Source organism: Bubalus bubalis, chromosome 3 (assembly GCF_019923935.1).
Source record: "Bubalus bubalis isolate 160015118507 breed Murrah chromosome 3, NDDB_SH_1, whole genome shotgun sequence".
NCBI classification, from domain to species: domain Eukaryota; kingdom Metazoa; phylum Chordata; class Mammalia; order Artiodactyla; family Bovidae; genus Bubalus; species Bubalus bubalis.
Window position 1 is genome coordinate 121850302 of NC_059159.1, and position 134217 is coordinate 121984518.

The following is a 134217-nucleotide window of genomic DNA, read 5'->3' on the forward strand; positions in this document are numbered from 1 at the left end:
AAGGTCCCATGGCAGTTCCTCCCAGCAACCATGATTTCATCCCTCCCAAGCTGGTCCTTGCAATCAGATCAGCTCCTCCAGATCTGAGGTATCTGGGGTGAGCCTTCTAGGCTGGATGCTTAGGAGGGAGGGTGGAACCCAAAGGGGACACAGTGGGCTTCCACTGCTGGAAATGTTCTGCTGAGTCAGTCCCTGAGCTTTTGTCGGGTGCGAGCCTGGGCCGTGAAGGAAGACAAAGAGAAGAGGCTGTTCTGGGGTCCTGCCCAGGAACAGATGGTGTGATGGAAGCCCAGTGGGCTGTGGTGGCCTCTGAGGACCCGGGAGGGCACAGACGGGGCGTAGGGCCAGGAAGAGAGATTGGAGAGTTAAGTCTTAAGGAAAAGGGAGACTCATGGACTTCGTAAGGACTCGGGAAAAATCGGTCCTTGGGACACCTTGGTCCTGGAGGGGCCTGTTCTTCCAGGGAGCAAGCATGTTTTGCTGGTAAAGAGGAGAGAGAGTTCGCAGCAGTGAGAAGGGTGGTGTGGCTCGCTAGGTGGAGGACAAGTGAGGATACCAAATACGTGGGGGTTCCAGACTTCTTCCTGAGGCTGGAGTGTCTGAGGGACTCGAGGAAATTGAGAAAGGAGACCCTAAGAAGAGCGGGATGTGCGAGGGCCGTGTAGACAGGCCCTGGCTCCTGGGAGTGACAAGGACAGCGCGCGCTGGGGTGGCCCGGGGGGCCCGGAGGAGACCGGGCAGGCCTCAAAGTGAGGGGACGCCCGGAACCTCGCCGGCCTGGGAGGCCCTTGCGCGGCGCCCCCTGGGTGGGTGTGAGACCTGTGAGGTCCCCGGGCGGCCGGGTAGGGGTTGGGGGGCGGAGGGGCGGGTTGGGGGAGACAGCAGGCGCCGGAGGGTGGGGCCGGGCGGGGGAGAAGGAGGGGCCGCGGGGAGGGGGCGGGGAAGGCGCGGGGCGGGGGCGGGCGGCTTGCCCGGGGAGTCGCACTCGGCCGCCGCCGGCGCAGCGAGCGGAGACGGCCGGGCCGCGGCGACCTGACCCGGACGAGCGGCGCGCCCGGGGGCCCAGGCAGGGGGCGGGAGGAAGCGCGGGGCTGCGCCGGCCGCCCGGGCCCAGGAGAAGCGGAGCAGAGAGGAGCTGGGACACGGGCGGGGCCGCCGCAGCTCCGGATGGGACCAGCGCCCTGGGCCCGTTAGTCCAAGCAGGAGCTTCGGGAGAAGCCTTCTCAGGGAGATTCACCCCTGCCTTCCCTCCCCTCCGGCCCAGGCCTCGCTTCGCTCCCCGCCGCCCATGGTCCCAGTCCTTCCGCCGCGCCAGCCCCCTCCCACCTTACCCCCCTGGTCCTCCTTTCCGCAGCTCTCTGCCCTCCTAGCCCCTTCGGCCGTGAGGTGCCCCCCAGGCCTTCTCTTTGTACCAGCCTGTCCCCCACCCCCACCCCATCCCAGTCTCGGATCCCCTTTTGCTCCTCAGCTTCAGATTCATCAGCCGACTTCACCCCTCACTGTCCACATCCCAGTCACAGGCCCCCTCGGTCCCGCCGTCCTCCTGCCACCCTACCCTTAGTCCTCCTCAGTCCCTGCCCTGGGCTGCTGGACCCAGTCCTCACCCGCTCCCTCCTTTTCCTCGCCCATCCCTGCCCCTCTCCTGTGTCCCAACCCTCCTGGCTCATCATCACTTCTCTTCTGGCGGTCTTCCCCTGGTTCCAGGCTGGGTGGTGCTGGTGTCTCTCCCGTAGGCCCGCCTGGCCCCGGGTTCTGGGGGCGGTGGGGCCGCTGCTTTCTCCCCATGGCACTGCCATCTCTCCTGCTGGTGGTGGCAGCCCTGGCAGGTGGGGTGCGTCCTCCCGGGGCGCGCAACCTGACGCTGGCGGTGGTGCTGCCCGAACACAACCTGAGCTATGCCTGGGCCTGGCCACGGGTGGGTCCCGCTGTGGCCCTTGCCATGGAGGCACTGGGCCGGGCGCTGCCCGTGGACCTCCGCTTTGTCAGCTCTGAGCTGGACGGCGCCTGCTCTGAGTACCTGGCCCCTCTGCGCGCTGTGGATCTCAAGTTGTACCATGACCCCGACCTTCTGTTGGGCCCGGGTTGCGTGTACCCCGCTGCCTCTGTGGCTCGCTTTGCCTCACACTGGCGCCTTCCCCTGCTGACCGCGGGTGCTGTGGCCTCTGGTTTTTCGGCTAAGAGTGAGCATTACCGAACCCTGGTGCGCACTGGCCCCTCTGCTCCCAAGCTGGGTGAGTTTGTAGTGACGCTCCACGGGCACTTCAATTGGACTGCCCGTGCTGCCTTGCTGTATCTGGATGCTCGCACAGATGACCGGCCTCACTACTTCACCATCGAGGGAGTCTTTGAGGCCCTGCAGGGCAGCAACCTCAGTGTACAGCACCAGGTGTATGCCCGTGAGCCGGGGGGCCCTGAGCAGGCTACCCACTTCATCCGGGCCAACGGGCGCAGTGAGTGTGGCCCGGGCTGTGTTAGGGCTAGGGGAGGAGGGTTGCGGTGTCCCTGGGGCTCAGCACTGGGAGGCTGTAGATGTAGATGGGTGTTGAGGAACTGATGGTGGTGGTTGGGATCAAGAAGCAGACATGGATGGAGCCCCTGGGAGAGGCCCGAGGCATTGTATTGGGCGGGGGTGGGGGGGTGGCATTGCTGGTGGCCGTTCATAGGTAGTGTGAACAGGAAATAAGATAGCATGGAGGGTGAAGCTTGGGTCAGGGAGAGTATGGGGTTGGGGGACGTTGAATCTGGAGAGCAATGTGAGTGCCCTGGAGTAGTGAATGTAGTTGATGGTCACTCCAAAATGTGTGCCTGTCTGTGAGCAGAGACTTCTCAGACTGGGCTGCCAAGACCCCTTGGAGGCATAAGAAGAGTGAGGACTCTGTTAATGGGCTTTGAGGTACAGCAGATTTGGTGGGGAAAGACAGGTAAAGCTCATACTGAGAGAAATTCTGAGCAATCAGTGCCTTTGAGCCTAGGGAGAGGCAGGGCAGAGTGGGGGAGTGAGGAGGTCTGGGTGGGGAGCAGAAGGCAGCGCTCTGGGAAGGGGAGGGGCTCGAGGGATAGCTCCCTTCCTTTGGAGTCTGGACTCAGGCTCTGACTTCTGCCAGATGGTCCTTATGGCCCCAGGGTACTTATGACATAGACTCCCAAGGGGAGGGATGGGGCACATCTGGTGGGTGGTTGATAGGTTCGGGCCTCTATTCCTTGCTAAGCGTGGAAATGCAGACGGTCAGAAAGGGGGCTGTTGAGGGTCCCGGCCCCTCTCTCAGGGGCCCCTCTGTCATGTACCTGCCGCAGTTGTGTACATCTGTGGCCCTCTGGAGATGCTGCATGAGATCCTGCTGCAGGCCCAGAGGGAGAACCTGACCAACGGGGACTACGTCTTCTTTTACCTGGATGTCTTTGGGGAGAGTCTCCGTGCAGGCCCCACACGCTCCATGGGCCGGCCCTGGCAGGATAATCGCACCCGGGAACAGGCCCAGGCCCTCAGAGAAGCATTTCAGGTATCATTTGAACCAAACTTGAAGGAAGGGGGAGAGGAACTTTTGGGGGATTCTCTTTCTCTCACAAGACCCCACAGAAGCCCCAGCAATAGGGGAGAATTGTAAACTATAGGGGTGAAATGGGCAGAGGATTTTCTAGCTTAGTCTCACCTTTGTGGCTCTTTCTCAGTGAGTCTGCCAAGGCCACCTCTTAAGATCTTGGAATGGCTGGCTTTCCTAAGTACCAATGGTAGATATACTGTCAGGGAGAAATGTTTAGGAGAAGATTTAGTCCCAGCCCCTGGGAGGGCTTCCACCCTTTCTGAAGAGGTGAGGCATGATTGCAGTACAGTTAGATATAAGTATGAGATAGGATGTGATTATGGGTCCTGGAAGAGATGCTAAGAACTTGAGTGGTTCAGAGGAGAGAGTCACTGTGGGATGGGTTTAGGGATGGCTTTTATAAAGGAAGCAAGACTCTATTGTGACTTTAAAGACAGATGTTGTTTTCCTAGTCAGAGTGGGAAAGAGGATCTAGGCGGCTAAGAGAAAAAGACAGAAATGGACCTGTTTGGGGGTCCAAGGCAAACTGACCTGACAAGAAAGAGTGGTTCACTTGGGGCAGATTATAAGAAATAATGTTGCAGGGGTAGCCTCAGCTTAAGAAGAGCCCTGAACCTAAGACTGAGGTGCTTGGACTTGAATGGCTGAGTTTTCGAGGTTGGTTGGTTTGTTTGTTTTTTTGTGATGAGAAGTATACTGACAGAATTCAGGTTGGATTGGAAGAGGAGAAGATGGGAGGCAGTGAGACCACCTGTATGTGCTAGCCTAGAACGCGGCCTAGAGGTATGGGCTTGAGCTGTGGTAAGGATGCATGTTTGCTCATTTGTGTCTGACTCTTTGCAACCCCATGGACTGTGGCCCGCTAGGTTCCTCTGTCCACAGGGTTTTCCAGGCAGGAATACTGGAGTGAGTTGCCATTTCCTTCTCCAGGGGGTGTTGATGATAGCAGGAATGAAAAGAAATGGATGTGAGAAACAACTTGTAGGGAGAAGTGACATGACTCTGTTCACTTCTCTGCTCAAAACTTTAAATGACTGATTTCCTACTGAATGAAGTCCTGACTCCTTATCATGACCTTTAAGATTTTCTACAGTCTGTTCTCAACCCACTTTTAAAATCTTACTTTCCAGTACTGCTGAGTATGTCAGCGGCTAAACCTCTCTCAAATCCGCGACCAAACGCTGCCCCCCATCTTTATGCTCTCTGCTCCTTCTGTTCACAGTACTCTTCCTCCCTTCACCCCAAATCTCTGCCTCTTAAAATCATACCCATGAATTGCTCCCCTCTTCTTCCACCAATTTTTCACCGATTTGTGTGCATAAGTATTTTTTTTTACTTATTTATGCATATCCCTCCTTTTCCCAAAAGGATTTGAGGTGGCATATGGGATAACCTTAAGGTCCTTTCAACCCTTAGATTGTTTGACTCTAAGTAGGTATGTATAAGTGCTGGACTTGTTTGGCCACCTTCTCCAGTAAGTGAGGTTTTATATGACTGTTTGTTGTTTTTTTTTTTAATTGGAGGATGGTTGCTTACGATATTTGTGTTGGTTTCTGCCACACATCAGTAGGAATCAGCCACAGGCATACATATGTGCCCTTCCCTCCTGAGACCCCCTCCCATCTCCCTCCTCAGCTCACCCCTCCAGGTTGTCACTGAGCACTGGGTTGAGCTCCCTGTGGCTGTGGTGTGATTTTGTATTTGGTTGCATCTGACTATGAATGACACATCTGTTTGCCCTCCTGAGTCTGTGACTGTCACACGTGAACACAGGCAGTGACAGGACAGGCTTTGTTGATGCTGTAACTTTTGCCTAAAATGACCTTCTCACCTTTTGTCTGTCTGAATAAGGCATTCTTTAGGACTCAGATCAGTTATCTTCCCTTCTAGAAACAATCCCTGAATCCTCAGGCTGGACCGGATTTCCCACTCTTGTGTCTAACTGTCTCCTCTGGAAGTTACTATTCAGTCAATGTTTGAGTCACCTGAAGACTGACTCATTCTATTCGAGTTTACTGAGCACCTGTTACGTCCCAGTTGCTGTGCTAGGTACTAGTATACAGCAGAGAACATGACAGATATAGTCCCTGCCTTTTTGGAGTCCACATTCAGTAGAGTAGACCAACATAAACAAATAAGCAATAATACTAGTACAGAACAAATTGTGATGTGGTATGGTACTTTAAAAAAAAAAAAGAATGGAGTGGTTTGAGAAGAGAGTAATAAGGGAATTGTGCTTTCGCTACCGTGGTCAAGGAAGGTCTCCCTGACCCTCCCATATGGGAAGACTCCACAGCCTTCTGGGCCACATTTTCTTTGTTGAGGGAACATCTGTCTCTCTTGTGGGAGAATTCCTATCAGCCAAGAGGCCCCAGCACTTAGGATAGGGGAGGAGGGATATAGTCCACTAACAATTAGTTACTGACAATTGGTCTTTCAACATTGTGGGAAGTGGGGACACCCACCCCTCCATGCAGTCAAAAATCTGAGCATCACTTTACAGTCGGGCCTTCCCATCAGAAGTTCCACATCTGTGGATTCAGCCGACCATGGATCATACAGTACCATGGTCTGTGTTTACTGGAAAAAAAAAAGCTGCATTATCAGTGGACCCATGCTGATACCTGAGTTCATACCCATGTTGCTCAAGGGCCGACTATAAATTAATTCTCAGCTCTCCCACTCACTGTAGGCATTATTAAGACAGAAAAGCAAAGAGAGAGGTTTTGCTACAGTATAAGAGAAGGGACAGTCAAGAACATGCCAATGGGAAAATCAAGGTGGTGAGGTGGGGAGAGAGGGTGATGGGGTATCCTCTGACAAAGCTCTTCTTAGCCTTTTCTGATCCTGAAGCCGGGCAGGGGGTTAGGGAGATTGTGTGGTCAGTTTCAGACAAGGATGAAAGAGCAGAGAGGCCACACCCTAGACATACCTTGTCCACTGTGGTCCTGGACCGGGCTAACCTGGAAAAGGCGGCAGCAGAGGTGAGGAGCCCCAGATACAGATATCCACGGCTTTCCAGGCGGGTGTCGTGCCCAAGGAAAAGGTCCCGGCTCATGCTGGATACTAGCTAGAGTGGGGGAGAAGACCTTAAAATTAAGTATGTTGCTATAATTTTTAAATGTCATTAAACCGTAGCTGCTAGAGGGCAGGGATCATGCCTAACTGTGTAGTCCATGTGCCCAGCACGTGTTTACTGAGTTAAATCAAGGTGTGTGTTGGGAAGAGGGGGACAGAGTCAGGAATTGTTCTAGAGAGGAGTAGAGCTGGCAGATACTATAAACCGAGATGATCAGTCAGGAGAGGGGAAAATAAGTGGATACAGTGGAACTAAACAAATGACTCAGCTCTAAGGACCCAGAGCCTCTGTCTGGACATTTTAGAACATTAGACAGACTGGCCCAGAAACCCAGGCAGAAGCCACCACCTAGGTGACCAGCATGAGACTGAGTTACAGAGGGGGCACTCCAGCATCTAGAATGGAAGTTAGCACTAAACCAAGGGCTGTGTCGGGCAGCATCTCTTCTGGAGACCACCATTCTGTCCATTGATCGGGGTTAGGTGTGGGTGGGCCCACAGGCTGAGCCAGGTGTCTGCTGCCCTTCCACATTTCCTGGGTGCCCTTCTGGCTTCCATCACTGCTGCACTCATTTTTGGCAGCCTTTGCTTGCCTTTTTTTTTTTCCACCTGGGGTCCCCTATGAAATGGGACACAATGACCTACCTTTACCTTCTCTCTAGCCCCTGAGCAAAAACAGCAATTCTTTGGAGGTTCTTCTGCTTCTCTCTCTCTTTTTTAGTAGCTAGTAACCACAGCAGAAGAGTCTAGCATAGCAGTTTTCAATGTGTGGTCTTGGGATCCTGGGGGCCCCTGGAATCCTTTTATGGGGACCATGAGGTCAAAACTATTTTAAAAATACTGAGATGTTATTTGCCTCTGTCACTCTCATTCTTCCATGATTGTACAGTGGAGTTTTCCAGAGGCTACGTGATGTGAGATGATGTCATCACTCTGGCAGCTATAGAAGGTGTGCTTGTGTATTCTTGTGCTTTAAAACTTTGTCAGTTTTATTTCTCCTATGGTAAATATTGATAGATGTAATCCAAATTACGGACTCCTTGGAGTCCTCCGTAATTTCTAGTAGTAAGGGGTTGTGAGACCAAAAAAATTTGAGAACTGCTGGTCTAGCAAACAAACAAACCTAGGGAATTACTTTTTAAAAAGCACTGGAAATCTATTATCAACATTTGTATTGAAATGTAAATTGTGTGAAGCCTGATCTTTTCAAGTTTCTTTTTGTAATGTTTAAGCATTTTATTTATTTATTTATTTATTTTGCTGTGCTGGGTCTTCATTGCTGCGTGTGGGCTTTCTCTAGTTGTGGTGAGTCAGGGCTACGGTTGTTGCAGTGTGTGGGCTTCTCATTGCAATGGTTTCTCTTGCTGTGGAGCGCGGGCCCTAGAGCGTAGGCTCTGCAGTTGCGGTGCATGGACTCAGTTGCTCTGTGGGGTCTTCTCGGACCAGGGCTCAAACCTGTATCTTTTGCACTGGCAGGTGGATTCTTAACAACTGGACCACCAGGGAAGTCCCTCCAGTCTTTTAACTAACTTTTTGCACTGTCAACCATATCCTACCTTTCTATTTTTATTTTATTCATTGAGTAAGTGTTCCTGAATGAACCCTTCCAGCCCCACCCTCAGTCTCCCTCTCCTTTTTAATTCTGCCTGACAATGGGAGAGTATTAGCAATGTGTGGTCAAGCATCCACACGCTCCAGTAAGAATAATTACCTCAGTAGGCAAACTCTAGTCTATATATTGAATATGTGTTATAAACTGACTTCACTATTTCGTACCTGGAGTGAATTGATCTAGAATAGATCATAAGTAATGTATCTAGTATCTCTACAGTACTTTAGGGATTAAAGACATGGATTAACACAATTGTTAGAAATGACTAGTTTTAATCTATCATTTCACAAAATATATTGATCTAAAGTCTTTCCCCAAAGTTGCCATGCCAGTTTTCTGACCAAGGCAGAGAGGCTAGTGATTGCGGAGGCCTGAGGTGCAGGCCGAGGCCGGGAAGGGGGAAGTGTGGGAGGGCAGTGGGAGCCAGGCAGGCACCCCCGTGGAAGACAGAGAAATGCTGACCGTGGCCAGTGAGAAGTGTGCACAGCTGAGACCACATGTGTCACTGGCTTACCTGTGAGGTGTGTGTGGGCATGGGACCGTGTGCTTTCCTTGTGACTCATGACTTGTGGGACTAGGCTGGTATGCAGGGCAGTACTGCATATAGTGGGTGTTCTACACACGTTAAAGGAATGGGCTCGTGGCTTTTTCCATCTTTTTACAGATGGAATCACTGTATCACAAGTATTTCCCCCACTTGTCATAGGACCTGAAATCTCTTTAACTCACTGGGTGGAAGCACTGGGCCAACATTCTGCTGATAGTATTAGCAGTATTAACACCAGGGAGAGGCGCTGTTGCTCAGGGTTGTCCTTGCTGGGAACAGGTACCCAGAAAGGAAGGGACCGAGGAGCCTTGAAGGATAGTAGGGGCTTCAGGAAGATGAAGAGCCCATTTGGGGGATGGAGTTGACTTTGTCTGTTTCTTAGTCTCCACATTCCCGGAACCATCCGTAAACAGATGGTTCTATCTACCTTGTATGGAGGAGTGCCAGCCCTTCTCCCAGATGTATTAAACACACACACACAGTGTTTAGTATCCTCTCAGCCTTCAGGGTCACCCATGTACATTTTATATCATGTGTATTTCACCACGTTTCTCTCTCCTGCTTCCTCTCTTCCCCTAATTCCCATCTTGAATCCTTTTCACTCTCCCATGTGCTGTGGGTCCAGACGGTATTGGTCATCACATACCGAGAACCCCCGAATCCTGAATACCAGGAATTCCAGAATCGTCTTCTGATTAGAGCACGGGAAGATTTTGGTGTGGAGCTGGCCCCTTCCTTGGTAAGCAGATCTCTCTCTCCCTGAGAGTCAGGCCAGGCTTTGAGGAAAGGCTCTTCTCCCTAACTCAGAATACAGCCTTGGCCACAGGGCCAGCCCTACTGTGGGGGGCTTCCATCTGGGTTTTTCCCTTCTGCCCTAGTGAGGCAGGGATGGCCCCTTAGTTATGGGAGGAGGGAAGAAAGCAAACCAGGAGGAGGAGAAGAAGGAGATCTCAGAGATGGGAGGGGGGCTGGAGAAGGGGCCTGGCAGGACCTTTGGAGAGCACTGCTGAAGTTACCACCCCCAGATGAACCTCATTGCTGGCTGCTTCTATGATGGGATCCTTCTGTACGCCGAAGTCCTGAACGAGACCATACAGGAGGGAGGCACCCGGGAAGACGGACTTCGAATTGTTGAGAAGATGCAAGGACGAAGATACCGTGGTAATGGAGAGGGTCAGATGAGGGCCAGAGCGCTGCTTTCAGGCTCAGGAGTGGAGTGGGCAGAGGCAAACACAGACACCAGGGGCAGGAGAGAGAGTTAGCTGGGGTCAGAGCACCCGGCTGAGGTGGACACATGCTAAGAATGGGGGCAGGGACGGACCGCCAGGTAACTAGAGGGCTTGGGAAGATAGGAGAGGGACCAAGGGCAGATCTCCAAGTAAGGGGTGCTCCTTTCTGTCTTAGGTGTAACTGGACTGGTCGTTATGGACAAGAACAATGACCGGGAGACTGATTTTGTCCTGTGGGCCATGGGAGACCTGGTTTCCGGGGACTTTCAGGTGATGGGGGAGGAGGCAGGGAAGAGAGTGTGGGGCCCACAAACCCAGCTTTTAGGGTCCTTTTGGGGGCAGAACCAAAGGCACTCGAGGCAGGGCCTTACTTTCTCTCCTGGAGCTGCATGATGGTGGTGGGGGGAGCGGCAGGTTGGGGAGAAAAGCAGCCAAGTAGCTGGGTGTGGGGCGAGGAGGCTGGTGGGAGCAGGCCTGTGGGCCCCGTTCTCTCCATCCTCACAGCCTGCAGCCCACTACTCGGGAGCCGAGAAGCAGATTTGGTGGACAGGACGGCCCATTCCCTGGGTGAAGGGGGCCCCACCCCTGGACAATCCCCCCTGTGCCTTTGACATGGACGACCCATCCTGTGATAAAAGTGGGTGTGTGCAGGGACTGGGAGCAGCCCTTCCCCTCTTTGCTTTCCTTTCTCTTATTCCTCCTCATGCCCCGCTGCCCCTGACTCTTAGCTCTGTTTCATCTCGTCTCCTCTACCCTCTCCCTCCTCTCTACCTTGAGATGGGTCTGCTCCCTGCACCTAAGAGCATCGCCCCCTTCTGGCTCACAAGGCCACACACAGTCTTTCTCAGGGTCCCCCTCTCCCCTTCAGCTCCACTTTCAACTCTGGCAATTGTGGCACTGGGCACAGGAATCACCTTCATCATGTTTGGTGTTTCCAGCTTCCTCATTTTCCGGTGAGTTCTGAGCTTTCCGCTGACAGGCTCCCTTAGCTGTAACTCCGTCGTCTCTAACCTTTCTTGTCATTTGTCTTTTAGCCTCGGTCTTCTTTCCCCACCCTGACTTTGGTTCTAGACTGGGTACACTAGTCTAGAATTAGTGATTTTGAGTGGGGTCTTCTATGGGCAAAGGTGAACTTTCCATGGATGCTACCATGGCACTAGTGGTAGAGAACCCACCTGCCAATGCAGGAGACATAAGAGATGTGGGTTCGATCCCCTGGAGGAGGGTATGGCTACCCACTCCACTGTTCTTGCCTTGAGAATTCCATGGACAGAGGAGCCTGGTGGGCTGTAGTCCATAGGGTTGCAAAGAGTCGGGCAGCATTTTAAGAAGGTACTTTATTTTCAGCCTCTGTGTTTTTACATAAGCACAGGGCTTGTGTCCGACCCACAGAGAGTGCTTCACTCTCTCTCTGACCTGTCTCTCGGTGTGACAACTGCAGCCTCAAGAGCTGCCGGGAAGCCCCCACCACCCTGCAGCTGGCTTCTGGGGTGGCAGGATCGGGCTTGCCAGTCAGCTGAGGGGTGCAGTCCTTACAGAAAACTGATGCTGGAGAAGGAGCTGGCCAGCATGTTGTGGCGCATCCGCTGGGAAGAGCTGCAGTTCGGCAATTCAGAGCGATGCCACAAGGGTGCAGGCAGTCGCCTCACGCTGTCGTTGGTGAGCCCTCCTCTCAGCTGCCCCTCCGCTTCCCTCTGAGTGCCTGTCCTTTCGTACCCTGGACCTTTCCCAGCACATCAGCCTGTAATGATAGCGCCTGCACCACCACACCATCTAATGTTCCTTTCATCCTTCCGCCTCCATGTTGCCCTTGGCCCCAGCGGGGATCCAGTTACGGCTCGCTCATGACAGCCCATGGGAAATACCAGATCTTTGCCAACACCGGTCACTTCAAGGTGAACAGTCATCCGCTTATTCTGGTTCCCACCATTTCATCCTGTCTCATCCTCATCTTTCACCTCTTCCTGTGACCCTCTGCCCCTTGTCAGCCTCCTCTCTCTGTCTGGCTGAGCTCCTGGGTCCTCCCACAGTTCTCTAGTCTTTCCCAGCACCCAGAGGCTCCTTCAGAGATTCATGTTCCTCTTCCCCTTTCACCCCTACCCTCAGGGAAACGTTGTGGCCATCAAGCATGTGAATAAGAAGCGCATCGAGCTGACCCGGCAGGTTCTGTTTGAACTCAAACATGTAAGTCATGGTGTATGGGTTGAGGGCCCAGGATAGACACGGATGTGGAAGGGGAAGGAGAGGACTAGGGAATAGTAATACTGGCTGGGAGGGCAAGTGGGTCATTTATAAATAACTTTGAGTTGTGAGTACAATTAAGAGAAAGGTCCTTTCCTGTAGTGGTAGATTTCTGTATCTAATTTTTAGCTCTTTGAATTCTCTTTTCTTCCTTTTTTTTTTTCTTTTGGCTAGATGAGAGATGTTCAGTTTAACCATCTCACTCGCTTCATTGGTGCCTGCATAGACCCTCCCAACATTTGCATTGTCACCGAGTATTGTCCTCGTGGGAGTTTACAGGTGTGGGATCTAGGTGGGGATTATGGGGGCAAGGGAGATAGACCCAAAATTACATCAACTGTGCAGGTGACAGTGGGCAAGGATAGTCACATCACCTATTCCATGTCACCTACCAGGATATTCTGGAAAATGACAGCATCAACCTGGACTGGATGTTTCGTTATTCACTCATTAATGACCTTGTTAAGGTGAGTCTTCCCCACTCCTTGAGTTCATCCACTTTAATAATGCCTCCTTTTTTCTGTCTTTGCTTAGGATTTCTCTTCCTGGTCCTCTAAAAATTCCATTCTCTCCACTTCCCCTTATTCTGAAGATTGGCTAATAATGGGTAAACAAGGGATCTGGGGCTTTCAATTGGGAGGAATGAGTTTTATTTGCCACAAAGAGTCTTCATAGCAAATTTTTGTTTTCCTACACTAGACACCTCAAATCTCTCTCCATCATCCTTTTATTTTTTTTAACCTCCAAGAGTTTACATTAAAATCTCTTAGCAGGGAAAAATGAATGGGGTCTCCAAACATACTTATCTTCTGGGTTTTTTACCCTCATTTTTCTCTGTCATTTACCCTCTAGCCAATATGTGGCATATCTGCTCTTTTGTTCAGAAAAACTGAAATTCAAAAAGAACATTTTACTAAGTAAATGTAAAGTTTAAATTTACATTAAAAAAGTAAGTTTTACTTACTTCTCTAAATAAAACTGAGAAGCCAAGGAAAACGATGCTGATCATTTGGTATCTTCTAAGATACTGCTGCTGCTGCTGCTGCTAAGTTGCTTCAGTCGTGTCTGCCTCTGAGACCCCAGAGACGGCAGCCCACCAGGCTCCCCCGTCCCTGGGATTCTCCAGGCAAGAACACAGGAGTGGGTTGCCATTTCCTTCTCCAATGCATGAAAGTGAAAAGTGAAAAGTGAAAGTGAAGTCGCTCAGTTGTGTCCGACTCCTAGTGACCCCATAGACTGCAGCCTACCAGGCTCCTCCGTCCATGGGATTTTCCAGGCAAGAGTACTGGAGTGGGTTGCCATTGCCTTGTCCATTTAAGATACTAGGCTTCAGCTATTTTCAAGTGACCCAGAGATCCATGGATTTGTGGAGATCTAAATTTGCATCTCGGAGAAGGCAATGGCACCCCACTCCAGTACTTTTGCCTAGAAAATCCCATGGATGGAGGAGCCTGGTAGGCTGCAGTCCATGGGGTCACTGGGAGCTGGACATGACTGAGCGACTTCACTTTCACTTTTCACTTTCATGCACTGGAGAAGGAAATGGCAACCCACTCCAGTGTTCTTGCCTGGAGAATCCCAGGGACGGGGGAGCCTGGTGGGCTGCCGTCTATGGGGTTGCACAGAGTCGGACACGACTGAATCGACGCAGCAGCAGCAGCAAATTTGCATCTTGCACAGGTGTTTAGAAGCAAGTCCCTGGGTCAGTGAGCTAGCCTAGTGGATCACCTGTACCACACCTGATCTGGCTTTGGTTAATCTGATGAGTTCTAATGAAGTTATTTTAAAAATTTTGTGTGTAATGTAAAGTTTGCCATTACATGAGAGAGAAATTATTAGGTCACGATGTGGTGCTCAACTGGAGATGTGATGATAAATTATAAGAAAAACATGACTCTTAAGAGAACAATGATTTGATGGAAAGGTGATTTATAACAAATCCAGAAGCCTAATCATATCTATATTCACAAATTTGGAGATTTCCAAAGGTTTGTTGATGTCAAGATGAAACAAATAAGAAGAAAGAGTTCACAGAGACTAGAGTTTTGAATTGTTTAGGCCCAATGCTAAACATTTAGAGGAGTTTTGGTTAGCACTGTATCCTTTTTTTATTCCACCCAAACTGACTTCCCAGGGGAAGCATCACTCTATCCTCTTAGGACCTGCCTTAAGAGTCCTTCACAGGCAAAGGTTCTCTCCTCTCTGGCCCTGTTGGGTCAGAAGTTTCAGGCTTCTGCATTGATTTGGCAGCTACCTCCTACCTTGGTCCATTTTCCAGGGTTTTTAAAAAAAATTATTTATGTCTTTATTTTTGGTTGTGCTAGGTCTTCACTGCTGCATGTGGGCTTTCTCTAGTTGCCGTAAGCAGGGGCTACTCTTCATTGCAGTGCATGGGCTTCTCATTGCAGTAGCTTCTCTTGTTGTAGGGCCCAGGCTCTGGTGCTCAGGTTTCAGTAGTTGTGGTTCACAGGCTTACTTGCTCTGGGTCACGTGGGATCTTCCTGTACCAGGGATTGAACCTGTGTCCCCTGCATTGGCAGGCAGATTCCCATCCACTATGCCACCAGGGAAGTCCTAGGTTTTCCTAATTTACCATCTTCTCCACTTTCTCTCTGGTACGCATTCCCTCTAGATCACTTTTCTTCTCCATCTCGACCTGCCTGCCTGTTTATGATTATATGTTAAAGTTTCCAACTGGCTTATCTTCCTTGGTGCATCTAGGTAGTCTTAATACCTGGATCTCAAAGCACGCCTTCCTGAGCAGTGGCCAAGCATTTGAGGCCATCATGGGTGTAGTATTCTTGGAGTTCACCCTCATAATTCTGTTCCCTTCATTACTCGGAAGACAAACTGCCCTTTCCAGGGTAATAGCTGATAGCTCCCCTTGTCCCTCTTCTTATGTATGTCTCCTGTCCCTGGTGCTTAGGCGCTGATATACTGCTTAAGGTACCAGGAAGAGATGGTGGTGGTTTAGTTGCTAAGTTGTGTCGGACTCTTGCAACCCTATGGACTATAGCCTGCCAGGCTCTCTGTCCATGGGATTTCCCAGGCAAGAATACTAGAGTGAGTTGCCATGCCCTCCTCCAGGGGATCTTCCCAACTCAGGGATCAAACCCAGGTCTCTTGCATTGTAGGTGGATTCTTTACCATCTGAGCCACCAGGGAAGCCCATGGAAGAGATGACTCTCCTATTTTTGCCTGCTTCGAGTGGAAACTGTACAAATGATGCCTTTCAAAATTAGCATATTGTTTTTATGGCCCTGAGATCTTTAGACAGCTAGCTAATGCCCATCTCGTGGAGAGGGGGTATCCTAAGCCAGATATGATCCAATCCTATGACTTGATCTGTATCCTGCAGGGCATGGCCTTTCTCCATAACAGCATTATTGCATCCCATGGGAGTCTCAAGTCCTCAAACTGTGTGGTGGATAGTCGTTTCGTGCTCAAAATCACAGACTATGGCCTGGCCAGCTTCCGATCAACTGCTGAACCTGATGACAGCCATGCCCTCTATGCCAGTGAGGCCTTTCCCCACAACCCACTTCTGCATTGCCCTCCCCCGGCCCTGATCATTTCCACTTAGGGAGGGTGGGAGAGGGAGTTGGAGTGGCAGTACTGTGGCGAGTATTATGCGAATGAGCCCAGGTGGGCTTGGGGATTCCATCTTTGAGGACCTGGTTCCTTCTTTTCAGAGAAGCTGTGGACTGCCCCAGAACTGCTCAGTGGGAACCCCCTGCCAACCACAGGCATGCAGAAGGCTGATGTCTATAGCTTTGGGATCATCTTACAGGAGATAGCACTTCGCAGTGGGCCTTTCTACTTGGAGGGCCTGGATCTCAGCCCCAAAGGTAAGTCAATCTACTACCCGGCACTTCCCCTACCTGGAGGACCTTTTCTTCAACCAAGCCTTTGATCACCCTCAGAGATTGTCCAGAAGGTCCGGAATGGTCAGCGGCCTTATTTCCGGCCAAGTATTGACCGGACGCAACTGAATGAAGAGCTAGTTTTGCTGATGGAGCGATGTTGGGCCCAGGACCCAGCTGAACGACCAGACTTTGGACAGATTAAGGGCTTCATTCGCCGCTTTAACAAGTAAGAGGGCATGACGGGGCAGGGGCTCCCCAGGGATAGAGGCCTCATCAGTCTTAGTGGATGAGGTGGGGCTGGTGCGGCCAAGAGGGTAGGTGGGCTGGGTAGAAAGCCCTGGAGTCTTGACCATCTTGGAGCATGTACCATATCATGGCCTCCTTCCAGGGAAGGTGGCACCAGTATACTGGACAACCTTCTGTTGCGCATGGAGCAATATGCCAACAACCTGGAGAAGCTGGTGGAGGAGCGCACACAGGCCTACCTGGAGGAGAAACGCAAGGCTGAGGCTCTGCTCTACCAAATTCTACCCCAGTGAGACTTCTGACCCCTTCCTGAATTTTCCTTTGGTATCTGCTCTGTTGCTTTCTACCTCATCCAGCTCTTGACAACTCCCTTCCCAACCCTCAGAACCCTGCTTTGTCACATCTTTGCTACCGTGAACCCATTCTGGCTCTAGACCATGTTTTTCATTCTGTCTCCAAATGAGCTGTGCTGCCTTCTTCCTGGCCTCCTATCCCTTCTTCTTAGGATGCTGCTCTACCAGAGCTTCACTCCAGTGAGTGTAGGTAGAACAGTCCCATCTTAGGACATTTGGCCTGCAGCCCCAGGGATCCTCTTCCAACCCCCACCACGTGTCCACCCTATCTTGCTCTGGACTGTCAGGACTTCCCAGCCACCTTCCTTCTCCTCCCCTAGGCTCAGCTTTCATGTTAGAACCCATCTCTGCTCCAGCCATACACTCTTTTCCTCTCCCTTTGCCCCCTTCTCTGAGTCTGGCTTGGACTGTACCCTTGCCTCCTAGTTCAGTGGCAGAGCAGTTAAAACGGGGAGAGACTGTACAGGCTGAGGCCTTTGACAGCGTTACCATTTACTTCAGTGACATCGTTGGCTTCACAGCTTTGTCGGCAGAGAGCACCCCCATGCAGGTGAGAGACAGGTTAGGGGCCAGGGACGGGGTGGGGACCTAGGGAAGCTTAACTGGGGCATAGAGAAACTTGATAATAGGAAAGACTAGCTTGTTCTGGAGTTTCCATATCTTGCCACGGCTCGTGTGTTAAGAATTCTTAGAAAGTCAGGCACGGGTTTTGAGGCCTCTACTTTCCTATCCCTTTTAGGTGGTGACACTTCTTAACGATCTATATACATGCTTCGATGCCATAATTGACAACTTTGACGTCTACAAGGTGAGAGCTGGGACTGCCCTTCCACTGACACTCTAAAAACCAGTCTCCCCGAACCCCACGTGCCTTACCTGCCCGTGGTCAGTTTTCCCGCTTGAGTCTCCAGCATTCCAGTGCTGGAGTGCCCTTTATAGACGACTGAGGCTCTGGCACTGTAGTTGTACATCCCAGTCTAATCTCTTGTGAATCCTTGAGGCTTCCCTAATCAGAACCATCACAAGATCTAGTCTGCCACTTTTTGCCTGAGGGTATGGTCAGAGTCTAGCCATCTTTTCTCTTCATCCCCTCGACATGGAGGGAGCATACAGGATGTGGGTATAGAATGATATGTTGGGATGAAGGACAAGCTATGTAGTGAAAGCTTTTTGTTGAAGTCATTGAGTCATTTAGGGTAGGCTTTATGGTGCTTGGGAGTAAAAAATGATATGACTTTGTGGCTAACTGTGTGGCCTTGGGCAAGTAAGAGAAGCTCCTTGAGCCTCAGATATTTTATCTGTATGATGGGAATAATAGACTTATTGTGAATAAGTGCCTAACATTGTGTAGATAATAAATACCCACTTTTGTCCCTTCCCTTTGGATTCACTCTGCCATCTCTTATTTACCATAACGAAGAATTCCCATAAACCCTTTATTCGGATTTACCAATTGTTTGTATTTCCCATTTGCTTTATTAAAAAAAAACTATCTATATATCCATATAATTATTTTCTGAACCTTTTGCAAGTAAGTGGCAGACATAGTGCCCCTTCATTCCTAAATAAGTCTGTGTGTAGTCCCTAAAAACCAGGACCTTCTCTTACACAGCTTCAGTACAGTTAACAAAGCCAAGTGCCTGCTTTCTTTCCTTTGACACTTTGGGCTATGTAGGGCTTATTTCATTGGGCCTGCTTCTCCCAGATTCTCAGGACTGGGGCACTTATTTGGCAGTCACTGTCTGGCTTCCTGGCTGCCAGGATGACTCATAGTGGTACTCAGCTTGTCTCCTCTTACTCTTCCCCACGCCCATTGATACAGATAGAGATGACCTTTTTATCCCCCTCTCAATCAGGTAGAGACGATTGGAGATGCCTACATGGTGGTATCTGGTCTCCCAGGCAGAAATGGTCAGCGTCATGCCCCAGAAATTGCTCGTATGGCCCTGGCGTTACTGGATGCAGTTTCTTCCTTCCGCATCCGCCACCGACCCCATGACCAACTGCGGCTACGCATAGGGGTCCACACAGGTAGGGCTGATTCTCCCTCCTGCCCTCGTATCCACTTTCCCCAGGCTCTTCCAACCTGTTTCTTCTCACAGGGCCCGTCTGTGCTGGGGTCGTTGGCCTAAAGATGCCCCGCTATTGTCTCTTTGGAGACACGGTGAACACTGCTTCCCGAATGGAGTCTAACGGTCAAGGTGAGACATCAACCCTCAACCTCAGCCCCAGCCTCCATCTGGGTTGGCCTTTTCTTCTTTTCAGAGTTCCTCCAAATCTCTCAATTGGATAGACCGCAGTTCCTGATTTCCCCATCCTTGGACATATTTTGGTTCTAGTGCATGTGCCCTGGGAAGACTGAGACCCTCTGGAGGGATGGTGGTTGGATAAAGCTCTCCCTGATACTGCAGTTCTTTGGTTGCCTTTTCTTTAATTCCTCTTTCCATCATCTCTCTTGTCCTGCCCCAGCCCTGAAGATTCATGTCTCCTCTACCACCAAGGATGCCCTGGATGAGCTCGGATGCTTCCAGCTAGAGCTTCGAGGGGATGTGGAGATGAAGGTGATGGCAGGCCACAGGGAGGGAGTCATGGAAAGGGAGGATCAACGTGACTGTGGAGGCTGTGGGGGAAGAGAGGGAGGTACGAGGAATAACAGAAGAATCTGAATTATCTCTGCTCCCCCAATTCCAGGGAAAAGGAAAGATGCGAACTTATTGGCTCCTAGGAGAGCGGAAAGGACCTGCTGGGCTCCTATAAACCCTACTTCTTCCCAAGTCAGACAATCCCCTGCTGCTGGTACCTGGGTGGGCAGTAGCCATCATCTCTCCACACATCAGAAGTGGACATTGTCACATGAGATGGAAATCAACATGTATAAAACCCCCACCTTATATGGAAACTGTTGCCCTTTGCAGCTCAGTCTTGTACATATACCTGTTCCTCTCTGGCCTGGTCCCCTTCCTCCCTACCTTCTGTAAATATCTGTATCTAAACCAGAATATTTTGGCCAAATATAAAACAAACAAACAAAAACAGTTATGGGTAACATAGTCTGTGTTAGGGGCGGCTCCAAGGAAAGGTTCTGGGGTATGGATACAGTAACTCACAGAATCACTGAATCAGCAGTCTCAGGATAAGAGAGAACACTTTTTATGTAAAACCCTGTCACCAAGTACAGACCAATTCATTTCCTCCCCACCTCTCCAGTTCAGAGAGGAGATTCCATATTCCACATCTACTTCCCTCCTCAGCCCTTAGACAGGAGTAGTTCAACCCCCTCCACCACCCTGTCCCCCTCCCTGACAGGCAAGGGAAGATATTTCTCCCTGTTGGGAATAACTCTCAGGTTCAAAGGGCAACGGCTGCCCTAGAGACAAAGGCACAGGTGTTGAGAAACTGCAGTTCTTCCGGAACGGTGTGTCTAGTGTCCTGATGTTACTGACACCCTGGAGGAGTGCCAGAATGAGGACGGGGCCTGCTCTGCCCCAAGTGAGGACAGAACAGCCTCCTCCCCTCCTTTCACCCACTCCCAACAGCCGGTCACCCTCACACACCGGTAGCTGAGGTGCCCTCTCTAGCCAGAAGGTTTCAGGCTGCTCTGTATGGTAGTCGTGGATCTGTGAGGGAAATACTGCATAACTCTTGGCCTGAAGAGTTAACTCTTCAGCCTCTGGGCTGGCTGCTTTCCCACAGCCTGTCAGGACCCAGCTGTACAAGGGTGGGAGGTGGGGGTGACTGCGTTCTTACCTTTGTTGGGGCAGGAGGCCCTGCCTGCACCAGCTCCTTTTTGTAGTCGTGGTGTGTCACAGACTCGACCTCAGAGTCCTTCCTTGTGGGTTCCTGCTCTGCCTGCACCTCTTTACTACAGAGGCCTGGGGAGTGTCAAGGGCATTCTCCCCTGACTTTTGTCCTCCCCCTCCCCATTTCCCTTCACCCAGCCTCTCACCAGATTTGTTGGCGCAACAGCATCTCCAGTATGGCTTCACGCTTCCCTGGGGGAGGTCAGAGAATGGACAGAATAGAGGAGGATGCTTAAGAAACAGGCCCAGAAGAAACAAAGTTGGGGAAAGGAGGAAAAATTGGGTTTTGTCCTTATACCCCTCAGACAACCATAGGCCCACCTGATATTCATTTTTTTCTCTACTGAACTCATTCTTGCCCATTCTCTCATGTTTCATACCTCGAATTGGCTGACAGTGGCTTGTTGGGGGCTGGTATGAGTCTTTCTGGGTGGTGCAGGAGGACATGGGTGACTGTGGCTGCAGGGTCAGCAGTCCCCGGTGTCCGTGTCGGAAAAAGAAACTCTCAGAGCCATCCTGCATGACTGGGACTTGATCCAGGTAGTTGGTGGCTCTCTGTAGGCCCCAAGTTGAGTGACAATGATATCCTTCCTTGTACCTACCCCCATCAACTGGGGGCAGCCTTCAAGAAAAGGGAGCAGGTCAAACCTTAATACCTCCTCCTCCCAGTTGTAGAGAAGGCACTGGCCCCGTGGCAGTGTTTCACTGAGAACCGTACTCTTCCCTTCAACTTCGGGGGGCTTCCACAGCCCTCGGGCACCAGGTTCTGAGACTTTTAAAAATTTCCAGGATTGTTTCTGCGGCTCCCAGTGACAGTGGTGTTTGCAGCCGGTATAATTAGGGATAAGATCTCCCCTGGGGTTTCTGAAGCCTACAGGAGCAGAGAAGTTTAACCTAGGGCCATGGCCATGGCCTGGGCTATGCCTAGAATCAATAGCAGGACCAAGATCAGTGCCTTGACCAGAGCCACCGCCAGGACCCTGACCAGAGCCACCACCAGGACCAGGGCCGTGGCCAGGACCTTGACCAGAGCCACCGCCAGGGCTACCACCAGGACCAGAACTGGAGCTAGGTCCAGGGTCAGAGCTGGAGTCAGGACCAGGGTTAGAGCTGGAGCCAGGAACAGGGCCAGAACTGGAGCCAGGAATAGGGCTACGGCTAGAGCTAAGGTCATTTGTAGTATAGGGATTCCGAGCAACATGGGAAAAACAGGCAGGCTGAAAGCCGAGTCTCCCGTAGCTTATCTTGTGGGTAAATCTGGGTCCAGTGTAGCGCTCTGTCAGACTGTCAGAGGAGGGCTCCGTGAGCAGGTTCCCATGAGAGTAGGGGGCTGGGCTCTTTGTCCATAATGCAGCTGCTCTGGCAGTGGAGGCGGCTGTGGCAGCTGCTGAAGCTGCTGCGGTTGCAGCTACCAGGGCAGAGCTATGACGGCCATCCCAAGAAGAAAAGGGATCGGAACTGGACCCTAGTCCGTCCGAGCTGGGCTGTAAGTCTAAACATCTGGAAAAAAAAAAAAAATGAAAGCGGCAAAGCTGTCAGAAGCACAGCAGTCTGTTAACTTCCTTGTTCCCTTCCGCCCGCAGCCAGAGCTGTGGCTCTCACCGCGACTGCGATCTGTCAATAGACTCAGAGGTCTCCATCTTCCGACGCCAGCTACCGGGTTGCCATAGGGACGGCAAATCATGCCAGGAGACTGCGCAGAACTAGAGCTGGGCGGACGTGGAGGGTCAGGGTGTTGGCAAGTTCTCTGCGGGGCGGAAGTCTTAAACCCGCTGTGGTTTGGAATGGCTGCCTTCCGTCTGGATTCCCTTCCGCGTCAGCCCGGCTCTTAAAGTTCCGCTGGCCTCCATACCTAAGCAGAAATTTTTGAGGTTTTCTAAGGTGGTTCTATGGGGTCGCACAGAGTCCGACACGACTGAAGCGACTTAGCAGCAGCAGCAGCAGCAGCAAGGTGGTTCTTCCAGTCCAGCGTTTCTCATGATGTACTCTGCATATAAGTTAAATAAACAGGGTGACAATATACAGCCTTGACGTACTCTTTTTCCTATTTGGAACCAGTCTGTTGTTCCATGTCCAGTTCTAACTGTTGCTTCCTGACCTGCATATAGGTTTCTCAAGAGGCAGGTCAGGTGGTCTGGTATTCCCATCTCTTTCAGAATTTTCCAGTTTATTGTGATCCACACAGACAAAGGCTTTGGCATAGTCAATAAAGCAGAAATAGATGTTTTTCTGGAACTCTCTTGCTTTTTCCATGATCCAGCAGATGTTGGCAATTTGATCTCTGGTTCCTCTGCCTTTTCTAAAACCAGCTTGAGCATCAGGAAGTTCACGGTTCACGTATTGCTGAATCCTGGCTTGGAGAATTTTGAGCATTACTTTACTAGCATGTGAGATGAGTGCAATTGTGCGGTAGTTTGAGCATTCTTTGGCATTGCCTTTCTTTGGGATTGGAATGAAAATTGACCTTTTCCAATCCTGTGGCCACTGCTGAGTTTTCCAAATTTGCTGGCATATTGAGTGCAGCACTTTCACAGCATCATCTTTCAGGATTTGAAAGAGCTCAACTGGAATCCCATCACCTCCACTAGCTTTGTTCATAGTGATGCTTTCTAAAGGCCCACTTGACTTCACATTCCAGGATGTCTGGCTCTAGATGAATGATCACACCATCGTGATTATCTGGGTCGTGAGGATCTTTTTTATACAGTTCTGTGTATTCTTGCCACCTCTTCTTAATATCTTCTGCTTCTGTTAGGTCCATACCATTTCTGTCCTTTATCGAGCCCATCTTTGCACGAAATGTTCCCTTGGTATCTCTAATTTTCTTGACGAGATCTCTAGTCTTTCCCATTCTGTTGGCTTAAAACTAAACATTCAGAAAACGAAGATCATGGCATCCGGTCCTATCATTTCATGGGAAATAGATGGGGAAACAGTAGAAACAGTGTTAGACTTTATTTTGGGGGGCTCCAAAATTACTACAGATGGTGGCTGCAGCCATGAAATTAAAAGACACTTACTCCTTGGAAGGAAAGTTATGACCAACCTAGATAGCATATTCAAAAGCAGAGAAATTACTTTGCCAACAAAGGTCTGTCTAGTCAAGGCTATGGTTTTTCCTGTGGTCATGTATGGACGTTAGAGTTGGACTGTGAAGAGGGCTGAGCGCCGAAGAATTGATTCTTTTGAACTGTGGTGTTGGACAAGACTCTTGAGAGTCTCTTGGACTGCAAAGAGATCCAACCAGTCCATTCTGAAGGAGATCAGCCCTGGGATTTCTTTGGAGGGAATGATGCTGAAGCTGAAACTCCAGTACTTTGGCCACCTCATGCGAAGAGTTGACTCATTGGAAAAGACTGATGCTGGGAGGGATTGGGGGCAGGAGAAGAAGGGGGCGACAGAGGATGAGATGGCTGGATGGCATCACTGACTCAATGGACATGAGTCTGAGTGAACTCAGGGAGTTTGTGATGGACAGGGAGGCCTGGCGTGCTTCGATTCATGGGGTTGCAAAGAGTCAGATATGACTGAGCGACTGAACTGAACTGAACTGAAGGTGGTTCTTTGTGTTTTAGAACAGGCACAGGGCTGAGGTATCAGTCAAAAGCCTACCTCGTGTGTTTATGGAGGGACATTTTTTCAAAGCTTTTAAGGATGAAGAGGCATCAGACAAGTAGCTCAAAAGCAAAATGGTGAGACATGGGGATTAGCCAAAGGGTAGCCAGTTCTTTTTGGTGTGATTATTTCTCTTCCAGTAAAAGGCCCTCACATTGACAGTCCTCCTTACAGACCCCCCTTAGAATGTGGCTTGGCATGTGAATTGAGCAAGTCTTGGGATTCAGTCTCTTCCCATTCATTCAGGCGAATTCCTACCACTACTTTTCTAGAAGCCTGCCCCAGGTAGACCACGAGTCTTGAGCTCAGAGATATATAGGCAAATACTCCTTTACAGAATGGGCTTCCTTAAGTGTCTCAGACCATAGTCAAGGGGGATCATAGTCTTGAATCAGTTTTCTTTCCTATTTGTAGTATCAATCTTCATATATTTAAGACAAGGATCCAGAATTGAGGGAAAGCGAGTTTATTAGCATCACAGGGTGCCGTTTTCCCCCATCCCATCCAAACATCCAGGTCTGGGGTCCCTGGTCATTTGGTAGGTTCAACCTGGAGGCCACTGGAGCTGTCGGCCCCCAAGTACGTGAATGTGTAGGTGATACACAGACTGTGCACCCAGCTTGCCATCGTTGATCACTGAAATGGAGTTTTGGGTTGGGGGTGAGGATCATGGGAAGGTCAAAGAATGGTCACACAGAGGGGCAGGTATGAGAATTCACGTCGAGGGAAGGGCTCAAGGGCCAAACATCACTCACCAAGTCGGTATCCATCACCCAGCCCCTCAGCCTTTGCTGTTTTCTTGGCCACAAGGAGAAGGTGTCCAAGAAGCTACAGGGAAAGGGGAGGGAGACAGGTTGCTTCATTTATAAGGGAGCAAAATTTCTAGAGGAATACAGGGCTCCCCCAGCCAAACCCTGGCCCTGTCCTTCCCACCTGTTGGTCTTCCTCTTCAGCCTGGCTAATCCGAGGAATGGGCTTCTTAGGAATGACGAGAAAGTGCACAGGAGCCTGAGGGGCCACATCCCGGAATGCGAGACACTGGGAGCAGTGACAGGCCAGAGGCCACCATGTTACTTCAACAGGCTGGATGGTATTTATGAAATTCCTAGGGGGGTGGGTCCTAAGGGCACCGCACCTGCTGGTCCTCATATAGGATGTCAGCTGGGAGGCTTCTATCCAGGATCCGGGAGAAGATGGTTGGGGCTGCTCCCCCAGGAGCTGCCTGCTGGGCCTTGGCCACTTCATTCCCATCAGTCACACTTGCAGCTCCTCGGACCTGCAGGTGGGTCAGACACACCCAAAGGAGGAAGCTGGCAATACCTCTCTCATGTACTTAGGTGGGGCTGGCAGAGACTGGACTCTTGACAGCCATTAACTTCACCCTTCTAAGAACCTATTAGTGGTTCCCACTAAAAGAGAGAGTTCCTCACTTTCACAGTATCAGCAGCAGGGAGTAGGCCCAGATAATGCTGGGCCTGGTTATATAACAGGCAGTATTACAGTGCAGGTCTCAGCAATGGGATTGAGTGCTGCCCCTGAAGCACTAAGGAAACATATCCCTGTTTAGGGGAAAGGGTGCAAAGTGAGAACCCAGAGGCTTACGTCCTGGTTCCTATTTTACTACTTTTTTTTGTTTAGTAGTGTGTGTTTGTGTTTAGTCGCTCAGTCCTGTTCGACTCTTTGCGACCCCATGGACTATTGAATTACCTTAGGTAAATCCCTTCTCTCAGCATCAAATATAAAGGGGTGATTTGTATCATCTCTTAAGACTACTTTGGATCTCTTTGTTTATGTTTCCACTTCCATTACTTTTTGTCTGATCTTTATGCTGTCTTACTTGTTTTATTGAGGTTTAATACAACTGCCCTGTTTGACACAAGGGCGTCTGGGTGTCACACCTGCCCTCTTACTGTGAATTTTGCCTCCAGTCTCCTGAATCAGTAGAGGGAGGAGTTGAGTGCACACAACCCCAGCCCCAGGAACTGAGGGTAAGTCTCAGTTTCCCAGGGGCTGAAGTCTGAGGTGTCACACTGTGAGAGAAAGGAATGAGGTGCATCTGACTCCTTGAATCGTTCTAGTAAACGGGGAGAAGAATGGCTCCCTCTAATTCTGCAGGGCGCACTGAGGAGCTGCGGGGGGGAGGGGGTGGGGGGGGTAGGCCTTCGGTTGGCTTGGAAAGGGCAGCACATGGTGCAGTGACCTTGTGTCGACCTCGGGGCCAGGGCCTGTGTACGGCATAGGTCATCGCCGGCTCGTTTCTCCCGCGGCGAGGTTTTAAGAGAGGCCACCTCGACCATCAGTCCGACCTCGGCGCAGAGCCCTGGAGCCTGCGCTTCGGGAGGGGCAACGTACCCCGCCCGGCACTCAGGCTGCGGGTCCCGCGAGGCCTTAGGGCTGCTCTAGCCCCGGGGGGGAGGGGGGGAGGGGGAGCCGAGGAGGAATGCAGCCCCCGGCCCTGGAGAGAGTCAGAGCCCGCGGGACCCCTTCCTCGCCCCATAGCCACCTCTCACCTGCACCCCCCGCGGCCCTGCCACCGCCACCGCCCGACGCGCCACGCAGAGCCCGGCGGCCAGCACCACTGCCGCTGCCATCTTTCCCTCGGCCGCGGGAACCTCCCACCTGGGCCAGCAACTTGAGTTCTGCAGCCTGCTGAGGTGGGGCGGCGGGGAGCCGGCGAGCGACTGCTATTGGCTCTGGCCGAGGCCGGAAGCGAACTCCGTCATCCCATTGGGTAGCGTTCCTGGGCCCGGCACTCCACTGGCTCCGCCACCACAGTCGTTGCGGAATCTTTTCATCCCATTGGCTTCTTGTGCCAACTCGAGGGTGAATTTTTTACTCCATTGGCTTCGTCCTCTAGTCAGAGTGAAAGTTCCTATACCATTGGGTCCCCTCACTAGTTTTCGCTGTGAGATAGTTTCTCACTCTATTGGAAGGACTGAGCCACCTGGAGGTGGGATTTTCCAATTGGCTCTCAACACAAAGTCGGCCCATCTTAGGCTGCGGCTCGCGAGTAGTGGGGCTTTCACCTTATTGACACCGCCTAGTCGGGTAGGGCCCCTATTGGTGGGCTGAGAGGAAGGGGGCGGTGCTCCGTCACCTGCCGCGCAGAAGCTCATTGGCCAGTAGGAGGGCGGGGTTTGGAGAGGTGGCCACTTGGTGCTTATTGGCTCCCGGACACTAGTACGGAAGTTCCAGACCGCAGGAATACCGGGGAAAGAAGCGGGTGGGGGACGCCCGGCGGATAGGGCTGAAAGTGAATAGGGACGTGAAAGAAAAGAAAGTGAAATCACTAAGTCGTGTCCAACTCATTGTGACCCCATGGACTATAGCCTACCAGGCTCCTCTGTCCATGGGATTTTCCAGGCACTAGTACTGGAGTGGATTTGCCGTTTCCTTCTCCAGGGGATCTTACTGACCCAGGGATCGAACCCAGGTCTCCCGCATTGTAGACATTTTAGTTCGCTGATTCCTAGAATGTCGACGTTCACTCTTGCCATCTCCTGTTTGACTACTTCCAATTTGCCTTGATTTATGGACCTGACATTCCAGGTTCGTATGTAGGGACGTGATCTTTTTTTAACTGGTGGGATAATTACCCAGAATTTCCTCCACAAACAGTTTCAGCCCCTTGACCATTTCAAAGGTGTTTACTTACTCGTCTGAGGGCAATTCCTCCTTAGTTTATGTGCTTGTTCATTCCAAGACTAAAAGTTCTGCAGTTTGTTTTCAGGGCGGTTTTGCATTTTTCTTTCTTTCTTTCTTTATTTTTTTAACGGGAGGGGCAGGAGTGTCCTGTTGCACGACTTTGTTGCACGACTAATAAGCAAAGGAGTATGTGTCCAATGTCCTTTCCTGTTCAGAATAAGTGGTCCACATCCTGACAGAATGTGGTCCACTGGAGAAGGGAATGGCAAACCACTTCAGGATTCTTGCCTTGAAAAGCCCATGAACAGTATGAAAAGGCAAAATAATAGGATACTGAAAGAGAAACTCCCCAGGTCAGTAGGTGCCCAATATGCTACTGGAGATCAATGGCAAAATAACTCCAGAAAGAATGAAGGGATGGAGCCAAAGCAAAAACAATACCCAGTTGTGGATGTGACTGGTGATAGAAGCAAGGTCCAATGCTGTAAAGAGAAATGTTGCATAGGAACCTGGAATGTCAGGTCCATGATTCAAGGCAAATTGGAAGTAGTCAAACAGGAGATGGCAAGAGTGAACGTTGACATTCTAGGAATCAGCGAACTGAAATGGACTGGAATGGGTGAATTTAACTCAGATGACCATTATATCTACTACTGCGGGCAGGAATCCCTCAGAAGAAATGGAGTAGCCATCATGGTCAAAAAAAGAGTCTGAAATGCAGTACTTGGATGCAATCTCAAAAACAACAGAATGATCTCTGTTCATTTCCAAGGCAAACCATTCAATATCACAATAATCCAAGTCTATGCCCCAACCAGTGACGCTGAAGAAGCTGAAGTTGAACGGTTCTATGAGGACCTACAAGACCTTTTAGAACTAACACCCCAAAAAGATGTCCTTTTCATTATAGGGGACTGGAATGCAAAAGTAGGAAGTCAGGAAACACCTGGAGTAACAGGCAAATTTGGCCTTGGAATACGGAATGAAGCAGGGCAAAGAGTTTTGACAAGAAAATGCACTGGTCATAGCAAACACCCTCTTCCAACAACACAAGAGAAGACTCTACACATGGACATCACCAGATGGTCAACACCGAAATCAGATTGACTATATTCTTTGCAGCCAAAGATGGAGAAGCTCTAGACAGTCAGCAAAAACAAGACCAGGAGCTGACTGTGGCTCAGATCATGAACTCCTTATTGCCAAATTCAGACTTAAATTGAAGAAAGGAGGGAAAACCACTAGACCATTCAGGTATGACCTAAATCAAATCCCTTATGATTATACAGTGGAAGTGAGAAATAGATTTAAGGGGCTAGATCTGATATATAGAGTGCCTGATGAACTATGGAATGAGGTTTGTGCCATTGTACAGGAGATAGGGATCAAGACCATCCCCATGGAAAAGAAATGCAAAAAAGCAAAATGGCTGTCTGGGGAGGCCTTACAAATAGCTGTGAAAAGAAGGGAAGCGAAAAGCAAAGAAGAAAAGGAAAGATATAAGCATCTGAATGCAGAGTTCCAAAGAATAGCAAGAAGAGATAAGAAAGCCTTCCTCAGCAACTAATGCAAAGAGATAGAGGAAAACAACAGAATGGGAAAGACTAGAGATCTCTTCAAGAAAATTAGAGATACCAAGGGAACATTTCATGCAAAGATGGGCACAATAAAGGACAGAAATGGTATGGACCTAACAGAAGCAGAAGATATTAAGAAGAAGTGGCAAGAATACACAGAAGAACTATACAAAAAGATCTTCACAACCCAGATAATCATGATGGTATGATCACTGGACTAGAGCCAGACATTCTGGAATGTGAAGTCAAGTGGGCCTTTAGAAAGCATCACTATGAACAAAGCTAGTGGAGGTGATGGGATTCCAGTTGAGCTATTTCAAATCCTGAAAGATGATGCTGTGAAAGTGCTGCACTCAATATGCCAGCAAATTTGGAAAACTCAGCAGTGGCCACAGGATTGGGAAAGGTCAGTTTTCATTCCAATCCCAAAGAAAGGCAATGCCAAAGAATGCTCAAACTACTACACAATTGCACTCATCTCACACACTAGCAAAGTAATGCTCAAAATTCTCCAAGCCAGGCTTCAGCAATATGTGAAATGTGAACTTCCAGATGTTCAAGCTGGTTTTAGAAAAGGCAGAGGAACCAGAGATCAAATTGCCAACATCCTCTGGACCATGGAAAAAGCAAGAGAGTTCCAGAAAAACATCTATTTCTGCTTTATTGACTATGCCAAAGCCTTTGTCTGTGTGGATCACAATAAACTGGAAAATTCTGAAAGAGCTGGGAATACCAGACCACCTGACCTGCCTCTTGAGAAACCTATATGCAGGTCAGGAAGCAACAGTTAGAACTGGACATGGAACAAGAGACTGGTTCCAAATAGGAAAAGGAGTATGTCAAGGCTGTATATTGTCACTGTGCTAATTTAACTTATATGCAGAGTACATCATGAGAAACACTGGACTGGAAGAAGCACAAGCTGGAATCAAGATTGCCGGGAGAAATCTCAATAACCTCAGATATGCAGATGACACCACCCTTATGGCAGAAAGTGAAGAGGAACTAAAAGCCTCTTGATGAAAGTGAAAGAGGAGAGTGAAAAAGTTGGCTTAAAGCTCAACACTCATAAAACGAAGATCATGGCATCTGGTCCCATCACTTCCTGGGAAATAGATGGGGAAACAGTGGAAACAGTGTCAGACTTTATTTTTTGGGGCTCCAAAATCACTGCAGATGGTGATTGCAGCCATGAAATTAAAAGACGCTTACTCCTTGGAAGGAAGGTTATGACCAACCTAGATAGCATATTGAAAAGCAGAGACATTACTTTGCCAACAAAGGTCCATCTAGTCAAGGCTATGGTTTTTCCAGTGGTCATGTATGGATGTGAGAGTTGGGCTGTGAAGAAGGCTGAGCGCCGAAGAATTGGTGCTTTTGAACTGTGGTGTTGGAGAAGACTCTTGAGAGTCCCTTGGACTGCAAGGAGATCCAACCAGTCCATTCTAAAGGAGATCGGTCCTGGGTGTTCATTGGAAGGACTGAGATGCTAAAGCTGAAACTCCAGTACTTTGGCCACCTCATGCAAAGAGTTGACTCATTGGAAAAGACCCTGATGCTGGGAGGGATTGGGGACAGGAGGAAAAGGGGACGACAGAGGATGAGATGGCTGGATGGCATCATTGACTCGATGGACATGAGTCTGAGTGAACTCCGGGAGTTGGTGATGGACAGGGAGGCCTGGTGTGCTGCGATTCATGGGGTCGCAAAGAGTCAGACACGACTGAGCGACTGAACTGAACTGAACGGTAAGCTCCATGCCTGACATTTTCAGTGAGTCAGGCGGGTTTGAAGGAAGAGGGAAAATGCCTTATGGCTAGGTTAGAAGTATATTTTGTTCTGCTGGAATATATATTTTTTGACATCAGAAACATGTGATCACAAAATGTTAATATACTCTAATATACTCAAACCAGATAAATTTTAGTCTGATATTTAATACAGGGCAAAAGTCACCACTGTGTCTTTTTTGTTTTAAAGCATGTGACCTGACATATATAGACACTCAAGAAATATTCGTGGAATGGATAACATTTGGTATTTTCTTTCATTTCCTTTTACATAATATATAATACATATGTATTACATATTACATTCTTATTACCATTTCTTATCCTTTTCACAATTTCCCATAGTATTACATAGTCTATATAAATATTTTGTAATGGCTGCATAATATTAATACTTCTTTAAATGAGTTTATCACAGTTTATGAGTTTAAATGAGTTTGTTGCCGCTGCTAAGTCGCTTCAGTCATGTCCGACTCTGTGCGACCCCATAGACGGCAGCCTACCAGGCTCCCCCGTCCCTGGGATTCTCCAGGCAAGAACACTGGAGTGGGTTGCAATTTCCTTCTCCAATGCATGAAAGTGAAAAGTGAAAGTGAAGTCGCTCAGTCATGTCTGACTCTTTGCGACCCCATGGACTGCACCCTACCAGGCTCCTCCGCCCATGGGACTTTCTAGGCAAGAGTACTGGAGTGGGGTGCCATTGCCTTCTCCGTTAAATGAGTTTACCATTCTTTTATTGTTGACTGCTATTTGAATTGATTTTAGTTAATGGTCATCGTGGTGCTAATTCCATAATAACCAGTAATAAGGAATTCTACTTCTGGACATAGTAATGATTTCTTTTGAATAGCCATATTAGAGAGTCTTTTCTGCTTCTGAAGGCAGACATTTGACCCTGGGGTTCCCCCCAGGAGTTCTAGCAGTCAAAGTTGCATTCCTTTCCTTGGAAGAATAGATGACCTCATTAAACGTGGAAATGTACATTGGCCTTTTCTGTGCCCTGGAGGCTACAGTAGTCTGTGTGCCTGTGGAGAAGGGCAAGAGATAAGAGGTGCTGGGATGTAGGAAGAGGAAACCATCCAGGACTGGTAGGTGAGTACAAAACACTTTGAAACTGGTTATTTCTTTGGGTTCTTAAAGACACAGGTAGCACATAGGTCATCCTATTTTATAGACCTAGAAACAGAGGCTCTGGGAGGGAAAGTGACTGGCCTAAGATCATAGAGCCCATTACTGTCAGAACCTGCTATTCTCCATTAGAATCATGTATGGGCTTCCTAGTCACTCCCACACATTCACCCATTCTGGCCCCTGGCTCCTGGATTCTCTGCTCCAGGTGCTTGTGATCACTTGTAGCTGCTCTCTGAAAGCTGCAACACTCTGTGGGTTCTGGCCACTGTCTCCTGTACTTTGATCCCTACCACTGCATCTGCTACTGGGCCTCATTAGAGACTTCTGTTCCTTTTTTAAAAAAATCTGTTGATTGCATCTTGGCTTTACTTTTTTTTCTTATTTGTGTGGTCAGCTCCCTCCACATCCTCAAGCCTTCTTTTGGCTTATTTTCTTCCTCCCTGACACTCTTCCCATCACCACCCATTAATCTAAATATTTTGCTTCTCTGCTCCTCTGACTTGGTTCCAGCTTTCAACTATACCTGAATCCTCAATTACCCACCCATCAGGGTTTTCTCCAGTTCCTTTCATTAACCTTCCCAAGCCTTTATCCCTCTTCCTGTCTCCTACCCACCCACCCCCAACTCTTATCCCCTTCCTCCCCCACCAGAAACTGACCTTGTCTCCTACGTTCACAGGGGAACTTCCACAGAATTCTACTCCCTGCAACTCAGTGAGGGCCCCATTCTTTCTTTCTTCTTCCTGGTCCCAGGAAGTGGTGTTTCTCCTGTCCAGACTGAATCCCTTCACCTCTGCCTTTACCTCATCCTCTCCTTCTGTCTTTGGGATCTGGCTTCCCTAGGCATTTCTCTTTTTCTACTGTATCCTTCAAGGTCTTTTTCTCTACTGGTCTCTCCTAACTAAAAAGAATGCTTTTTTCCTAACTAAAAATTGCTTTCTTGATTCCACATCCCCCTGTAGATATTGTCTGACTTATTCCCTGCTCTTTTCATCTAAGCGTCTTACAGAAATGCCTTCACACTTACTGTTGTTTGGTTCCTCTCTCTACTGCACCACTGAAACTGGACTTTCTAAAGTCACCAAAGACTTTCTAATTGCAGATCTGATAGACACTTTCAGTCTTTATCTTCCTGGAGCCCCCAGCTATATCTGACATCAGTGCTCCTTCTTGAAATCCCTCCCTCCTTGGCTTCCTTGAAGCCATTCTCTCTTCCTGATGCCAGAAATAGCCTTTTGAATGTAGGTGCGGTGGAGGCAGATGGTTGGATCTACCCTGTCTCTTGCCCCCCTGGAGGTGCTAACTCCAAGGTCCTAGGGTGTCTGCCCCAGGCTGGACTCTCTCTGCCTCATACAGAGTCAGTCAGATTCCAGTGGTTTTCTCTTTATTGCTGATCTGGGCCAGGCTCACAGAGGCCTGTGCCAGGTGTCGACAGTGTCTGTCCCTGGAGAAGGGAAGAGCAGAGGTGAAAGGGTCAGATACGGGGCTTAGATGGAGGGCCAGGCTGGACGTCACGTGGGCTAGGGAGCCCTGGGGGACTAGGGTAAGAGCTGGGATGGCCAGAGAGCCCCTGCTTCTGGAGGGCCTCGAAGTCAGAGTGGTTGATGATGGCTTCTCGGAGGGTAGGCATCTCTGCAAAAGGCACATAGTCTGCTCCTGGGGGTATAAATCAGCGTGGGTGTGGGCTGCAGGAAGGAGGGGCAAAGTAGTCCTGGGTGGGATGGCTGAGGGCAGGAGTGCCTGCAGCTTGGCTGATTATAGATCCTTGAGTGGGCCCTGAGCCCAGGTTGCCCTCTCACCGTGTGGCCTCCCTCCTCGCCGCCGGGTCTCCTCAGTCTCAAAGAAAGTCTCATGTTCCTCCCAGCGCCGGTCACAGGCCGCACAGAGGAAATTAGACTCAAAGCAGCTGCAGCAACAGCCTAAGACAAGGGGGCAGCCAAGGAGAGTGCAGGGAATCGGGCTACCCCAGGGGCTGACCACATCCTCACATCTTCCTCACCAACTGCATGCCCAAGTCTCTCCTCCCAGCTCCCCATCTGCATCCCCAAACTACTTGCAGCCTATCCCAACCCATGCCCCCCCTGCACTGCCCTTGCTTAAGAAGGTACCTTTGACCCTGCAGGAATGGGACCCAGTAGCTGTGTGGTCTTCATGGCTATGTTTGCAGCGACATTGGGCCCTCCAAGACCTGGGGTCAAAAGTGGCCCGTCTCTTGAGCCAGAACTCACCCACCTCCTCTGGGCGTGATGGGATGAAGCAGAACATGAGGCAGCGGCACTGGCCCATGTTGCAGGGCACGGATATGTCTGTGAAGAGGGTTAGACCAGCACTTGACAGGGCTTGGTCTTCCCATGTCAACGTCTCCCCAAAACCAACACACACACACACACATGCTCTCACACATCTCAACACATGACAGAAGACAGTTACCCTTCACACCTGAGATGATCTGGTGCTCTCTCAGCAAGTGTCCACAAAAGCACCTGGACTCATCCCCAATTCGGAAACAGTCCCATAGATAATGGGGGCAGCGCCAGCCAATATAGAGACCTGGGTATGGAGGGATTGAGTGATAAGGGAAAGTAACAGGGAAAAATGTCTTCTTGCTCTTCTTTGGAACTCTGCATTCAGATGCTTATATCTTTCCTTTTCTCCTTTGCTTTTCGCTTCTCTTCTTTTCACAGCTATTTGTAAGGCCTCCCCAGACAGCCATTTTGCTTTTTTGCATTTCTTTTCCATGGGGATGGTCTTGATCCCTGTCTCCTGTACAATGTCATGAACCTCATTCCATAGCTCATCAGGCACTCTATCTATCAGATCTAGGCCCTTAAATCTATTTCTCACTTCCACTGTATAATCATAAGGGATTTGATTTAGGTCATACCTGAATGGTCTAGTGGTTTCCCCTACTTTCTTCAATTTAAGTCTGAATTTGGCAATAAGGAGTTCATGGTCTGAGCCACAGTCAGCTCCTGGTCTTGTTTTTGCTGACTGTCTAGAGCCTCTCCATCTTTGGCTGTAAAGAATATAATCAATCTGATTTCAGTGTTGACCATCTGGTGATGTCCATGTGTAGAGTCTTCTCTTGTGTTGTTGGAAGAGGGTGTTTGCTATGACCAGTGCATTTTCTTGTCAAAACTCTATTAGCCTTTGCCCTGCTTCATTCCATATTCCAAGGCCAAATTTGCCTGTTACTCCAGGTGTTTCCTGACTTCCTACTTTTGCATTCCAGTCCCCTATATGAAAAGGACATCTTTTTGGGGGGTTAGTTCTAAAAGGTCTTATAGGTCTTCATAGAACCGTTCAACTTCAGCTTCTTCAGCGTCACTGGTTGGGGCATAGACTTGGATTATTGTGATATTGAATGGTTTGCCTTGGAAATGAACAGAGATCATTCTGTTGTTTTTGAGATTGCATCCAAGTACTGCATTTCAGACTCTTTTGTTGACCATGATGGCTACTCCATTTCTTCTGAGGGATTCCTGCCCGCAGTAGTAGATATAATGGTCATCTGAGTTAAATTCACCCATTCCAGTCCATTTCAGTTCGCTGATTCCTAGAATGTCAACGTTCACTCTTGCCATCTCTTGTTTGACCACTTCCAATTTGCCCTGATTCATGGACCTGACATTCCAGGTTCCTATGCAATATTGCTCTTTATAGCATAGGACCTTGCTTCTCTTCTATCACCAGTCAATGCAAAGAAATAGAGGAAAACAACAGAATGGGAAAGACTAGAAATCTCTTCAAGAAAATTAGAGATACCAAAGGAACATTTCATGCAAAGATAGGCTCGAAAAAGGACAGAAATGGTATGGACCTAACAGAAGCAGAAGATATTAAGAAGAGATGGCAAGAATACACAGAAGTACAAAAAAGATCTTCACGACCCAGATAATCACGATGGTGTGATCACTCACCTAGAGCCAGACATCCTGGAATGTGAAGTCAAGTGGGCCTTAGAAAGCATCACTACGAACAAAGCTAGTGGAGGTGATGGGATTCCAGTTGAGCTATTTCAAATCCTGAAAGATGATGCTGTGAAAGTGCTGCACTCAATATGCTAGCAAATTTGGAAAACTCAGCAGTGGCCACAGGACTGGAAAAGGTCAGTTTTCATTCCAATCCCAAAGAAAGGCAATGCCAAAGAATGCTCAAACTACTGCACAGTTGCACTCATCTCACACACTAGTAAAGTAATGCTCAAAATTCTCCAAGCCAGGCTTCAGCAATATGTGAACCGTGAACTTCCAGATATTCAAGCTGGTTTTAGAAAAGGCAGAGGAACCAGAGATCAAATTGCCAACATCCTCTGGACCATGGAAAAAGCAAGAGAGTTCCAGAAAAACATCTATTTCTGCTATATTGACTATGTCAAAGCCTTTGACTGTGTGGATCAAAATAAATTGTGGAAAATTCTGAAAGAGATGGGAATACCAGATCACCTGATCTGCCTCTTGAGAAATTTGTATTTAGGTCAGGAAGCAACAGTTAGAACTGGACATGGAACAACAGACTGGATCCAAAGAGGAAAAGGAGTACGTCAAGGCTGTATTAGTCACCCTGTTTATTTAACTTATATGCAGAGTACATCATGAGAAACGCTGGACTGGAAGAAACACAAGCTGGAATCAAGATTGCCGGGAGAAATATCAATAACCTCAAATATACAGATGACACCACCCTTATGGCAGAAAATGAAGAGGAACTAAAAAGCCTCTTGATGAAGGTGAAAGTGGAGACTGAAAAAGTTGGCTTAAAGCTCAACACTCAGAAAACGAAGATCATGGCATTTGTCCCATCACTTCATGGGAAATAGATGGGGAAACAGTGTCAGACTTTATTTTTTGGGGCTCCAAAATCACTGTAGATGGTGACTACAGCCATGAAATTAAAAGACGCTTACTTACCCCTTGGAAGGAAAGTTATGACCAACCTAGATAACATATTCAAAAGCAGAGACATTACTTTGCCAACAAAGGTCTGTCTAGTCAAGGCTATGGTTTTTCCTGTGGTCATGTATGGATGTGAGAGTTGGACTGTGAAGAAGGCTGAGCACCGAAGAATTGATGCTTTTGAACTGTGGTGTTGGAGAAGACTCTTGAGAGTCCCTGGGACTGCAAGGAGATCCAACCAGTCCATTCTAAAGGAGATCAGCCCTGGGATTTCTTTGGAAGGACTGATGCTAAAGCTGAAACTCCAGTACTTTGGCCACCTCATGTGAAGAGTTGACTCATTGGAAAAGACTCTGATGCTGGGAGGGATTGGGGGCAAGAGGAGAAGGGGACGACAGAGGATGAGATGGCTGGATGGCATCACTGACTTGATGGACATGAGTCTGAATGAACTCCGGGAGTTGGTGATGGACAGGGAGGCCTGGCGTGCTGTGATTCATGGGGTCACAAAGAGTCAGACACGACTGAGCGACTGATCTGATCTGAACAGGGAAAAATAGCCTAAGTCCCCCCCAAAGTGTTCTTACCTCTCCCTCCATGTGTCTCTATCACCACCCACACATCCTCCTCCCTGCCCCTTTAGACTTTTTCTTCAAGGTTTTCTCATCACCCCGCGAGTGTCTTCAGAGCCCGTCCCACCCGAGGATCCACTCCACCTGTGTCAGCCTGTCAGAAGTGACTGAAGACAGCCTTCATTTCTGAGCAGGAAGATTATTATAAATGAGCTTCTGTGTGATGATGCACATGTATCTCGGTGTGTTCTCTGTGACCGTGGGATTCTCATCTCCTCCCCTCCCAATGCTAGAGCCCACCTTTGCTTGGTTTCCTTGAAGTGTCTAAGGTGAGGGCAAAGGAAGATGATGGGCCGGGTGCAGAGTAGGTGGTGGAGATTGGCTCCTAAGGAGCGTGGTGGTGAAGGGACCTGAAGAGGAGGAGGTGGGGCAGCCCCAGTGCCATGAGGAAGGAGGTGGGCTTCCCTCACTTCTTCAGTCTGGCACTGTCATATGTCCCTTCCACATTCCTGAGGTTACTGAACTAATGCCCTATGTGAACCTGAGAAGGGCTGCCTATGGTTCTCCAAGGTTCAGGAGAAAAGGGGAGGCCAGAAGTCATAAGTGGGGTGAACAGCAAAAATAGAGGCTTGTGAGGCTAAGAAAGGAGGCATGGGAAAGAAGAAGAGCCTAAGCTGTATCCCTGAGAGCAGGCACTGGCCAGAGGCTGCTGCGCTTGAGATGAGAAACGGTCTGGCTTCACAATTAGTCTCACCACAAGGCAAGGGTGGTGCTGAGTAAATGTGGGAGGAGATCCAGAGCCTTTCCCACTCAGGTTTTCTCATCCTCTGTGAGAGCTGAGAGTATCCCAACTTGAAGTCAACAATCCTGGGTCTCCCCCTCAACCCCCCAGGAGTGGGGCCTTCAGCTCTAGGACTCTTAATCCTATTTAAAAGCTCCAGTGAACTGCCATCTCCATCAAAGAGTTGTCCCTGATTTCCCCTTCTGTCTTGGAGTCCCTCTTCTCCTGCCTTCCATGACTCTTGTGCTACCCTTGTCACAGCACAGTGCCTTCTAGTGGACTGCTCACTTGTATTCTCCTTCGACTGTGAGTTCCTCTAAGGCAGGGTCAGTCTTTTCATTGCTGTTTTGAGTCCTCACACAGGACCTGGTACAAAACAGGTGCTCAGAGAACATAGAAGCTTGACTGAATAAGCGATTGAGCAAATTCCTTTAGGAGGGAAGAGAGACCCAGTATTTCAGGTAAAGCCCTGAAGTTCCATAAGGAGAATGAGAAAGAGTCAAGTGTCCTCGGCTCTTTGACTCTGGCCAGGACCACAATCCACAATTCTGTGCCTGTCACACTAGGTTTTCTTGTCTTACCCATGGTCTCTTAGGATCTGAAACCTGTCCAGATGTGGCTTTTGGCTTTGATGCTTCTGACTTACACTGCCAGCCCGTTGTATTAGTGCCCCATCACACCAGGGAAGCTTGGTTGAAAGAGGGCAGAGTTTAGACGGAGTCACAATGAAGTTGGGTGGAGGCTGGGATTCCACTGGAGGAATTCTGAACTCTGTTTAGAATAGCAGGATCCAGTGCATGAACAGGTGAGGTGCAGAGTTGAACAAGGGTTCAGTTCAGCTCAGTCGCTCAGTTGTGTCCAACTCTTTGTGACTCCATGAACAACAGCACGCCAGGCCTTCCTGTCCATCACCAACTCCCGGAGTTCACTTAAACTCACGTTCGTCGAGTCCGTGATGCCATCCAGCCATCTCATCCTCTGTCTTCCCCTTCTCCTCCTGCCCCCAATCCCTCCCAGCATCAGAGTCTTTTCCAATGAGTCAACTCTTCACGTGAGGTGGCCAAAGTATTGGAGTTTCAGCTTTAGCATCAGTCCTTCCAATGAACACCCAGGACTGATCTCCTTTAGAATGGACTGGTTGGATCTCCTTGCAGTCCAAGGGACTCGCAAGAGTCTTCTCCAACACCACAGTTCAAAAGAATCAATTCTTCGGCACTCAGCTTTCTTCACAGTCCAACTCTCACATCCGTGACCATTCATAGTCATACATGACCACTGGAAAAACCATAGCCTTGACTAGATGGACCTTTGTTGGCAAAGTAATGTCTCTGCTTTTCAATATGCTATCTAGGTTGGACATAACTTTCCTTCCAAGGAGTAAGCGTCTTTTAATTTCATGGCTGCAGTCACCATCTGCCGTGATTTTGGAGCCCAAAATAATCAAGTCTGCCACTATTTCCACTGTTTCCCCATCTATTTCCCAGGAAGTGATGGGACCAGATGCCATGATCTTCGTTTTATGAGTGTTGAGCTTTAAGCCAACTTTTTCACTCTCCTCTTTCACTTTCATTAAGAGGCTTTTTAGTTCCTCTTCACTTTCTGCCATAAGGGTGGTGTCATCTGCATATCTGAGGTTATTGAGATTTCTCCCGGCAATCTTGATTCCAGCTTGTGCTTCTTCCAGCCCAACGTTTCTCATGATGTACTCTGCATATAAGTTAAATAAGCACAGTGACAATATACAGCCTTGACATACTCCTTTTCCTATTTGGAACCAGTCTCTTGTTCCATGTCCAGTTCTAACTGTTGCTTCCTGACCTGCATATAGGTTTCTCAAGAGGCAGGTCAGGTGGTCTGGTATTCCCAGCTCTTTCAGAATTTTCCACAGTTTATTGTGATCCACACAGTCAAAGGCTTTGGCATAGTCAATAAAGCAGAAATAGATGTTTTTCTGGAACTCTCTTGCTTTTTCCATGGTCCAGAGGATGTTGGCAATTTGATCTCTGGTTCCTCTGCCTTTTCTAAAACCAGCTTGAACATCTGGAAGTTCATGGTTGAAGTATTACTGAATCCTGGCTTGGAGAATTTTGAGCATTACTTTACTAGCATATGAGATGAGTGCAACTGTGCAGTGCCCCATAGATCAAGGCCTGGCCTGAGGGCCTGGGAGAGTCAAGTTCAAGCACTGTTGTCAGAGTCATTGCTCATCTTTCAGATGAAGAAGACTGAAGTTTGAGCTAGAGGAATGGCAATTATACCTCAGACTCTATAATCCCCTTAATGTGGGACAATATAGAGTGGGCTGTGCATTCCAGAGTAGGGCCTTCTACTCTGCCTTGATTCTAAACCCTCTTCCTGTTATAATTGGACGAGGACTGGGGAGGAGACATTATAGGGGATGCCATTTTGACTACACAATACATTCATTTCCATGATTACACAGTCTCATTTGCATGATAACATCTCTTATGGTTAGAACATAACTCTATTCCAATCAATAGGGAAATAAACCCCCTTCCCCCAAATGCAGTGATACCTATTAAATTCAGTCTAGAAACCCCAGAATCCTCATAACAGGTCAGGTGACCTTCTTAGCGAATTCCTACAGACGTGAAGTTCAGTGACACAGATGCACGTGCTCACACACAGAATGGTGTGTGCTCACACGGTTCACATGCACACCCTTTATATACAGACATAGTGAAGCCTGGCATGCCATTAACAGGACCATCTAGAATACTACTTCTGGGCTGAGACTTGGAGTTAATGGGACTAGAAGACATGGCTGTCTTTGGTGAGGAGACTTAGAGCTTTGGATTTCCAGGTGATCATGGGTCTGGCATGCAGGGATCATGGCCTTTTTTTTTTTTTTTTTAACTTTTGGCTGCACCATGTGGTGGGATTCTTGTTCCCCCACATCAGTGTCAGGGGTCAAACCTGCACCCCCTGCAGTGGAAGTGCAGAGTCTTAACCACTGGGCTGCCAGGAAAGTCCCCATGACAGCCTTTTAATACATTTCCACCAAGGGGACTAAGGCCTTTTGCCTTGTTAGAGCCATAAGTCACCTGGAAACTGTCCAGGGTCCTGGGCCATCTCTGCTTTAGGATCTGTTTGGTGCAGGTTACCTGAGCCCTAGTTCAGCCACCTGTTCCTGCTTGGCTTTATATGAATATCCTCACTTTTTGTCTGCATCCATCCTCATCTACTTTGGCCTACCCATCTGCTCCCCTCCCAGATTCCAGGAAGGTGATGGTGCCATTTTCCACAAAGGCTATCCACTGAAGGAGCAGGTTCCTAGATCCTGTTGGACAGAGGGATGGCCATGGGCCTCTCAGTTCCCTGAAAGGCTGCCTGGGCTCACCTGTTTGTATGGCATTCAGGGCTGCATCCTTCTCCCATTGGAAAAGATAACTCACTTGCGTACCAAACTTCTCTCTGTGCTTTGCCTTAGCCACGTCCACCAGGTCTGCCTGTTTAGCAAGGACCACTGGGTGGATGGTATAACCTGGGGAGGGAAAGGCTGAGTAACTAAGGGGAAGTGAGGAGGCCCCAAATCTAAGAGAAGGGGCCAGGTCACAGAGTAACCCAACCTCCTCCTCCTGAGGCAGGTCAAAGACAGTGCTGAGAAAAGGGGAATGAGCAGGAGCAATTACGGCTGACTCCTTTCTTCCCCTTCTTCTTGCCCAGCCGGTGTTCAGGCTGAGCTGCGTGAGCGTTACTGTCAGCGACATCCATCTCTTTCTCGCCCTCTTCTTCCTCTTCCTTCACTTTTGTAGATGTGTCCAAGTAGACCTGGGATGGAGAGCCTGAAAGGGAGTGCTTTGGAAAGCCTTCAAATTCAGAGGTGTGGATGGACCTATTTGCCCATGAGCTCTCGCTGGAGGAAGACTCAGAGAAATCTTCCTCTGGATTATCAGGGGAGGCATGGCCTAGTGACGAAGTCTGAAAAGCAAGTTGTTGATCTAGGACTTTGGGGATGTGGGTTTCCAACTGGGTCTCAGGGGTAAGGGTCTCCAAAGGGACCTCAGAGGCAGAGTGTTCTAAAGGGGTGGTAGAGGTGGAAGGCTCTACAGGGGTTTCAGAGGTGTGGATGTCTAAAGGGGTCTGGGAAGTGGAGGGCAACACAGGAGATTCAGAGGCAAGGGACTCTAACAGGGTTTCAGAGACGGCAGGCTCTAAGGGGCTTTCAGGGATAGGGGGCTCCTGTGAGTCCTCAGCAGAGGGGTCCTTTGAAGAAAGGCTCTCTTCTGCATCCAAGGTGGTATGAGGCTCTTCTGTGACCTTGTCTGCTTCCATCTAGTGGTAGAACAGGGTACATGTTTCATTAGGTTAGGATTAGAGGGTCTGCAAGTCAGGATTCACAGGGGGCTATGGAATTAAGATAAAGTTTTTAGTGCACCTGATATATGACTTGGGGGAAGCCAGATGAGCTCTGGGCCAGGGCTTGGTGCTAGGAGGTTCACCCATGTGCCTAGACCCAAACTGCGTACTGAAAGTCTGAAGCAGTCAGAATCCCATCAGTAGATGGTAGCAGAGAAGGGATCCTGAACATAGCATCTTGGCTAGTCTGAGAGCAGGGTTCTGGGTGTAATTTAGGATCATAGAGGTCAGGCTGTGAAGTTCTAGAGACTGGGAAGACCAAGGCAAAGTGGGGGTTTGCTCCCAAGAGTGCAGGATGCAGTGACCACAGTCTAGTCTTGTCTAAGGACCCCTCCCTGCCCTTGGTAATGTCATTCATGTTCAGTGCTTCAGCTACTTCCAGTTATATGTTGATGACCCCTAAATCCATATTTCCAGCTCAGACCCTGAACTTCACAGTCATACCCAACTGTCTGCTAGACATTGCTAAACTGATGTCCCACAGGTCATCAAAACTGAACTCTGGGAATTATCGTGGTCTTCTCCTTTCCTCTCAGCCCACATCTTAGAATGGGCACCAAAGACTATATTTCCTATCTTCTAAATATCCCACAAGTCCATTCTCTCCTCTCTTTTCCCTCCAATTTTGTTCAAATTCTCATTGTTTTCTACCTGGATTATGTAATACCCTTGCTCCTCTGCTGCCTTCCCTAGCATATTAATCTAATCGTCCATTCTTTCATTGATGTATGTAACTTATGCTTTTAAAGAGCCTAATCTTAATACTTTTACTCAGGCACTGGACTCAGCTGAAAGAATCTGGAAAGGAGACCAGTTAACCAAAATGACAATACAAATGAGTTGGTGTTGTGCTGGGGTAAGCCCAAGATGCTGTGGGGACTAGGGTGTGCCTAATTTATCTTGGAAGGATGTCCAAACAGGGTCATGCATGCTAAGTCACTTCAGTTGTGTCTGACTATGTGTGACCCTACAGACTGCCAGGCTCCTCTGTCTATGGGATTCTTCAGACAAGAATACTGGAGTGGGTTGCCATGCCCTCCTCCAGGGGATCTTCCCAACCCAGGGATTGAACCCACATCTCCCATGTCTACCTGCATCAGCAAGTGGGTTCTTTTCCACTAGTACCACCTGGGAAGCCCAGGTACAAAGGGTGTCAGTCCTTCTTAATGACCCAGGTGTGAGACCTTTCTGAAATGGCATTCCTTTGCCTAAAAACAATCAAATGACTCAGCCTAAGGATTAGGTCCAAATTTCTTGGCCCTGACATTCAAGGCCTGTCATCATTTGCAGCACTGCCTAAGGATTCCAGCCTTACCTTCTCCTGCTCTCTACTTTGGTCCATGTTCCCCAAATACTACATTTATCATTTCTTAAACTCATCAGAATGGGTGAATTTAACTCAGATGACCATTATATCTACTACTGTGGGCAGGAATCCCTTAGAAGAAATGGAGTGGCCATCATGGTCAACAAAAGAGTCCAAAATGCAGTACTTGGATGCAATCTCAAAAACAACAGAATGATCTCTGTTCGTTTCCAAGGCAAACCATTCAATATCACAGTAATCCAAGTCTATGCCCCAACCAGTAATGCTGAAGAAGCTGAAGTTGAACGGTTCTATGAGGACCTACAAGACCTTTTAGAACTAATACCCAAAAAAGATGTCCTTTTCATTATAAGGGACTGGAATGCAAAAGTAGGAAGTCAGGAAACACCTGGAGTAACAGGCAAATTTGGCCTTGGAATATGCAATGAAGCAGGGCAAAGACTAATAGCATTTTGCCAAGAAAATGCACTGGTCATAGCAAACACCCTCTTCCAACAACACAAGAGAAGACTCTACACATGGACATCACCAGATGGTCAACACCGAAATCAGATTGATTGTATTCTTTGCAGCCAAAGATGGAGAAGCTCTATACAAGTCAGCAAAAACAAAACCAGGAGCTGACTGTGGCTCAGATTGTGAACTCCTTATTGCCAAATTCAGACTTAAATTGAAGAAAGTGGGGAAAACCACTAGACCATTCAGGTATGACGTAAATCAAATCCCTTATGATTATACACTGGAGGTGAGAAATAGATTTAAGGGACTAGATCTGATAGAGTGCTTGATGAACTATGGACTGAGGTTCATGACATTGTACAGGAGACAGGGATCAAGACCATCCCCATGGAAAAGAAATGCAAAAAAGCAAAATGGCTGTCTGAGGAGGCCTTACAAATAGCTGTGAAAAGAAGAGAAGTGAAAAGCAAAGGAGAAAAGGAAAGATATAAGCATCTGAATGCAGAGTTCCAAAGAATAGCAAGAAGAGATAAGAAAGCCTTCCTCAGCAACCAATGCAAAGAAATAGAGGAAAACAACAGAATGGGAAAGACTAGAGATCTCGTCAAGAAAATCAGAGATACCAAAGGAACATTTCATGCAAAGATAGATCTCGTCAAGAAAATCAGAGATACCAAAGGAACATTTCATGCAAAGATAGGCTCGAAAAAGGACAGAAATGGTATGGACCTAACAGAAGCAGAACATATTAAGAGGTGGCAGGAATACACAGAAGAACTGTACAAAAAAGATCCTCACGACCCAGATAATCACGATGGTGTGATCACTGACCTAGAGCCAGACATCCTGGAATGTGAAGTCAAGTGGGCCTTAGAAAGCATCACTATGAACAAAGCTAGTGGAGGTGATGAAATTAAAGTTGAAGTATCTCAAATCCTGAAAGATGATGCTGTGAAAGTGCTGCACTCAATATGCCAGCAAATTTGGAAAACTCAGCAGTGGCCACAGGACTGGAAAAGGTCAGTTTTCATTCCAATCCCAAAGAAAGGCAATGCCAAAGAATGCTCAAACTACCGCACGATTGCACTCATCTCACACGCCAGTAAAGTAATGCTCAAAATTCTCCAAGCCAGGATTCAGCAATACTTGAACCGTGAACTTCCAGATATTCAAGCTGGTTTTAGAAAAGGCAGAGGAACCAGAGATCAAATTGCCAACATCTGCTGGATCATGGAAAAAGCAAGAGAGTTCCAGAAAAACATCTATTTCTGCTTTATTGACTATGCCAAAGCCTTTGACTGTGTGGATCACAATAAACTGTGGAAAATTCTGAAAGAGATGGGAATACCAGACCACGTGACCTGCCTCTTGAGAAACCTTATATGCAGGTCAGGAAGCAACAGTTAGAACTGGACATGGAACAGACTGGTTCCAAATAGGAAAAGGAGTATGTCAAGGCTGTATATTGTCACTGTGCTTATTTAACTTATATGCAGAGTACATCATGAGAAACGTTGGGCTGGAAGAAGCACAAGCTGGAATCAAGATTGCCGGGAGAAATCTCAATAACCTCAGATATGCAGATGACACCACCTTTATGGCAGAAAGTGAAGAGGAACTAAAAAGCCTCTTGATGAAAGTGAAAGAGGAGAGTGAAAAAGTTGGCTTAAAGCTCAACATTCAGAAAACGAAGATCATGGCATCTGGTCCCATCACTTCCTGGGAAATAGATGGGGAAACAGTGGAAACAGTGACAGACTCTATTTTCTTGGGCTCCAAAATCACGGCAGATGGTGACTGCAGCCATGAAATTAAAAGACGCTTACTCCTTGGAAGGAAAGTTATGTCCAACCTAGACAGCATATTGAAAAGCAGAGACATTACTTTGCCAACAAAGGTCCATCTAGTCAAGGCTATGGTTTTTCCAGTGGTCATGTATGGATGCGAGAGTTGGACTGTGAAGAAGGCTGAGCGCCGAAGAATTGATTCTTTTGAACTGTGGTGTTGGAGAAGACTCTTGAGAGTCCCTTGGACTGCAAGGAGATCCAACCAGTCCATTCTGAAGATCAGCCCTGGGATTTCTTTGGAAGGAATGATGCTAAAGCTGAAACTCCAGTACTTTGGCCACCTCCTGCGAAGAGTTGACTCATTGGAAAAGACTCTGATGCTGGGAGGGATTGGGGACAGGAGGAGAAGGGGACGACAGAGGATGAGATGGCTGGATGGCATCACTGACTCGATGGACGTGAGTCTGAGTGAACTCCGGGAGTTGGTGATGGACAGGGAGGCCTGGCGTGCTGTGATTCATGGGGCTGCAAAGAGTCGGACACGACCGAGCGAGGAAAGTGGACTGAACTGAACTGAACTGAACTAAACTCATCAGGGCCTTTCCAAAGAGGAAGTTTGTGTCAGAAAGTAGGGGGAGAAGTAGGATGATGGAGAGGAAGGTAGCCAGACATTCAGCAAAAGGAGAAAGGGGGCCTGAGAGTGAATAACCACAGGATGGGAGGAACAGAAAGAGAAAAAAGGGGAGGAGGGACCTGAGTGGAGAAAAGTGGGGGGAGGGAGAGGATAAGGATGAAAAGCAGAGGATGGGAGGGGGTTGGAGTCAGGTGGGAAGGGACAGGAAGGTATTAGGAGGGAGTGGGATGCGGATTTGGAGGAGGGCCACTTGAGAGACTACATACCTCTAGGCTTTGTCTCGTCTGTTACAAGTCTTTAGGTCAGGATCTTGTCTGAAGCGGGACGGGGAAGTGTTGGCCCCGAGGGAGAGAAGGCGCTTGGTTGTGGACTAGCCCTGGCAGCAGGCGTTGTGTGCTGAGCCCTTGCCTACAAGTTACAGCTTGGGGAAGGGACTTGGACACCTGCAGAAATTCGTGAGGGAGTTCGGGCCGGTTCTGAGGAAGTGGGGGAGGGGAAGGGACGAGGCGGTGCAGGGCCGAATGAGGGAGAGGCTTGACTGAAGCCTCTGGAACCCTGTCCCGGAGTGGAGGATCCGTCACCAGGGCAACCGGAACGTTAAGTATTCACCGTGGCAACAGCAGTCTGGTCACCTCCTCGGTGAGTGAGGTCTCCTAAGGGGCTGCGTTGATCTGGAGGGGACAAACCTAGAGGGTTCACTTCTGTTAAGGGGGCTTTGCCGGATTTCTGTGAGTGGTTTTTTGCGGGATCTTTGTGAGACTCTGAGAGTCTCTGGGTGGGGTCTGCGGATATCTGTGGGGACGTCCGTGGGTGTCTGGGTTTGTGAAGGTCTCTGTAGGGTTCCTACGAGATGTCTGTGAGTTGGTCAGTGAGGGTTGTGAGGACCTTATGGGGGTGTCTGGACTCGGTGGCTGGGGTGAGAAAGGCGGGGACTCGGGTAGCGGGGATTGGGGCGGAGTCTGTCCTCGAGCCCCGCGGGGGCCAAGCAAGAGACCAATAGAATAGGGCCGGGGGCGGGCTTTAGTGAGAAGGACCAATCGACCTAATCGGAGGGCGGAGCGTCGTACAACGTCAGGCGGAGGCCGCAGCCGCGGGGCCTGGTTATCGCCTGTCCAGCGCAGCCCGGAGTCGCCCAGGCCTGAACTCCTACCCAGTCCCCGGCCTGGCCCCAGCCGGCTCGACTCCGGCCCTAGGCCCGCGAGGACACCGGAGGCCACCCCCGGGGGGTGGGAGCGGAGCCGCGGGTCAGCTCAGCGAGCGCCCGCGCTGGCCTGTCCGGCCCCGCCCCCGCCCCGGGCCATGGCTCAGCCCTTGTCCCGGCCCCTTGTCCTATCCCGTTCTGGGTCTTGGCCCCCGACCCCGCCCTCGCCCCGCTTCCCAAATCGGTTCCAGTTCCCGCCTGGGTCCCAGCGAATGCCCAGATCCAGGTTCCAGCTCAGGCGCCCCCTCCAGTCCCTGACCTGGGCCCCATCCCAGCCCCTGGCCCTGTTTCACCTCTTTCCCCAAATGCCAGCCCGGCCCCTGTGCCAACCCCATTCTCAAAATTTGCTTAAGCCCGGGTCCCAACGCCTGCCCTTTTTCCAGTCCCCATCACAGCCCCTCCTTCCATCACACCCCCTACCCTTGCATAAGTCCCTGTGTCCAGCCCAGCCCAACTCTTTATCCCCGTCTGTGCCCTCATCTCTGTGTTTACCCAAGTCTCTCCCACTGCCCACCTCTCACTCTCATACCCCGCCCCTCTACCAGCCTCGACTCAGGTCTGGGCTCCAGCTGCCGTCAGCCTTACTGCTGCTGTTGCTGTTGTCTGTCCTTGGCCCAGGGGCTGGTGAGTGCAGAGCAGGAAAGAATGAGGCAGGGATGGGGTTCTGGCAGGGAGGGGTGGACTGGAGGGATTCAGGAGAGGTGGGACGTTGGCAACCAGATGGCTGGGGAAGAAGCAGAGAGAAATAGGGAGGAGGAGAGAAGTCTTACATAACTGAGAGGAATTGGCAGGGTCAGAAGAGTGGCAGCTGTGGGCTTGGGCTCAGCAGGTGGCTGACAGAGACTGCATGGTTTTCTTTCTGGGGGTCTATCTGGACTCCACTTTGACTCTTCCAAGGAAGTCTTGAGTGCTTTGTACCGGCTCGTGAAGTTTGATGGGGGTGAGTGTCCCCCAACAGAGAACTTCTAGTCAAGTGTGGGAAGATCTGGCCTAAACCTTTGACGTACTGGGCATACATTGAAGCAGGGTTAAGAAAGCAGTTTTGAAAATAATGTGTAGCAAACAGATGGCCACGGGTTAGTTGTCATTATAATGAGTTTTCTTCTTATAGTGAAACTCGTTCCAAATAAGTTTGATTTGCTTAGGAATTATTTCTGACACTTTTAGAGCAGGGTTGAAATTTGGAGACTGTTTTACAGATAGGGAAACTGAGGCACAGCAAGGGATCAATTGACCTGAGGTCATACATGTTGACAGTGACAGTGTAGGGCTAGAAAACGGCTTCCTGATTCCGACCCTGTCCTAGTGTTGTTGTTTTTTACTGTAATATATGCCCAATAGGAAAACAGATCCAAGTGCAGAGAGGCTGTAAGCACAACCTGTCCTCTCCCCTGTCTGCCCACAAGGGGGCTTCATCCACAAACTTTCCTCATCTCCAGTTGTCAGCCCAGGGGAAGTGACTGGGACAGGAGAAGGAGATAACCAGCTTCCTAATGGGTGGAAGGTGGGTAGAGGAGGGGGTCCTGGCTGTAGGACATGTGCCATAAGGATGGCTCCGTAATAAAGAGTCTTCATGGCCCCAGCCCCCAGCCGTCTCTGGTGGGTAGCACTCTAGAGGGGATGAGGAGGTGCCTGAGGAAGTCTTTGGCAATAACAGCTAGCAGAGCAGCTGGAGGTAGCGGGCTGCATTCAGAGTATAATCTCGAGGAGACCAATGCATGCCAAAGGTCACTGCTCCTGCAGAGGTGTGAGCTCTGTGTGGATTCTCACAGGTATCTGGGTGCTTATGTGTCTGTGTGTGTACCTGTGGGATCTGTGGGAATGCTGGGCATATGTAATGTGTACACGCTTGTGTGTTGGTAAGCATAGGCATACGTTTGTTGTGTGGTGTGAGCCTATGTATCCTTAGTGTCTATGTTATTGTGGGAGGGAAAGGTACGTGTTGTGGCCCATGCATGTTCCTCTTCAGCTCTTCTTGCTCCTCCTGCAGACAGATCACCGAAGTGTCACCCCCAGGTGGATAGCTCCTTGGTTGGAGGCAGTGTTGGGTGCCTCCCACAATATATATAAGTAATCCATCTGCCCCCTGCCAGATTCCTTGAAGGGCTCAGTGCTAGCAACTGCTCAGTGTTGATTACTGCTGCTGGCAGAGTGGGCACTCAGCCGAGACAAAAGCCAGGTCAGTTTTTCAGTTTGGGTGAGGGGAAGTCCACTCTGTTGAGCCCAGTTCGTAGTTTCTATCCCTGCCACCCCAGGTTCTTTGTTCATGAGCCCATTAGGAGAGGAAGGTGATTATCAGTCACAGAGCTATAGAAAGTTGAAAGATGTGGATTAAAACATGATTGCCCGGAAGCAGGTTCCAGTGCTTCGGGAGGATTGTAATGAGGCTGAAAAAGAGCACTGACTAGGCCGCACAGCAGGCAGGGCCACCCTGAGTGCAGTTAATGGTCACTGGCCTGCAGGGGTGCTCTGTGACCTGGTGATGGGGAGAGGTTTCCCTGAGCAGGGACCGGCAGTGTCATGGGACTGCGACGGCACTGTCAGTCTCAGCACACCCTTGGATCTTTACCTTGGACTTGTCTGACTGCAGTTGCATAACCCAGGCACGCCTTGCCATTACAGGAAAAGACCTTTTTGTGTCACTAGCAGGGCCAGCCTGAGCCCACGGGTGTGTGTCTGTGTGTGTTTCAGGTGGTGATGGAAAATCACCCTAGCCTCATTTAGAAGTGCTGGTGCACCCAGGACAGGTTCATCTGAGCTTGGTGAGGGTCTTCCGCCTGCTTCCTCTGGGACACAGAGCTGCAGGCCTAGTGACACCCCAAACCAAAGCCTGCAGTGAACAGGGCTCCAGGTGCTTTCTCAAACATCTGCCCTCAGAACTTCTCGTTTCCTCCTGGCATCCCCAGCTGCTTTTACTCCCCTTTCCCACCAGCCTATTCTGTGACCTCTGTAGGCCCTAGCCACTTGCGGCTGGCTTAACTAGTTCCTCAGTTTTGCAGGCCATGCCATTGTTCCTTTAATCACAGGGCTCTTTGTGCTATCTGTCCATTATTTCCTAAAGGTCACTAGCTACTTTCACCATCAACTCTCTGAGAACCTGCACTGGGGGGCCTGGCCACCATATTTTCTAACATTGGCAATGGCCCATCCAATGACCCATCCCTAGTACCAGCCTTGAGAAGGAGAAGGAGGAGCCCTTTCCTAATTCCAGCAGGGGGTGCTCAGTACTCTGCTTTCCTGTAATAATAGTATTCAGGCTATTCAGCTCTTGGCTTTCTGCCTCACCGTTGTCACTGCCAGGGCTCCTAGGAAACCTTTCTTTCCCATCACTTGTTTCATTTCCCTTCATCCCTTTTGAATACATCACTGCTGCTCTGTGAGCCTCTTCAGTTCCTGGGCAGTGCTCAGCTTGCAAGGTGGCAGGTCTTTCTTGCTGACAGTTGAGAGTGATTATGTGATCTGAACTGCACAGACTAGCCTTGGGTGTGATTGCGACTTTTGAAGAGCACAGACCCATCTAGGGCCAGTGACCTCCACCTACAGAGGATGGCTCTCTGCAGGGTGACTTGAGGTTGTTGAAATTCAGTAGGGCCAACCTTGACCTGTGCTTGCTCCGTCCATCAGCAGCCTCCCTTTCCAGATGCTTCTTTCTCTGATATTTCACATGCCTCATTTTGGAGTTATATCTCCCATCTCCAGAGGGAGAGACCGTCAGCATAGGCAAGGCCCATGGGTATTTCCTCCATGGCTGAAAAATCCACTAAGGGTCTCCCTTACCCACTGCCCTTACTCTTCTTCTGAAGTTGCTAAAGTCCCCAACCTTCTCATCTGTCCTGAGGGCATCCTTCTGGGCTTCGCTGGGGCTGGTGTTCAGTCTGCAGAGCAGTCAGGTTCCCCAGAACTTTTTGTCTTTTGGGGCCCTTTTTGTCCTTTTGGACCCTTTTCTATCCACCTGAGCCACAGGGTTCTTTTCACTGTGATAGCAGCCCTGGTGCCTGTGTGTTTGCCTGGCAGTTGCTTACACCAGACTGTCCTGCTCACCTGTTGTACTCTGCTTCTAATGGCCATAATCAGGTATCTAGGCATTTCAGCTATGAGGACCACATCCTCCCCACCTCCCACCCCTGGCTTCGCTGGATATGAATGTTCCCAAGCAGTTTGAGATTCTACTGTCTCGCCACTTGACTGCTTCCCTGGGCCAACCTCCAGGGAGTGTCCCCAGCCCTCCCTTCCGAATCCCGGAGGCCCTGCTGTCCTCTCCTTTACTCCTCTGCCGGGGCTCTTGTGTGGCCTGCCAGCTCCTGTCCTTGCCTCTGCCACCCAAGCAGGCCCCTTGCAGCCTCACCACACTTTCCCCTCCCCTCTGCTGCCCTGAGCCAGTGTACAGACAGCTCTTGTGAAGCTTCTGAGAGTTTTTATTGCTCCTGACCACAGGGGAACAGAAAGGGGAAGAAAATAACAAGGAAGTTTCACAGTCCCATGCCGACTCCCAAGCCCACAGGTGGAGTTCCAGGCTGCTCAGTAGCCTGGGAACCCATGCCACTGTGTGCACGCACACGCACACGCATAACGCACGTACTCATGCCCACCATCCACACCTGTTTTGTTAGGCTTGGTAAGAGGAGAACAATGGCTTCTAAGTGAGGGGCAACTGTGGGGATTATAAAAAGCGTTCTGGTTTTGGATTGAGACAGATCAAGGTTTGAGTCCTCAGTTTGGTCTAGGTTTGAGCCTGTTTCCTTACCTGTAAAGAGAGGTCATTTCCCCCAAGGTCAGTGTAAGGGTTAAAGCAGATGATGGCAAGGGCAGCAGGAGACCCAGTTTGTTGAGTGGGTGCTTGGGGGGTGCAACCTGGTGGGCCTGGGGTTGTCTGGGAATGGCCTGTCCTACTTTGCTCCTTTCTCTACTGTCTGCTCCCCAGGAGGCCTCTTCCTGACTGACTACTCCACCTGCTCACCCCGCAAGCTGAGTCCCTTCCGCTCCTTTGCCAGCACCGAGCTCTTCCACTTCCATGTGCCTGAAGACACGTTCCTGGCTGTGTGGAATCTCATCATCTTCAAAGAGCAGGGAGGGACCTTTGGGGACCACTGCCCAGACCAAAGTGTGACCGTGTGAGTGTCTGAGTTAACCTCCTGATTCAGTCCTGTGTCAACCCCAGGCCACTCTCCACCCTAAAATGAGACCTTATGAGTATCTAAGCTGCCCTCCCGATCCCTGGCCTTTGTCCAGATTGAAATGTGATTGGCTGAAGGCCAAGACCTCTGTCTGCTGACCATTCCTGAGTTCTGTATGACTACATGAATGCCCAAGCTGATCTTTTTCCCCTTATGTCTGACCCCTGACCTGGAACCATTTTATTGTGTGGGTCAGTAGAGGGAATCCATTTGTTTTACTGGCGGTGAGTGACATTTCTTTCTTTTCCCCATTTCCCATCTCTTACCCCATTGCCTGCTTTCCCTTTCTCTTCATTCTGGTCCCCCAGGTATTTCCGGTCTGGGGCACCCCCTGTCATCAATCCCCTGCACACACACTTCCCAGGGGACACAGCTGTGCCTGGGGTTTTCTCACTGACTCTCAGCTGGACACTGCCCAACCGCACCTCCGGCATCTTTAACGTCAGCAGCCCCTTACCTGGGGACTGGTTCTTGGCTGCCCACCTTCCCCAGGCCCATGGCCACATCTCTGTCAAGGTGAGTTGATGCTGTCCAGGGCAGGAGGGGCCAGAGCTGCTTCTCCATCTCTGGGCTACTTGGCATTCCAGCCTTGTGCCAGTGTGGAAAACAGCCTAAGGGTGGCTGGGGTGGGGCACAGCTAGAGGTCTGCAGGTCACCTGGTGGGCCAGAGGCCATGATCTGCAGGAGGCACTTTGGGAGCCTTAGGAGACACTGTGGGTCCAGGTAAGCTAGAGGGAAAGTCCAGAGCCTGCCATCAGAAGCCTGGTACTGGGGAGTGGTGTCCCTTCCTATTGGAAGATGCAGGGTTAATCACAGTGGTCAGAAGCCAGCCAGGGATTGGTCAGATGCTGCGGCACAAACCCAAGGCTAGTCTTGTTCTACGTCTTGGTTGGTGATAGCCCTGCAGAGTCTTGTAGGCTGCAGCCCAGTCATTAGTCCCTCTGGGAGTACGTGTTCCTTTTCTATCATAATTTCAGCCCCTACACCTTATGAAGAGAGTAAGAGAACACTGAGTGATAGGCAAGCCCTTTTCCTGTTAAGAGGAGGCTTTGGGCAACTGGTGTCCAACCTGACTGTTGCCCTCCTTTCTCCCAAATATCAGTGATTGCACTGATCTCCAGTATTGCGGGGTCAAGGTCAGGTTGCTTCTCTGTTGTGGTTTGAAGGGAAGGAAATGCTGCTGAGTTTTCCTGCCACTCTCAGATACTGGGCAGGCTGGCCCTCTTCATCACAGGGAGAGGATTTCTTATTCCTGTCTGTTAGCAGGAAGGGAGATTGGGACATGGTGGCCATGTCAGAGTGGGATGGCCAGGTGTGTGGTGCCAGCGGTAACGGCAGAAGCACAAGCGTGAGCTGAGCAGGATTTAAAGAACAGGACACAGAGAACAAGAAAGTGAGTGGGGTTTGGCCTCTGAGAACTGGGAGGAGCAGAAATCCCCAGTCAGGTGAGGATTCGACCAGCTGTCTCTCTCCAGGGTGAGTTCCTTGAGGACAGGCGCTCTGGACTGTCAGACTCCCCTTCCCCTCCCGCTGAGGCCCAGCGTTCAGAGGTGTTACAGTGCTTTTGAATGAGCTGAGAATTACACAGGGACAAGTGTGCTGGCCCTACTGTTGCCAAAGATGGGAATGCAGGCTGATAGGAACTCAGGCTGAGCCCTCAGTGATAGGTTTTCCTGTGAGTGAAGGATGGGAGAACTTCCTCTCCAGGCCTGGCAGCCCTCTGGGTGAGAACATGCTGGGAACTTGCCCGGAAGTGGCTCTGGGCTCTAGGTTCTTGATTCCCGTCAGATCCAAGGTCTCTTATATTAGGAGGAATATCTTCTTAGGTCTTTGGCCAAATCCCAGAGAGCTTGTTTGCGATCCCAGCTGTGATCCTTGACTCTGTCTGTGAGATGAGAAAATCTTTTGGGAGCCATGCTGTAGTTACCCAACAACCTTTCTGATTAAACCAGAGGAACCTGGCGCCTAGGCCTGGGCTGCAATTGTGGGAGCTGAAGCCTGGTTAGGTGAGATCAGAACCAGGCCTGATGTGCCCATGTGCATCTAGAGACAGCTAGTGGGGCCTGAGGAACTTGGTACTGCAAGCCGGAGTCCTAGCCAGGAGAGATCTCTGGGTGTGGTGAGAGAGAGAACGGGCACAGTTACGCCTTACCCGGGAGTGGCAGCTGTGAGTGGACCCCATGACAGCTGGAGCTCTCCAGTCAGCCCTGTTTTAGAGGCTGGGGGAAGGGGGGCAAAGGATCTTCTTTATGTTTCCCCTAAAAATTTGATTATCTTTTGGAATCTCATATGGGCCTGTAGGATTCTTTCTTTAAAAGTGTATTAAAAAATTTATTTATTTTGGTTGTGCTGGGTCTTCACTGCTGCACACAGGCTTTCTCTAGTTGTGATGAGTGGAGGCTACACTTTGTTGCTGTGCATGGGCCTCTCCTTTTGTGGTGGCTTATCTTGTTGCAGAGCACAGGCTTCGGTAGTTGTGGCTTTTGGGCTCAGTAGTTGTGCACAGGATTAGTTGCTCTGAGGCATGTAGAATCTTCTGGGACCAGATTGAACCCATGTCCTCTGCATTGGCAGGTGGATTCTTATCCATTGAACCACCAGGGAAGTCCTGGGCCTGTAAGGGTTCTTAAGTTCTCTGGTTAATTCTCTAGAAGCAAGCCTATTGGAGGGTTGTCCAGGGCATTCCCCCAGAGCTCCAGCTTCTTGCCTTGCCTCCTCCTTGTCCCATGGTCCTGACTTCCCATGAGGCTTAGTAACCCCAGGAAGTTATGTGGGTTCAGGAATATCCTTGGGTGGGGACTGAAGGGTGCCGGCAGTAAGAAGGCAGCAGTGTTCCTCAGCTTTGGGGATGAGCTCCCTTTAGACCTTAGTCTTTGCACACCAGCTCTATCACTGGCCTTGGGTTGGGTGCTAGAGATACAGATAAATTAGATGTATATTAGTGAGATATGGAAGGCATTTTAAGAGGACAAAGGAGAGGTTTATAACTCAGCTGGGTGGTGTGGTGGAGAGGTGGTTTTAGGTTTTAAGAAACTGTTAGGAAGTGAGATCTGATTTTGAGAAAGCAGGGAAGGGGTCATTCCAGGTGCTGGGAGTAGCATGGGCTGAAGGTGAGAAGGGAGGGCTGAAGATGAGAAGGGAGAACTGAAGTGGTTCAGTGTGAGGGTGAGTGAGGGAGCTGGAGTGGTGAACAGGGGCCAGATCAGGAAGGGTCTAGAAGTTAGAGCTTTATCCTGAGAGCAATAGGGAGCCTTAACATGTTGTAAAAGGAAGGTGACTTACCTGGTCCAGGCCACTCTCCTGGGCTCTGGTCCCACACTTCTGCGGGCCTTTGTGTGTGTTATTTTTACTTTGTTACTGTGTTCCTAGCACCCAACACAGAGCCTGGCACATAGTAGGGGCTTGGCAACTTTTTGTTGCCCTTCTGCCATCTTCTCAAACTCGTGTTTCCAAAACCAGTATCATTTCTCCTTCTTTCCGTCAACCTCTTCTGTCTTAACCTCTGCCTTCCATCTCCTTGCCTGTCTTGTGTTGGAGCATGTGTTCATCCTGTGGTGTCCAGCCAGTCTGTCCTGAAAGGCTGGCCTTTGGGTTTTGGGTAATATCTGGCACCCAAATGCCTTATTAGGAGAAGTTCTCCAAATGCCTGGGGCACAGTTCTCCTTGAATGCTTCCTCTTCCCAGCTCCAAGATTTGAAAGCAAATGAAAGCAGATAAAATAATGAAAACAACCATAAGGAAAGAAAAGGAGCAAATTCAGTTGACTCCACCAGCTCGAACTTAAGTGTGGCTCACTCAGCATCTCAACTGAAGGGGTTCAGATCTGCTAACTGTCTTCCTTCTGTTCTTCCTCCTCCTTCTAAATTATTTTATTTGTATTTCAAATAGGTAATATATGCACCTGGTACAACATTCAAAAGGTACAAAAGGCATACAGTGAAAAGTAAGTCTTCCTCTTCCCTTCATCCCCTTTCGGTCTCCACGTTCTCCCTCCAGAGTTAACTAGTAACTAGCTGTTACCTAGTACTTCTTTCCTCTTGAAATATTTTCTTCTCTTGTCCTTTGTGACTTTATAGAACCATCCTGGTTTTCTTCCTGCCCACCACCCCCTCCTCTGTCTCCTTTCCTGGCTTCTCCTCTGCTTGATCTGTTTGTGTTGTGGTACCCAAAGCTTGGTCCTGGGATAACTCCTTTTTATTTCTCCATTCTCTTACTAAGTGTCTCCAGCACAGTAGTTTTAAATACCACCTATAAGTTCATGTCTTCCAAGAGTTTTAAGTGAGCCCTAATTTATTTGTATCTCAGATTTTATACCCAGTGGCTTACTTGACATCTCCGATGTCTAAGACCTGTCTCAAACTTATCAAGTACATATCCAAAGCCTGAAGTCAGGAATTTCTTTAATTCCTAATTCACGTCTCCCAAGTCTAAGCCTCTTCATTCTCTAATCTTCTCAGTAAATGGCACAGCTAGTCACCAGTTGCTCAAAGCCCCACATTTAGGGGTCATACTTGATTCTTCTTTTTCCCTTATTTCCACACAACTAATCCATAAAGAAAAAGTCTTGAGACTCTCTTTCTAAAGCATGCCCTGGATACATCTACTTCTCTGTTCACTCTTAGCACCTTCCCTCAGCCATCTGCTGGGCCGTCACAGTAACCTCCTAAGTGGCCTCTTTGCTTCCACTCCTGCCCCCTGCCATCTGTCCAGCGCTCATTTGCTTCCATGTTGATTGGTGCCAGCTAACTGTGGGCTGGAGCTGTCCTGAATTCTGGAATATTCCCACAGAGATGGCCACAGAGACCAAGATCTTTGGGCATCTTCAGCCTGCAAACCTCACTCAGAAGCTCAGGTGCTTCTGTAGAAACTTAGCCCACCTGTACTAGTACAATCTAGGAATCAGCTGAGGGTCTTCCACGCCAGCTTCTTTCAGATCACTTCTCACTCCACTTCTCATTTTGGGCCCTTCTGGTTTCTCAACCTGCCTCACTTTGGCCCTATTCCCTCCATGACTGCTGCTGTTGACTGAGTTTGGATGCTCTCGCTTGACTTTTGTCTTGGCAGCTCTTGAGACCTGACTTCTGGTGCCCTCTCTGTGGTTCTGTGTCAGGGTGAAGGTTCGTGCACCTTCCCTGGTCTCTACTGATTGAACACTCGTGTCCACAATAAGGGAGGTGTTAGACATGTGCACAATACAGTTTCAGGAAGAAGCACATCTTAACCAGAGAGGTCATGTCCACTGATCCTTTGTTAGGCCAACAGCAAGCAAGACATGGAACAAGGTGTTTCCTCCTTCTGGACTGTCTAGTAAGGATGGGGGCTATCTCCTGAAGTGTGAGTCCCCACCCTCAGGATCATTAACCACAAGATATTATGGTGGTGATTCCTACCTTAGGAAGTGGGCTCAGTGAAATAACTCATGAGAGTATTTCTGGTCCTCACCAAAGATGAGGGACATCTGCTTTGTATAGCAGAGATGGAGGTTTCTGAGCAACAAGGTGGGTTCAGGAGCTTTCTGAAGGGACCTCTTTTGACACTTGTTCTTTAACTCAGCAGATATTTTCTAGCACCTAGTATGTGCCAGGTGGTGTGATAGGTGTTGGGAATGCAGTGATAAAAAAGGCACAGGAAAATTCCAGGCAGAGGGTAAGAAGATGTTCCAGACTGGCACCCATCAAGGCCCCCTTCCAGCCTTGTGGAGCTTTGCTACAAGTCAACAAACAAGCGTTGGCTGGCTTGTTCCATGACAGGGAACTCAGTAGGATGTCAGAGCCTGGAATTCTTGTCCCAGATCAAGGCTAATGGTGTGTCTTGGTCAGAAGAACCACAGAAGTGAACAGTGGCCTCTAGTTTATTGGGCTAGCGTAAGGCAGTTTGTCCAGAAGATGAGAGAAACCTAGTAAGGCCCCCCCACCCTGCCACCCTGATCCCCTGAACTGCTAGGACTGAGGGCCCAGAGAGGTGCAAATGCTGGGACTAACGAACCCGTCCTCACTGGAGATGCTGCAGCTGCCTGGGCCCGGGTGGTGTCCCCTGAGTAGAGAAGTGTTAGTGATTTTATCCAGAAGAGCTGCTCAGGGAGACGTGGTGGTTCTCCTCCAGTGACAGAAGGAACCCAGGCTTAGACAGAAGGAGCAGATGTATCTGGGGCCCCTGAGGCAGAGTGATATGGGGAGACAGAAGATAGGCTTTGGCTTCAGAAAGGTCACAGCTGCCTCAGCTGGGTTGATTCACTTATTCATTTATTCGGCAAACATTCATTTGTGAGGTGTGCACTTTACATTAGGCTTTGTGTCTAGAGGAGCAAAAATAAGACCAGGTTTCTGTTTTCAAGTTACCTGTAGTCTGGAGTTTGCCTGGGGAGGTAGGGTGACTCTTCCCTGGGGGTATTAAAGCAGAGGCTGGACAGGTATTAACACTTGGGGAGGGCAGGTAGAAAATAAAGGAAATGAGAGATTCAGATGGGGCAAGGGGGGAGGTTTGGACTGGAGGCCTTTAAGGAACTTTATTTGGGGGCATGCTAGTGCCCAAAGAGTGCTGGTTCCTGTGGGCTTGGTAGGTGAATGGGCTGGTTTGAAATGACCTTGATGGGCTGTCTGGGGGTGTGCAGGGTGGGTTACTAGAGGAGGGGCAGGCAGGGCCTGTCAGGAGGGGCTTGGATTTGAGCCCCTAAACCTCAGTGGGGTTTGAGGCCCTCAAAACCCCAATCCTGAGGATCATAGCAGACCCTGCAGACCAAGGAAGGACCCAGAGCTTAGAGAGACTGTAGTCACAGCTCCAGAAGCAGGAGGGCCAGAGGTCTGTCCCACCTCCGCAGGCTTTGGCCTCACTTTAGTAGCACATTGCGGTCTCTCCCCTCCTGCCACCCCTGCTTGTGCCTCAGGGTCTCCAGGATGAGTGTCAGTACCTCCTCCAGCCGCAGCTGATTGTTCGGCGTCTGCTGGACGTGGCCGTGCTGGTACCTGGGAGACCCTCTGAGCAGACCCTCTCTGCCCACAATCGCTCAGCCCTGTACAAGTAAGTCGAGTGCTCTCCCAACCTGGGCCCTTCCCATCTTCCCTCCCTGGCCTCAGTCTGCCTGCTGATCCTGCGCTCCCCCTGGCCAGCCTGGACTGCTGGGCCACCCAGAACCCCAGGGTGGGTCTGACCCCTTCTTCTCCCCTAGCATGGAGGGGAAGACCAGAAAAGGCCTCCTGTTCTCCTCTGTCCTCCACCCCTCCATTCTTCCCAGTGTTCCCCTCATCCTGTGTCCCTCTCACTTCTCTGTACCCTGTCTTTTCTCATCTCCACCCTCCCCTCTGCCCAGGGTCTTCGTGCCCAGCTTCACTTACAGGGTTTCAGCACAGCTGGTGTGTGTGGGGGGCCGTGGGGCATCCGCCTGCCCCCTGACACTGCGCCTACGTCCCAAGGCCCCACCCCTGCACAACTCAAGCTCTGTGGCCTGTGGAGGAGCCTCGGTATGCCAGCTGGAGCTGGCACTGCCCCCCTGGGGGCACTGGGTCTACGTGCGCGTGGAGACACCATCCCGGGGCCCCGGCAGGACCGTCCGCTTCCAGCTGTGCGTGTGGCTGCAAGGTCAGAAGCCCTGCACCTGCCCCAGCCACCTGGCCTGTGCTGACATCGTGGCTGGGAAGAGGCAGGCGTGATGGCTGTGCTCCTTGGTCCTCGGCCATGTCCCTGTGACCTCCCCAACACCATCCGGCTCCCTTATTCCCCAAAGCCCTCCCACATGGGGCTTCAAGTCATGAGAAGGCCTTCAGGTCACTTTTGGTACCTGACTTAGGCTTACTATGGGACTTACTCTCCTTGATCTAACCTCCCAGTGTAATGGGGCAGGCAGGGACAGCTAGGACCTTTGGGACATGGTTCTTGCCAGAGCCCTTGCAGGTCAGTGAGAGGGTCCATCATCTGTATCAGCAGTGCCCTCACTGCCACTGGGGAGGGAGAGATGACCTTCAGTCCCACCAACATGACATGCCACTAGCTGTGACCACTAGGAAGTGCCTGGACCCAGTCCTGTGACTTTAGATGCCAAACGCCACAGGGATATTTGCTTCAAGTTCTCTCCCTCCCCACCCTCTCTTAAACCCTGTGTGGCTCAGATCCAGTGTGTGGTGGGGCTGCAGGACTGGGAGGGCGGCAGGCCACAGCTCAGATTTCCTCTGCTCCACAGAGTGCCCACAGCCCAGCCTATCCCGTGCCCTGGTCCCTGGAGCTGCTATGAACATGCCCCAGTCACTGGGCAACCAGCCGCTGCCCCCAGAGCCACCATCCCTCAGGACCCCTGCCGAGGGGCCTGGGGCCACATCCCCACCTGAGCACTGCTGGCCGGTACGCCCGACGCTGCGCAATGAACTGGACACCTTCTCCGTCCACTTCTACATCTTCTTTGGCCCCAGCGTGGCCCTCCCTCCCGAGCGCCCGGCCGTGTTTGCCCTGAGGCTGCTGCCAGTGCTGGACAGCGGAGGTGTGCTCAGCCTGGAGCTCCAGCTCAACGCGGTACTCTTTGTGGAGGGCAGGGAGGTGGCCCTGTGGGGGAACCTGAAGGAGAAGATGTCAGGGGTGAAGGGGCCCTTACCTCCTCCAGGAAGCCCGTCCAGGTTGCTTCCAGTTTATGGTTAGAGACTATGCCTCAGCCTACTGCTGGTCAACAAATGTGCTCTGAGCATTTACTGCAAATGGGCTGGGTCAGCCAGGGCAGCTCAGAGGGATCCAGATTTCCCCAGTTTTATAGGCTTACCTGCCACTCACTAAAGGCCTCTCTCCGTGGCAGGTGTTCGTTGTTCCTCATGTATCTCTTGTAATGGGGAGCTTACCGCCTATTGAGGCCATGCAGTCCATGTTTAGACAGCTCTGATTGCTAGAGGCATTCTTGGCATTCCATCAAAATTTGTCTCCATGGATTTTTACCCACTGATCTTTGTTTTGCCCTAGAAGTTATATCCAGTAGTCTACTCCTGTCCTTTTATAAAAAAAAATTAATAGACTTTATTTTTCAGAGTAGTTGTAGGCTTACAGGAAAATTGAGGAAAGTAAATTGAGTCCTCCTCTTTCCCCACGCAGTTTCCCCTATTACTTACATTTTATGTTAGTGTGGTACATTTGCTGCATCCCTGTCCAGTCTTTCAGATGCCTCTCAGCCTTGCCAAAGCTGAACAACCTCCACATCTGAGACTTCTCTTCCTCTGCTGTCTCCTCTGGTCATACTTCTGGTCATCATGCCTCTGAAACAAGTGATCCCAGGTGGTCTGACCTGGGTGGCAGGCAGCGTTTGTGCAGCCTGAGATCAAGGTACCTCTTTCAGCTGCTGCCTCACCTGAGGCTTGTGGTAGACTAAGACCTCTGGATCGTTTTTCTTTACTTCCTTTTTTTGCTTCAAAACAATTAGATACATTTGCTTTTTTATTATAAAAAATGATAGGATCACATATAAAAGCTTTGGAAAATAGAGGAAGATACCCCCTGTAACACAACTGCTTAGCTTTTTGGTTATATGTCCTAGTCCTTATCCACAGTAACTGATGTGTTTATCTAGTTGTAACCAAGGACCACACACATTTTCATGCTCTGAGCATGGTTCATGTGAACAGCTGCCAATTCCTATCTTGTATTTTTGCAGTGCACTTTTTAACCTGAGTGGAAGAATTTATGTTCATCTTTGAGGCATTGCCTAACATTGGTTTGAACTGTGGGTCTTTACTACTTTGTGTAATTCACACACTTCTAAACTTCTTAGTCATTATTTTCGGCACTGAACAAGACTGGGCTGAGAGCAGAGCCCTTTCAGGTCTTTGGCAACTGTCTTGGGTTGGCATTGATCTAATTATTTATCTACTGTTCCCTGAGCCAAGAATCATTAATCATTTTAACTTTACTATTCCTCAGCTCTGGGGCAGGGACCATTTTCCTATCAGTCCATCTGATACCTGGTTTGTGACTTGAGGTGGTATTTCGTGGGACATGGCTCAGAACTTTCTAGTGATCCTGCTGGTTAGGACAGAGCTGATTCTTCAATCCCAAGGCATTCTTTATTTTCATACTCAAATTTTCTCTGATGGTGTTCTGGCTAAGACAGTACATATTTTGTGTTTGCTTATTGCCATGCCTTTGGGCAATGACAGTGAAGCCTCGATTTGACCTTGAAACTGTAGAGCCTGTGTCAGAGCCCAGCCTCACACATTCTCTTCCTCTGTTTCTGGAAAGGAAAGGCCTGCCTCCCCTACTGTCTTGCCCTGTCACTGTCTGCATTCTTGTTTATTTTCTCTAAAGGGCATCTGCTTACATTCTATCATCTGCATGCCATGACACAGCTACATACCTCAGAGCACCTGTTCTATTTATTCTGAGAGGTATATTGGTACACCTACTCTGATCTTTCCCTCCAAGCATTTTGATGTTTTCCCTTGCATCAAGAACTGGACATTTGGAACAGAGAACTGCATACCTAGAGGACATTTTCTGGTTCCCACCAGAATGGCTTTTGCTGAATAAAACTTTGGCGTCTTCTGGGCTTGCATTGAGGGAAGTTAGGAGCAAGTTGCATGAAGTTCACTCTTGCAGCTAAGCATTGGAGACGGGGCAGCACACAGTGCTTCTTTGATATGAATTTAACTAAGAATCATCCCTCTGGGTGCAGTGCTTCTCCCAAGACCCTGATTAACTTATCGCGTGGACTCACATTTCTAGTGATCCTGCTGGTTAGGACAGAGCTGATTCTTCAGCCCCAAGACATTCCTTATTTTCATACTCAAATGTTCATCTTTGAGGCATTGCCTAACATTGGTTTGAACTGTGGGTCTTTACTACTTTGTGTAATTCACACACTTCTAAACCTCTTAGTCATTATTTTCAGCACTGAACAAGACTGGGCTGAGAGCAGTGATGAACTCACATTTCCTTGCTTTGGTTGCTTGAAAGTCAGTGTCAAATATATGGCTCACATCTAGGTACAGACTTTCTTTTCTTATCCTGATGTATAAATTTCCCTCATGCATTTATTCTGGCCTGTTATTTGTATTTAATAAGCTGCCCCAAATCCTTCTTGAATGAGGTGAGCTTATGAGATCCTGTTACATTTATTCTTGTAGACAACCTTTTTCATTTAGTCCTGTGGATATCCAGTTTCTTTCAATCCCAGCCAGGTTGCTACATTTAATCCTACAGGTGTTCTCTTACCACTAGTACCTAGAATCATTTCACCTGAGGAATCGTGCGTATCTCTACACACTTCCTGCTTTCAGGTTTATGTGAAGATGTGATGATGATTTATGAGCTGCACAATTGCAGACCTTTTTTACAGCTAGTTTCTACATCCAGCAACACTGCTCTTCCTCTCCCCCCACCCCCCCAAAAAAGCTAGGTAGGACTGAAAAAGTGGGTGCTGTCTCTTGCCTAGGCAGAATTTAAACAATTCTGCCCAAAGAAAGGGTTTAGAAGTGGCCTTGGCTTCTCATCAGTTTTTGAAAGATCTCTGCTATGGAAGATCTGGTGATGGTGTTTCCCCATTTTTTGGTTGTTAGAATGAAGGGGGTGGGTGTGCTTCCTGTGGGAGCACCTACAGGACCAGGGGTGAGGGGGTTAGGTGAGGGGTTAGGTGAGGGCCTGGAGGAGTTTCTAGGGAAGGGTTAAGAGGTGGAGGAATCTGGGGGTGGTGGTGGGAAGACCTGGAGGATGTGGCAGCCTCATGTTTGTTATCTGCCTGCCCAGAGCTCCCTGCACCAGGAAAATGTGACAGTGTTTGGATGCCTGACTCATGAGGTGCCCTTGAGCCTGGGGGATGCCGCAGTGACCTGTTCCAAAGGTAGGGTGAGGAACTGGGGAAGAAGAGGGGCTGGAAGACCAGGGCATGGGTAGGGTATGGAGGAAAGATAGGCTAGGGCGTCTGGGGACTGGGGCCAGGCGGGTGAGGGTTCTTTAGGTCCTGACCCCACACTGGCTTCTCCCTTCTCCCCTCAGAGTCCCTGGCCGGCTTCCTGCTCACGGTCAGTGCCTCCTCCAGAGTGGCCAGGCTGAGAATCCCGTTTCCGCAGACGGGGACCTGGTTCCTGACCTTGCGCTCCCTGTGTGGGGTGGGGCCTCGGTGAGCAGGGCGGGGCCTCGGTGGCGGGGCCCGGAAGGATGCGCCTGAGCGCCAGGTGACAGCGAGTTTGTGCGTAGGTTCGTGCGATGCCTAAACGCGACCGCGGAGGTGCGGCTGCGAACTTTCCTGTCCCCGTGTGTAGATGACTGCGGGCCCTATGGCCAGTGCAAGCTGCTGCGCACGCACAACTACCTGTACGCGGCCTGCGAGTGCAAGGCCGGTGAGCAGGCTGGGCTGGTGAGGGAGCCCACCAGGGGGGTGAGGGAGCCCACCAGGGGCGCGAGGGAGGGAGGTGGTAACCTATGTAGCAGGGTTTGGAGAGGGTGGTGCGGGGTCAGGGTACCCTTCCCTGGCGGTGACGTAGGGCCTGACCAGAAGGGCCAGCAGGAGCGTCTGCTGAACCCTGGGCTGCCTTCTGACCTCTTCCACCCTGTGCCTGTCCCGTTGCAGGATGGAGGGGCTGGGGCTGCACGGACAGTGCGGACGCGCTCACCTACGGGTTCCAGCTGCTGTCCACACTACTGCTCTGCCTGAGCAACCTCATGTTTTTGCCACCCGTGGTCCTGGCCATTCGGAGCCGATATGTGCTGGAAGCGGCTGTCTACACCTTCACCATGTTCTTCTCCACGGTATGCAGTGCCATCAGTGTCTGCACCGAGTCCTTAGTGGTGGTGGTGGATGAGGGTCTACATTTCCACCATGGGCCTCCCCGGGTTTGGAGCTGTCTGTCTTCACTGTCCTCTACAGCAGGGCTTCCCCACCGCTTCCTATCATGGCATGCATAGAACACAATAATTTTTATAAGACACATGGGAATAAATGAACAAGGCTGTTTGCGACTTAAGATAACACCACTACAGGCAGCATGGGGTCTTCAGCATCCCGCACCCTACCTGTCCACTCTAAGGGCTGAGGGGACCTTTACCTCAACACGCTAGCCAAGAAGCTCAGACCTACAATACGGGTTGTGTCTACACAATTCCCCTGAGATGCTTATATCTAGGGATCTGTTCATCTCATCCGTGGGCTCTTGGCATCTTGTAATGTACAGTGCCTACCTATGAGCACTGCAGACGTCTTAGATGGATTCAGACTTCCATGTTTCTTAGGAACAAGGATATCACAGAAACCAGTACATGCCTCCCTGTTGTCCAGTATTAATAGATCAGACCTCTGTCCAAATCACAAAAATTCTACCTGTCATCTTAGGAGGAAGTGGGGACTGAGGGGTCATGTTCTAAGGTCCTGGATACTTCTCCACAGGTGAGGAACAGTGGTTGTAACTGTGCTATGCAGTGAGACCTTGGCCTCTTAAGCTGCATGAGAACGGCACACCCCAGTTTTGTCTGAATGCCCCCCTTTTAGACCTGTTCTGACAATGCTCCATTATACTTTTATTTTCAATATTCTCCTCTCTCTTCTTTATTGCCAGATGCCCTTTATACTGTTGCTCACCAAATCTTCCAGCAACAGCAGTTTCACCAGTATATTCTTAGTTGTGTGCAGATATAATGTGGTTCACAATTAGTAAGAACATCTGAGTGAGTCAGGAGCCTAGAGCATGTGAGGAGAGTTTATCCTGTCTCCTGCACTTCACGAGGCATCCTGAAAATTGGCCCCAGGGTGTTTAGTACCAGATGACTCCTCATCATCTGGGTTTGCTGGCATATCATCCTGAAAAGAAAAGATCTTCCCCTAGTAGGAACACTGTGGGGGCCAAAAGTGCCTGGTCCCACGAACGATGCCTCCACTTTTGTAAATAAGGCGGTAAGCAAATGATCACGGAGAAGATACTGGCTCTGAGGGGTTGCCTAAAGTCCTGCTCTAACTCCTGCTCTTTTCCCATGTGTGCCAAAGTGTAGAGCTACTTGTGATTCCGTTTTCCCAGGCAGGATCCCTCTAGTCCCTCTTTCTTGTTCTTTGTTTAGCGTAGACGTCATCCATTCCTCAGCAGCCTCCGTGTAAGGACCCATCGGTCCTACTGCAGGTGTCAGCGCCAGCACCGGAGGCGGCAGCCTTCTCCTGTCCTAAATCCAGGACAGTCTACACCTGGGAGTAGTGTGTTGATTCCTGTCCAGGGCTGGGAGCAGGCAGTAGCTTTGTTATCCAGGAGTTTAAAGAGCAAAATGTAAATTATTTAAAAAAAAAAAACAAAACAGGCTACAAACCCAGCACTTGATTTTGTATGTAGCTGATAGTCCTGATGCTGGGAAAGATTGAGGGCAGGAGGAGAAGGGGACGACAGAGGATGAGATGGTTGGATGGCATCATTGACTCGAGGGACATAGGTTTGGGTGGACTCTGGGAGTTGGTGATGGACAGGGAGGCCTGGCATGCTGCAGTTCATGGGGTCGCAAAGTGTAGGACATGACTGAGTGACTGAACTGAACTGATAGTTCAGAGAACGATAACAGAAAAACCACATCTGCTGATACACGCTGTGTGTCAGACACTGCTCATTGAATCCTTCCCATAGCACTGTAACAATGGAGAAGTACTGCTATTATTATTATCATCCCTTTTTTGCAGATGAGGAAAGTTTAAATACTCTGGTTAAGGCCTGAGGTGAGTGGAGGAACTGGACTTGTCACTCAGCATGCCTCTTGGTCCCTCTCATGTCACCACTGAGCTGTAGGGCTCTCCTTGCCCCAGGCAATGAGCATGCGTGCATTCATTCCCAACCTGAATCTAGCTTCTCAGAAGCCCAGGAGTATGTGGGGATACTAATGACCTCAGGTTAGTACTTCTTAAACTCTTAAAGGAGAGCCAGCCAAAAATAATTTGGCTTATAATTTGGTCAGAAATTATAACCAAGCCATATATTAGAAAGAACAGGGAAAATGTATCAGACATGGAGGTTGTACATCTCTTGCTCATACAGCTCAAGCCACATGTCCTTCCCAGTGCTAGAGATCTCATAATTGGATCCCATAAGACCCAGACAGAGCTGGCATTCTGGGGCCCCGGCAGCCTTCCTTGCTGATTACTGAGATCCTGGCTGCAAGCCCACCTACTCATTATTCCACCTCCTCTTCTATTCCTCACATCAGCACAGTCATTCTCAGTGGCCCTTGGCAAAATGCCATGATGTTTCCAAGAGGAAACAGAAGCAGAAAATAAGAGAACAGCAGTAAGTTTCAGTCTATCCTGAGTACAAATATTCCCATCTTCGTACAGAATGAATATATTTGCATCTCCAATATAAAATTCTGTAGTGCCAGGATACTCTATTTGGAGCATTAGATGAGCTATATAGTTATGTTATAAAAATATAAAATTCCACAGAGAAGAACAATTTAGGATAATTTTCCAAAATTACCTTATAAGTAAAGAGATGGCCAAAATTGAGGAAGATGTCAGATCATACTAATGGAAGCCAGTTTGTAGTCTGAATTTGTTTTCTTAAACCTCCCAGTCTTTCTGTGTTATTTCTACCATTTCTTTTTATTGGTAATGCAAAAGGAATACTAACCTAAAAATTAGTCCACAATTTTCTGTGAGACAACAGTAGTGCTATATAAATATAGATTTTTTTTGTATAGGGGAAAGTCTGTTAGTGTGGGGATATTATCCCATGAATATACATGATATAAAGTATAAGATGACTAACATTTATTAAGCACATACTGTGTGCCACACATATAGGAGAGTATTCCAGACTTTCAGGGTAGTCTCTCCCAGGTGCCACCATATATAACCCAGCCTTCAGTTCAGTTCAGTCGCTCAGTCATGTCCAACTCTGTGATCCCATGGACTGCAGTATGCCAGGCTTCCCTGTCCATCACCAACTCCCGGAGCTTGCTCAAACTCATGTCCATCGAGTCGGTGATGCCATCAAACAACCTCATCCTCTGTCGTCCCTTTCTCCTCCTGCCTTCAATCTTTCCCAGCATCAGGGTCTTTTCCAATGAGTCAGTTCTTCGCATCAGGTGGCCAGAGTATTGGCATTTCAGCTTCAGCATCAGTTCTTCCCACGAATATTCAGGACTGATTTTTAGGATTGACTGGTTTGATCTCCTGCTGTCCAAGGGACTCTCAAGAGTCTTCTCCGACACCACAGTTCAAAAGCATCAATTCTTCGGGACTCAGCTATCTTTATGGTCCAACTCTCACATCCATACATGACTACTGGAAAACCATAGCTTTGACTAGATGGACCTTTGTTGGCAAAGTAATGTCTCTGCTTTTTAATATGCTGTCTAAATTGGTCACAGCTTTTCTTCCAAGGAACAAACATCTTTTAGTTTCATGGCTGCAGCGATTTTGGAGCCCAAGACAATAAAGTCTGTCACTGTTTGCCATGAAGTGATGGGACCAATGCTATGATCTTAGTTTTTGGAATGTTGAAGCTCATTCCAATATTTGATACAGCCAGTTGCTTCTAGGTTATGGGTAAATGGTTACACCAGTGAAGTTTGCTTAAGCTTATTTACTATAAATTGTGTCTTCTGGTTAGAGATGGCAATGAATGGGTGCCATGGCAATCGATAATGGATTCTGCTCCATGAATAACAAAGCAGGCTGAAGCACTGCAGGTAGAAGAGACAGACATATGCCTAGAATATATGATGACAAGATGCTGTCTCCTCCAGGTTGAGGAGTTTTAATGAAGTGAGCTGCCACAGGTTATTGGCTTGTTCCTCTAACAAATTGTGCTGCATGATGGAGTCAGTGATGGACTTTACTGATGGCATTTTGGACATTGAGAGGCGACAGTGGCCTGGTCAGGACTGGTGAAATGTAGATCATGTTGTTCACCTCACCCTGAAGCTTTAATTAACTCTACCCCTATGGGTTTTCTGTAACTTAAACAATCTCTTTGACCTTTTAGTATACTTGGATCAGTTATAGATCAGTCATAGAATATTAGAGAGCTTATTCCAGTTCTACTTGTGTCCCCAGCACGCTCCCTTCTTAAACTCCTTAGTACTCTATTCTTTGCTGTGTTTCCACAGTGTAGGGTAGGTGAACACTGTCCCTTCCCCAAGGTGCCATGCTCTTCTCCATAGCTTTAGAGACTGCCTTTTTAATTACTGCCTCCTGCCTCCATGTTATTGGGTGGGAAGGGATGCAGAGAACCAGTTAGTCCAAGATCTGAAGGTGAAACATAACTCAAGAGTCTGAACTATCAAATGAGGCTTGGGGTTTGGATTGACCAGGAGGTCAGAGTCCAGCCCCAGAGCTTGGGTCAGGCTGAGGATTACATGTGGGACCCTGTGTGAGCACAGGGAGCTATAGGCAAGGATTGGCCTGAGCTTGAGAGTCCTGGCCTCCTCCAGGCCTGGTGCTCTCACAGGACATTCCGGAAGCAGGAAGATTAGGAAGGTGAGGCCGAGGTTCAGGGCTGCCGGGTACATGCAATAGGACACAGACTGGCCTCTACCATACTCTCAGGGGTGGGGAGTCAGGCATCCCCCAGTTCTGCTCAGTTGGTACCCTCTGCTCTCTGCTTTTCTGACAACAGCATTCCACCCCATGGCCTGTTTCTCCAGCTTTGTAGACTGGCCCTCTGCCCTGAGTTCTCTCAATGCTTGTCCTTTCTTCCTCCAGTTCTACCATGCCTGTGACCAGCCTGGCATTGTGGTTTTCTGCATCATGGACTATGATGTGCTGCAGTTCTGTGACTTCCTGGGCTCCTTAATGTCCGTGTGGGTCACTGTCATTGCCATGGCTCGCTTACAGCCTGTGGTCAAGCAGGTCAGTCTGGAGAGGGCCCTGGGGGACAACCATTGCCCAAATCTATTTGAAATTTACTTCCCGACCTCTCCCGGGGGCATGGCCAAGCACCCTCAGCACCCTGGCCCAGCCCCTGGAGACCTCTTTCTCTAGGTGCTATACTTGCTGGGGGCGATGCTGCTGTCCATGGCTCTGCAGCTTGACCGGCATGGACTCTGGAACCTGCTTGGACCGAGTCTCTTTGCTCTGGGGATCTTGGCCACAGCCTGGGTAAGGCTGGGAGGGCTGGGGGAGGGGAGGTCCCAGCAGGACTTGGGTGCAGGTACTTGGGTATCCACTTTCCAGTTTAAGGTGGGCCCGGACCTTGTCATTACTCTGCTGCTTACAGAGCCGAACTCGTCTCGGCAGACGCCGAGGGTCACCACCAGGGCTCAGGGGACACCTGAGAGCGACCGGCTCTGGCCTGGGTTCCAGAGTCGTCCCTGAGCCCCACTTCTCTGCCTCCCCCAGACAGTACGCAGCGTCCGCCGCCGGCACTGCTACCCGCCCACATGGCGCCGCTGGCTCTTCTGTCTGTGCCCGGGCAGCCTCATCGCAGGCAGTGCCATCCTGCTGTATGCTTTTGTGGAGACCCGAGACAACTACTTCTACATTCACAGCATCTGGCACATGCTCATCGCTGGCAGTGTGGGCTTCCTGCTGCCCCCTCGTGCCAAGACTGACCACCGGGTCCCCTCCGGAGCCCGGGCTCGGGGCTGCGGGTACCAGCTGTGCATCAATGAGCAGGAGGAGCTGGGCCTTGTGGGCCCGGGAGGGGCCACTGTCAGCAGCATCTGTGCCAGCTGAGAGGGGCTTAGGGCCGGCCCTGGGAGAACTGGAACCCTTCCTCAGGGCACAGAGCCCTTCCTGGGGTTCCTCCTGGGAGCATGGAGCCCTCTCAGGGCTAAGAGACAAGTTGTGTTTCTTGAGGACATGGAGTCTTTCTTAAGGACATGGAACTCGTCTGCGGACCTGGCAACTTCCTGAGGGCCAGGAGACCTCCAGCATCTTCAGGACTGGAGCCTGTGCAGGGCCACCAAGCACCCTCAGGACTGAGGGGTCCTGCCCAGGGTGTGGAACCTGCTGAGGACATGGAGACAGAGCCCTAACAGGACACAGCTTTGTCCCTAAGGAGATGGAATCCATCTTGGGGAAGCTGAGTCCCCTGTCTCCCAGCAGCTCAGCCTCTTTGGCCTTGGCTTCCTTCCCGGGGGCAGTGTCAGGGCCGTGCTGCACTGCGAGGGGGTGCAGGACAGGCAGGGTGGGGACTGGGCTGGGGGCGCTAGTACCCTGGCGTGATACAGGTGGAGTCTGGTGTGTCTCCAATGAAGAATTTCCTGGTTCTGTGCTGCCCTTTTTCCCATGGGCAAGGGTGTGGGGAAGAGGAGGGAGAGATGGACCCTGAGGAGAGGGGCATGGGTGACACGGCCCAGCTGGCATGAGCTGCTGGAGCAGCTTCCTGAGGCTTTTGCCCTATTGGGTCAGGCTGCAGCAGCTTGGAGTACAGAGTTGTGAGTGTGTGTGTGTACTTGATGAGATGATGCAAATCAGTGAAACAGACCTCCTTTGTGGTGCCCACACCCAACAGGGAAGGAAGCTGAGGGCTCAGGAGATGGGATGAGCTGGTACGAATCTCAGATGTGCAAGATATATCACAAGATTGTAGCTCCTTTTTCAACCCCCATTTTGCCCCTGTGCCAGAAACATAATCTTTTGTCATTTTGGATATTCTTCTCTTTCCACAAAGGTCACAGCCAAGTCCCAAGGGTTTTGTATAATGCTGAGATGTGGAAAGGGTGTCCTCTCTGGTCAGAAGTGTCCATATCCCATACATCCCCTGAGATTTCATCCCCCATCTGATCCCCAGCCAGTAAAGTTTTCAGAACACTAGTATAGTGCCTAGCCTGGTGTGTGATAAGTGTCCAATATATGTTAGCTAAAGATCCAGAGGTGTTTGGACATGAGAGGCAACAGCAAGGGGGAGACAGAGGGGCAGAAAGACTGATATTAATGGGGAACTGTGTCTGGAAGGTGTCTGTGGGTGGAGTGGGGTGGAGATAAGCAGCCAGTGATGAGGTTGGGCAGGTAGATGGGATCTGGCTTTTATCCTAGGAGAGATGGGTAATGGTGTCATTGGAGGGGTTTAAGCAGATGAGTAGCATAATCAGATTGGTGTGGTTTTCTGTTTTCTTTTTTCAGACAGGTTTTTTTTTTTTTTTTTAAAGTAGTGCAGAGGATGGATTTTAGAGAGTTTGGCACAACTGTTGCACACTCAGAGAGAGAAGGTGATGGTGGCGTTAGAGGAAGGAGAGGACTGACCCGGGAGCAGCTGTGAGGTGGATGCTCTGGGCCGTGGTGATGGATCAGATGTGTGGGGCAGTGAGGGTGAGAGGACACCTCTGATGACTGCCTGGTGTCTGGCTGGGTGACTTGGGGTGTTGGTGCTGTTTCCTGAGAGGGTGACAGACCTTTGAGGGCAGAGGGATGAGTTCAGCTGTGGGTAGTTTAAGTGTGAGGTGCCTTTGGGGAGGGGAAGGGCCAGCAGGAAGACCTTGCTGGACAGAGCGGTTGAACCAGGTCTGGAACCCTGGTCTCCTGGCTCCCCAAATGGGGATTGTTTGCTGTATCCTGACTTGTTTTGGTGACTTCCTGGAAGGCAGGGCCATGGCCACGAGATACTGCTGCTCCCCACTCGTGTCCGTCCACATGTTCAGACTAAGCTCCTGACGGCCTGGAGCAGCACAGGATCCAGTCCCCAGGTGTGACAAGTGACGGCTTCTGAGTGACAGTTCAGTTCAGTAACCCTCTGTTGGGAAAGCTCTGTGTGAGCTGAGGAGACAGGTCCCCACAGAGTCCTGCCCTTGAGGCTCCCATGATATGTTATGAAATATCATGGATGCAAAGGAGACAGGGATAGATACCAAGGGAAAGGTTCCAACAAAGTGCTGCGTGATGCAAAGGAGAGAACCCCTTTAAAGGGCCAGGAAAGGCTATGTCAGAGAGACGGTGTCTAAGCTGCCTTGAAAAAAAAGTCCCAGGTCTCCCCAGAGAACAGCATGAGCAACAAACCAAGATGCGACACCTTATAGACACTAGCGAGGGGTCAACTGTGTAACAGGTGAATGGAATATCGGGCTGACAGGGTGGAGAACCTGGTTTTCGAGTTCTGAGGACTCAGCTGAAGAATGTGGTCTTCCTTCTGTGGTAAGGGGGAGGCATCATAGGTTCTTGGGTGGTGAATCAGCCAGGATCTGGCCAAAGGAGCAGGACCAGCGTGAGTGATGTAAGGCTTTGTTGTGGAGAACAGAGCTGTCATTGGTGGGAGCTGCAGGAGAAGCCTGTGCCACGCTCGGCCTCTGCAATTGGTGTCAGGTCTGAAGCTGCTCTCGGGTGGCGTGAAGGGGCAGGTGAGGACAGACCAGCGCCCAGGAGGACACGCTGGAACCCGTGTCTGGCCCTCACTGCCTTGGACTGAGTGACACTGCTGACCCCAGGAGGAGCTGGCGCTCTCTGATTGGAGCTCCCTTCGCTCGGGCCGCAGAGCAGCTGCAGGTGGCCTGGCAGGAGCCCGAGGGGCTGCACTGACAGCAAGTGAGGGCTCCACCACCTCAGCGCGGCCTTGCCTCTGCCTTTCCATCTCTTCCAGATTCTCTCGTGCTCAACCCGAACCCAGACCTTGAGAGCAAAGAAAGCTCTGTGAGGCCTGGATCTGACCTAGTTAGAATGCCCCAGTCCAGAGTCTCCATGCACCTGCTTAACAGCACTCTCTGGGGTGATTAACTTGACAGCAGCCAGTGAGGGACAACTGTCAGAAAATGGAAGCTGTAGAAATCTCTAGTAGCTCCTGGGTGAACTGTAGGGTTTGGGGTCCTCACCAGCCCCTTCAGGAATTCCTCAGTCCTCCCCCTCCTTCCAGATGTGGGGTAGGCGGGCATCCCCTTCCCTTGTGATCCTCCCTGACCTGTGCCTTGCATTGGCCTATGTGGTGGAAGTGGAAGTAACACCTCACTTCTGAGTGGAAGCTTTAAGAATCCTCACAGGCTTTGTCATTTTCCCCTTCCTTTTTGCCATTTGGACCAGTAATGTGGTAGCTATTTTATCACCCTAAGGCCCAAAGGATGAAGAAGATGAGTTAGATCCCCCAACCAACCTCGGAGGACCTGCAGCATAAGCGAGAAGAAAAACATTTGTGGTTTTAAGCCACTGAAATTTTGAAGTCATGACCACAGTGTAACTAGCCTGTCCCGCCTGAGGACTTAGAGAACAACAGGAAAGGGGGCCATCTTCCTGGAGAGGAGATCTCCCCTCAGCAGAGCTATGGTGGCAGCTTTCACTTCTGCGTTCCTTAGGCTGTAGATGATGGGGTTCAGCGAGGGGGTCACGACCCCGTAGAACAATGCAAGGAGCTTATCCAAGTAGAGGTCCTTGGCCTTGGGCTTGAAGTACATGAAGGAGATAGTCCCATAGAAAATCACCACCACTGTGAGGTGGGCAGAGCAGGTAGAGAAGGCTTTGTGCCGGCCGGCAGCAGAGGGCACCCTCAGGATGGCAGTGAGGATGAACACGTAGGACAGGAAGATGAGCAGCAGCGGAGCCAGCGTCAAGACAGCTGAAGCCACCATTATTAGCAGTGCATTGAGAGAGATGTCCCCACAGGCGAGTTTCAGCACCGCCAAGATCTCACAGAAGAAGTGGTTGATGATATTGTGGCCACAGAAGGGGAGGCTCCAGGTGAGAATGGATTGGAGAAGGGAGTTGGCAAAGGCTGCCCCCCAGCTCAGTGCCACCATCCACGTGCACGTCTGCCGGTTCATGAGCTCTGAGTAGCGAAGCGGCTGGCAGATGGCCACGTACCGGTCACACGCCATCATGGCCAGGAGCACACACTCCGTGGAGCCCAGCGCCAGGGTCAGGTACATCTGCAGGGCACAGCCAGGGAAGGAGATGGTGCTTTGGGTTTCCAGGAAGTTGACCAGCATGAGAGGCACGAAGGAGGATGTGCCAGAGATGTCCATGAGGGCGAGGTTGCTGAGGAAGAAGTACATGGGGGTGTGCAGGCGGGGGTCCAGCATGTTCAGCCCAATGAGGAGGGCATTCCCCAGCACATTCACAGAGTAGATGCCCAGGCAGAGCACAAACAGGACCATCTCTAGGTTGTGGTGGTCATGTAGCCCCAGCAGGACAAACTCTGTCATGACCGTCTGGTTTGCCCCATTTGTCTCACTCTCCATCCATCTCATTCTCCCTCTTTTCCCATCTGCACCATGAAGGTGTTGGATTAAGCACCAGTGGGTCTGGGAGCCAAGCAACCTGGATATGTGACCTGGGGCGGGTCAGCCCTGCCTCTGGAACTCAGTTTCCCATCATTAAAATGAGAGAGTAGACTTCAGGTCTGCAAGCCAGCTCCCTCAGTTCTGTGGTTCTGGTGTAACTGACAGGAGATGGGGTCCATTCTAATCACCTAGTCTCTTCTCTCTTTTCCCCAGGAGGGCTCTGTGGAGACGATAGAATGGGATTCAAGTTCCCCATACTCCTTTTAAATCTACAGTGTTTTTGGGTGTTAAGAGGAAGCACATTTACTGGGTTATGACTTCATGTGACTGAATGATGCCCATAGGATTTCAGATTCATTCACTCACTGAAGATTTGTTGAGTGCCTACCTTGCGTTGGGTGTTGTTTAGATGTTGGGCTATAGCTGCTGCTGCTAAGTCACTTCAGTTGTGTCCGACTCTCTGTGATCCCACAGACGGCAGCCACCAGGCTCCCCCGTCCCTGGGATTCTCCAGGCAAGAACACTGGAGTGGGTTGCCATTTCTTTCTCCAATGCATGAAAGTGAAAAGTGAAAGGGAAGTCGCTCAGTCGTGTCCGACTCTTAGTGACCCCATGGACTGCAGCCTACCAAGCTCCAGCATCCATGGGATTTTCCAGACAAAGTATGGAGTGGGGTGCCATTGCCTTCTCCTGGGCTATAGCAGTAAGAAAAATTCGTGGACAAAAAGATGCCACAATTGTAACAAGTGCTGCTCCTCTTTCTCAAATTAAGTGGGATGAACTTGGGAACGCAGGTGGGTGATGAGTGATGGGCACCTCATTCCTTTGGGCATAAAGGTTGAACATTTCTACTGCATAGGATGTACAAGCCTTATTCTGGTATCCCTCCTTAAGATCAGACACCATGCATTGATTTTTAAAAGAATATACAAGAATATACATATCTCAATAGAGCCACAGGTCACAACATTTAACCCTGGTCCTAAAAGCCGAGTGAGTCTCCGCTAGGCTTCCATATAGCTTTTTAGGATAAATGATATTGACAATAATATTACACAGAAGGGAAGGGCAGGTTCTAGTCTGGCAGAGGTGTCCTGGGTCACTGACCCTCTCTATAAAGGGAGGGTGGGAAGAGACCACAGTCTTTGCCCAGGAGTCTCCATGTGTCTTCTGAGCTGGTCTCAGCCCCTTGGGAAATGCCAGTGACAGGAGGGAGCCAAGTGTCAAGTGTTAGATGGAAAGCTGTCTTGTGGCCCCTGTGATCCCTGGTCTGAGGGACAAATAGGAGCTGATGGGAAACTTTAACTTGTCAGAAGATCAAATCACCCCTCCCTCAGTCCCTTCAGAGCTACTCTGCCTATGAGGCCAGGTTCCTGTAAGCACTAGAGTCCTACTGTTCTTAGTGCTGGATCCTTTCCCGTCGTGTGTGTACTCATTCAGTCGTGTCCGGCTCCTTGTGACCCCGTGGACTGTAGCCCACCAAGCTCCTCTGTCCATGGGATTTTCCGGGCAAGAATACTGGAGCAGGTTGCCATTTCCTACTCCAGCTCCCCTTCATTCCTCTTGCTCAATTGCATCTATCATCATAGGGGCCAAAGGACTCACCCTCTTCTGAATAAACCACGTCTTTTCCCAGAGCTACATCTTTGCCCAAGAAGTTCCCTTCTGTAGGCAGGTCCTCCGTCTCTTACCCAGTGGAGGTGCTGCTTCTCCTCTTCAGAGCACGGTTCATCTCTTCTCCTCTCCCTCTTGAGCCCTGCCGAGTTACCTCTCCCTTCTTCCTCCCACGGCCCTTGGCCATCGTCTTTGTTCCTGTGCTACACACCTGTCTCCTCTGCCCAACTTGAGAGCAGACTCAGTCACATTCCTTCCAGCATCTCATATAGTGAGTGCTGCCAAGGGCAGTCCCTCAACACATAGTCCACACATGATTCAAAAACTCAGCATTGCATAACAGGTTCAGCACTAACCAGATGTGTGATGTTGACCAAGTCACTTGGGCTTTGAGACTCAGTTTCCTTTTGAAAAATGAGGATTCTGTGCAGTCCAGATGGAACTCACAGAGGAAAGGTCTGATGAGTCTCCTAGCAATGCTGCAGATCAGAGACTACACCTTCAACCATGGGCTCATGCCGGATCTATCTCCCTGCCTCCCAGACAAGACCTCCAACATCTGTCATGACGCCCTTCTGCCCAGAGCCTGTGCTGTTTTTTCCTCTCCAACCTAAATCGAGATCTTTGTTAAGGGAGTTTATGAAACATACCAGGGTAGTTGATTAACCTGGGTCAGTCATTAACCATAAATCTAATCCGTGTAAACATTTTAAGGTAGGGATTCTCTTGCTGAAGTTTGGCACAAAGGTAAATAACTGCCCGAGTGTGGTGGCTTATTCATTCAGTCATTCAGGAAATTATTATTGAGCACCTACTATGTGCTGGGTGCTGGGAACACAGAAGAGGCAGATGTGCCTTCTGCCCTCACAAATGTACAGTCCTCAGTGTTTACAGGCATCCCCTTGTCTGTTGGTGACCTTGGTCATATCCCTCTCTCTGGGCTTTAGAAACTTCTAGATTTTCTTTGAATCTGGCATATAAAGACAAAATAAAACTTGAGGTCAGGAAAGCAGAAGTTAAAAGGAAGCATCTCTCCTAGGTCATGACTTCATGTGGCTGGATTAAGGCTGCAGCTTAATTTAAGATTTCATTATAAGAACTTGGTGTTTATTGGGTGTGTTGCTACAGAAAGAACTGCTGCTGCTGCTGCTGTTAAGTCGCTTCAGTCATGTCTGCCTCTGTGCGACCCCACAGATGGCAGCCCACCAGGCTCCGCCAGCCTTGGGATTCTCCAGGGAAGAACACTGGAGTAGGTTGCCATTTCCTTCTCCAGTGCATGAAAGTGAAAAGTGAAAGTGAAGTCGCTCACTCATGTCCGACTCTTCGAGACCCCGTGGACTGCAGCCCGCCAGGCTCCCCTGTCCATGGGATTTTCCAGCCAAGAGTATTGGAGTGGGTTGCCATTGCCTTCTCCGACAGAAGGAACTGCTGCTGCTGCTAAGTCATTTCAGTCGTGTCCAACTCTGTGACCCCATAGACAGCAGCCCACCAGGCTCCTCCGTCCCTGGGATTCTCCAGGCAAGAACACTGGAGTGGGTTGCCATTTCCTTCTCCAATACATGAAAGTGAAAAGTGAAAGGGAAGTCTCTCAGTTGTGTCTGACTCCCTGACCCCATGGACTGCAGCTCACCAGGCTCCCCAGTCCATGGGATTTTCCAGGCAAGAGTACTGGAGTGAGTTGCCATTGTCTTCTCTGACAGAAAGAACTGGCAACCTCCAATTTGACCCTGGATACAGGTGTGGGGAGAGTTTTCAGGCAGATAAAAGGTGGGATACCACCTGACTCTGCTTTTCTCTTCCCCGCCCTTGTCTCCATCAGAGAGACCAGGTGGGAATGGCATGGACATCAGAGGGCTTTGTCAGCCTCTGGCCTGTGCCTGCCCTCACCTGCTACACATCCCTTTGTGCTGGCCTGCTCCAGCCTCAGCAGACCACTCCCCGCTGGTGGACAAACCGCACAGGCTCCTGTCCCCTCCCTTTTCTCCTGCTTTCCTCGGGCTGGAGCACCTTTGTCTCTATACTCATCCTCCAAGGCTCAACTCACACCCACCTCCTCCCTGGCGCTGCCCTCTCAGACGTCTCCACAGCACTGGCCATCCTGACACCGTGATGCTCACACAGCCATTAGCACATTTGGTTTGTTGTGTGTGTCGTTCCCTCTCACACAATAGACCGCGAGCCACGGAAATCAAAGGGCTGTGTCCTATTTACCCCCAACCTATCCAGTGCCTGACACAGGAGCTGCCGTTTGAGACCCTGAGCTTTCCTTCTGATAAAATCCTGATCCCAGATTTCTTACCTTCAGATCACCCTCCTTTCCTTTTCCCCACATGCACACGCAGGATGTGATTGCTGGGAGGACTAAAACAACCTTTCATTAGTGCAGGTTCCCACAGCACGATTGCCAGGATACACCCCATTTCAGAGCCCAGGATGTCCATGTGGAGGTCACAGGGTCACAACCATGGGGGTGCCATCTGCTGCATGCTAGAACTTCTCTCTGAAGTGCTGAATGAGGAGAGCAGTGGGTTTCCTTGCAATGTAAGTCTTATCAGAACACATTCATTCAGAAATTAGGAACAGCCCATGAGGCAATGGGCTTATGACCCCAAAGAAATGAGATACTGTGTTTAGGAAATACCATGCTTCCAGGTTACTGACAGCTTGGGCAACATGGGCTCAGTCTGGGACCACAGAGAGCAGCTCTAGTTCATTTAGTCCATCAGTTGAGATAAACTGAGTTTTGCCTATATTCAAAACGGATGACCAACAAGGACATATTGCACAGTACATGGAATTCTGTTCGATGTTATGCGACAGCCTGGATGACAGGAAGGGGTTGGGGGTGAATGGCTACATGTGTATCTATGGCCGAGTCACTTCCCTGTTCACCTGAAACTGCCACAGTATTGTTTATCGGCTACACCCCAATACAGAAGTTTAAGGTCTGAAAATAAAAATAGATTTTACAGTGGAGAAAAAAAAAGATGAGCAGAGTTTTCCTAGAGTAACACACAACCTCATGATTTTAGTGACTTACCAGGATGGAGGTTTAGTTCTCAGCCTTTGTAGCATTGCAGGTTTTCAGGGGGCTCTGTTCCAGGTTGTCATCCTCAGAGACCCTGGCTCCACCCTCTGGGGCATCACCAGTTCTCACAGCTGGGGAAGAACACAGCAGAACATCTCACACCAGCAGATCACTGCGCCGACCCAGAAGCGAGATGCGTCCCGTCTGTCCACAGCCCACTTTTCCATGTAATCCTACCGCACGCCCAGAGGACAACCAGACACACTGCAGGGCGTTTGGGCACGATGGTGTTTTGCACCAGACTCAGGAAACTACTCTTGCATCTGTCTGCCAGGTCTTACACTCCATCATTTCCTGGATAATCAGGTTTACAGAGTGATAGGATATTGAGTGTCTCTGAGAGTCACTGATTCTCTCCCCAGTTTTACTCCTCCTGAGAGGCAGAGTGATGCCATGGAAGGAGCCCTGGCCTGGGAGTGAGGATCCAGGTTTGATTCTTGCCCTTGTTCCCTTTTTCCTGTTTGACCTTGGTTGAGTTGGTTGAGTTTCTCTTTATGTGAAATGCAGCCATTCTACATATATGATCTCTGGTACTGTGTACCATCTCCAAAACATTCCCTCATCTTTCTAGGAACTTCAACCCAGGTAAATATCATGTCAGGTTTGTTGGCTGGGAAATCTATATTGAACAATTTAATACTAATTTTAAGCTTCAGACATGATTTTAAAAGGAAGGTGAGGGGCACAGAAGAAGCAGCTCCTGTTACAATGTCCCAGAAGTGCCCATATGTGGATTCCTATGTCACTCCTCCTCACTGTGATGGCAGAGCCGGTGAGTGTGGGCTTTGGAGTCAGACCGCCAAGCCCAAGTCTGAGTTCTGCCATGTGCTAATGGTGTTCACAGCCTCAGCCTCCTTACCTGTAGAAATAAGAGTAGCATTTTCTCATGGTATGATTTTGAGGATCCAGTGAAAGGTCTTAGCAAAGAACTTGGCACAGGGTGAGTGTTCAGTAATCCCAGAGACGCGGGAGCCTGTTGGGCTGCCATCTCTGGGGTCACACAGAGTCGGACACAACTGAAGTGACTTAGCAGCAGCAGCAGCAGCAGTAGATATTATAGTATCATTATGTTGCCTTCTCCAAGCAGATATTCTGGTTTCTCTATGTTTAGAAAAGATTTTATGAGAATAGTCAACATGCTAGATGGATTCTCCTTGACTCCTACCTGTTGGCCCAGTGACCTTGGTATCAGCAGGTGGCTGAGCAGATGACAGGTGTGGTGACCCAAGGCATGGGAGAGCAGAGTGAGGGAGTGCTGAGTTCATTACCAGCAGACACACTGTGCTGGGGTGGGCCAGGATAGCGGCCCCGAACCCCCGAGGCCCAGTCTCCTGGTCCCCTGCCACGTAGACATCTCTCCTGCTCCCTGCCCTCAGGGACCTCGCAGTCCCTGCCCAATTTAAAGTTCAGACTCTACAATGACACAGGTTTGCAGACTTGGCACAATGTGGCTTCAGAGACCCAAGGTTTCCTGTGATGCCCCAGAAGGGCCTGGCTGGGTGAGGTGGGCACAGGAGAGACCCTGGATGGGAATCTGAAGACCGGGTCTCACTGCAGCCCTGCTCCTTGGACCTGAGATTCAGGGGCTGTGACCCTGTGTCCTTCAGGTGGGGGTCCTGGACTATGAAATGGAGTGTGTCCTCGCAAGAGTGCTGTGGGAACCTGTACTCATGAAAGGTTGTTGTTATAGTTTAGTTGCTACGTTGTGTCTGAGTCTTATAGGACCCATGGACTAGCCCACCAGGCTACTCTGTCCATGGGATTTCCTCCACAGAAATACTGGATTGAGTTGCCACTTCCTTCTCCAGGGGATCTTCCCAATCCAGGGATTGAATCTGTGTCTCCTTTATTTGCAGGTGGGTTCTTTACCACTGAGCCCCCAGGGAAGGTTAAGGAAAGTGAATTGCTATACGGGGTGAGGCCTGGACACTTGTGACAGATGTGGAGTCAGGGGTTTAGCTGGTTGTGTGAGTTTCTGCAGGTCCGCTTTTCTGTTTCCCTTCCCACGCCATTCTCTTTCCTTCACAAGAAACAATGACAACTTGACACAGCTCAGGGACTAAAGAATAGCCTTAAACAACACAGCAGCAGTTGCAGATTTTCCCGTTATACTATGATTTGTCTCTTGGAATATTTTTCAAGAGCACAGGTCAAAATAAAATATTGGAAGATTGTCACCACTTATTCTCCAGGTGCTCAGGACTGGGGCTGTCTTGCCACCCTGTGGATGCCGCAACAAGCTCTCTCCAGTCCTCCCACCTCCTCTAACCTGCTTGTCTCATCTTGCCCATCTCTGAGAGTGTCTCTCACGGTGGTGCGATATCCACCCAAACAACCCAGAAGCTCAAGCATCAAACCAGAGTCTCCTCCTTCCTCAGTCATCTCTGCCATCAGCCCAATGTCCCCAAGAGGTCTCATCTCCACCCTCTCTGCTGACGGTCCATCTGGGTCAGGCTCCATGGGTGCTTCCTCACTTCCTGCCCTTGGGCATGGGCCCACCTCCTCTGTGCTCTATTTGGAGCTATGTGATCTTCCATTTCTCAAAAATAATACTGTCTTTTAAGTTCAAAGTCATGTTCATTTTAGAAGTATTGAACAATGTTGGAAAGAATAATTAAGAAAACAGTATTTATCTGTAATGCCATCTCCCAGAGGAAATAATTGTCAGCTAATATTTTGTCCCAGTTTTCTAGGATTTTCTATATATATACTTATTCATATATCCTAAGAAAAATACCTTAAAATTAGGATTATACTGAGTACAAAGTTACATGTACTAGTTTTTTCTATTAATTACAGTGTGACCATTTCAAATTATCAAATAGGCTTCAGAAAGTAAGATTTCTATGTCTCTTTCACAGTCTACCATTGGGCTCCATCAGGATTTATTTCAACATTCCGCTATGGTTGCCCTTTAAGACTTACCAATTTTTGTTACCACAAATAACTCTGTGATTAACATCCATGTATATGCTTTACATAAATCTTTGCACCTCTAGTAATTTTCTCAAAGTAACTCCTAGAAGTAAAGGTGTCAGGTCAAAAGGTATGAAATTTAAAATCTCTTGATTCATACCCATAATTTAAATAGCTGGGATTCAGGACACAGTCAGCAGAGCACAGAAGGCCCTGAAGAGGGAGACAGAGCTGAGAAAGACCCCGCCCAGGAAGGAAGGATCAGAAGGGGCTTTCTGGAAGGGGGCTGGGGTGGAGGCATTGAGTGAGGATTGAATGCGTGGTCATAATGCTACGATGCTGGGGGACTGGTCTCTGTGGTCCCCAGTGTCCATATTGCATTCCTCACCTGTGATTTCCATCACCCCATCTGATCCCCAGCCGGGAAAGCTCTCAGAACTCTAGCATAGTGCCTAGCCTGGCGTGTGATGAGTGTCTAGTATATGTTACCTAAAGGTTCAGAGGTGTTTGGACATGAGAGACAACAGCAAGGGGGAGACAGAAGCATAGGAAAGACTGATATTCACGAGGGAACTGTGTCTGGAATGTGTGTGTGGGTGGAGTGGGGTGGAGATAAGCAGCCAGTGATGAGGTTGGGCAGGTAGATGGGATCTGGCTTTTATCCTAGGAGAGATGATCAATGGTGACATTTGAGGGATTTAAGCAGATGAGTAGTAATATTGGATTGGTGTGGTTTTTTGGTTTCTTTTCTCAGACAGGTTTTTTTCTCTTTTTTTCTTTTAGTTATTTCAGAGGATGGATGTTGGAGTCTGGCATAGCTGTTGCACTATCTGAGAGAGAGAGGTGGTGATAGGGGCATGAGAGGAAGGAGAGGACTGACCAGGAGCTGCTGTGAGGTGGAGGCTCTGGGCTGTGGTGATGGATTGGATGTGTGGGGTGGTGAGTGTGAGATATATACACCTCTGATGACTGCCCGGTGTCTGGCTGGGTGATGAGGGAGTGCTGGTGCTGTTCCCTGAGAGGGTGACAGACCTTTGGGGACAGAGGGATGAGTCCAGCTGTGGGTAGTTTAAGTGTGAGGTGCCTTTGTGGTTCCTGGAGGGGAAGGGCCAGCAGGAAGACCTTGACAGGGAGAGCAGCTGAACCAGGTCTGGAACCCTGGTCTCCTGGCTCCACAAATGGTGGTTCTTTGCTATCTCCTGACTTGTTTCGGTGACTTCCTGGAAGGCAGGGCCGTGGCCATGAGATACAGCTGCTCCCCACTCGTGTCCATCCACATGTTTAGACTAAGCCCCTGACTGCCTGGAGCAGCACAGGATCCAGTCCCCAGGTGTGACAAGTGACGGCTTCTGAGTGACAGTTCAGTTCAGTAACCCTCTATCGGGAAAGCTCTGTGTGAGCTGAGGAGACAGGACCCAACAGAGTCCTGCCCTCGTAGTACTCACATTGTTGTGAAATATCATGGATGCAAAGGAGACAGGGATAGATACCAAGGGAAAGGTTCCAACAAAGTGCTGTGGGACGCAAAGGAGAGAACGCCTTTCAAGGGCCAGGAAATGCTGTTTCAGAGAGATGGTGTCTAAGCTGCCTTGAAAAGAGTCCCAGGTCTCCCCAGAGAACAGCATGAGCAACAAACCAAAATGCGACACCTTATAGACACTAGTGAGGGGTCGACTGTGTGAGAGGTGAAGGAATATCGGGCTGAAAGGGTGGAGAGCCTGGTTTTTGAGTTTTGAAGAATCAGCTGAAGAATGTGGTCTTCCTGCTCTGATGATGGGGAGCATACATATGTTCTTGAGTGGCAAATCAGACAGGATCTGGCCAAAGAGGCAGGACCAGTGTGAGTGATGTAAGGCTTTGTTGTGGAGAACAGCGCTTTCATTTGTGGGAGCTGTTGGAGAAGCCTGTGCCACGCTCGGCCTCTGCACTTGGTGTTGCGTCTGAAGCTGCTCTTGGGTGGCATAAAGGGGCAGATGAGGACAGACCAGCACCCAGGAGAACATGCTGGAACCCGTGTCTGGCCTTCACTGCCTCGGACTCAGTGACATCGTGACCCCAGGAGGAGCTGGCACTCTCTGCATTGGAGCTCCCTTCGCTCGGGCCTCAGAGCAGCTGCAGGTGGCCTGGCAGGAGCCCGAGGGGCTGCACTGACAGCAAGCGAGGGCTCCACCACCTCAGCGCGGCCTTGCCTCTTCTTTCCATCTCTTCCAGATTCTCTCGTGCTCAACCTGAACCCAGAACCTGAGAGCAAAGGAAGCTCTTGGAGGGCCGGTGGAAATCTAGCTGGATACTCCAGTCCAGAGTCACACAGGCCAGCTAACCAGTGCCTCCTGGGTTGATTAACCTGGAAGCAGCCAGTGAGGCACAGCTGGCCAGAGAATGGAAGCTCTAGAAACCTCTAGTAGCTCCTGGGTTGGCTGTAGGATAATGACATTGTCACCAGGCTCTTCAGGAATTCCTCAGCCCTCCCCCTCCTTCCAGATGTGGGGTAGGTGGGCAACCCCAACCCTTGGTGTCAGCGCTGGCCTGTACCTCACATTGGGCAATGAAGTGGAGTGGAAGGAAGAGGTCATTTCTGAGTGGAAGCTGCAAGAATCCACAGAGGCTCTGTCATCTTCTCTTCTTCTTTTGCCATTTGACCAGCAGTGTGCCATATGGCAGATGCTTTGTCATCTTGAGGCCCACAGGATGAAAAAGATGAAGTCGATCCCCCATCTAAACTCTGATGGAGCTGCAGCAAAAGCAAGAAAAAGGACCGTTGTGTTTTTAAGCCTCTGCAGTTATGAACTCACACCACAGTGTAACTAGTTCCCCAGGTGGTGCTAGTGGTAAAGAATCCCCCTGCAATACAGGACACATAAGAGATCCTGGTTCGATACCTGGGTCAGAAATATCCGCTGGAGTATTCTTGCCTGGAGAATGCCATGGAGAAAGAAGCCTGGCAGACTAGTCCATAGGTTCCCAAAGATTTGGACAGAACTAAAGCAAGATCTTCTGGATCATTGAAAAATCAAGTTTCCAGAAAGCCATCTATTTCTGCTTCATTGACTATGCCAAAGCCTTTGACTGTGTGAATCACAATAAACTGTGGAAAATTCTGAAAGAGATGGGAATCCCAGACCACTTGACCTGCCTCTTGAGAAACCTATATGCAGGTCAGGAAGCAACAGTTAGAACTGGACATGGAACAACAGACTGGTTCCAAATAGGAATAGGAGTACGTCAAGGCTGTATATTGTCACCCTGCTCCTTTAACTTATATATACAGAGTACGTCATGAGAAACGCTGGGCTGGAGGAAGCACAATCTGGAATCAAATTTGCTGGGAGAAATCTCAATAACCTCAGATATGCAGATGACACCACCCTTATGGCAGAAAGTGAAGAGGAACTAAAAAGCCTCTTGATGAAAGTGAAAGATGAGAGTGAAAGAGTTGGCTTAAAGCTCAACATTCAGAAAACAAAGATCATGGCATTTGTCCCATCACTTCATGGGAAATAGATGGGGAAACAGTGGAAATTGTGGCAGACTTTTTTTTTGGGGGGCTCGAAAGTCACTGCAGATGGTCATTACAGCCATGAAATTAAAAGACGCTTACTCCTTGGAAGGAAAGTTATATCCAACCTAGATAGCCTATTCAAAAGCAGGGACATTACTATGCCAACAAAGGTTCATCTAGAGAAGGCTATGGTTTTCCAGTAGTCATGTATGGATGTGAGAGTTGGACTGTGAAGAAAGTTGAGCACCAAAGAATTAATGCTTTTGAACTGTGGTTTGGAGGAGACTCTTGAGAGTCCCTTGGACTGCAGGGAGATCCGAACAGTCCATTCTAAAGGAGATCAGTCCTGGGTGTTCTTTGGAAGGAAGGATGCTAAAGCTGAAACTAGAGTACTTTGGCCACCTCATGCGAAGAGTTGACCCATTGGAAAAGACTCTGATGCTAGGAGGGATTGGGGGCAGAAGGAGAAGGGGACGACAGAGGATCAGATGGCTGCATGGCATCACTGACTCGATGGATGTGAGTTTGAGTGAACTCCAGGAGTTGGTGTTGGACAGGGAGGCCTGGTGTGCTGCAATTCATTGGGTCGCAAAGAGTCGGACATGACTGAGTGACTGAACTGAACTGAAAGCAACTCAGCACACACACCTGCCTGATGGTCTTAGAGAAAAACAGGAAAGCCGGACATTTTCCTGGAGAGGAGATCTCCCCTCAACAGAGCTATGGTGGCAGCTTTCACTTCTGCATTCCTTAGGCTGTAGATGATGGGATTCAGCGAGGGGGTCACGACCCCATAGAACAATGCAATAAGCTTATCCAAGTTGAGTTCCTTGGCTTTGGGCTTGAAGTACATGAAGGAGAGAGTTCCATAGAAAATCACCACCACTGTGAGGTGGGCAGAGCAGGTAGAGAAGGCTTTGTGCCGGCCGGCAGCAGAGGGCACCTTCAGGATGGCAGTGAGGATGAACACGTAGGACAGGAAGATGAGCAGCAGCGGGGCCAGCGTCAAGACCGCTGAAGCCACCATTAATAGCAGTGCATTGAGAGAGATGTCCCCACAGGCTAGTTTCAGCACTGCCAAGATCTCACAGAAGAAGTGGTTGATGATATTGTGGCCACAGAAGGGGAGGCTCCAGGTGAGATTGGAATGGAGAAGGCAGTTGGCAAAGCCTGCCCCCCAGCTCAGCGTCGCCATCCACATGCTCGTGTGCCAACACATGAGCTCTGAGTAGCGAAGCGGCTGGCAGATGGCCATGTACCGGTCACACGCCATCATGGCCAGGAGCACACACTCCGTGGAGCCCAGCACCAGGGTCAGGTACATCTGCAGGGCACAGCCAGGGAAGGAGATGGTGCTTTGGGCTCCCAGGAAGTTGACCAGCATGAGAGGCACGAAGGAGGATGTGCCAGAGATGTCCATGAGGGCGAGGTTGCTGAGGAAGAAGTACATGGGGGTGTGCAGGTGGGGGTCCAGCATGTTCAGCCCGATGAGGAGGGCATTCCCCAGCACATTCACAGAGTAGATGCCCAGGCAGAGCACAAACAGGACCATCTCTAGGTTGTGGTGGTCGTGTAGCCCCAGCAGGACAAACTCTGTCATGACCGTCTGGTTTGCCCCATTCGTCTCATTCTCCATCCATCTCATTCTCCCTCTTTTCCCATCTGCACCATGAAGGTGTTGGATTAAGCACCAGTAGGCCTGGGAGCCAAGCAACGTGGATGTGTGACCTGGGGTGGGTCAGCCCTGCCTCTGGAACTCAGTTTCCCATCATTACAAGGAGAGAGTGGACTTCAGGTCTGCAAGCCAGCCCCCTCAGTTCTGTGGTTCTGGTGTAACTTACAGGAGATGCGGTCCATTCTAATCACCTAGGCTCTTCTCTCTTTTCCCCAGGAGGGCTCTGTGGAGACAATAGAATGGGATTCAAGTTCCCCATACTCTTTTTGAATCTACAGTGTTTTTGGGTGTTAAGAGGAAGCACATTTATGGGTTATGACTTCATGTGACTGAATGATGCCCATAGGATTTCAGATTCATTCACTCACTGAAGATTTGTTGAGTGCCTACCTTGCGTTGGGTGTTGTTTAGATGCTGGGCTATAGCAGTAAGAAAAATACGTGGACAAAAAGATGCCACAATTGTAACAAGTGCTGCTCCTCTTTCTCAAATTAAGTGGGATGAACTTGGGAACACAGGTGGGTGATGAGTGATGGTCACCTCATTCCTTTGGGCATAAAGGTTGAACATTTCTACTGCATAGGATGTACAAGCCTTATTCTGGTATCCCTCCTTAAGATCAGACACCATGCATTGATTTTTAAAAGAATATACTAGAATGTACATATCCCAATAGAGCCACAGGTCACAACATTTAACCCTGGTCCTAAAAGCCGAGTGAGTCTCTGCTAGGCTTCCATATAGCTTTTTAGGATAAATGATATTGACAATAATATTACACAGAAGGGAAGGGCAGGTTCTAGTCTGGCAGAGGTGTCCTGGGTCACTGACCCTCTCTATAAAGGGAGGGTGGGAAGAGACCACAGTCTTTGCCCAGGAGTCTCCATGTGTCTTCTGAGCTGGTCTCAGCCCCTTGGGAAATGCCAGTGACAGGAGGGAGCCAAGTGTCAAGTGTTAGATGGAAAGCTGTCTTGTGGCCCCTGTGATCCCTGGTCTGAGGGACAAATAGGAGCTGATGGGAAACTTTAACTTGTCAGAAGATCAAATCATCCCTCCCTCAGTCCCTTCAGAGCTACTCTGCCTGTGAGGCCAGGTTCCTGTAAGCACTAGAGTCCTACTGTTCTTAGTGCTGGATCTTTTCCCGTCGTGTGTATGCTCAGTCATTCAGTCGGGTCCGACTCCTTGTGACCCCGTGGACTGTAGTGCACCAAGTTCCTCTGTCTACGGGATTTTCCAGGCAAGAATACTGGAGCAGGTTGCCATTTCCTACTCCAGGTCCCCTCCTCTTGGTCAATGGCATCTATCATCATAGGGGACGGTGGGCTCTCCCTCTTCTGAATAAACCATGTCTTTTCCCAGAGCTACAGCTTTGCCCAAGAAGTTCCCTTCTGTAGGCAGGTCCTCCGTCTCTTACCCAGTGGAGGTGCTGCTTCTCCTCTTCAGAGCACGCTTCATCTCTTCTCCTCTCCCTCTTGAGCCCTGCCGAGTTACCTCTCCCTTCTTCCTCCCATGGCCCTTGGCCATCGTCTTTGTTCCTGTGCTACACACCTGTCTCCTCTGCCCCACTTGAGAGCAGACTCAGTCATGTTCCTTCCAGCATCTCATATAGTGAGTGCTGCCAAGGGCAGTCCCTCAACACATAGTCCACACATGATTCAAAAACTCAGCATTGCATAACAGGTTCAGCACTAACCAGATGTGTGATGTTGACAAAGTCACTTGGGCTTTGAGACTCAGTTTCCTTTTGAAAAATGGCGATTCTGTGCAGTCCAGATGAGACTCACAGAGGAAAGGTCTGATGAGATTCCTAGCAATGCTGCAGATCAGAGACTACACCTTCAACCATGGGCACATGCTGGGTCTGTCTCCCTGCCTCCCAGACAAGACCCCCAACATCTGTCATGACGCCCTTCTGCCCAGAGCCTGTGCTGTTTTTTCCTCTCCAACCTAAATCAAGATCATTGTTAAGGGAGTTTATGAAACTCCCTTATGAAACAAGGGTAGTTGATTAACCTGGGTCAGTCATTAACCATAAATCTAATCCGTGTAAACATTTTAAGGTAGGGATTCTCTTCCTGAAGTTTGGCACAAAGGTAAATAACTGCCCGAGTGTGATGGCTTATTCATTCAGTCATTCAGGAAATTATTATTGAGCACCTACTATGTGCTGGGTGCTGGGAACACAGAAGAGGCAGATGTGTCTTCTGCCCTCACAAATATACAGTCCTCAGTGTTTACAGGCATCCCCTTGTCTGTTGGTGACCTTGGTCATATCCCTCTCTCTGGGCTTTAGAAACTTCTAGATTTTCTTTGAATCTGGCATATAAAGACAAAATAAAACTTGAGGTCAGGAAAGCAGAAGTTAAAAGGAAGCATCTCTCCTAGGTCATGACTTCATGTGGCTGGATTAAGGCTGCAGCTTAATTTAAGATTTCATTATAAGAACTTGGTGTTTATTGGGTGTGTTGCTACAGAAAGAACTGCTGCTGCTGCTGCTAAGTCGCTTCAGTCATGTCCAACTCTGTGGGACCCCAGAGACGGCAGCCTACCAGGCTCCGCCAGCCTTGGGATTCTCCAGGCAACAACACTGGAGTAGGTTGCCATTTCCTTCTCCAGTGCATGAAAGTGAAAAGTGAAAGTGAAGTCGCTCACTCATGTCCGACTCTTCGCGACCCCTTGGACTGCAGCCCACCAGGCTCCCCTGTCCATGGGATTTTCCAGGCAAGAGTACTGGAGTGGGTCGCCATTGCCTTCTCCGACAGAAAGAACTGCTGCTGCTAAGTCACTTCAGTCGTGTCCGACTCTGTGTGAACCCATAGACGACAGCCCACCAGGCTCCTCCGTCCCTGGGATTCTCCAGGCAAGAACACTGGAGTGGGTTGCCATTTCCTTCTCCAATACATGAAAGTGAAAAGTGAAAGGGAAGTCTCTCAGTTGTGTCTGACTCTGCGACCCCATGGACTGCAGCTCACCAGGCTCCCCGGTCCATGGGATTTTCCAGGCAAGAGTACTGGAGTGAGTTGCCATTGCCTTCTCTGACAGAAAGAACTGGCAACCTCCAATTTGACCCTGGATACAGGTGTGGGGAGAGTTTTCAGGCAGATAAAAGGTGGGATACCACCTGACTCTGCTTTTCTCTTCCCTGCCCTTGTCTCCATCAGAGAGACCAGGTGGGAATGGCATGGACATCAGAGGGCTTTGTCCTCAGCCTCTGGCCTGTGCCTGCCCTCAGCTCCTATACATCCCTTTGTGCTGGCCTGCTCCAGCCTCAGCAGACCACTCCCCACTGGTGGACAAACCCCACAGGCTCCTGTCCCCTCCCTTTTCTCCTGCTTTCCCCTGGCTGGAGCACCCTTTCTCCCCCACCCATCTTCCAAGGCTCAGCTCACACCCACCTCCTCCCTGGCGCTGCCCTCTCAGACGTCTCCACAGCACTGGCCGTCCTGACACCGTGATGCTCACACAGCCGTTAGCACATTTGGTTTTGTGTGTGTGTCGTTCCCTCTCACACAATAGACCGCGAGCCACGGAAATCAAAGGGCTGAGTCCAGTTAACCCCCAACTTCTCCAGCGCCCCACACAGGAGCTGCTGTTTGAAATCTTGTGCTTTCCTTCTGATAAAATCCTGATCCCAGATTTCTTACCTTCAGATCACCCTCCTTTCCTTTTCCCCACATGCACACGCAGGATGTGATTGCTGGGAGGACTAAAACAACAACCTTTCATGAGTGCAGGTTCGCACAGCATGATTGCCAGGATACACTCCATTTCAGGGCCTAGGATGCCCAAGTGGAAGTCCCAGGGTCACAGCCATGGGGGTGCCATCTCCTGCATGGAAGAACTTCTCTCTGAATAGCTGAACGAGGAGAGCAGTGGGTTTCCTTACAATTTAAGAGTCTTATCAGAACGCATTCATTCAGAAATTAGGAACAGCCCATGAGGCAATGGGCTTATGACCCCAAAGAAATGGGATATTGTGTTTAGGAAATACCATGCTTCCAGGTTACTGACAGCTTGGGCAATATGGGCTCAGTCAGGGACCACAGAGAACAGCTCTAGTTCATTTAGTCCATCAGTTGAGATAAACTGAGTTTTGCCTATATTCAAAATGGATAACCAACAAGGACATATTGCACAGTACATGGAACTCTATTCCATGTTATGCGACAGCCTGGATGACAGGAAGGTGTTGGGGGTGAATGGCTACATGTGTATCTATGGCCGAGTCACTTCCCTGTTCACCTGAAACTGCCACAGTATTGTTTATCGGCTACACCCCAATACAGAAGTTTAAGGTCTGAAAATAAAAATAGATTTTACAGTGGAGAAAAAAAAAGATGAGCAGAGTTTTCCTAGAGTAACACACAACCTCATGATTTTAGTGACTCACCAGGATGGAGGTTTAGTTCTCAGCCTTTGTAGCATTGCAGGTTTTCAGGGGCTCTGTTCCAGGTTGTCATCCTCAGAGACCCTGGCTCCACCCTCTGGGGCATCACCAGTTCTCACAGCTGGGGAAGAACACAGCAGAACATCTCACACCAGCAGATCACTGTGCCGACCCAGAAGCGAGATGCGTCCCGTCTGTCCACAGCCCACTGCCCCGTGTAAGCCTACTGCACGCCCAGAGGACGACCAGACACACTGCAGGGTGTTTGGGCACGATGGTGTTTTGCACTAGACTCAGGAAACTACTCTTGCATCTGTCTGCCAGGTCTTACACTCCATCATTTCCTGGATAATCAGGTTTACAGAGTGATAGGATATTGAGTGTCTCTGAGAGTCACTCATTCTCTCCCCAGTTTTACTCCTCCTGAGAGGCAGGGTGATGCCATGGAAGGAGCCCTGGCTGGGAGTGAGGATCCAGGTTTGATTCTTGCCCTTGTTCCCTTTTCCCTGTTTGACCTTGGTTCAGTTTCTCCTTATGTGATTTGGAGCCATTCAATATATATGATCTCTGGTACTCTGTACCATCTCCAAAACATTCCCTCATCTTTCTAGGAACTTCAACCCAGGTAAATATGTCAGGCTCGTTGGCTGGTAAATCTAGATTGAACAATTTAATACTAATTTTAAGCTTCAGACATGATTTTAAAAGGAAGGTGAGGGGCACAAGAAGAAGCTCCTGTTACAATGTCCCAGAAGCGCCCATATGTGGATTCCTATGTCACTCCTCCTCACTGTGATGGCAGAGCCGGTGAGTGTGGGCTTTGGAGTCAGACCGCCAAGCCCAAGTCTGAGATCTTCCAGTTACCATGGCTTTCTCAGCCTCAGCCTCCTTCCTGTAGAAATAAGAGTAGCATTTTCTCATGGGATGATTTTGAGGATCCAGTGAAAGGTCTTAGCACAGAACTTGGCACAGGATGAGTGTTCAGTAAATACTAGTGGATATTATAGTATCATTATGTTCCCTTCTCCAAGCAGATATTCTGGTTTCTCTATGTTTAGAAAAGATTTCATGAGAATAGTCAACATGCTAGATGGATTCTCCTTGCCTCCTACCTGTTGCCCAGTGACCTTGGTATCAGCAGGTGGCTGAGCAGATGACAGGAGTGGTGACCCAAGGCATGGGAGAGCAGAGTGAGGGAGCGCTGAGTTCATTACCAGCAGACACACTGTGCTGGGGTGGGCCAGGATCGAGGCCTAGAGCCCCCAAGGCCCTACCTCCTAGTTCCCTGCAGCGTAGACATCTCTCCTGCTCCCTGCCCTCAGGGACCTTGCTGTCCCTGCCCAATTTAAAGTTCAGACTCTGCAATGACACAGGTTTGCAGACTTGGCATGATGGGGCTTCAGAGACCCTAGGTTACTTGTGGTGCCCCAGAAGGGCCTGGCTGGGTGAGGTGGGCACAGGAGAGACCCTGGACGGGAATCTGAAGACCGGGTATCACTGCAGCCCTGCTTCTTGGACCTGAGGCTCAGGGGCTGTGACCCTGTGTCCTTCAGGTGGGCGTCCTGGACTTTGAAATAGAGTGTGTTCTCGCAAGAGTGCTGTGGGAAACTGCACTCATGAAAGGTTGTTGTTATAGTTTAGTTGCTAAGTTGTGTCTGACTCTTATGAGACCCATGGACAGTAGCCCACCAGGCTATCTGTCCATGGGATTTCCTCCACAGAAATACTGGATTGAGTTGCCACTTCCTTCTCCAGGGGATCTTCCTAATCCAGGGATGGAATCTGTGTCTTCTGCATTGGCAGGCATGTTCTTTACCACTGAGCCCCCAGGGAAGGTTAAGGAAAGTGAATTGCTGTACAGGGTGAGGCCTGGACACTTGCAACAGACGTGGAGTCAGGGTTTTAGCTGGTTGTGTGAGTTTCTGCAGGTCCGCTTTTCAGTTTCCCTTCCCATGCCATTCTCTTTCCTTCACCAGAAACAATGACAACTTGACACAGCTCAGGGACTAAAGAATAGCCTTAAACAACACAGCTGCAGTTGCAAATTTCCCCATTATACTATGATTTGTCTCTTGGAGTATTTTTTCAAGAGCACAGGTCAAAATAAAATATTGGAAGATTGCCACCACTTATTCTCCAGGTGCTCAGGACTGGGGCCATCTTGCCACCCTGTGGATGCCCCAAACAAGCTCTCTCCAGTCCTCCCACCTCCTCCAACCTGTTTGTCTCATCTTGCCCATCTCTGAGAGTGTCTCTCACGGTGGTGCAATATCCACCCAAACAACCCAGAAGCTCAAGCACCAAACCAGAGTCTCCTCCTTCCTTAGCCATCTCTGCCATCAGCCCAATGTCCCCAAGAGGTCTCAGCTCCAACCTCTCTGCCTGACCGCACAGCTGGGTCAGGCTCCATGGGTGCTTCCTCACTTCCTGCCCTTGGGCATGGGCCCTTCTCCTCTGTGCTCTATCTGGAGCTATGTGATCTTCCATTTCTCAAAAATAATACTGTCTTTTAAGTTCAAAGTCATGTTCATTTTAGAAGTATTGAACAATGTTGGAAAGAATAATTAAGAAAACAGTATTTATCTGTAATGCCATCTCCCAGAGGAAATAATTGTCAGCTAATATTTTGTACTAGCTTTCTAGATACATACTTATTCATATATCCTAAGAAAAATACCTTAAAATTAGGATTATACTGAGTACAAAGTTACATGTACTACTTTTTTCTATTAATTACTGCGTGAGCACTTCAAATTATCAAATATTCTTCAAAAAGTAGATTTCTAATGGCTGTGTCACAGTCTATCATTGGGCTCCATCAGGATTTATTTCAACATTCCGCTATGGTTGCCCTTTAAGAGTTACCAATTTTTGTTACCACAAATAACTCAGTGACTAACATCCATATATATGCTTTACATAAATATTTCCACCTCTAGTAATTTTCTCAAAGAAACTCCTAGAAGTAAAGGTTTCAGGTCAAAAGGTATGAAATTTTAAATCTCTTGATTCATACCCATAATTTAAATAGCTGGGATTCAGGACACAGTCAGCAGAGCACAGAAGGCCCTGAAGAGGGAGACAGAGCTGAGAGAGACCCTGCCCAGGAAGGAAGGATCAGAAGGGGCTTTCTGGAAGGGGGCTGGGGTGGAGGCATTGAGTGAGGATTGAATGCGTGGTCATAATGCTACGATGCTGGGGGACTGGTCTCTGTGGTCCCCAGTGTCCATATTGCATTCCTCACCTGTGATTTCCATCACCCCATCTGATCCCCAGCCAGGAAAGCTCTCAGAACTCTAGCATAGTGCCTAGCCTGGCGTGTGATGAGTGTCTAGTATATGTTACCTAAAGGTTCAGAGGTGTTTGGACATGAGAGACAACAGCAAGGGGGAGACAGAAGCATAGGAAAGACTGATATTCACGAGGGAACTGTGTCTGGAATGTGTGTGTGGGTGGAGTGGGGTGGAGATAAGCAGCCAGTGATGAGGTTGGGCAGGTAGATGGGATCTGGCTTTTATCCTAGGAGAGATGATCAATGGTGACATTTGAGGGATTTAAGCAGATGAGTAGTAATATTGGATTGGTGTGGTTTTTTGGTTTCTTTTCTCAGACAGGTTTCTTTTCTTTTTTTTTCTTTTAGTTATTTCAGAGGATGGATGTTGGAGTCTGGCATAGCTGTTGCACTATCTGAGAGAGAGAAGTGGTGATAGGGGCATGAGAGGAAGGAGAGGACTGACCAGGAGCTGCTGTGAGGTGGACGCTCTGGGCTGTGGTGATGGATTGGATGTGTGGGGTGGTGAGTGTGAGATATATACCTCTCTGATGACTGCCCGGTGTCTGGCTGGGTGATGAGGGAGTGCTGGTGCTGTTCCCTGAGAGGGTGACAGACCTTTGGGGGCAGAGGGATGAGTCCAGCTGTGGGTAGTTTAAGTGTGAGGTGCCTTTGTGGTTCCTGGAGGGGAAGGGCCAGCAGGAAGACCTTGCGGGGAGAGCAGCTGAACCAGGTCTGGAACCCTGGTCTCCTGGCTCCACAAATGGTGGCTCTGCTGTCTCCTGACTTGTTTTGGTGACTTCCTGGAAGGCAGGGCGTGGCCAAGAGATACTGCTGCTCCCCACTCGTGTCTGTCCACACGTTCAGACTAAGAGCCTGACTGCCTGGAGCAGCACAGGATCCAGTCCCCAGGTGTGACAAGTGACGGCTTCTGAGTGAGAGTTCAATTTAGTAACCCTCAATCGGGAAAGCTCTGTGTGAGCTGAGGAGACAGGACTCAACAGAGTCCTGCCCTTGTAGTACCCACATTGTTGTGAAATATCATGGATGCAAAGGAGACAGGGATAGATACCAAGGGAAAGGTTCCAACAAAGTGCTGTGGGACGCAAAGGAGAGAACGCCTTTCAAGGGCCAGGAAAGGCTGTATCAGAGAGATGGTGTCAAAGCTTCCTTGAAAGAAAGTCCCAGGTCTCCCCAGAGAACAGCATGAGCAACAAACCAAGATGCGACACCTTATAGAGACTAGCGAGGGGTAGACTGTGTGAGAGGTGAATTGAATATCGGGCTGACAGTGTGGAGAGCCTGGTTTTTGAGTTTTGAAGAATCAGCTGCTCTGATGATCGGGAGCATACATATGTTCTTGAGTGATGAATCAGCCAGGATCTGGCCAAAGTGGCAGCACCAGTGTGAGTGATATAAGGCTCTGTTGTGGAGAACAGCGCTTTCATTTGTGGGAGCTGTTGGAGAAGCCTGTGCCACGCTCAGCCTCTGCACTTGGTGTCGTGTCTGAAGCTGCTCTCGGGTGGCATGAAGGGGCAGATGAGGACAGACCAGCACCCAGGAGGACACGCTGGAACCCGTGTCTGGCCTTCAGTGCCTCGGACTCAGTGACATCGTGACCCCAGGAGGAGCTGGCGCTCTCTGCATTGGAGCTCCCTTCGCTCGGGCCTCAGAGCCGCTGCAGGTGGCCTGGCAGGAGCCCGAGGGGCTGCACTGACAGCAAGCGAGGGCTCCACCACCTCAGCGCGGCCTTGCCTCTTCTTTCCATCTCTTCCAGATTCTCTCATGCTCAACCTGAACCCAGAACCTGAGAGCAAAGGAAGCTCTTGGAGGGCCGGTGGAAATCTAGCTGGATACTCCAGTCCAGAGTCACACAGGCCAGCTAACCAGTGCCTCCTGGGTTGATTAACCTGGAAGCAGCCAGTGAGGCACAGCTGGCCAGAGAATGGAAGCTCTAGAAATCTGTAGTAGCTCCTGGGTTGGCTGTAGGGTAGTGACATTGTCACCAGGCTCTTCAGGAATTCCTCAGTCCTCCCCCTCCTTCCAGATGTGGGGTAGGTGGGCATCCCCAACCCTTGGTGTCAATGCTGGCCTGTACCTCACATTGGGCAATGAAGTGGAGTGGAAGGAAGAGGTCATTTCTGAGTGGAAGCTGTAAGAATCCCCACAGGCTCTGTCATCTTCTCTTCTTCTTTTGTCATTTGACCATCAGTGTGCCATATGGCAGATGCTTTGTCATCTTGAGGCCCACAGGATGAAAAAGATGAATTAGATCCCCCATCAAGTCCCTGATGGACCTACAGCATAAGCAAGAAAAAGAACTTTTGTGTTTCTAAGCCTCTGCAGTTATAAAGTCACACCACAGTGTAACTAGTTCCCCAGGTGGTGCTAGTGGTAAAGAATCCCCCTGCCAATACAGGACACATAAGAGATCCTGGTTCGATACCTGGGTCAGGAATATCCGCTGGAGTATTCTTGCCTGGAGAATGCCATGGAGAAAGAAGCCTGGCAGACTAGAGTCCATAGATTCCCAATGATTTGGACAGGACTAAAGCAAGATCTTCTGGATCATTGTAAAAGCAAGTGAGTTCCAGAAAACCATCTATTTCTGCTTTATTGACTATGCCAAAGCCTTTGATTGTGTGAATCACAATAAACTGCGGAAAATTCTGAAAGAGATGGGAATCCCAGACCACTTGACCTGCCTCTTGAGAAACCTATATGCAGGTCAGGAAGCAACAGTTAGAACTGGACATGGAACAACAGACTGGTTCCAAATAGGAATAGGAGTACGTCAAGGCTGTATATTGTCACCCTGCTTCTTTGACTTATATGCAGAGTACATCATGAGAAACGCTGGGCTGGAGGAAGCACAATCTGGAATCAAAATTGCCGGGAGAAATCTCAGTAACCTCAGATATGCAGATGACACCACCCTTATGGAAGAAAGTGAAGAGGAACTACAAAGCCTCTTGATGAAAATGAAAGAGGAGAGTGAAAAAGTTGGTTTAAAATTCAACATTCAAAAAACTAAGATCATGGCATCTGGTCCCATTACTTCATGGGAAATAGATGGGGAAACAATGGAAACAGTGGCAGACTTTGTGTTTTGGGGCTCGAAAGTCACTGCAGATGGTCATTGCAGCCATGAAATTAAAAGACGCTTATTCCTTGGAAGGAAAGTTTTGACCAACCTAGATAGCATATTCAAAAGCAGAGACATTACTCTGCCAAAAAAGGTCTGTCAAGTGAAGGCTATGGTTTTTCCAGTAGTCACTTATGGATATGAGAGTTGGACTGAAGAAAGCTGAGCGCCAAAGAATTGATGCTTTTGAACTGTGGTGTTGGAGAAGACTCTTGAGAGTCCCTTGGACTGCAAGGAGATCCAACCAGTCCATTCTAAAGCAGATCAGTTCTGGGTATTCTTTGAAAGGATGATGCTAAAGCTGAGCCTCCAGTACTTTGGCCACCTAATGGGAAGAGTTGACTCATTGGAAAAGACTCTAATGCTGGAAGGGATTGGGCGAAGGAGGAGAAGGGGACAATAGAGGATCAGATGGCTGGATGGCATCAGTGACTCGATGGACGTGAGTTTGAGTGAACTCCGGGAGTTGGTGATGGACAGGGAGGCCTGGCGTGCTGCAGTTCATTGGGTCGCAAAGAGTCGTACACGACTCAGTAACTGAACTGAGCTGAAAACAAGTCAGCACACACACAGCAGCCTGATGGACTTAGAGAACAACAGGAAAGCGGGATATTTTCCTGGAGAGGAGATCTCCCCTCAGCAGAGCTATGGTGGCAGCTTTCACTTCTGCGTTCCTTAGGCTGTAGATGATGGGGTTCAGCGAGGGGGTCATGACCCCATAGAACAATGCAATAAACTTATCCAAGTTGAGTTCTTTGGCTTTGGGCTTCAAGTACATGAAGAAGATAGTCCCATAGAAAATCACCACCACTGTGAGGTGGGCAGAGCAGGTAGAGAAGGCTTTGTGCCGGCCGGCAGCAGAGGGCACCCTCAGGATGGCAGTGAGGATGAACATGTAGGACAGGAAGATGAGCAGCAGCGGGGGCAATGTCACAACAGCTGAAGCTACCATTAATATCAGTGCATTGAGAGAGATGTCCCCACAGGCTAGTTTCAGCACTGCCAAGACCTCACAGAAAAAGTGGTTGATGATATTGTGGCCACAGAAGGGGAGGCTCCAGGTGAGTTTGGAATTGAGAAGGGAGTTGGCAAAGCCTGCCCCCCAGCTCAGCGCCGCCATCCACATGCACGTCTGACTATTCATGAGCTCTGAGTAGCGAAGCGGCTGGCAGATGGCCATGTACCGGTCACACGCCATCATGGCCAAGAGCACACACTCCGTGGAGCCCAGTGCCTGGGTCAGGTACATCTGCAGGGCACAGCCAGGGAAGGAGATGGTGCTCTGGGTTTCCAGGAAGTTGACCAGCATGAGAGGCACGAAGGAGGATGTGCCAGAGATGTCCACGAGGGCGAGGTTGCTGAGGAAGAAGTACATGGGGGTGTGCAGGCGGGGGTCCAGCATGTTCAGCCCGATGAGGAGGGCATTCCCCAGCACATTCACAGAGTAGATGCCCAGGCAGAGCACAAACAGGACCATCTCTAGGTTGTGGTGGTCATGTAGCCCCAGCAGGACAAACTCTGTCACGATCGTCTGGTTTGCCCCATTCGTCTCATTCTCCATCCATCTCATTCTCCCTCTTTTCCCCTCTGCACCATGAAAGTGTTGGATAAAAGCACCAGTGGGCCTGGGACCAAGCAACGTGGATGTGTTACCTGGGGCGGGTCAGCCCTGCCTCTGGAACTGTTTCACCATCATTACAATGAGAGAGTGGACTTCAGGTCTGCAAGCCAGCCCCCTCAGTTCTGTGGTTCTGGTGTAACTTAAAGGAGATGGGGTCCATTCTAATCATCTAGGCTCTTCTCTCTTTTCCCCCAGAGGGCTCTGTAGAGACAATAGAATGGGATTCAAGTTCCCCATACTCTTTTTGAATCTACAGTGTTCTTGGCTGTTAAATGGAAGCACATTTACTAGGTTATGACTTCATGTGACTGAATGATGCCCATAGGATTTCAGATTCATTTACTCACTGAAGATTTGTTGAGTGCCTACCTTGCGTGGGGTGTTGTTTAGATGCTGGGCTATAGCAGTAAGAAAATTACGTGGACAAAAAGATGCCACAATTGTAACAAGTGCTGCTCCTCTTTCTCAAATTAAGTGGGATGAGCTTGGGAAGGCAGGTGGGTGATGAGTGATGGGCACCTCATTCCTTTGGGCATAAAGGTTGAACATTTCTACTGCATAGGATGTACAAGCCTTATTCTGGTATCCCTCTGTAAGATCAGATACCGTGCATTGATTTTTAAAAGAATATACTAGAATGTACATATCCCAATAGAGCCACAGGTCACAACATTTAACCCTGGTCCTAAAAGCCGAGTGAGTCTCCTCTTGGCTTCCATATAGCTTTTTAGGATAAATGATATTGACTATAATATTACACAGAAGGGAAGGGCAAGTTCTAGTCTGGCAGACGTGTCCTGGGTCACTGACCCTCTCTATAAAGGGAGGGTGGGAAGAGACCACAGTCTTTGCCCAAGAGTCTCCATGTCTTTTCTGAGCTGGTCTCAGCCCCTTGGGAAATGCCAGTGACAGGAGGGAGCCAAGTGTCAAGTGTTAGATGGAAAGCTGTCTTGTGGCCCCTGTGATCCCTGGTCTGAGGGGCAAATAAGAACTGACGGGAAACTTTAATTTGTTAGAAGATCAAATCACCCCTCCCTCAGTCCCTTCAGAGCTACACTGCCTGTGAGGCCAGGTTCCTGTAAGCACTAGCGTCCTACTGTTCTTAGTGCTGGATCCTTTCCCGACGTGTGTGTGCTCATTCAGTCATGTCTGACTCCTTGTGACCCTGTGGACTGTAGTGCACCAAGCTCCTCTGTCCATGGGATTTTCCAGGCAAGAATACTGGAGCAGGTTGCCATTTCCTACTCCAGCTCCCCTCCTCTTGGTCAATGGCATCTATCGTCGTAGGGGCCGATGGGCTCTCCCTCTTCTGAATAAACCATGTCTTTTCCCAGAGCTACAGCTTTGCCCAAGAAGTTCCCTTCTGTAGGCAGGTCCTCCGTCTCTTACCCAGTGGAGGTGCTGCTTCTCCTCTTCAGAGCACGGTTCATCTCTTCTCCTCTCCCTCTTGAGCCCTGCCGAGTTACCTCTCCCTTCTTCCTCCCACGGCCCTTGGCCATCGTCTTTGTTCCTGTGCTGCACACCTGTCTCCTCTGCCACAGTTGAGAGCACACTCTGTCACGTTCCTTCCAGCATCTCATACAGTGAGTTCTGCCAATGGCAGTCCCTCAACAGGTAGTCCACACATGACTCAAAACCCAGCATTGCATAACAGGTTTTGCACTAACCAGATGTGTGATGTTGACCAAGTCACTTGGGCTTTGAGATTCAGTTTCCTTTTGAAAAATGGCGATTCTGTGCAGTCCAGATGAGACTCACAGAGGAAAGGTCTGATGAGATTCCTAGCAATGCTGCAGATCAGAGACTACACCTTCAACCATGGGCACATGCTGGGTCTGTCTCCCTGCCTCCCAGACAAGACCCCCAACATCTGTCATGACGCCCTTCTGCCCAGAGCCTGTGCTGTTTTTCTCCTCTCCAACCTAAATCAAGATCATTGTTAAGGGAGTTTATGAAACTCCCTTATGAAACAAGGGTAGTTGATTAACCTGGGTCAGTCATTAACCATAAATCTAATCCGTGTAAACATTTTAAGGTAGGGATTCTCTTGCTGAAGTTTGGCACAAAGGTAAATAACTGCCCGAGTGTGATGGCTTATTCATTCAGTCATTCAGGAAATTATTATTGAGCACCTACTATGTGCTGGGTGCTGGGAACACAGAAGAGGCAGATGTGCCTTCTGCCCTCACAAATGTACAGTCCTCAGTGTTTACAGTCATCCCTTTGTCTCTTGGTGACCTTCGTCATATCCCTCTCTCTGGGCTTTAGAAACGTCTAGATTTTCTTTGAATCTGGCACATAAAGACAAAATAAAACTTGAGGTCAGGAAAGCAGAAGTTAAAAGGAAGCATCTCTCCTAGGTCATGACTTCATGTGGCTGGATTAAGGCTGCAGCTTAATTTAAGATTTCATTATAAGAACTTGGTGTTTATTGGGTGTGTTGCTACAGAAAGAACTGGCAACCTCCAATTGTGACCCAGGATACAGGTGTGGGGAGAGTTTTCAGGCAGATAAAAGGCGGGATACCACCTGACTCTGCTTTTCTCTTCCCTGCCCTTGTCTCCATCAGAAAGACCAGGTGGGAATGGCATGGACATCAGAGGGCTTTGTCCTCAGCCTCTGGCCTGTGCCTGCCCTCACCTGCTACACATCCCTTTGTGCTGGCCTGCTCCAGCCTCAGCAGACCACTCCCCACTGGTGGACAAACCTGACAGGCTCCTGTCCCCTCCCTTTTCTCCTGCTTTCCTCAGGCTGGAGCACCTTTCTCTCTATACTCATCCTCCAAGGCTCAGCTCACACCCACCTCCTCCCTGGCGCTGCCCTCTCAGACGTCTCCACAGCACTGGCCATCCTGACACCGTGACGCTCACACAGCCGTTAGCACAGTCGGTTTGTTGTGTGTGTCGTTCCCTCTCACACAATAGACCGCGAGCCACGGAAATCAAAGGGCTGTGTCCTATTTACCCCCAACCTATCCAGTACCCGACGCAGGAGCTGCCGTTTGAGATCCCGTACTTTCCTTCTGCTAAAATCCTGATCCCAGATTTCTTACCTTCAGATCACCCTCCTTTCCTTTTTACCACATGCACACGCAGGATGTGATTGCTGGGAGGACTAAAACAACAACCTTTCATGAGTGCAGGTTCCCACAGCACTATTGCCAGGATACACTCCATTTCACGGCCCAGGATGCCCATGTGGAGGTCACAAGGTCACAGCAATGGGGGTGCCATCTCCAGTATGCTAGAACTTCTCTCTGAAGAGCTAAAAGCGGAGAGCTGTGGGTTCCCTTGCAATGTAAGTGTCTTATCAGAACACATTCATTCAGAAATTAGGAACAGCCCATGAGGCAATGGGCTTATGACCCCAAAGAAGATACTGTGTTTAGGAAATACTATGCATCCAGGTTACTGACAGCTTGGGCAACATGGGCTCAGTCAGGGACCACAGAGAGCAGCTCTAGTTCATTTAGTCCATCAGCTGAGATGAACTGAGTTTTGCCTATATTCAAAACGGATAACCAACAAGGACATATTGCACAGTACACGGAACTCTACTCAATGTTATGCCACAGCCTGGATGACAGGAAGGGGTTGGGGGTGAATGGCTACATGTGTATCTATGGCTGAGTCACTTCCCTGTTCACCTGAAACTGCCACAGTATTGTTTATCGGCTACACCCCAATACAGAAGTTTAAGGTCTGAAAATAAAATAAGATTTTACAGTGGAGAAAAAAAAAGATGAGCAGAGTTTTCCTAGAGTAACACACAACCTCATGATTTTAGTGACTTACCAGGACGGAGGTTTAGTTCTCAGCCTTTGTAGCATTGCAGGTTTTCAGGGGGCTCTGTTCCAGGTTGTCATCCTCAGAGACCCTGGCTCCACCCTCTGGGGCATCACCAGTTCTCACAGCTGGGGAAGAACACAGCAGAACATCTCACACCAGCAGATCACTGTGCCGACCCAGAAGCGAGATGCGTCCCGTCTGTCCACAGCCCACTGCCCCGTGTAAGCCTACCGCACGCCCAGAGGACGACCAGACACACTGCAGGGCGTTTGGGCATGATGGTGTTTTGCACCAGACTCAGGAAACTACTCTTGCATCTGTCTGCCAGGTCTTACACTCCATCATTTCCTGGATAATCAGGTTTACAGAGTGATAGGATATTGAGTGTCTCTGAGAGTCACTGATTCTCTCCCCAGTTTTACTCCTCCTGAGAGGCAGGGTGATGCCATGGAAGGAGCCCTGGCCTGGGAGTGAGGATCCAGGTTTGATTCTTGCCCTTGTTCCCTTTTTCCTGTTTGACCTTGGTTGAGTTGGTTGAGTTTCTCTTTATGTGAAATGCAGCCATTCTATATATATGATCTCTGGTACTCTGTACCATCTCCAAAACATTCCCTCATCTTTCTAGGAACTTCCAACCCAGGTAAATATCATGACAGTTTCGTTGGCTGGTAAATCTAGTTTGAATAATTTAATTCTAATTTTAAGCTTCAGACATGATTTTAAAAGGAAGGTGAAGGGCACAAGAAGAAGAAGCTCCTGTTACAATGTCCCAGAAGTGCCCATATGTGGATTCCTATGTCACTCCTCCTCACTGTGATGGCAGAGCCGGTGAGTGTGGGCTTTGGAGTCAGACCGCCAAGCCCAAGTCTGAGATTTCCCACTTGCTAACAGCTTTCTCAGCCTCAGCTTCCTTATCTGTAGAAATAAGAGTAGCATTTTCTCATGGGATGATTGTGAGGATTCAGTGAAAGGTCTTAGCAAAGAACTTGCACAGGGTGAGTGTTCAGTAATCCCAGGGATGGGGGAGCCTGGTGGGCTGCCGTCTCTGGGGTCGCACAGAGTCTGACACGACTGAAGCGACTTAGCAGTAGCAGCAGCAGCAGTGAATATTATAGTATCATTATGTTGCCTTCTCCAAGCAGATATTCTGGTTTCTGTATGTTTAGAAAAGATTTCATGAGAATAGTCAACATGCTAGATGGATCATCCTTGCCTCCTACCTGTTGGCCCAGTGACCTTGGTATCAGCAGGTGGCTGAGCAGATGACAGGTGTGGTGACCCAAGGCTTGGGAGAGCAGAGTGAGGGAGTGCTGAGTTCATTACCAGCAGACACACTGTGCTGGGGTGGGCCAGGATAGAGGCCCCGAGGCCCCGAGGCCCAGCCTCCTGGTCCCCTGCCACGTAGACATCTCTCCTGCTCCCTGCCCTCAGGGACCTCGCAGTCCCTGCCCAATTTAAAGTTCAGACACTGCAATGACACAGGTTTGCAGACTTGGCATGATGGGGCTTAGGGACCCTAGGTTTACTGTGATGCTCCAGAAGGGCCTGGCTGGGTGAGGTGGGTACAGGAGAGACCCTGGACAGAAATCTGAAGACCGGGTCTTACTGCAGTCCTGCGCCTTGGACCTGAGGCTCAGGGGCTGTAACCCTGTGTCCTTCAGGTGGGCGTCCTGGACCATGAAATGGAGTGTGTTCTCATAAGAGTGCTGTGGGAACCTGTACTCATGAAAGGTTGTTGTTATAGTTTAGTTGCTGTGTCTGAGTCTTATGGGACCCATGGACGGTAGCCCACCAGGCTACTCTGTCCATGGGATTTCCTCCACAGAAATACTGGATTGAGTTGCCACTTCCTTCTCCAGGGGATCTTCCCAATCCAGGGATCGAATCTGTGTCTCCTGCATTGGCAAGCGGGTTCTTTAGCACTGAGTCACCAGAGAAGGTTAAGGAAAGTGAATTGCTGTACAGAGTGAGGCCTGGACACTTGTGATAGACGGGGTGTCATGGGTTTAGCTGGTTGTGTGAGTTTCTGCAGGTCCGCTTTTCTGTTTGCCTTCCCACGCCATTCTCTTTCCTTCACAAGAAACAATGACAACTTGACACAGCTCAGGGACTAAAGAATAGCCTTAAACAACACAGCAGCAGTTGCAGATTTTCCCGTTATACTATGATTTGTCTCTTGGAATATTTTTCAAGAGCACAGGTCAAAATAAAATATTGGAAGATTGTCACCACTTATTCTCCAGGTGCTCAGGACTGGGGCTGTCTTGCCACCCTGTGGATGCCCCAAACAAGCTCTCTCCAGTCCTCCCACCTCCTCTAACCTGCTTGTCTCATCTTGCCCATCTCTGAGAGTGTCTCTCACGGTGGTGCGATATCCACCCAAACAACCCAGAAGCTCAAGCACCAAACCAGAGTCTCCTTCCTCAGCCATCTCTGCCATCAGCCCAATGTCCCCAGGAGGTGTCAGCTCCATGCTCTCTGCCTGACCGCCCACCTGGGTCAGGCCTCATCCATGCTTCCTCATTTCCTGCCCTCGGGCATGGGCACTTCCCCTCTGTGCTGTATCTGAGCCTCATGATCTTCCATTACTCAAAAATAATTCTATGTTTTAAGTTCAAAGTCCCGTTCATTTTAGAAGTATTGAACAATGTTGGAAAGAATAATTAAGAAAACAATATTTATCTGTAATCCCATCTCCCAGAGGAAATAATTGTCAGCTATTATTTTGTCCTATTTTCTAGGATTTTCTATATACATACTTATTCATATATCCTAAGAAAAATACCTTTAAAATTAGGATTATACTGAGTACAAAGTTACATGTACTACTTTTTTCTATTAATTACTGCGTGAGCACTTCATATTATCAAATATTCTTCAAAAAGTAAGATTTCTAATGGCTGTGTCACAGTCTATCATGGGGCTCCATCAGGATTTATTTCAACATTCCGTATGGTTGCCCTTTAAGAGTTACCAATTTTTGTTACCACAAATAACTCTGTGATTAACATCCATGTATATGCTTTACATAAATCTTTCCACCTCTGGTAATTTTCTTAAAGTAACTCCTAGAAGTAAAGGGGTCAGGTCAAAAGGTATGAAATTTAAAATCTCTTGATTCATACCCATAATTTAAATAGCTGGGATTCAGGACACAGTCAGCAGAGCACAGAAGGCCCTGAAGAGGGAGACAGAGCTGAAAAATACCCCGCCCAGGAAGGAGGGATCAGAAGGGGCTTTCTGGAAGAGGGCTGGGGTGGAGGCATTGAGTGAGGATTGAATGCGTGGTCATAATGCTACGATGCTGGGGGACTGGTCTCTGTGGTCCCCAGTGTCCATATTGCATTCCTCACCTGTGATTTCCATCACCCCATCTGATCCCCAGCTGGTCAAGCTCTCAGAACTCTAGCATAGTGCCTAGCCTAGTGTCCAATCATATTGGACACTGTGATAAGTGTCCTTTATATGTTACCTAAAGATCTAGAGGTGTTTGGACATGAGAGGCAACAGCAAGGGGGAGACAGAAGCATAGGAAAGACTGATATTCATGAGGGAACTGTGTCTGGAATGTGTGGGTGGGTGGAGTGGGGTGGAGATAAGCAGCCAGTGATGAGGTTGGGCAGGTAGATGGGATCTGGCTTTTATCCTAGGAGAGATGATCAATGGTGACATTTGAGGGATTTAAGCAATGAGTGGTATTATTGGATTGGTGTGGTTTTTTGTTTTGTTTTCTCAGACAGGTTGTTTTTTTTTTTTTTTTCTTTTTTAGTTAGTTCATAGGATGGATGTTAGAGTCTGGCACAGCTGTTGCACTATCTGAGAGAGAGAGGTGGTGATAGGGGCATGAGAGGAAGGAGAGGACTGACCAGGAGCTGCTGTGAGGTGGACGCTCTGGGCTGTGGTGATGGATTGGATGTGTGGGGTGGTGAGTGTGAGATATATACCTCTCTGATGACTGCCCGGTGTCTGGCTGGGTGATGAGGGAGTGCTGGTGCTGTTCCCTGAGAGGGTGACAGACCTTTTGGGGCAGAAGGATGAGTTCAGCTGTGGGTAGTTTAAGTGTGAGGTGCCTTTGTGGTTCCTGGAGGGGAAGGGCCAGCAGGAAGACCTTGACAGGGAGAGCAGCTGAACCAGGTCTAGAACCCTGGTCTCCTGGCTCCACAAATGGTGGTTCTTTGCTATCTCCTGACTTGTTTCGGTGACTTCCTGGAAGGCAGGGCGTGGCCATGAGATACAGCTGCTCCCCACTTGTGTCTGTCCACACATTCAGACTAAGCCCCTGACTGCCTGGTGCAGCACAGGATCCAGTCCCCAGGTGTGACAAGTGACGGCTTCTGAGTGACAGTTCAGTTCAGTAACCCTCTATCAGGAAAGCTCTGTGTGAGCTGAGGAGACAGGACCCCACAGAGTCCTGCCCTCGTAGTTCCCACATCGTTGTAAAATATCATGGATGCAAAGGAGACAGGGATATATACTAAGGGAAAGGTTCCAACAAAGTGCTGTGTGACGCAAAGGAGATAACCCCTTTAAAGGGCCAGAAAGGCTGTGTCAATGAGACGGTGTCTAAGCTGCCTTAAAAAAAAGTCCCAGGTCTCTCCAGAGAACACCATGTGCAACAAACCAAGATGCGATACAGTATAGACACTAGCGAGGGGTCGACTGTGTGAGAGGTGAATGGAATATCGGGCTGACAGGGTGGAGAGCCTGGTTTTCGAGTTCTGAGGACTCAGCTGAAGAATGTGGTCTTCCTGCTCTGATGATGGGGAGCAAACATAAGTTCTTTGGTGGCGAAACAGCCAGGATCTGGCCAAAGAGGCAGGACCAGTGTGAGTGATGTAAGGCTTTGTTGTGGAGAACAGAGCTGTCATTTGTGGGAGCTGCAGGAGAAGCCTGTGCCACGCTCGGCCTCTGCACTTGGTGTCGCATCTGAAGCTGCTCTCGGGTGGCGTGAAGGGGCAGGTGGGGACAGACCAGCACCCAGAAGGACACACTGGAACCCGTGTCTGCCCCTCGATGCCTTGGACTCAGTGACATCGTGACCCCAGGAGGAGCTGGCACTCTCTGATTGGAGCTCCCTTCGCTCGGGCCTCAGAGCCGCTGCAGGTGGCCTGGCAGGAGCCCGAGGGGCTGCACTGACAGCAAGCGAGGGCTCCACCACCTCAGCGCGGCCTTGCCTCTTCTTTCCATCTCTTCCAGATTCTCTCGTGCTCAACCTGAACCCAGAACCTGAGAGCAAAGGAAGCTCTTGGAGGGCCGGTGGAAATCTAGCTGGATACTCCAGTCCAGAGTCACACAGGCCAGCTAACCAGTGCCTCCTGGGGTGATTAACCTGGAAGCAGCCAGTGAGGCACAGCTGGCCAGAGAATGGAAGCTCTAGAAACCTCTAGTAGCTCCTGGGTTGGCTGTAGGGTAGTGACATTGTCACCAGGCTCTTCAGGAATTCCTCAGTCCTCCCCCTCCTTCCAGATGTGGGGTAGGTGGGCATCCCCAACCCTTGGTGTCAGCGCTGGCCTGTACCTCACATTGGGCAATGAAGTGGATTGGAAGGAAGAGGTCATTTCTGAGTGGAAGCTGCAAGAATCCACAGAGGCTCTGTCATCTTCTCTTCTTCTTTTGCCATTTACCATCAGTGTGCCATATGGCAGATGCTTTGTCATCTTGAGGCCCACAGGATGAAAAAGATGAAGTAGATCCCCCATCCAATATCTGATGGGCCTGCAGCATAAGCAAGAAAAAGAACTTTTGTGTTTTTAAGCCTCTGCAGTTATGAAGTCACACCACACTATAACTAGTTCCCCAGGTGGTGGTGCTAGTGGTAAAGAATCCCCCTGCAATACAGGAGACAGAAGAGATCCTGGTTCGATACCTGGCTCAGGAAGATCCTCTGGTTATTCTTGCCTGGAGAATGCTAGGGAAAAAGAAACCTGGTGGACTAAAGTCCATAGATTTCCAAAGATTTGGACAGGACTAAAGCAACACTTTATGTTGGCAGAAAGTGAAGAGGAACAAAAAAGCCTCTTGATGAAAGTGAAAGTGGAGAATGAAAAGCTGGCTTAAAGCTCAACATTCAGAAAACAAAGATCATGGCATCTGGTCCCATCACTTCATGGGAAATAGATGGGGAAACAGTGGACACAGTGGCAGACTTTATTTTTCTGGGCTCCAAAATCACTGCAGATGGTGACTGAGGCCATTAAATTAAAAGACGCTTATTCCTTGGAAGGAAAGTTATGACCAACCTAGATAGCATATTGAGAACCAGGCACATTATTTTGCCAACAAAGGTTCGTCTAGTCAAAGCTATGGTTTTTCCAGTGGTCATGTATGGATGTGAGAGTTGGACTGTGAAGAAGGCTGAGCGCTGAAGAATTGATGCTTTTGAACTGTGGTGTTGGAGAAGACTCTTGTGAGTCCCTTGGACTGCAAGGAGATCCAACCAGTCCATTCTGAAGGAGATCAGCCCTGGGATTTCTTTGGAAGGAATGATGCTAGAGCTGAAACTCCAGTACTTTGGCCACCTCCTGTGAAGAGTTGACTCATTGGAAAAGACTCTGATGCTGGGAGGGATTGGGGGCAGGAGGAGAAGGGGACGACAGAGGATGAGATGGCTGGATGACATCACTGACTCGATGGATGTGAGTCTCAGTGAACTCCGGGAGTTGGTGATGGACAGGGAGGCCTGGCATGCTGCGATTTTTGGGGTTGCAAAGAGTTGGACACGACTGAGCAACTGATCTGATCTGATCTGAAAGCAACATCTGCTGGATCATTGAAAATGCAAGAGAGTTCCAGAAAAACATCTATTTCTGCTTTATTGACTATGCCAAAGATTTGACTGTGTGGATCACAATAAACTGTGGAAAATTCTGAAAGAGATGGGAATCCCAGACCACCTGACCTGCCTCTTGAAAAACCTATATGCAGGTCAGGAAGCAACAGTTAGAACTGGACATGGAACAACAGACTGGTTCCAAATAGGAAAAGGAGTATGTCAAGGGTTGATATTGTCACCCTGCTTCTTTAACTTAGATGCAGAGTACATTATGAGAAACGCTGGGCTGGAGGAAGCACAAGCTGGAATCAAGATTGCCAGGAGAAATATCAATAACCTCAGATATGAAGATGACACCACCCTTATGGCAGAAAGTGAAGAGGAACTAAGAAGCCTGTTGATGAAAATGAAAGAGGAGAGTGAAAAATTTGGCTTAAGCTCAACATTCAGGAAACGAAGATCATGGTATTTGGTCCCATCACTTCATGGGAATAGATGGGGAAACAGTGGAAATAGTGTCAGACTTTATTTTTTTGGGCTCGAAAATCACTGCAGATGGTGACTGCAGCCATGAAATTAAAAGATGCTTACTCCTTGGAAGGAAAGTTATGACCAACCTAGATAGCATATTCAAAAGCACGGACAGTACTCTGCCAACAAAGGGCCATCTAGTGAAGGCTATGGTTTTTCCAGTAGTCATGTATGGATGTGAGAGTTGGACTGTGAAGAAAGCTGAGCGCCAAAGAATTGATGCTTTTGAACTGTGGTTTGGAGGAGACTCTTGAGAGTCCCTTGGACTGCAGGGAGACCAAACAGTCCATTCTAAAGGAGGTCAGTCCTGGGTGTTCTTTGGAAGGAAGGATGCTAAAGCTGAAACTCCAGTACTTTGGCCACCTCCTGCGAAGAGTTGACTCATTGGAAAAGACTCTGATGCTAGGAGGGATTGGGGGCAGAAGGAGAAGGGGGCGACAGAGGATCAGATGGCTGCATGGCATCACTGACTCGATGGATGTGAGTTTGAGTGAACTCCAGGAGTTGGTGATGTACAGGGAGGCCTGGCATGCTGCAATTCATGGGGTCACAAAGAGTCAGACACGACTGAGTGACTGAACTGAACTGAAAGCAACTCAGCACACACACACCTACCTGATGGACTTAGAGAACAATGGGAAAGCGAGACGTTTTCCTAGAAAGATCTCCCCTCAGCAGAGCTATGGTGGCAGCTTTCACTTCTGCGTTCCTTAGGCTGTAGATGATGGGGTTCAGCGAGGGGGTCACGACCCCATAGAACAATGCAATAAGCTTATCCAAGTTGAGTTCCTTGGCTTCGGGCTTGAAGTACATGAAGGAGAGAGTTCCATAGAAAATCACCACCACTGTGAGGTGGGCAGAGCAGGTAGAGAAGGCTTTGTGCTGCCCGGCAGCAGAGGGCACCCTCAGGATGGCAGTGAGGATGAACACGTAGGACAGGAAGATGAGCAGCAGCGGGGCCAGCGTCAAGACAGCTGCAGACACCACTGTTAGCAGCGTGTTGAGAGAGATGTCCCCACAGGCTAGTTTCAGCACCGCCAAGATCTCACAGAAGAAGTGGTTGATGATATTGTGGCCACAGAAGGGAAGGCTCCAGGTGAGAATGGAATGGAGAAGGGAGTTGGCAAAGCCTGCCCCCCAGCTCACCACTGCCATCCACGTGCATGTCTGCCAGCTCATGAGCTCTGAGTAGCGAAGAGGCTGGCAGATGGCCATGTACCGGTCACATGCCATCATGGCCAGGAGCACACACTCCGTGGAGCCCAGCGCCAGGGTCAGGTACATCTGCAGGGCACAGCCAGGGAAGGAGATGGTGATTTGGGCTTCCAGGAAGTTGACCAGCATGAGCGGCACAAAACAGGATGTGCCAGAGATGTCCATGAGGGCGAGGCTGCTGAGGAAGAAGTACATGGGGGTGTGCAGGCGGGGGTCCAGCATGTTCATCCTGATGAGAAGGGCATTACCCAGCACGTTCATGGAGTAGATGCCCAGGCAGAGCACAAACAGGACCATCTCTAGGTTGTGGTGGTCGTGTAGCCCCAGCAGGACAAACTCTGTCACGACCGTCTGGTTTGCCCCATTCGTCTCACTCTCCATCCATCTCATTCTCCCTCTTTTCCCCTCTGCACCATGAAGGTGTTGGATTAAGCACCAGTGGGCCTGGGAGCCAAGCAACGTGGATGTGTGACCTTGAGCAGGTCAGCCCTGCCTCTGGAACTCAGTTTCACCACCGGTATAATGAGAGAGTGCACTTCAGGTCTGCAAACCAGCCATCTCAGTTCTGTAGTTCTGGTGTAACTTACAGGAGATGGGGTCCATTCTAATCTCCTAGGCTGTTCTCTCTTCTCTCCAGGCTGACCTAGGGGAGACAAGAGAATAAATTTATGTTTCTCGAGCTCCTTTTGAATTTGCAGTGTTCTTGGGTGTTAAGAGGAAGCATGTTTTCTAGGTTATGACTTCTCATGGCTAATGACACCAGTAGGATTTCAGATTCACTCACTCACTGAGGATTTGTTGAGTGCCTACCTTGTGCAGGGTGTTTAGGTGCTGGGCTATAGCAGTAAGAAAACTACATGGACCAAAAGATGCCACATTTGTAACAAGTGTTGCTCCTCTTTCTCAAATTAAGTGGGATGAGCTTGGGAAGTGATATGTGTGATGAGTGATGGCCACCTCATTCCTTTGGGCATAAAGGATGAATATTTCTACTGCATAGGATGTACAAGCCTTATTCAGGTGTCTCTCCATAAGATCAGAGACCATGCATTGATTTTTAAAAGAGTATATAAGAACGTATGTATCCCAATAGAGCCATTGGTCACAACATTTAACTTTTGTCCTAAAGGCCAAGTGAGTCTCCTCTTGCCTCCATTTTTAGGATAAATGATATTGACAATAATATTTCACCAGAGGGAAAGGCAGGTTCTAATCTGAGAGAAGTGTCCTGGGTCACTGACCAGCTCTATAAAGGGAAGATGGGAAGCAGCCACATTCTTTTCCAGGAGCCTCCATGTCTCTTCTGAGCTGGTCTCAGCCCCTTGGTAAATGCCAGTGTCTGGAGGGAGCTAAGTGTCAAGTGTTAGATGGAAAGCTGTCTTGTAGCCCATGTGATCCCTGTTCTATGGGAGGAATGGGAACAGATGGTGAATTTTAACCTTTCAGAAGACATAATTACTCTTCCCTCTGTCCCTTCACACCTAGATGACTTGAGGCCAGTGTCCTGTGAAAATATTAGAGCCTGGTCTCTCCTTCAGGGCTGGCTATATCCCTGAATTCTCCTGCTAGATTGTATCTATCATTCATGTAGGCCAGTGGACCTACCCTTTTCTGAATAAGCCATGCCTTTTCCCAGAACTACATCTTTGCCCAAGAAGTTTCCTTTTGAAGGCATGTCCTTTCTTTCTTCCCCATTAGGGGGTCTTCTCCTCCTCTTCAGAACCCAGTTCATCTCTCTTCCTCTCCCACCTGCCCCCTGCAGAGCTACCTGCTCCCTTCTTCCTCCCACAGCCCTTGGCCATCCTCCCTGTTCCTGTGCTGCACACCTGTCTCCTCTGCCACACCGGAGAGCAGACTCTCTCTGTCTACCTCCCTCCTATGTTTCATACAGTGAGCACTGCCAATGGTAGTCCCACAAAAGTCAGCACACGATTCAAAAACCCATTGTTGACATAGAAAACCCTAAAGATAGTATCAGAAAATTACCAGAGCCTATCAGTGAATTTAGCAAAGTTTCAGATATAAAATCAATATGCAGAAATCACTTGCATTTCTATATACTAACAACGAAAAATCAGAAAGAGAAATTAAGGAATCAATCCCATTCACCATTGTAAGAAAAAGAATTAAATATCTAGGAATAAACTTACCTAAGGAGACAAAAGAACTATACACAGAAATTGTAAGATACTGATGAAAGAAATCAAAGATGACATGAACAGATGGAGAGATATTCCATGTTCCTGGGTAGGAAGAATCAATATTGTGAAAATTACAATACTACCAAATGCAATCTACAGATTCAGTGTGATCTTTATCAAATTACCAATGGAATTTTTCATAGAACTAGAACAAAAAATTTTACAATTCATATGGAAACAAAAAAGACCCCAAATAGCCAAAGCAGTCTTGAGGAAGAAGAATGGAGCAGGAGGAATCAACCTTCCTGACTTCAGATTATACTACAAAGCTACAGTCATCAAGATAGTATGGTACGGGCACAAAAACAGAAATATAGACCAATGGAACAAGATAGAAAGCCCAGAAATAAATCCATGCACCCATGGGTACCTTATTTTTGACAAAGGAGGCAAGAATATACAATGAAGCAAAGACAGCGTCTTCAATGATTGGTGCTGGGAAAACTGGACAGCTATATGTAAAAGAATGAAATTAGAACACTTCCTAACACCATACACAAAGATAAACTCAAAATGGATTAAAGATCTAAATATAAGACCAGAAACTATAAAACTCTTAGAGGAAAACATAGGCAGAACACTCGATGACATAAATCAAAGCAAGATCCTTATGACCCACCTCCTAGAGTAACAGAAATTGAAATAAGAACAAAAGTAGACAAGTGAACCTGATTAAACTTAAAAGCTTTTGCACAGCAAAAGAAACTATGAGCAAGGTGAAAAGACAACCCTCAGAATGTGAGAAAATAATAGCAAATGAAACAACTGAAAAAGGATTAATTTCCAAAATATACAAGCCACACATACAACTCAGTACCAGAAAAACAAACAACCCAATCAAAAAGTGGGAAAAAGACTAAATAGACATTTCTCCAAAGAAGACATACTGATGGCTAACAACCACATGAACAGATGCTCAACATTGCTCATTATTCAATTCAGTTCAGTTCAGTCACTCAGTTGTGTCCGACTCTCTGCGACCCCATGAATCACAGCACACCAGGCCTCCCTGTCCATCATCAACTCCTGGAGTTCACTCAGACTCACGTCCATTGAGTCAGTGATGCCATCCAGCCATCTTATCCTCTGTCATCCCCTTCTCCTCCTGCCCCCAATCCCTCCCAGAATCAGAGTCTTTTCCAATGAGTCAACTCTCCACATGAGGTGGCCAAAGAACTGGAGTTTCAGCTTTAGCATCATTCCTTCCAAAGAAATCCCAGGGCTGATCTCCTTCAGAATGGACTGGTTGGATCTCCTTGCAGTCCAAGGGACTCTCAAGAGTCTTCTCCAACACCACAGTTCAAAAGCATCAATTCTTCAGCGCTCAGCCTTCTTCACAGTCCAACTCTCACATCCATACCTGACCACAGGAAAAACCATAGCCTTGACTAGACGAACCTTTGTTGGCAAAATAATGTGTCTGGTTCTCAATATGCTATCTAGGTTGGTCATAACTTTCCTTCCAAGGAGTAAGCGTCTTTTAATTTCATGGCCTCAGTCACCATCTGCAGTAATTTTGGAGCCCCCAAAAATAAAGTCTGCCACTGTTTCCACTGTTTCCCCATCTATTTCCCATGAAGTGATGGGACCAGATGCCATGATCTAGTTTTCTGAATATTGAGCTTTAAGCCAACTTTTTCACTCTCCTCTTTCACCTTCATCAAGAGGATTTTTAGTTCCTCTTCATTCTCTGCCATAAGGGTGGTGTCATCTGCATATCTGAGTTTATTGATATTTCTCCCAGAAATCTTGATTCCAGCTTGTGCTTCTTCCAGCCCAGCGTTTCTCATGATGTACTCCACGTAAAAGTTAAATAAACAGGGTGACAATATACAGCCTTGACATACTCCTTTTCCTATTTGGAACCAGTCTGTTGTTCCATGTCCAGTTCTAACTGTTGCTTCCTGACATGCATACAAATTTCTCAAGAGGCAGGTCAGGTGGTCTGGGATTCCCATCTCTTTCAGAATTTTTCACAGTTTATTGTGATCCACACAGTCAAAGGCTTTGGCATAGTCAATAAAGCAGAAATGGATGTTTTTCTGGAACTCTCTTGCTTTTTCCATGATCCAGCGGAGGTTGGCAATTTGATCTCTGGTTCCTCTGCCTTTTCTAAAACCAGCTTGAACATCAGGAAGTTCACGGTTCACATATTGCTGTAGCCTGGCTTGGAGAATTTTGAGCATTACTTTACTAGCATGTGAGATGAGTGCAATTGTGCAGTAGTTTGAGCATTCTTTGGCATTGCCTTTCTTTGGGATTGGAATGAAAACTGACTTTTTCCAGTCCTGTGGCCACTGCTGAGTTTTCCAAATTTGCTGGCATATTGAGTGCAGCACTTTCACAGCATCATCTTTCAGGATTTGAAAGAGCTCAACTGGAATTCCATCACCTCCACTAGCTTTGTTCGTAGTGATGCTTTCTAAGGCCCACTTGACTTCACATTCCAGGATGTCTGGCTCTAGGTGAGTGATCACACCATTGTGATTATCTGGGTCATGAAGATCTTTTTGGTACACTTCTTCTGTGTATTCTTGCCATCTCTTCTTAATATCTTCTGCTTCTGTTAGGTCCATACCATTTCTGTCCTTTAAGGAGCCCATCTTTGCATGAAATGTTCCCTTGGTATCTCTAATTTTCTTGAAGAGATGTCTAGTCTTTTCCATTCTGTTGTTTTCCTCTATTTCTTTGCATTGATCATTGAAGAAGGCTTTCTTATCTCTTCTTGCTATTCTTTGGAACTCTGCATTCAGATGCTTATATCTTTCCTTTTCTGCTTTGCTTTTCGCTTCTCTTCTTTTCACAGCTACTTGTAAGGCCTCCCCAGACAGCCATTTTGCTTTTTTGCATTTCTTTTCCATGCTCATTATTATAGACATGCAAATCAAAACTACAATGAGATACCACCCCACCCCGGTCAGAATAGCCGTCATCAAAATGTCTACAAACATCAAATCTGGACAGGGTGTGGAGAATGCTCTTGCACTGTTGGTGGGAATGCAAATTGATACAGCCACTATGGCAAATGGTAAGAAGATTCCTTAAAAAACTAGGAATAGTACCACTGAATGACCCAGCAATCCCACTCCTAGGCATATACCCTGAGGAAACCAAAATTGAGAAAGATACATGTATCCCATTGATCACTGCAGCCGTATTTACAATAGCTAGAACATGGAAGCAACCTAAATGTCCATCAACAGATGAATGGATAAAGAAGCTGTGGTACATATACACAAAGGAATATTCAGTTCAGTTCAGTTCAGTTCAGTCGCTCAGTCGTGTCTGAATCTTTTGACCCCAAGAACCGCAGCACACCAGGCCTCCCTGTCCATTACCAATTCCCGGAGTTTACCCAAACACATGTCCATTGGGTCGGTGATGCCATCCAACCATCTCATGCTCTGTCATCCCCTTCTCCTCCTGCCCTCAATCTTTCCCAACATCAGGGTCTTTTCAAATGAGTCAGCTCTTTGCATCAGGTTGCCAAAGTACTGGAATTTCAGCTTCAACATCAGTGCTTCCAAAGAACATGTTACTCAGCCATAAAAAGGAATGCATTTGAGTCAGTCCTAATGAGGTGGGTGAACCTTGAACCTATTATACAGAGTGAAGGAAGTCAGAAAGAAATATAAGTATTGTATTGTAACACATATATATGGAATCTAGAAAAATGGTACTGAAGAATTTATGTACAGAGCAGCAATGGGGAAACAGACATAGAGAACAGACTTATGGACATGGGGAGAGGGGAGGAGAGGGTGAGATGTATGGAAAGAGTAACATGGAAACTTACATAACCATATGTAAAATAGATGACCAACAGGAATTTGGGTATGACTCAGGAAACTCAAACAGGAGCTCTGTATCAACCTAGAGGGATGGGATGGGGAAGGTGATGGGAGGGAGGTTCAAAAAGTAGGAGATATATGTATACCTATAGCTGATTCATATTGAAGTTTGACAGAAAACAACAAAATTCTGGAAAGCAATTATCCTTCAATAAAAATAATAATTGAAAAATCATTGCATAACAGCTTCATCACCAGCCTAACTGTGTGATGTTGACCAAGTCAGTAGACCTTTGAGACTCAATTTCCTTCTGAAGAAAGGGGATTCTGTGTAGTGCAGATGAGATTCACAGAGAAAAAGGCTGCTGATCCATCCAGCAACAAGGCTCCAGATCAGAGATCGCATCTTCAGCTATTGACACCTGCTGAACCTGTGCTCCCTGCCTCCAGGACAGGAGCCCCAGCATCTGCCATGACCCTCTCTCTCCCCAGAGGCAATGCTGATTTTCCCTCCTCCAGCTTAAATCTGGATGATTGTTAAGCGAGTTTATGAAACATACAGGGGTAGTTGTTTAATCTGTGTTAATCATTGACCGTAATTCTTATCCATGTAAACATTAAAGGTAGGAATTTTCTTGTTGAGTTTGGCAAAAAAGGTGAAGAACTGCCTGAGTACGATGGCTCATCCATCCACACATCCAGCAAATTATTACTGAGCACCTCCTATGTGCTGGTGCTGGGAACACAGCAGAGGCAAATAGGGCCTTCTGCCCTTGCAGTGTTTATAGTCATCCCCTTGTCCCTTGGTGACTTGGTCATATCCCTTCCTCTCTCAGGGCTTTAAAAACCTCTGGATTCTCTTTGAGTCTAGGATGTAAAGACAAAATAAAACCTGAGGTCTGGGAAGCAGAAGTTAAAATGTGCCTGGGTCATAACTTTATGTGGCTAGATTAATCCTGCCACTTAATTTAATTCATTTATAAGAACTTGGTCTTTGTTGGTGTGTTGCTGAAAAAAGAACTGGTAACCTCTAGTAGTGACCCCAGATACAGGTATGGGGAGTGTTTTCAGGGAGATAAAAGGCAGGATACCACCTGACTCTCCTTTTTTCTTGAACACCCTTGTCTCCATCAGAGAGACCAGGTGGGAATGGATGGACATCGGAGGCCTTTGTCATCAGGCTGTGGCCTGTGCCTGCCCTCACCTTCTACACATCCCTTTGTGCTGGCCTGCTCCAGCCTCAGCAGACCACTCCCTGCTGGTGCACAAATCCCACAGGCTCCTGTTCCTTTCCTCTACTCATGCTTGCCTCACGCTGGAGCACCTTTCTCTCTGACCCATCTTCCAAGGCTCGGCTCACACCCACTTTCTCTGTGGGGTCAGCTTCTCAGACATCTCCACAGCACTGACCATCCTGACAGCATGATGCCTACAGCTGTTAGCACGATTGATTGTTGTGTGTGTGTATCATTCTCTCTCACACTGTGAGCTGCAGAAATCACAGGGCTGTGTGCAATTTACCCCCAACCCCTCCAGTACCCCACACAGGAGCTGCCATTTGAGATGGTTCTTTCCTTCTGCTAAAATTCTGATCCCAGATTTCCTAATCACCCTCGTTCCCCTTTCTCCCATGTGCACACACAGGATGTGACTACAGGGACAAGAGATTTGGGGGTTCCATTTTCTCCATGCAAGAACAACTGCTCTCTCTCAAGAGCTAAATGAGGAGACAGGTGGGTTTCCTTGCAATTTAAGCATCTGATCAGAACATTTTCATGGAAATCAGGAACAGCCCATGAAGCTGTAGGTTTGTGACTGCTAAGAAATAAGGCTGTGTCTAGAAAACACCATGCTGCCAGATTACTGACAGCTTGGACTGCAACATGGGCTCAGGTTGGCGCCACAGACAGCAACTGTAGTTCTCTTGGCCCATCAATTAAGATGAGCTGAGTTTTGGCTGTTTTCAGAATGGATAACCAACAAGGACATATTGCACAACACATGGAACTCTACCCAGTGTCATGTGCCAGCCTGGATGGTGGGGAGGAGTAGGGGAGAATGAGTCCATGTATCCATATGACTGAGCCCCTTCCCTGTTCACCTGAAACTACCTCAATATTGTTCATCAGCTATACCCCAATACAAAATAAAAAGCTTAAAGTTTGAAAATAAACAAGATCTTACAGTGAAAAGAAAAAAGATGAGCAGAGTCTTGCTGCAGTAACACACAGCCTCATGATTTTTTAGCTCACCAGGACAGAGGTTTAGTTCTCACCCTTTGTGTAGATTGCAGGTTTTCAGGGGGCTCTGTTCCAGATTGTCAACCTCAGAGACCCTGGCTCCACCCTCTGGGACATCACCAGTTCTCACAGCTGGGGAAGAACCCAGCAGAACATCTCACACTGACAGGTCACTGCTCTGACTCAGAAGTGAGATGTGTCCCATCTGTCCACAGCCTGCTGCCCTGTGTAATTCTACCACATGCCCAGAGGAGGAGGACCAGACACGCTGCAGAGCATTTTGGTGCAATGGTGTTTTGCAGTAGACTCAGGAAACCACTCTAGCATCTGTCTGACAGGTCTCTCATTCCATCATGTCCTGGAAAGTCAGGTTTACAGAGTGATGGGAGATTGAGTGTCTCTGAAAATAACTGTCTAATTCTCTCCTCAGTTTTACTCCTCCTGAGAGGCAGGGTGATGCCATGGAAGAAGCCCCAGGCTGAGAGTGAGGGATCCAGGTTTGATTCTTGCCTTTGTTCCCTTTCTTCTGTATGACCTTAGTTGAGTTTCTCTTTGTGTGAAGTGGAGCCATTTGATATGTGATCTCTGGTACTCTGTACCATCACCAAAACATTCCCTCATCTTTCTGGCAACTTCCAACCCAGGTAAATATCATGTCAATTTCTTTGGCTGGTAATTCTAGTCTGAACCATTTCGTTTTTATTTTAAGCTTCAGAAATGATTTTAAAGGAAGGTGAGTGGCACGAGAAGAAGCTCCTGTTACACTGTCCCAGAAGTGCCTGCATCTGGATTCCCGCGTCACTCCTCCTCACTATGATGGCAGAGCCGGTGAGTGTGGGCTTTGGAGTCAGACCGCCAAGCCCAAGTCTGAGACCTGCTGTTTGCTAATGGCTTTCGCAGCCTCAGCCTCCTTCCCTGTAGAAATAAGAGTAGTATTTCCTCATGGGATGATTTTGAGGATCCAGTGAAAGGTCTTAGCAGAGAGCTTGGCACAGGGTAAATATTCAGTAAGTGGCAACTGATATTATTAATATCATTATGTTCCCTTCTCCAAGCAGATGTTCTGGTTTCAGTATGTTTAAAAAAGATTTCAGGAGAATAGTCAACATGCTAGATGGATTCTCCTTGCCTCCCACCTGTTGTCCAGCGACATTAGTGCAGGCAGTAGCTGAGCTGCTGCCAGGTGAGGTGACCTGAGGCTTGGGAGAGCAGAGTGAGGGAGTGCTGAGTTCATTACTAGGAAACACACTGTGCTGGGGTGGGCCCGGATCAAGGCCCGAGCCCCCGAGGCCCAGCCTCCTGGTCCCCTGCCACGTAGACATCTCTCCTGCTCCCTGCCCTTGAGGACCTCGTAGTCCCTGCCCAGTTTAAAGTTAAGACTCTGCAATAGCACAGGTTTGCAGACTTGGCACGATGGGGCTTCAGAGACCCCAGGTTCCCTGTGCTGCCCCAGGAGGGCCTGGCTGGGTGAGGTGGGCACAGGAGAGACCCTGGACAGGAATCTGAAGACTGGGTCTCACTGCAGCCCTGACCCTTGGACATGAGGCTCGAGGGTTGTGATTCTGGGGCCTCGCCTGGGTGTCCAGGGTGTCTCCTGGCAAGAGTGCTGTGGGGACCTGCACTCATGAAAGGTTAAGGAAAGTGAATTGCTGTAGGGGGTGAAGCGCTGGACACTTGTTGGGGATGTGAAGTCAGGGATTGAGGGGGTGGGTGAGTTTCTGCAGGTCCCCTTTCCTTTTTCCCTTCCTATGCCATTCTCTTTCCTTCACATGAAACAATGATAACTTGACACAGCTCAGGGCTTAAAGAGCAGCCTTAAGTAACACCGCAACAATTGTAAACTTCCCATTTACTATGATTTGTCTCTTGGAATTTTTTTTGTCAAAACACAGGTCAAATAAAATATTGGCATTCGTCGCCACTTATTTTCCAGCTGCTCAGGACCAGGCCCATCTTGGCACCCCATGGATGCCCACAAACATCCAAACAAGCTCCATGACAGCACTCCCTCGCCCTCCAGCCTACTTCTCTTATCTTCCCAATCTCTCAGGGTGTCTCACAGCGTAGAGCACTATTGGCCCAAACAACCCAGAAGCCTGTCACGGCCCTGCAGTCCCCTCCTCCCTCAGCCACCTCTGCCATCAGTTGACTGTCCCCAGCCTTTCTCAGCTCCACCTGTTTGCCTGACTGCCCACCTGGGTCAGGCCCCATCGGTGTTTCCTCACTTCCTGCCCTTGGGCAGGGGCCTTTCTACTCTGTGCTCTATCTGAAGCCACATGGTCTTCCATTTCTCAAAAATAATATTTTTTAAAATTCAAAGCCATCTTCATTTTAGAAATATTGACCATTATTGGAAAGAATAATCAAGAAAACAGTATTTATCTGTAATCCCATTTCCCAGAGGAATCAACTGTTAGCTAAATTTTTTTATAGTTTTCTATAATTCTCTATAGACATACTTATTCATATATCCATAAGAGAAATACCTTTAAAAACTTGGATTATACTGAATACAAACTTATTTATTCTGCCTTTTTCTATTAATTACAGTCTGAGCATTTCAAATCATCAAATATTCTTCAAAAGATAAGATTTCTAATGGCTGGGTCACCATCTATGATTGGGCTCCACCAGGATTTATTTAAACATTCTGCTATGGTTGCGCTTGAAGAGTTTTACAATTTTTTTTTTTTTTTTTTTTACAGCAAATAACTCTCGGGTAATACCCATATAGAAATCTTTGCATCTCTAGTAATTTTCTCAGAGTATTTCCTAGAAGTATAGGGGTTGGGTCAGAAGGTTTGGTGTTTTGAAATCTCTTGATTCATACCCATAACGCAAATAGCTGGGATTCAGGACACAGTCAGCAGAGCACAGAAGGCCCTGAAGAGGGAGACAGAGCTGAGACAGACCCCGCCCAGGAAGGAGGGATCAGAAGGGGCTTTCTGGAAGGGGGGTGGGTGTGGGCACTGAGTGAGAACCGAATGAATTTCCATAATGCCAAGATATTGGGGAGGTGGTCTCTCTGGCCCCTGGTGTGCATACTGCATTCCTCACCTGAGATTTGCATCATTCCATCTGGTCCCCAGCCAGTAAAGCCCTGAGGACACTAGTACAGTGCCTAGCCTGGTGTGTGATAAGTGTTCAGTACAAGTTAGCTAAAGGGCCAGAGGTGTTTGGACATGAGAGGCAACAGCAAGGGGAAGACAGAGGGGCCAGAAGGGGCATGATGTTCATGGGGGAACTGGGACTAGTTCAGTGTGTCTGGAATGTGTGTGAGTATGGTGTGTGGTGGAAATAAGCAAGCAGTGATGAGGTTGGGCTGGTAGATGGTCTGGCTTTTATCCTAGGAGAGATGAGCAATGGTGACATTGGAGGGATTTAAGCAAGTGTGTAGTATGATCAGATTGGTGTGATTTTTTGTTTTCTTTTCTCAGACAGTTTTTTTTTGTTGTTGTTTTTTTTTTAGTTAGTGCAGAGGATGGATTTTAGAGTCTGGCACAGCTGTTGCACTATCTGAGAGAGAGAGGAGGTGACAGTGGCATCAGAGGAAGGAGAGGACTGACCAGGAGCTGCTGTGAGGTGGACGCTCTGGGCTGTGGTGATGGATTGGATGTGTGGGGTGGTGAGCGTGAGATATATACGCCTCTGATGACTGCCCGGTGTCTGGCTGGGTGACTTAGGGAGGGTTGGTGCTGTTCCCTGAGAGGGTGACAGACCTTTAGGGGCAGAGGGATGAGTTCAGCTGTGGGCAGTTTAAGTGTGAGGTGCCTTTGGGATTCCTGGAGGGGAAGGGCCAGCAGGAAGACCTTGCTGGGAAAAGCAACTGAACCACATCTGGAACTGTGGTCTCCTGGCTCCCCAAATGGTGGTCCTTTGCTGTCTCCTGACTTGTTTCACTAACTTCCTAGAAGGCAGGGCTGTTGCCACAAGATACTTTTGCTCCCCATCGTGTTTGTCCACACGTTCAGACTAAGCCCCTGACTGCCTAGTACAGCACAGGATCCAGTCCCCAGGTGTGACATGTGAGGGCTTTCGAGTGACAGTTCAATTCAGTTCAGTTCAGTTGCTCAGTCGTGTCCAACTCCTGTGACTCCATGGACTGCGGCATGCCAGGCTTCCCTGCCCATCACCAACTCCCGGAGCTTACTCAAACTCATGTCCATTGAGTTGGTGATGCCGTCCAACCATCTCATCCTCTGTCTTCCCCTTCTCCTCCTGCCTCCAACCTTTTCCAGCATCAGTGTCTTTCCCAATGAGTCAGTTCTTCGCATCAGGTGGCCAAAATATTGGAGCTTCAGGTTCAGCATCAGTCTTTCCAATGAATATTCAGGATTGATTGCCTTTAGGATTGATTGGTTTGATCTCCTTGCTGTCCAAGGGACTCTCAAGAGTTTTCTCCAACACCACAGTTCAAAAGCATCAATTCTTAAGTGCTCAGCTTTCTTTATGGCCCAACTCTCCCATCCATACATGACTACTGGAAAAACCACAGCTTTGACTAGACAGACCTTTGTCGGCAAAGTAACGTGTCTGCTTTGTAATATGCTGTCTAGGTTTGTCAGTTTTTCTTCCAAGTAGCCAAGTGTCTTTTAATTTCATGGCTGTGGTCACCATATACAGTGATTTTTGGAGCCCAAGAAAATAGTCTGTCACTGTTTCCATTGTTTCCTCATCTGTTTGCCATGAAGTGATTGGACTGGATGCCATGATCTTTGTTTTTTGAATGTTGAGTTTTAAACCAGCTTTTTCATTCTCCTCTTTCACCTTCATCAAGAGGCTCTTTAGTTCCTCTTCAATTTCTGCCAATAGGGTGGTGTCATCTGCGTATTTGAGTGACAGTTCAATAACCTTCTGTTGGGAAAGCTCTGTGGAGCTGCAGAGACAAGCCCCTAAAGAGTCCTGCCCTCGAGGCATCCGCATTGTTATGAAACATTGTGGACTCAAAGCAGAAGGGCTTCAGTTCAGTTCAGTCGCTCAGTTGTGACTGACTCTTTGTGACCCCATGGACTGCAGCATGCCAGGCCTCCCTGTCCATCACCAACTCCCGGAGTTTACTCAAACTCATGCCCATTGAGTTGGTGATGCCATCCAACCATTTCATCCTCTGTGTCCCCTTCTCCTCCTGCCTTCAATCTTTCCCAGCATCAGGGTGTTTTCAAATGTCAGTTCTTTGCATCAGGTGTCCAAAGTATTGGAGTTTCAGCCTCAACATCAGTCAGAAGGGTTTAAATAGCAAACAAAATGTGCCAAACAAAATGTGGTGGGATACAAAGGAGAGAGCCCCTTTAAAAAGCTAGGAAAGGCTGTGTTCAAGTGATGGTGTATAAGGTGGCTTGAATAAAAGCCCCAGATCTCCCCAGAGAACAGCATGAACAACATAGAGATGTGGGCAGTACAGACAGTGTAGAGAGGGGTTGGTGGTGTGCAGGGGTGAGTAGAACATCGGGCTCACAAAGTGGGGGCTGTTTTCTGGGGACCCAAGGACTCAGCTGAAGAATGTGGTCTTCCTGCTCTGATAATGGGGAGCAAGCATAGGTTCTTGGGTGGTGAATCAGCCAGAATCTGGCCAAAGTACAGGACCAGCGTGAGTGATGTAAGGCTTTGTTGTGGAGAACAGAGCTGTCATTTGTGGGAGCTGCAGGAGAAGCCTCTGCCGCGCTCGGCCTCTGCGCTTGGTGTCAGGTCTGAAGCTGCTCTCGGGTGGCGTGAAGGGGCAGGTGGGGACAGACCAGCGCCCAGGAGGACACGCTGGAACCCGTGTCTGGCCCTCGCTGCCTTGGACTCAGTGACACTGCTGACCCCAGGAGGAGCTGGCGCTCTCTGATTGGAGCTCCCTTCGCTCGGGCCTCAGAGCAGCTGCAGGTGGCCTGGCAGGAGCCCGAGGGGCTGCACTGACAGCAAGTGAGGGCTCCACCACCTCAGCGCGGCCTTGCCTCTTCTTTCCATCTCTTCCAGATTCTCTCGTGCTCAACCCGAACCCAGAATCTGAGAGGAAAGGAAAGTGTTGGAGGGCCGGTTGAAACCTAGCTGGATACTCCAGTCCAGAGTCACACAAGCCAGCTAACCAGTGCTCCCTGGGGTGATTAACCTGGAAGCAGCCAGTGAGGCACAGCTGGCCAGAGAATGGAAGCTCTAGAAACCTCTAGTAGCTCCTGGGTTGACGGTAGGGTAGTGGCATTGTCACCAGGCTCTTCAGGAATTCCTTACTCCTCCCCCTCCTTCCAGAAGTGGGGTAGGTGGGCACTCCCAGGCCTTGGTGTCGGCTCTGGCCTGTGCCTTGAATGATTGGCCAAGGAGGTAGAAGAGGAAGTACCCGGTCATTTCTGAGTGGAAGCTGAAAGAATCCACACAGGCTCTGTCATCTTCTCTTTTTCTTTTGCCATTTGACTAGCATTGTGCCATATGGCAGATGCTTTATCATCCTGAGGCCCACAGGATGAAAAAGATGAAGTAGATTCCCCCATCCAATCTCTGATGGACCTGGAGAGTGAGCAAGAAAAAGAACCTTTGTATTTTTAAGCCTCTGCAATTTTGAAGTCAAGCCACAGTATAACTAGTTCCCCAGGTGGCACTAGTGGTAAAGAATCCCCCTGCCAATACAGGAGACATAAGAAGTCCTAGTTCAATACCTGGGTGGGGAAGATCCCCTGGAAGAGGACATGGCAACCCACTCGAGTATTCTTGCCTGAAGAATGCCATGGACAAAGAAGCCTGGTGGACTAGAGCTCATAGATTCCCAAAGATTTGGCCAGGAGTAAAGCAACTCACCACACACACACCTGCCTGACGGTCTTAGAGAACAACAGGAAAGCCGGCCATCTTCCTGGAGAGGAGGTCTCCCTTCAACAGAGCTATAGCGGCAGCCTTCACCTCTGCATTCCTTAGGCTGTAGATGATGGGGTTAAGCGAGGGGGTCACGACCCCATAGAACAATGCAAGAAGCTTATCCAAGTAGAGGTCCTTGGCCTTGGGCTTGAAGTACATGAAGGAGATAGTCCCATAGAAAATCACCACCACTGTGAGGTGGGCAGAGCAGGTAGAGAAGGCTTTGTGCCGGCCGGCAGCAGAGGGCACCCTCAGGATGGCAGTGAGGATGAACACGTAGGACAGGAAGATGAGCAGCAGCGGGGGCAGTGTCACAACAGCTGAAGCCACCAATAATATCAGTGCATTGAGAGAGATGTCCCCACAGGCGAGTTTCAGCACCGCCAAGATCTCACAGAAGAAGTGGTTGATGATATTGTGGCCACAGAAGGGGAGGCTCCAGGTGAGAATGGATTGGAGAAGGGAGTTGGCAAAGCCAGCACCCCAGCTCAGCGTCACCATCCATGTGCACATGTGCCGGTTCATGAGCTCTGAGTAGCGAAGCGGCTGGCAGATGGCCACGTACCGGTCACACGCCATCATGGCCAGGAGCACACACTCCATGGAGCCCAGCGCCAGGGTCAGGTACATCTGCAGGGCACAGCCAGGGAAGGAGATGGTGCTTTGGGTTTCCAGGAAGTTGACCAGCATGAGAGGCACAAAGGAGGATGTGCCAGAGATGTCCATGAGGGCGAGGTTGCTGAGGAAGAAGTACATGGGGGTGTGCAGGCGGGGGTCCAGCATGTTCAGCCCAATGAGGAGGGCATTCCCCAGCACGTTCATGGAGTAGATGCCCAGGCAGAGCACAAACAGGACCATCTCTAGGTTGTGGTGGTCGTGTAGCCCCAGCAGGACAAACTCTGTCACGACCGTCTGGTTTGCCCCATTCGTCTCACTCTCCATCCATCTCATTCTCCCTCTTTTCCCCTCTGCACCATGAAGGTGTTGGATTAAGCACCAGTGGGCCTGGGAGCCAAGCAACGTGGATGTGTTACCTGGGGCGGGTCAGCCCTGCCTCTGGAACTCAGTTTCACCTTCGGTATAATGAGAGAATGGACTTCAAGTCTGCAAGCCAACTCTCTCAGTTCTGTAGTTCTGGTGTAACTTACAGGAGATGGGGTCCATTCTAATCTCCTAGGCTGTTCTCTCTTCTCCCCAGGCTGACCTAGGGGAGACAAGAGAATAAATTCTTGTTTCTTGAGCTCCTTTTGAATCTGCAGTGTTCTTGGCTGTTAAGAGGAAGCACGTTTTCTAGGTTATGACTTCATGCGGCTGAATGATGCCCTTAGGATTTCAAATTCATTCACTTACTGAGGATTTGTTGAGTGCCTACCCTGTGCAGGGTGTTTAGGTGCTGGGCTATATCAGTAAGAAAACTATGTGGACAAAAGATTCCACATTTGTATTTGTAACACTGCTACTCCTCTTTCTCAAATTAAGTGGGATGAGCTTGGGAAGGCAGGTGGGTTTTGAATGATGGTCACCTCATTCCTTTGGGCATAAAGGTTGAACATTTCTACTGCACAGGATGTACAGCCTTATTCAGGTGTCTCTCCTTAAGATCAGAGACCATGTATTGATTTTTAAAAGAATATACAAGAACATACTTATCCCAATAGAGCCACTGGTCACAATATTTAACTCTGGACATAAAAGCCAATTGAGTCTCCTCTTGGTCTCCATATAGCTTTTTAGAATAAATGATATTACAATAATATTATACAGGAGGGAAAGGCAGGTTCTAATCTGACAGAGGTGTCCTGGGTCACTGACCTGCTCTATAAAGAGAGGGTGGGAAGCAGCCACAGTCTTCACCCAGGAGCCACCATGTCTCTTCTGAGCTGGTCTCAGCCCCTTGGGAAATGCCAGTATCTGGAGGGAGCCAAGTGTCAAGTGTTAGATGGAAAGCTGTCTTGTGGCCCAGGTAACCCCCTGCTCTTAGGGATAAATAGGAGCTGATAGTGAATTTTAACTTGTCAGAAGATCAAATCATCTCTCTCTCCATCTCTTCACTCCTTGATTGACATGAGGCCAATGTCCTATGACAACGTTAGAGTCCTCTCTGTCCTTCAGCAATGGTTCCCTGCCCCTCATTCTTCCTGTAGAATTGCATCTATCGTTCATTTCAGCCGGTGAGCTTACTCTTCCTAAATAAACCATGTCTGTCCCCAGAACTATAACTTTGCCCAAGAAGTTCCCTTTTGAAGGCTTGTCCTCCCTCTCCTCCCCAGTAGGGGGATGCTTCTCCTCTTCAGAGCCCAGCTCCTCTCTCCTCCTCTCCCACCTGGCCCCTGCACAGCTGCCTGCTCCCTTCTTCCTGCCACAGCCCTTGGCCACCCTCCCTGTTCTTGTGCTGCACACCTGTCTCCTCTGTCACACCTGAGAGCAGACTCTGTCTACTTCCTCCAGGCACCTCATACTGCGAATGCTTCCAAGGCCAGTCAGTCAACAGATAGTCAGTTCAAAAACCCAGCACTGCATGACAGCTTCATAACTAAGTATAGCTCTCCAATATTGACCAAGTCACTTGGCCTGTGAGACTCAATTTCCTTTTGAAAAGTGGGGATTCTGTGTAGTCCAGATGAGACTCACATTAAAAAGTACCAGTCAATCACCTAGCGGCAAGGCTTCAGGTCAGAGACTGTGCCTTCAACCATGGCACCTGCTGGATCTGTGCTCCCCTCCTCCCAGACAAGACCTCCAGCATCTGTCAGGACTCCCTCTCTCCCAGAGCTTGTGCCAGTTTTCCTTCCTCTAGCCTAAATGAGGGTGATATTATTAAGGAAGTTTCTGGATCATATGGGGTAGGTGATTAATCTGGGTCAGTTATTGATCGTAAATCTTACCCATGCAAACATTTGAAGGTAGGGATTCTCCTGCTGAAGTTTGGCAAAAAGTGAATAACTGCCTGAGTGTGATGGCTTATTAACTCGCACATCCAGGATATTATTATGGAGCACCTACTAAGCACTGAGTGCTGGCGACACAGCAGAGGCTTATGTGCCTTCTTCCCTCACAGTGTTTGCAGGCATCCCCTTTCTCTTGGTGACCTTGATCCTATTCCCTCCTCTCACTTGGCTTTAGAAACATCTAGATTCTCTTTGAGTCTGGAATGTAAAGACAGAGTTAAACTTGATGTCTGGAAAGCAGAAGTTAAAAGGGAAGGTCTTTCCTAAGTTATGACTTCATGTGACTGGGTTAAGTCCACAGCTTCATTTCAGATTCAAGGATAAGGCCTTTGTCTATGTCCAAGAGTCCTGATAACCTCCAATTCCGACACTGGACACAGGAGTGCGGGTGTTTTCAGACAAGTAAAAGGTAGGAAACCACCTGTCTCTGCATTTCTCTCCCCAAACCTGTCTCCATCAGAGAGACCAAGTGGGAATGGCATGGACATCGGAGGGCTTTGTCATCAAGCTCTGGCCTCCCCTCAACCCACCTCACCTTCTGCACCTTTGGGCATGCCTCCCCACCTCAGCAGATCACACTCCCCATTGGTGGACAAGCCCACAGGCTCCTGTCCCCTCCTTTTCCCCCAGCTTTCCTCAGGCTGGAGCACCTTTCTCTATATACTCATCCTCCAAGGCTCAGCTCACACCCACCTCCTCCCTGGGGCTGCCTTCTTAGACGTCTCCACAGCACTGACCATCCTGACACCATGATGCTCACACAGTCGTTAGCACGGTTTGTTGTGCATGTCATTCTCTCTTATATAATAGACTGTGAACCTTGGAAATCAAAGGACTGTGTCCAATTTACCCCCAACCTCCCCAGCGCCCCACACAGGAGCTGCTGTATAAGATCCAGTGTGTTCCTTCTGCTAAAATCCTGATTCCAGATTTCCTACCTTGAGATCACCCTCCTTCTCCTTTCCCCTATGTGCACACACAGGATGTGATCACAAGGACGAGAGCTTTGGGGGTGCCATCTCTTCCATGCAAGAACAACTGCTCCCTCTCAAGAGCTAAATGAGGAGACAGGTGGGTTTCCTTGCAATTTAAGAATATGATCAGAATACATTCATGGAAATCAGGAATAGCCCATGAAGCTGTAGGCTTGTGACCCCAAAGAAATAAGACTCTGTCTAGAAAATACCATGCTGCCAGGTTACTGACAGCTTGGACTGCAACATGGGCTCAGGCTGGCACCACAGACAGTATCTGTAGCTCTCCTGGTCCATCAAGATGAGCTGAGTTTTGGCTATATTCAGAATGGACAACTAACAAGGACGTATCACACAACACATGGAATTGTACTCAATGTTACGTGCCAGCCTGGATGGTGGGGAGGGAGAGGGGGAAAATGGGTCCTTGTGTCTGAATGACTGAGTCCCTTCCCTGTTTACCTGAAACTACCTCAATATTGTTCATCAGCTATACCCCCAATACAAAATAAAAAGCTTAAAGTTTAAAATCAAAAAGATCTTACAGTGGGAAAAAAAAGATGAGTAACACTTGCTGCAGTAACACACAACCTCAGGATTTTAGTGACTTAGCAGGACAGAGGTTTAGTTTTCACCCTTCATATCCATTGCAGGTTTTCAGGGGGCTCTGTTCCAGGTTGTCATCCTCAGAGACCCTGGCTCCACCCTCTGGGACGTCACCAGTTTTTCCAACTGGGAAAGAACACAGCAGAGAATCTCACACCAGCAGGTCACTGCTCCAACCCAGAAGCGACATGTGTCCCATCTGTCCACAACTGCTGCCCTGTGTAATCCTACAAATGCCCAGAGGAGGAGGACCAGACACGCTGCAGAGCATTTTGGTGCAATGGTGTTTTGCAGTAGACTCAGAAAACCACTCTAGCATCTGTCTGACAGGTCTCTCATTCCATCATGTCCTGGAAAGTCAGGTTCACAGACAATCACTGTCTAACTCTCTCCCCACTTTTAGCCCTTCTGAGAGGCAAGGTGATGCCCTGGAAGGAGCCCTAGACTGGGAGTGAGGGGTCCAGGTTTGATTCTTGCCCTTATTCCCATTCTGCTCTATGACCTTCATTGAGTTTCTCCTTGTATAAAATGGAATTATTCAATATGTGTTTTCTTACA

General features: G+C 49.1%; 10 protein-coding genes and 1 long non-coding RNA gene across 26 annotated transcripts; 2 read left to right on the top strand and 9 right to left on the bottom strand.

Annotated features, from left to right (window-relative positions):
- The first annotated feature begins 974 nt into the window (after positions 1-974).
- On the top strand, positions 975-22231 carry NPR2 (natriuretic peptide receptor 2). Of its 10 annotated transcripts, none has more exons than XM_044940027.2 (23): positions 976-2450; positions 2820-2921; positions 3295-3500; positions 9405-9518; positions 9805-9940; positions 10184-10278; positions 10513-10645; positions 10877-10961; positions 11538-11667; positions 11829-11903; positions 12115-12192; positions 12424-12528; positions 12645-12716; positions 15608-15767; positions 15942-16097; positions 16173-16341; positions 16504-16650; positions 17141-17264; positions 17454-17522; positions 18571-18745; positions 18817-18915; positions 19184-19275; positions 22098-22231. In XM_044940027.2, exons 1-23 carry the CDS (start codon positions 1784-1786, stop codon positions 22182-22184), a joined length of 3276 nt encoding a protein of 1091 aa, XP_044795962.1. In that variant the 5' UTR covers positions 976-1783; the 3' UTR covers positions 22185-22231. The 10 variants fall into 10 exon arrangements, with proteins under 10 accessions (XP_044795965.1, XP_044795966.1, XP_044795962.1 ...); XM_044940028.2 differs by having other exon boundaries at positions 11547-11667; XM_044940029.2 differs by lacking the exon at positions 22098-22231 and adding an exon at positions 19406-19749 and having other exon boundaries at positions 977-2450.
- SPAG8 (sperm associated antigen 8) lies at positions 19851-22258 on the bottom strand. Of its 2 annotated transcripts, XM_006064376.4 has the most exons (7): positions 22117-22258; positions 21171-22014; positions 20895-21069; positions 20661-20706; positions 20462-20576; positions 20269-20331; positions 19851-20160 (listed from the first exon to the last, which is right to left on the bottom strand). In XM_006064376.4, the coding sequence occupies exons 1-7, from the start codon at positions 22152-22154 to the stop codon at positions 19984-19986; spliced, it is 1458 nt and encodes a 485-aa protein (XP_006064438.4). In that variant the 5' UTR covers positions 22155-22258; the 3' UTR covers positions 19851-19983. The 2 variants fall into 2 exon arrangements, with proteins under 2 accessions (XP_006064438.4, XP_045021013.1); XM_045165078.1 differs by having other exon boundaries at positions 19851-20331.
- A 2321-nt stretch (positions 22259-24579) lies between these two features.
- On the bottom strand, positions 24580-26996 carry HINT2 (histidine triad nucleotide binding protein 2). The gene is made up of 5 exons (XM_006064379.4): positions 26640-26996; positions 25265-25405; positions 25063-25167; positions 24885-24957; positions 24580-24765 (listed from the first exon to the last, which is right to left on the bottom strand). The coding sequence occupies exons 1-5, from the start codon at positions 26718-26720 to the stop codon at positions 24674-24676; spliced, it is 492 nt and encodes a 163-aa protein (XP_006064441.3). The 5' UTR covers positions 26721-26996; the 3' UTR covers positions 24580-24673.
- A 6643-nt stretch (positions 26997-33639) lies between these two features.
- Positions 33640-48056, bottom strand: FAM221B (family with sequence similarity 221 member B). 3 transcript variants are annotated; one of them, XM_044940036.2, is made up of 8 exons: positions 47717-48056; positions 47374-47550; positions 42174-42816; positions 41882-42025; positions 34712-34822; positions 34381-34578; positions 34072-34191; positions 33640-33928 (listed from the first exon to the last, which is right to left on the bottom strand). In XM_044940036.2, exons 3-8 carry the CDS (start codon positions 42814-42816, stop codon positions 33747-33749), a joined length of 1398 nt encoding a protein of 465 aa, XP_044795971.1. In that variant the 5' UTR covers positions 47374-47550; positions 47717-48056; the 3' UTR covers positions 33640-33746. The 3 variants fall into 3 exon arrangements, with proteins under 3 accessions (XP_044795971.1, XP_025137493.2, XP_025137492.2); XM_025281708.3 differs by having other exon boundaries at positions 33640-33716; positions 47374-48056; XM_025281707.3 differs by lacking the exon at positions 34712-34822 and having other exon boundaries at positions 47374-48056.
- Positions 48057-48394: 338 nt separating this feature from the next.
- Positions 48395-73166, top strand: TMEM8B (transmembrane protein 8B). 4 transcript variants are annotated; one of them, XM_025281703.3, is made up of 13 exons: positions 48395-48932; positions 53230-53419; positions 53791-53998; positions 60366-60499; positions 60789-61057; positions 61656-61981; positions 65189-65282; positions 65438-65561; positions 65639-65781; positions 66012-66190; positions 71112-71258; positions 71391-71507; positions 71748-73166. In XM_025281703.3, the coding sequence occupies exons 1-13, from the start codon at positions 48407-48409 to the stop codon at positions 72081-72083; spliced, it is 2793 nt and encodes a 930-aa protein (XP_025137488.1). In that variant the 5' UTR covers positions 48395-48406; the 3' UTR covers positions 72084-73166. The 4 variants fall into 4 exon arrangements, with proteins under 4 accessions (XP_025137488.1, XP_025137487.1, XP_044795969.1 ...); XM_025281702.3 differs by having other exon boundaries at positions 71752-73166; XM_044940034.2 differs by lacking the exon at positions 71391-71507.
- Positions 73167-75532: 2366 nt separating this feature from the next.
- Positions 75533-76516, bottom strand: LOC102401651 (olfactory receptor 13C7-like). Its single transcript, XM_044940037.2, has one exon. The coding sequence runs from the start codon at positions 76514-76516 to the stop codon at positions 75533-75535; it is 984 nt and encodes a 327-aa protein (XP_044795972.2).
- Positions 76517-79764: 3248 nt separating this feature from the next.
- LOC123332862 lies at positions 79765-104724 on the bottom strand. Its single transcript, XR_006640867.1, has 4 exons — positions 103155-104724; positions 89508-89564; positions 82111-86898; positions 79765-81322 (listed from the first exon to the last, which is right to left on the bottom strand). It is a non-coding gene; the product is annotated as an uncharacterized LOC123332862 (long non-coding RNA).
- On the bottom strand, positions 88328-89311 carry LOC102402938 (olfactory receptor 13C9-like). Its single transcript, XM_025279147.3, has one exon. It carries the CDS (start codon positions 89309-89311, stop codon positions 88328-88330), a length of 984 nt encoding a protein of 327 aa, XP_025134932.3.
- LOC102401973 (olfactory receptor 2S2-like) lies at positions 100629-103161 on the bottom strand. The gene has a single exon (XM_044938405.2). The coding sequence runs from the start codon at positions 101712-101714 to the stop codon at positions 100731-100733; it is 984 nt and encodes a 327-aa protein (XP_044794340.2). The 5' UTR covers positions 101715-103161; the 3' UTR covers positions 100629-100730.
- An 8756-nt stretch (positions 104725-113480) lies between the features above and the next one.
- On the bottom strand, positions 113481-114476 carry LOC112583492 (olfactory receptor 2S2-like). Its single transcript, XM_025279148.3, has one exon. It carries the CDS (start codon positions 114459-114461, stop codon positions 113481-113483), a length of 981 nt encoding a protein of 326 aa, XP_025134933.1. The 5' UTR covers positions 114462-114476.
- A 14622-nt stretch (positions 114477-129098) lies between these two features.
- On the bottom strand, positions 129099-130097 carry LOC112583493 (olfactory receptor 13C4-like). The gene has a single exon (XM_025279149.2). The coding sequence runs from the start codon at positions 130080-130082 to the stop codon at positions 129099-129101; it is 984 nt and encodes a 327-aa protein (XP_025134934.1). The 5' UTR covers positions 130083-130097.
- Positions 130098-134217: the final 4120 nt, after the last annotated feature.

Bases quoted from the DNA above. Each gene is read 5' to 3' on its own strand.
- NPR2 (XM_044940027.2), top strand. From the start codon at position 1,784: ATGGCACTGCCATCTCTCCTGCTGGTGGTGGCAGCCCTGGCAGGTGGG. The intron at 3,501-9,404 runs GTATCATTTGAA...CTGTGGGTCCAG, and splicing joins CCCTCAGAGAAGCATTTCAG to ACGGTATTGGTCATCACATA. The intron at 16,342-16,503 runs GTAAGAGGGCAT...GCCTCCTTCCAG, and splicing joins TTCATTCGCCGCTTTAACAA to GGAAGGTGGCACCAGTATAC.
- SPAG8 (XM_045165078.1), bottom strand. From the start codon at position 22,154: ATGGAGACCTCTGAGTCTATTGACAGATCGCAGTCGCG. The intron at 21,070-21,170 runs GTATTAAGGTTT...TGGGGCCTACAG, and splicing joins TCTACAACTGGGAGGAGGAG to AGAGCCACCAACTACCTGGA. The intron at 20,707-20,894 runs GTATGAAACATG...GACCTCCCCCAG, and splicing joins CCACTGTCAGCCAATTCGAG to GGAAGCGTGAAGCCATACTG.
- HINT2 (XM_006064379.4), bottom strand. From the start codon at position 26,720: ATGGCAGCGGCAGTGGTGCTGGCCGCCGGGCTCTGCGTGGCGCGTCGG. The intron at 25,406-26,639 runs GTGAGAGGTGGC...ACCCACCTGCAG, and splicing joins CAGGGCCGCGGGGGGTGCAG to GTCCGAGGAGCTGCAAGTGT. The intron at 24,766-24,884 runs GTGAGTGATGTT...ACTCCATTTCAG, and splicing joins GGGTGATGGATACCGACTTG to TGATCAACGATGGCAAGCTG.
- FAM221B (XM_044940036.2), bottom strand. From the start codon at position 42,816: ATGGAAGCAGACAAGGTCACAGAAGAGCCTCATACCACCTTGGATGCA. The intron at 34,823-41,881 runs GTGAGCCCAGGC...CTCCATACCCAG, and splicing joins CCTGAATGCCATACAAACAG to GTCTCTATATTGGCTGGCGC. The intron at 33,929-34,071 runs GTGAGAGGGCAA...TTATACCCCCAG, and splicing joins GCGAGGAGGGAGGCCACACG to GAGCAGACTATGTGCCTTTT.
- TMEM8B (XM_025281702.3), top strand. From the start codon at position 48,407: ATGGCTCAGCCCTTGTCCCGGCCCCTTGTCCTATCCCGTTCTGGGTCT. The intron at 53,999-60,365 runs GTGAGTTGATGC...CTTGTGCCTCAG, and splicing joins ATGGCCACATCTCTGTCAAG to GGTCTCCAGGATGAGTGTCA. The intron at 65,782-66,011 runs GTGAGCAGGCTG...GTCCCGTTGCAG, and splicing joins GGCCTGCGAGTGCAAGGCCG to GATGGAGGGGCTGGGGCTGC.
- LOC102401651 (XM_044940037.2), bottom strand. From the start codon at position 76,516: ATGAGATGGATGGAGAGTGAGACAAATGGGGCAAACCAGACGGTCATG.
- LOC102402938 (XM_025279147.3), bottom strand. From the start codon at position 89,311: ATGAGATGGATGGAGAATGAGACGAATGGGGCAAACCAGACGGTCATG.
- LOC102401973 (XM_044938405.2), bottom strand. From the start codon at position 101,714: ATGAGATGGATGGAGAATGAGACGAATGGGGCAAACCAGACGATCGTG.
- LOC112583492 (XM_025279148.3), bottom strand. From the start codon at position 114,461: ATGAGATGGATGGAGAGTGAGACGAATGGGGCAAACCAGACGGTCGTG.
- LOC112583493 (XM_025279149.2), bottom strand. From the start codon at position 130,082: ATGAGATGGATGGAGAGTGAGACGAATGGGGCAAACCAGACGGTCGTG.